This window comes from Podarcis raffonei, chromosome 12, assembly GCF_027172205.1.
Source record: "Podarcis raffonei isolate rPodRaf1 chromosome 12, rPodRaf1.pri, whole genome shotgun sequence".
In the NCBI taxonomy this organism is placed as follows: Eukaryota; Metazoa; Chordata; class Lepidosauria; order Squamata; family Lacertidae; genus Podarcis; species Podarcis raffonei.
Window position 1 is genome coordinate 51,348,094 of NC_070613.1, and position 141,712 is coordinate 51,489,805.

Below are 141,712 nucleotides of genomic sequence, written 5' to 3' on the forward strand. Positions count from 1 at the left end.
GCTAACAATCTCCTTTCCCTTCCTCCCCCACAACAAACACTCTGTGAGGTGAGTGAGGCTGAGAGACTTCAGAGAAGTGTGACTAGCCCAAGGTCACCCAGCAGCTGCATGTGGAGGAGCGGGGAAGTGAACCTGGTTCACCAGATTACGAGTCTACCGCTCTTAACCCACTACACCAATTCTGGGATAGTCCACAACCACCCAAAGGAGTCCAGTCCACTGCCAAACAGCTCTTACAGTCAGAAAGTTTTTTCCATATGTTTAGTTGGGATCTCCTTTCTTTTAACTTGAAGGCATTGGTTCAAATCCTACCCTCCAGAGCAGGAGAGAACAAACATGTTCCCTCTTCTGTGTGACAGCCCTTGAGATAGTTGAAGGTGGCTATTATATCTCCTCTCAATCTCTACTTTTTCAGGCTAAACATACCCAACATACAACATTGGAAGATTAAGGACAGACGGAAGAAAGTACTTCACACAGCAGCACATTGAGCAGTGGGATTTCCTTCCACAATAGATGGCCCCCCATGTGGATGGCTTTAAAAAAAGGTTAGACATATTCGCAAAAGGATAAATCAGTGCCACTAGTGACTGTGGTTATTCTACCTCCACTTTCAGAGCCTGTGTGTCTCCAAATGCCCTTTGCTGGAAATAGCAAATACAAGAGGGCTGTTGCAAATATGAGAGTGTCGTTTCTGCTTGCAGGTTTCGCACAGGTGTCAGGTTGGCCACTGGACAAGATGGACCTCTGACCTGATCCAGAAGGCTCTTCTGCTCCTATGTAAGGCTATGGCAGCTTGCTGTTTTGCAGTTCTGCCCTCCATTTATTGACTGTTAACAGATCTGTTGGGTGCCATATGTATTGTGAATTCTTTCTGCAGCTCTTTGCTTAACAGTGAAAAAGCTTTTTATTTAATTGCCAGATCTGACAATCCAAACAAGAGTTTCAATGTCATGCTGATCCTTTTCCTGCCTTCTGCCTCATATAAATCATCAGTATTATGCAGTTCGGTTTGTGGATGCTTTTTAAACAATGTACATGGCTAAACAAGCTGCATTAATAATGAAGCTGCTGTAGATTAAAAAAAATATGTCAGGATTGGGGAAAAGAATCTCCGTGGTTTGAAGTGAGTTTGCAAACCATGGCTTGGAGGTTTGCGCTAACTTCAGAAACCTGATTTTGAAGTCACAGGAAACTATGGTCACAGCAAACAGGAAACAGAGGGTGGAATTTGAGTAAGAGGAGGGAGGTAAAGGATGCATGCGATTCTCCAAACAATGGTCTGTAGAAGAGCCTCTGAAGTGAACCAGAGAGGGAGAGAGCAAGAACAAAATAAAGAATGTGTATTAATGCCAGAGGCCTTCATAACAGAGGTCATATGCTTCAGTAAGTCCCCTGAGTGCTAGCATTGTCACTGTAGCAACCTGTAGACACTGCCCTATGAAGCACAGGCATGCCTTATTTGACCTTTCCATGGCCCTTGTGCATCTTCATCCCCAACCAGGGACAGCAGTAACTGATGATACCTTTTTGCATGCAGTTACTGTTGCCTGCTTCACACTAAACGGCATCCCTCAGTGCTCATGCACCGTGACATGTGAGGAAATAAGAATCATCCTTTGTCACAGGCTTTGTCTCATCAGTGCTTATTTGTCCCTAGATCCTGCAGCTAGAATAGCATAGCTCACATAAATCATAAATCATTGTAGAGTTGGAAGAGACCCCGAGGGTCATCTAGTCCAACCCCCTGCAATGCAGGAATCTCAGCGAAAGCATCCATGACAGATGGCCATCCAATCTTTGCTTAAAAACCTCCAAGGAAGGAGAGTTTGCAACCGCCTGGAGCAGACCGTTCCATTGTCGAAAAGCTCTTACTGTCAGAAAGTTTTCCCTGATGTTTAGTCGGAATCTCCTTTCTTGTCAATTGAAGCCAACAAATTCACCTAAGGCCCGCTCACACAGCTTTTGTGGTTAGGAAAGTGATGTGAAAATGCACCAGAAAGTGTGTCGGTGAGCTAACGGTTAACAGGAAGACATATAACCACCTAGCAGAGCAAAAGCTCAACAGACATTGTCTAACCTCCGCAGAAGCATTGTGCAAGTAAGTCAGGCCGAATGCTTCAAAAGCAAGTCATCTGAGGGAGCCCAGAGTGAGGTTAATAAAGGCTATTGCCCTTCCTCATCCTCATCCTCATCCGCCCTGCCTTTTTGTCTAGAATGGGTAACTTCATGATAAGGTTTTGCCTACAAATGAGAAGACCGGAGTTCAAATCCTTTTTCAGCCATGAAGCTCACAGGGCTGGTGTTGTGTGAATAAAAGGAATGTGAGTCACATTTACATCAGTCTGAGCTCCTTGAAGGGGAAGGATGAGCTATCAGAGCAATAAACATATTATTTTAAATTATCCCTATTGTGCACTTGCTGTTGCCTGATTCTATACTAATGTGCTTTGAAGGAAGTTTAGCTGGCTTAATGGGATGTGCTCCTCGCAGCACATGGCAAGAAGCACAACTGACCTCAGTGGGATTTATTTTCTAGTAAACATGAAGAGAACCAGGCTGCACATCCCATAAGGGGTGGGTACACATGTACCAGCAGGTACCTGAGCCTGCCCTCCAGTGGGTTGGACTAGATGACCCTCACAGTCCCTTCCAGCTCTACAGTTCTGATTCTAAGCTGCATCAACAGAAGTCAAGGGAAATAACAGACCATTGGCCAGGCCACAACTGGAGTACTGTGTCCAGTTCTGTGCACCACAATTTAAAAAGGATATTGACAAGCTGGAACGTGTGCAGAGGAGGGTGACCAGGATAATCAAGGGTGTGGAAACCAAGCCTTATGAGGAATGGTTGAGGGAGCTGGACATGTTTAGCCTGGGAAAAGGGAGATCAAGAATTGATATGATAGCCATGTCAAATACAGTGGTACCTCGGGTTAAGAACTTAATTCGTTCTGGTTAATTCTTAACCTGGAACTGTTCTTAACCTGAAGCGCCACTGTAGCTAATGGGGCCTCCTGCTGCCGCAGCACGATTTCTGTTCTCATCCTGAAGCAAAGTTCTTAACCCGAGGTGCTATTTCTGGGTTAGCGGAGTCTGTAACCTGAAGCGTCTGTAACCTGAAGCGTCTGTAACCTGAGGTACCACTGTAGCTAAACAGGGAAGATGGGGAGCAAGTTTGCTTTCTCCTGCTCCGGAGGCCAGGACCCCAACCAATGGATTCAAGTTACAAGTGGGAAGAATTATATATAAATTCAATAAACAACAACAAGAGGGAAGATTCCTAGTCAATCTCGGGAAGAACTTTCTGACAGTAAAGCTCCGAAGGTGATGGTCCCTCCTCCCTTGGAGATGTCTAAGCAGAAATCGGATGGCCACCTGTCGTGTACAATCTGGCTGAGATGCCTGCCTCGCAGGGGGTTGGACTAGATGACCCTCGGGGACCCCTCTACAAGTCTGCGACAGCAAGAAAGGCGCGATCCAGAATGCAGAAAGACGAGCGTGATCCAGAATGTGATCCACAGCGGCGGAGGCTCGTCCTCCCGCCCTCCGCTTTGGCGGGGGCTCCTCCGGCAGCGCGGCGTGGGGCTGCACATGGCTCCCCTTCCACTACTACGGCGGCACATGCTTCTTCCGCGCCAGGCGCCCGGGCTCCTCCTCCCCGCTCCTTCGGCGGCTCCACGCGTTACGCGCCGGCTCACTCCCCGCTCGGCACGCCTCGCCCGGCGGACGCGGGGAGAAGGCGCGGAGCGGCAGTTTTCCCGCCCGTAGAGAGAGCGATCCCTAACTTGCAGCGGGGCGTGTGTGTGTGTGTGGAGGAGAAGGCGAGGAGGAGGGCAGAGGAGGAGGAGGAGGAGGAGGAAGGCGGGGGAGGCGGGCAGCCTTTTTTGGGGAGGCGGCGAGGAGCTCCCCCACTTGCGAATAAGACCCGCGCCGCGCCGCCGGAGGAGACTTCCTTCGCCGGGCAGGAATGGCCAAGCCGGAGCACGTGAAATAAACCAGCGGCTCCCGGAGCTCTCGCCGCCTCCCCAGACGGAGGCTTTTCCGTCCGAGAGGCCAACATGATTCCGCCCAGCGACGCGACACAAGTCAGCCCGGAGGACGTGGAGAAGGACCGCGACCCGGAGAGCCCCGAGCAGCCGCCTTCGCCTGCCTCCACCACCAGCCAGGAATCCAAGGTCGGTCCTGATCGCTCCCATCCGTGGATCCCTATTCGGAGAGGGGATCGATCTCTCTCCATGGCCAGGCGCGCTTACGTGCCCGTCCTCCTTTTGCGCCTGCAAAAATGTCTTGGAGGTGGGATCTCGCCATTCACCTGGCAGAGCTGGGAAAGAACGGGGCGGGCGGGGAGGGGGTACCTGGCTGGGTTTAGGAATTAGTTTGCTTATTGCATTTATTTTCTGGAGAGAGAGGTTTCAAAGCACTCTGTCAGACCATTCCTCTGTTTGGCACTCCGGTTGCTCTGGCATCACGTGTTGATCCTCATGAAATAGACTGTGACAGATTTATTATAGGAAAGTTGCCTGTGTGTGTGTGTATGTTAAAAAATGTCTTTCCAGGAACTTTGCCATTCAGCTGATAAATAGGTCAGGAGCTGAAGTCTAGCTGAAGAGCTGCTATTGTAGGGGAAGAACTGCCATCCATAATAATAATAATAATAATTTTATTATCTGGTACCCCGCCCATCTGAGTGGGCGCCACTCTGGGCGGCTTCCAACATATATAAAGAGCATGACAAACAGGACCACCCCCCTCTTGCCTCCCCCAAAAATCATATTTTATTGGCCTGGTTTGGCTTACCTGATTGAGGAAAACGATGCTTCTGTTCTGCATTCCGTCCCTCAAAATTAAGTGATATAATAGGTGAGAAGTTTCTGAGTGGATTACCTGAATTAGAAACAAAGATCTGTAAGTGAGCAGAAGGAAGAGCAGAAGGATGCTCTTCTGTTTAACAGGAGCATGACGTAAGGGGCAGGAGTTACCTAAAACAACTTGTTAGCTATTAGTGTTTCTGCTGATAAACACAACTTCTCATAGACCTTGTGCCCTGGTAATTTAACAGAAGACCAACCCGCACATTTGCCATAGCGGATTTTAGTGATGTGATGTGCCACAATTCTTTGGCACACCCTTTGAAAAGGATTGCAGCATCTTCCCAAATGAGCACCTTGCCATTTTACAGTCACCCCCTCCTGTTACAAGTGGAATAGATTTGGAACGCTCCTCCAGAATAGTATTACTATTAGTAGGGTAAAATGGATAATGGTCGCTGTAGCCACCTTGACAGGCCTTGAGCATCCTTGTGGAAGTTGATATGATCCTAACTGGCACTTCAAAGGTGGTATTCAGCAGGATGGAAGTTTGTGCTTTGAATGAGGAGGTCATGTGGACAAATGGACTTGCCACCATGCTGTCAAAGAGGGATTGTGCATTGCTTGTGGCTACAGCACCATAAAGTCTTGATTATAGCTATTGATGTGTTACTTCCTTCCAAATCTATGGGAGATATATATGAGTCAGTGGCAATTGATGACGGGATTGCAGCCTAAACTCAGGAAATATAAATAGGGTTTAATTTTCTCCTTACCTTTTATAGTAACTAACTATAACAGACATGTCCAAAGTCCGTTTCAGGGACCTAATTCAGCTCGCTGGTCAGTTTAATCTGGCCCCTGTGGCAGTTTTTCCCCTGGGGTAAAATCCTTAAAATACCTCAACAACTTCAATCCTAAAAGAAGCTCAACAACTTTGGGGTAAAATAATTAAAAAGCTCAAGAACTTCAATCCTAAAAAAAAGGTCATCAACTTGGTCTAATTTGGTTGGCCCTTTGGTCGGCCTCTATGGCCCTTCATCAAATCTGGCCCTCTTTGAAAAAAGTTTGGACATCACTGAACTATGATTTGATGTGGAGGGGTGTATGCACTTTGGGCACAAAGCAAAATATTTTAGATCGTAGATCTAAATAGGATTGTAGAGTTGGAAGGGTCCCTGAGGATCATCTAGTCCAACCCCCTGCAATGCAGAAATATGCAGCTGTCCCATACAGGGATCGAACCTGCAACCTTGGCATTATCAGAACCACACTCTAACCAACTGAGCTATCCAGGAAATATTGTGTATGAATATATTTCACACAATGCAGAGTTCATTGTGTGTATCCACCTCTCAAAATACACACATGGAATGCTAAAACATAAATGTAAGCACCAGTGTGTTGTTGGTCCTTCAGGCTTTGATGCAAGGTCTCAAATGCTAGTAATTTTGCTTTCAGCCAGACACAATAGTTCTTAAAAACTCAAAAGGGCTTTTAAACATCAGGTATTATTTAGTAACGTATTTGTGGAGTACTTTTGGTGTTTTCTTCTAATGAAGAATGTAAAATGTACTACTAGTTTTGTTGTGGTATAACAATGTGATGCCAGTTTTCCAACTAAGTTTGCTAATATTCATACAACAGTCGAAAACAAAATTAGGAGGAGTGAAATAATCTCTTTCAGATTTCAAATGTGCGTTTGGAAATACACGTTTTAAAGATCTGTATTCTTATTTTGTCAGTTTTTTCATTTAGGCAAAATTAAAATGTTGGCTCCACAAATAATCATCAGTTTGAAACCAATTGCCATTGAAACCAATTTTAGCCAGTGTTGCACCTTCCATTGTTAAATCTGGAAAGAAATGATAAACTACATGGGGCATTCTGGAGTTTGTTTCTTATCAGGTGGGAAACCATGGCTTTTCTGAAATATCCATACTAGTTTTCCTTTTGGTAATTGGCTCAAACAAACACATGTTGGGGTTGTACTATTAGTACACATCTGCAGGCATTGATGGCGAAGTTTTATATATGTTCATTTTATTAAAAATATTAAAGGGTGGCAGCCAGTCCCAGACTGGTGTCCTTTGATGTTATATCAATCAATCAATTTATTACGGTCATAGACCAGGCAGCCGGCACGCATGCCCCTTTTCGCAGGAGAAGGCAAGCATGTTGCAAACGCTTGCACTCCACTCTGGCCCCCTGCGCCTTCGGGCGGCCCCCTTGCTCCTCACCTGCAGAGCCTTTGATGTTATACAGCACAACAGGGGAAGGTTTCAAGATAAGGGGAAAGGGAAAATGTGTCCTTTTTCTTCATCCATCCTGAAACTTTATCCACTCCATTGTGAATCCCAGAATGCTCTCCAATGGCCCCTGTTCTATCTTGGCCAGGGGCATTCGTGTTAGAGGGTTGGAGAACAGAAACATGCCCCCCCCAAAAAAAAAAATGTTTCAGATCCTTGCTGGTTACTGCTTAATCTGAAATTGCTTTATACTCCCGCTTTGTAGATAAATAATTAGGGGAGGGAAGAACAGTACACTGCTCCCTCTTCCCTACCCACAAGTGTAACAGGCAGATATCATAACTGGATGTTTTGTTTCCATGGGTGCAACACTCATGTGGCAGCTTTCGTTTCTGGAGTACAGATCCCAGGTTTAAGGGCAAAGTCAGGCAGTTTTTATAGTGGTGCACTTTGTAAACACAGCACTAAGGCGGCGGCTTTTGCAATTCCATGGCTGCCTTTTGGCCTTAACTGTGAGACCTGCGCTCCAGGGCGGCTGCTCCTACAGGTCCTTTACATGTGTGTTCCTAGCACTGTTTCATTGAAACATGCAAAAGCAACTGCTCTTGCAGATCTTCTTACTTCCTTCTGGCCTTAGAAAGAAGGCCGGGAGAGAGCCAAGAACACAGTGGGCACTTCTTCACTTTCTGAGAAAAGTTCTTTGAAATAAATGAGGCTTATTGCCAAGTACCTGTCATTTGAGAAGGGATTGCAAGTGATCCTTGGTGCAATTATTTTCAAATTACTATTTAATGGATAGTTGCAATCGGACACTTTTTCATAACTCTTCCCTCACTCCTGCCCCATTCAGCCTACATCATTTATAATTAGATTTTCTGGATGTCTCTTGCGGGATCTAATCCTTCGTGAAGTCTGTGGACTTTCACTGTTGCAGAGATTTGATCCTGGCCTAGTCAGGTATTCTAACCACTATACCATGCATAAGTAATGTGTGGCCCTCCAGATACGGTAAGACTACAACTATCAAACCTGACCGTTGGTCACGCTGACTGGGGCTGATGGGAATTGAAGACCAACACATCTGCAAGGCCACAGGTTCCCCATTCCTGCACTAAAGGGTAAAGGACCCCTGGACAGTTAAGTCCAGCCAAAGGCAACTATGGGGTGCAGCGTTCATCTCGCCTTCGGGCCAAGGGAGCCAGCATTTGTCCATAGACAGCTTTCTGGGTCATGTGGCCAGCATGATTAAACCACTTCTGGCGCACCAGAACACCATGACGGAAACCAGAACACACGGAAATGCCGTTTACCTTCCCGCCACAGTGGTACCTATTTATCTACTTGCACTTGCGTGCTTTCAAACTGCTAGGTTGGCAGAAGCTGGGACAGAGCAACAGGAGCTCATCCCATCACGCAGATTAGAACCACCGCCCTTTCAATCGGCAAGCCCAAAAGGCTCAGTGGTTTAGACCTCTATCCCTGCACTAAACCATAACAGAATGCCAATCAGCAGAATCACTGTATCGTAGAATTGTAGAGTTGGAAGGGACCGCGCGAGTCATTTAGTCCAACCCTCTGCAATGCAGGAATCTTTTGCCCAACATGGGGTTTGAACCCATGAGCCTGAGTCTCAGTCTCTACCAACTTAGCTACCAAGTTTTTCACCAGATGAATCACGTCTAGCTGCAGGTAGAGGGTTTTAAGGTGGGTTAATACATCGATGCATTCAAACTCAAAGAGCATGCTGGCAAGAAACGTAAACTGGCCTCTCCTTTGCATTCCAGTTTTATTTTGTATAGTAAGATTTCCCCACCCCCTTCCAAACATGCACTCTCCAACTGTCAGGCTGCAGTCGAGATGAAGTGTTACCGTGTGATGCTGCTGGTTGTGAGAAATGGCTGTGAGCTACAGATCAGCTTGAACTGGGGTGGGAGGTGGGACTGAGTTGTGCTAATTGCACCAATCTGCTTAAAACTCATTTTGATACTGTATTTTTAAATTGCTGTAATTCACCCTAGTGAGTTTGGCCACTGCACTCCAGAAGTTAATAATAATAATAATAATAATAATAATAATAATAATAATAATAATAATTTATTATTTGTACCCCGCCCATCTGGCTGGGTTTCCCCAGCCACTCTGGGCGGCTTCCAACAAAGATGAAAGATACACTAAATTTCACATATTAAAAACTTCCCTGAACAGGGCTGCCTTCAGATGTCTTCTGAATGTCAAGTAGATGTTTATCGCTTTGACATCTGATGGGAGGGCGTTCCACAGGGCGGGCGCCACTACTGAGAAGGCCCTCTGCCTTGTTCCCTGTAACTTGGCCTCTCGCAGTGAGGGAACCGCCAGAAGGCCCTCGGAGCTGGACCTCAGTGTCCGGGCAGAACGATGGGGGTGGAGACGCTCCTTCAGATATACTGGACCGAGGCCGTTTAGGGCTTTAAAGGTCAGCACCAACACTTTGAATTGTGCTCGGAAACATACTGGGAGCCAATGTAGGTCTTTCAAGACCGGTGTTATATGGTCTCGGCGGTTTGCAAAGCTGAAGAGCCCAAGGCAAGGGCTGATGGGAAACAAAGAAAGCTGGGGAGAATCGATGTGGCTTGCTTGCTCATCTGCAAGTTGTCTAAAACAAACCATGGCTTAGGGTTACCTGCAAATGAAACCTATTGACGTTTGTTTTAAAACACTTGCAGCCTGCCTAGTTAAACTTGATCCTTTAAGGAAGCAAATCCTAACCACGCGTACTTGGTCATTCTCCATCACCCTAAGCAAATGTGTCTTGGATTTAGGTATGAGTCTCCCCAAAATTACAGGCCAGATTCTACTACCCTTATTCAAATTACTGGTACTGTGCCGACATCTGATTAGCATTTCACACAACACTCCACCTGCTTCATTCTGAGTGCATTTCTTAGTATTGACTCCAGCCCATAAAACTGCCAAGGGTCACACAACTTGATCTGCCTTAATTGGTTGAATGAAGTCTAACTTGCACTTCAGTAGAACTAGCAGTAACAGACACCCCCGAGGTTGCATGGTTGCACTCTGTTTACTATCACATCGTACCTTACTGCTGTATGTGATATATACCTGGCACACGAAACCTAAACCTAAAAAGCCATGGTTTGCAGAAGCTAGGGAGGTGTTTGCCGATAGACACTTACTATATTAGGACTTGGTCAGCAGCCATCACCACTGCACTTGTTGCATCGTAGCATAAAATCTGATCCTATGGAGACAGCATATTGGGCCATTAATATATCTGATCCCATTGCTAGCAACAATCCTGAATTATTTCTTTTAATTACTTTTATCTATTTGTTTGTCTGCCTGTCTGCTTCAGCTTATTATATAGGTGGTGGACTGGTCTTATCTATATTCTATTGTATATAGGCATTTCTGCTATTTGACACGAATTCTTAACCTTTATAATATACAGTACTTGGGATATTTTTGTTGAGTTACTATTTGAAGTGCAGTGTTGATCTTGGATAATATTTGCTTGCTGCTTGCTCGTTCCCTTTTTTAGTTTTCTCATGATAGTTTATTACATGATAGATTATAGATTTTACGGCTTGGTTTTGTGATTCTTCTAAATATTCTTCTATACATACAGTCCATGCTTTGGTAGAGTTTGATGGGTCCAGTTTGTATGTTTACCAATATTCTTAGGGATGGAGCCAATCCTGACTTCTGGAAGAGTTTTCAACTTTCCTCTTTCAGGAGAGATTGGCCAGTTAATGCTTTCTCCTATAACTTCTCATTCAAATCTTTCTACTTGTCTCTTCTGACTCCTGTCTCTTAAGCTTCAATTTAAAAATTATAACCCAAGGAATCATAGAAATGAATTTATCTTGGCATTGTAATTATTGGAATGTAATGATCTGTTTACAATTGCATCAGAGTTTTAGAGCGGTTTCTGTAGAATCCTACCACATTCATGTTAAATTTATCAGTGCTTTACTATGATTCAGTCATCCTTTACTATGAGAAGGGAAAGGGGTATTTTATTCTAAGTGAAGTCATACTAGGCTCCATGTCTGTTGCTGGTATCTGTCTGTCTTTAGAGACAATGGACCTCCAGGGTGAAGTCAAACCGCTGCTTTAGCAGCACGGAAGTGATCTCCCCAGGGCACAATCCTGGGCAGACGGCATGGAAGTCCTGGGCTCCACTCTCGGCCTCACTGATGTTGTCCAAAGGAAAGCAGAGCAATACGTTTAGCACCAGCTACAGGAGTTGCCAGAAGGAGGTGTACAAAGCACCATCCAACCGTCTTAGGGACTGCACTCCGGATTTACTCCCTAGCCTTTTCTTCTCTCAAAGATGACATACAAGGCAGGACCTGACTTCCTGCTCCTTGATGAGCTACCTTCTCAGGTTGATGATAATAATAATAATAATAATAATAATAATAATAATAATAATAATAATAATATATTATTATTTATACCCCGCCCATCTGGCTGGGCCTCCCCAGCCACTCTGGGCGGCTTCCATAAAAACCAAAACTACAGTAAAATATCACACGTTAAAAATTTCCCTGAACAGTGCTGCCTTAAGATGTCTTCTGAATGTCAGGTAGTTGTTTATCGCTTTGACATCTGCTGGAAGGGCGTTCCACAGGACGGGCGCCACTACCGAGAAGGCCCTCTGCCTGGTTCCCTGTAGCTTTGCTTCTCGCAATGAGGGAACCGCCAGAAGGCCCTCAGCGCTGGACCTCAGCGTCCGGGCAGAATGATGGGGGTGGAGACGCTCCTTCAGGTATACTGGACCGAGGCCGTTTAGGGCTTTAAAGGTCAGCACCAACACTTTGAATTGTGCTCGGAAACGTACTGGGAGCCAATGTAGGCCAATGAGCCCCATTTGCCCTCACTTCCCTCTTTAACACATTCAGAAACCACCTTCTTGACCATTGGACCCACTCTTGGTCTTGTCCACTCCATCGGCCAGAGCCTGTCTTCACATGCAGGGGAAGTCTCTAACTCACGGAGGGTTTGAGACCCATCAGCCACCTTCACATGGTTTAGCTGGCCAGTCAAAGCCATTCCTGAGGTGTGACAGCTGTCGCTTGCTGACAAGCAGGGGGCCTTCTCAGTTGTGGCGCCCACCCTGTGGAACACCCTCCCATCAGATGTCAAGGAAATAAACAACTATCTGACTTTTAGAAGAAGACATCTGAAGGCAGCCCTGTTTAGGGAAGTTTTTAAATGTCTGATGTTTTATTGTATTTTTAATATTTTGTTGGAAGCCATCCAGAGTGGCTGGGGAAAACCAGCCAGATGGGCCGGGTATAAATAATAAATTATTATTACAGTGGTACCTCAGGTTACAAACACTTCAGGTTGCATACGCTTCAGATTACAGACTCCGCTAACCCAGAAATAGTACCTCAGGTTAAGAACTTTGCTTCAGGATGAGAACAGAAATTGTGCTCCGGCGGCGTGGCGGCAGCGGGAGGCCCCATTAGCTAAAGTGATGCTTCAGGTTAAGAAGAGTTTCAGGTTAAGAACGGACCTCCGAAACAAATTAAGTACTTAATCCAAGGTACCACTGTATTATTGACAGCTTCTGGGAGCTACAGGTGAGAGTTGAGTGCAGAGTCTTTAGAAAAATTCTAATCAAACTCTAACCAAGTGTTCTGTTCTGAGCTTCTAATATGGTGATGGGGACCCTCCAGTGACCCTCAGGATATTGCTGGACTCCAGCTCCCATCAGCCCCAGTCATTGTGGCTAAAGACCAGAGATTATGGGAGTTGGAGTCCAGCAACATTTGGAAAGTTGCAGATTCCCTGCTTACATTTTAATGCTTCTCCTATTGCATAATATCAGGGTCTCCTTTCACAGCATTTGCCTCTTCCTACCCCCTTGTGCAAAATCCTAAAGCTGGCTGCTGTGAACATTTGTGCACTACAGCATGTTCTGGTTTTTGTTATTTGCAAAGCAATAAAAGTGTCTGAGTTCCTCACTTGACTAGGTCCAATTCAAAGAAAAAGCATTGGAATGCCCCTATGACTTCACTGCACCCTATATAACACCCAAATAATTCCCTCGGAGGACACTTTCAGAGAGCAACTCCTGGAACGAGGGTTCAAGAATCATGCACTGACAGCAGCTCACTGCATACAGCCCTTTGGGAAGGACCACAGTTCAGTGGTAGAGCATCACTTTCCACACAGAATGTCCCATGTTCAGTCCCTGGAATCTCCAGGTAGACCCTTGTGAGACCCCTGGGCAGGACTACCCCTGGGTCAATCACCTGATGTCATACTGATGCCAGGTGATTGGCACCTGTCAAAGATTTGCGCAAAGCTTCCTAAAGCCCTATGCTCAGCACTTCCCAAGTGCAGCACTTCTGAAGGGCCTGGGCGTCAGCTGCTTGTCGAGCTCTTGGAAAGCAGAACACAAGAGGCTCTGCAGGCACCACCAACCAGCAGGACCTGCAAACCTGCTTTCAGTTGAGCCCCAGCCTTTCCTACCCCACAAGTGGGTGTGTAGAGCAGGTGGGTGGAGCTTGGCTGAAACAACCTTGCAGGCCAAAATCTGGTCCACGGGCTGGAAGTTGCCCATCATTGTGTTGGAGCAATTGAATCCAGACAAGGTGCAGTATTCACATACAGTGGTACCTCGGGTTACAGATGCTTCGGGTTACAGACGCTTCAGATTACAGACTCGGCTAACCGAGGAATAGTACCTCAGGTTAAGAACTTTGCCCCAGGATGAGAACAGAAATCGTGCGGCAGAAGCAGGAGGCCCCGTTAGCTAAAGTGGTACGTAAAGGTAAAGGGACCCCTGACCATTAGGTCCAGTCGTGACCGACTCTGGGGTTGCGGCGCTCATCTCACTTTATTGGCCGAGGGAGCCGGCGTACAGCTTCCGGGTCATGTGGCCAGCATGACTAAGCCGCTTCTGGCAAACCAGAGCAACGCACGGAAATGCCATTTACCTTCCCGCCAGAGTGGTACCTATTTATCTACTTGCACTGGCGTGCTTTAGAACTGCTAGGTTGGCAGGAGCAGGGACCGAGCAATGGGAGCTCACTCTGTCGCGGGGATTCGAACCACCGACCTTCTGATCGGCAAGTCCTAGGCTCTGTGGTTTAAGCCACAGCGCCACCCGCGTCCCATCAGCTAAAGTGATACCTCAGGTTAAGAACAGTTCCAGGTTAAGTGCGGGCCTCCAGAACAAATTAACTTCTTAACCTGAGGTACCACTGTATAAGCAAAGTGGGTTGGGGAGACATGGGAGAGAGTCACAGCCATTACCCTTCGTAGCATTACCCTTCATAGCCCTTGCGCTGACCCATTACGAAGGGAGGGTCACTATTGTCTCTTCAGTTTCCTTAAACCTCAGAGGAAGTGTCAGGTCAACACAATCCTGTTCCTGGCAGCAAGCATGCGGATTTCTAAAGGATGAGCTGTTCCTGAGCCAAAGGGGATTCCATGAGAAAGCAGCTATAACTTAGCAGCTCAGCACAGTTCTAATGAAAGTATGAGAAAGGTTCATTTACAGCCTATTGCAAACATTGTCTTCAAAGGATTTCCCTAGACTGCTATGCATTTGTAGGCACACCCACCCACAAACTCATACCCCCATACGCTTAATGGATAGTAAATACATCCTAATAAAATTAAGTTTCCAATATAGATATGCGGAGAAGACCCAGCTCTTGAGCTAGATTATCCAGCTTGCAATCCTATTGAAGCTAATTGGTTTTAAGTCATGGTGTGTTTGACCGATAGAGTTGCATGGAGATTTCCCCTGCATAATAGAATTAATACCTTTTGAGTCTCTATTGGTGATGGATAGGTTACTAGCTACTGAATATTTTAAAAGGGCAAGGAAATGGCATGCAGACTATGTTCATCCATCCTTCAGTCTGCTGAGTAAACATTCAGCATGCAAACCTCAGTTTCAAGGAGGGGAACTCTTTTAAAAATATTCCCAAAGAGGATTTGAAAACAGCCAGCTCTTCCAAAGCTGTTTTCCATACGTCTGCCTAAAATGGTGAGTACACATTGTGCATAAATGAGACTTCTTATGCAGAGGAGGGGGTGAATTAGATACTGAACTGGACATACACACTGTGAACTTTTCAAGGTGTATCCATTCACCGAGCAAGAAAGAGCTGGTGTTTATCTATGAATAACTGATTTTAAACTTCTGTCTTGTTTGAGGTACCAGTGCCTCCCCCTCTTTACTTGTACATATTGCCTAGATTTGAATATTGTCTCACTAGCGAATGTTTCCATTTTATTTTATTTAAATATATTTTCATTGATTACCTATATATAACAACGGCAAAAAAAAGATACAAAAGCAAAATCCCAACTAACCCGCCTCCAGGACAGATACATCTTATTAAATTTGCCAGAGTTCAATCTGTGGTTATACATCTTCACATTAATCACTTGTTAGTGCTTTCCGCCATTCCTTTCATCACTTGACAAAGTCGGGGAGTTTTGTTGTTGTTTTTTTAAAAAAAGAGTAGAAGTGTTGCACCAAAATGCTTTAATCTACTTTAATGCACAAAGCCAAATTTTCAATATGCAATTGAATCCTTCCTACAAAACGCTGTAGAGAACCCATGTTTATAGGCTTCACACCTCTACCAAATCCTACTAGCAGCAGGGCAAAGCTGTTGCCTTCATGGCTTTTTTGTCAGCTTCCTAGAGGCTGAGGGCTGTTTGCAGCAAAATGTTGGATTAGATAAATGGGTACCCACAGGAGGGGGAGCAAGAGGAGGCAACCAGTGAACCCTCAGATGAACCATTATCACCAGATTCCCAGCTTTCTTACAAAATAAAAGTTTCTAGCATTTGTAGAACCTGAGCTATGATGGGGGTGGTGTACAGACACTATTCTTCTCAATTTTTGTGAGAAATCAGCCTGCTCCCCATACGTTCCCTATACTTGTATTAGAAACTCTAGTGCAGTAAAGCAAGTTCAGTGGTACCTCGGGTTAAGAACTTAATTCGTTCTGGAGGTCCGTTCTTAACCTGGAATTGTTCTTAACCTGAAGCACCACATTAGCTAATAGGGCCTCCCGCTGCTGCCGCACAATTTCTGTTCTCATCCTGAAGCAAAGTTCTTAACCCGAGGTGCTATTTCTGGGTTAGTGGAGTCTGTAACCTGAAGCGTCTGTGACCTGAAGCGTCTGTAACCTGAGGTACAACTGTACCTATTTTCACACAGGTGAACGTCCATTGGCAAGCCAAGCATTAATACAATGTGAGGGCACCAGATGTGCCATGATACAAAATTTGGATCAATCATTCTCAAAGGGTTACTGTGGCTCAGATATTAGGATGCCCTTAAGTGGTGCAGATACATAATTTTAAACTCTGGACTATATGGTCTTATGCTCCTCCACTCTTGCACGCCTAAACACTCAGACACACACAGTGTGCTTGGGGTTGCATTTGAACCCAGGCTCCTAGATAGCAATTTGAGGACATTTTTTCATGACTGAACACCCCTATATATTGTGTTATCCTCTGCAGCAGAAACCTATGCTGGCTCCTCCACCATGAGACAGTAGAACCCCAAAGCTCTTGGTGCCCGTTTTAATTTCTTTGGCATCACCACTGCTGCCAAATTCTCAGGGATCTTGAGGGCTATAGGAAATTCCTTGAGTTGAATCAGGCCCCCAGGCCAGGGTTTAGTCACCTCCCATACTGCTTTACAAAACTGTTTCTAAGTTCAAAGCCATTGGGTTCCATTGCAGTTGCCCCACTTGCCATCTTAAAGCAGAGCTATGCCAGAATTTCTCAGAATAAAATTTTGGGTAGGGGTAGGATTAAGTTATTCTGACTATTGAAGTCCATTTTTGCTCACCCTTAGGATAGGTTGTGAATTTTAGCTACGACAGGTTAAACCAGGGGTGTGGGGGCCATGCATGTGAGCTGTTGATGATGTTCTGCACACTCTTTCGAATGTGCTTAGAAACAGCCCTAACGTTAGGAAATCTTGATAAACAAAGATGCTCTCTCATGGGGAGGTTTCAAGATGTTTCCGCTTCCAAAGTGTCACTATTTTGTGGGTGAGGGTCAATCGCATATCTGCTAATTCTGGTTGTGCAAGTGGTTCTGATGCTCTTGTGCAGTAAAGCCACCCCCCCCCCAAAAAGGACATTTTGTGGTAAGGGAAATGATAGAGAAAGACACTGGATGGTGTGGGATTGCGGTTCCTTGATATTGCATAGCCTCCCCACAAACAAATCAGAATGAAAGCTGAATAAACTGCAGACACTGGATAATGCCCCTCAAACATTGTGCAAACGGATCTGAATGAATGCTCAATAAACAGTGGGTATTCTATAGCATCTCTGCAAACTCTGTGGATGAATGCCCAATACACAGGTTGTAAGCGCATTCAGTTGAATGCACATTAAAATCCGCTTCTGGTTACGCCTGTTACGTTAATTGCCCAAACATCTGAAGAGGAGCAGCTGGTGCAACCTAGGGATGTTGGGGGCAGGGCTTGAGTGCCCCCCCCCCCCGTTTAACCCTCTGTGTGTTCATGTGTGTTCTTAAAGAACCACATCCTAGGCTTGTTTTCTCTTCACAAGGCTGAAAGCGCTTTGCATCTTTCTACTTTGAGTTCCTCGCACGTGCAATAAACAAACTTGACATTGAAGGCTTTCATAGAAAGCTAGGGGTTTTCCACCTCTCCTCTCTTGCCATAAACCTGGTCTGTGTGCTTGAGAAGGTTGACTTCAATGAAATTCAAACGGGTAAGGAATAGTTACCCAAGGAATAGGTAGCGATTTGAAAAAGACTTGGGATAGGTGGAGCAGGAGGCGTCCTTCCTGCAGTCTTGAATTCCCATGGCATTTAAACAAACCTAATGTGAGGTTGTTGATGCAAATTAGCAATCTTTCATGCAACCTTGTTATCCCTCGTCATGTAAACAAGCTCTAAAGTAGCTGTTTTATTAACTACTGCCATCAGGTTATTCCACCATCCCCAGGAGCTTTTGAGACACAGTTTGAATTCCTGAGTCAATCCATATATATATATATATATGTGTGTGTGTGTGTGTGTGTGTGTGTGTGTGTGTGTGTCAGCGGCAGCTCAGGAGATATCCTTTGCTTGATGCAGATAAGCTTTTAAATGGCATTGGGAAATGGAGCATTATTCATACCTAACATGCACACTGCTTTATTAATGAGGCCCGTTTCAGTAAAGTCAACCATTCTGAATGGAAAGCAAAATACTGCTGACCTGGTGCACATGCCAATTAGGCACAGACTTCACGGGAGTAAAATACTCAACTCTGGCTGACGTACGCTTTAGGGCTATTTTTTAAAATAAAAATAGGAGAGCAATCCTTTTGTGCATTGAGGGGTGGGGTGGGTTTGTTATGATAAAGCAAGCCGTAACCTCGGTCATAGCAAAATGATGGGGATGCTGTTGAAAATGGTTATGAATCTTATATGTATGACTTTCACAGTTCTCCCCCTCCTCAATTAATCCACACAACAACCATGAGTGGGGATTTGAACCCTAGTCTCCCAGCTCCTAGTCCATGGGTAGGCAAACTAAGGCCTGGGGGCCATATCCGGCCCAATCGCCTTCTGAATCTGGCCCGTGGACAGTCCGGGAATCAGCATGTTTTTACATGAGTAGAATGTGTCCTTTTATTTAAAATGCATCTCTGGGTTATTTGTGGGGCCTGTCTGGTGTTTTTATATGAGTAGAATGTGTGCTTTTATTTAAAATGCATTTCTGGGTTATTTGTGGGGCATAGGAATTCATTCATTTTTTTTCAAAATATAGTCCGGCCCACGACAATGTCTGAGGGACAGTGGACCGGCCCCCTGCTGAAAAAGTTTGCTGACCCCTGTACTAGTCTCACACTCTAACACTGCACCATGCAGGTCCAACAATCTGACTCAGTATAAAGCAGCTTGCGATGTACTTAATTAAAAAAGATCAAAGCAATGAAGATTTGGACACTGTTCTAAACACCTTCCTATGAAGATGGAGACCTAATTCATACATTAGCAAAATGGCTTTCTTATGGGCTGGATCCTGTATCATTCAGGTAGTGTAAAGGGACCCCTGACCATTAGGTCCAGTCGCGGACGACTCTAGGGTTGTGGCGCTCATCTCACTTTACTGGCCGAGGGAACTTCTGGGTCATGTGACCAGCAGGACTAAGCCACTTCTGGCAGACCAGAGCAGCACACGGAAACACCATTTATCTTCCTGCCAGAATGGTGCCTATTTATCTACTTGCACTTTGACGTGCTTTCGAACTGCTAGGTGGGCAGGAGCTGGGACCGAGCAATGGGAGCTCACCCCGTCCCGGGGATTCGAACTGCCGACCTTCTGATTGGCAAGCCCTAGGCTCTGTGGTTTAACCCACAGCACCACCCACGTCCCATTTGTACTATTAGTTGCCACTTAAAGCTGATGCTTAAAGCTGTTACCATGTGACAGATACACCCAAACACAACGCAGCTTTCATTTTAAACTAGGTTAGCATTACATGGTCCTCATAGACAAAACAGTGACTCTAAAGTTCATTTGTTTATATTAATTAAATTTGTATACCATCCTTCCTCTGAAGTTCCCAGGGCGATTCACAACAGAAAAAATACAAAATGAGAATACAAAATATATAATAAAACAAAAACAAACAGATAACCACAAACACATTTTAAAAAGCCATAGAATGTTAATCAGGAGAATGCCTGACCAGATATAAATGTTTTCACCTAATGAAGGCACCAGGCAAGTCTCTCTGGGGAGAGCATTCCACAAATGGGAAGCCACCACAGAAAAAGCCTTGTTCTCGTGTTGCCACCCTCCAGATCTCTCGTGGAGGAAGCACACAAAGAAGTGTTTACATAGGGTAACATAGTACCTACTGTTATGCGATCCCATTTATCAGTTGCCATGTATCTCATTAAACCTCTGTTCGTTTGGGCAGGGGTGATCTCGGGTTTTTCTACAGAGCTTTATAGAAAACAGGGATGAGGTTTGCTTGTACGTTTCCCTTCAGCCTTGTTGAAAAGTTTGAAAAAGTGGGCAGGAGGGGAGCTTTGAAACTAGCCAGACTGCCGGGTACTCTTGTGGGCTTTATGCTAAATCACAAAATAGTTTCACAGGACTTGACTGCTGTGCATGTTTTCACCAGCAATTAAGCTCCATTTTCAGTGAGGTGTTTTGTTTTCCCCCCAAATGACAAGCATACCTAATTCCCTGGGACCCATGTAGCCAAGTTCTAATCCAGGCATTGGCAAACTCAGCCCTCCAGATGTTTTGGGATTACAATTCCCATCATCCCTGACCACTGGTCCTGTTAGCTAGGGATGATGGGAGTTGTAGTCCCAAAACATCTGGAGGGCTGAGTTTGCCTGTGCCTGTTCTAATCTGTCTCTCTTGCCTCCTCACTCTGTAGTCTTTATTCTTTTCTTTTTCTCACGCAGTGGGCATGGATGGATCCCTTGCAGAAAACAAAATTCCAAGTTCATGTCTTGTCAAGTGTCACGGAGCCTATAAAGAAGATGGATAGCCCTTTTTTAAATAGGAGAGGGATGTTTTTTATGTGATTCTAGGCCTGCAGAGAACTGCCAGGCGCAGTAGATGCCAAAGACTTGGCTGTTCTTTCTTACTTTTTTAAAAACTGAGTCACGTATTCAAGAAAAACAAATTGATGCTTCTGCCTTGCTATGAGCAAGGGGAAATCTATCTCTGCTGAATGTTTGCTGCCCAGTACTTAATGTTTGACAAAGAAGCAGCTTTTATTTCTTCAGTTGTAACCTTTCTTTATTTCCCAGACATTCATACTAACAATCCCTGAAACAATTATTCCTGTTGTTTTTGTTGGTTGTTGCTTAGTACCAAATACTGAATAGATTAAGCAAGGTACAGGCACTAAAGCAGTATATATCACTCCCATGAAAATTGGATACGGGCAGAGAGAGTTTTAAGCAACCAGCATATAGCAAGGCATGCGAGTCCTTTCCAGAGGAGGTTGGTGGCAGATCAAAGTCCAATTAATGAATGTTGAAGAAGGAAGCTTATATTTCTTTAATTTGGTGTAAAGTAATATATGCTACGGGGACGCGGGTGGCGCTGTGGGTAAAAGCCTCAGCGCCTAGGGCTTGCCGATCGAAAGGTCGGCGGTTCAAATCCCCGCGGCGGGGTGCGCTCCCGTTGTTCGGTCCCAGCGCCTGCCAACCTAGCAGTTCGAAAGCACCCCCGGGTGCAAATAGATAAATAGGGACCGCTTACCAGTGGGAAGGTAAACGGCGTTCCGTGTGCGGCGCTGGCTCGCCAGAGCAGCGATGTCACGCTGGCCACGTGACCCGGAAGTGTCTCCAGACAGCGCTGGCCCTCGGCCTCTTAAGTGAGATGAGCGCACAACCCCAGAGTCTGTCAAGACTGGCCTGTATGGGCAGGGGTACCTTTACCTTTACCTTAATATATGCTACTTCTATTTTTTCCTATACTTTGTCCCTACCAGCTTCTAAGAGACAATTCATTTAGCTGGGGGTTACTGTTGCTCCAAATCCTTCCAAATCCTACAAAAAGTAAGATTCGTAGATCAGCCAAATTGTTGTTTGAGATGATGGCCTACATTGTCTCTTTAAAGACTGAATGTTTCTTTCCTAACTAAGAACAGAACGCAGCCTTAAAATAAGGATAAGCATGTGGACAGGAGGTACAATAATAGCAGTGGAGGGATATTCAGAATCAAACCAAAATGTGAAATGCTCCCGCAACAGATACAGAAAGTGTGTCCCTTCTTAAAGGAGAAGGGTTAGACCAGATTATGAAAATTCATCTCCCTCCCACCATGATTTTAGTTTTGCCATGGTAAACATTTCAGATTCAAATCTATAACTTTTTGCCGTTAGGCTTGGATGTAGGATTTGGAGAAACCCGACTGTGCTGTGAGCATGTTATCTTTAGCAGTTTCCAGACATGGGCTTAATACTGGAAATGGGTCGTGCAAATATCACAAGCAGGTCATTTGCAACAGGGTTTTGCTTTTAACTTAGCAGCTTTCCCCCAGAAAGAGTAAATCTGGATGGGTAAATGGGTGAGCAGGAATACAGACTGGCATTTTTTATGCCAACAGCCATCATGTGGATGCTACAAAAATTTGTATGCATGAGGAGCACCCAGCACACAACACATGCCCATGTGGAAGCCACCTTCATTGTTAGAGATATTTGCCACCCCTCTTCTTCCTGTTTTAATACAGTTGTTACTTTGCTTCACTTGCCCCTATTCCCTGTGTTTGGTGGAACTCATCCAAATCCAAGAAGAAGAAGAAAACCAAGATGCTAGCAAAGACGGAATCAATATAAACAACTCTATGTTGGTGTGCCATAGTGCACATTAACTATACAAAGTGGCTCAGGAACCTGAATTAAGTATCTCAGTCAGTTTCAGTGACTCTTAGCACTAAACTCAGATTTCTGATAACACAAGAGCGAAATGTGCTACCAGGGGCATAAAATTACAGACATATATAAATTAAATCCTGTTCTCCATCCTGCTTTACTCCTCCCCTGAAAACCTTACTTTGAGAGAATTTCCATCAGTGTCCTTAAAAGTTCTGCCTCCCTTTTTAGCAACAGACCCCTTTATAGTAATGACTGCTCTGCTGCTCTGTGTTTTCAAATGATAGTCCCTTTGGCTTCAGCTCCTGACCTCCATGGGATTGTCAGCAGAGCCAAATAAGCAATCTTGCTCTGCGTAGCTTGACTGAGGATAGGCTCATCCTCACCGCCAGAAACGCCAGTTGCAGGATGTACCTGCTCAGACTCGGCTCCTTGTTCAGATCTGATTCAGAACTCAGTCTCTTAGCAACTTCACGACAAAAACGCTTGGACTCTAGTCCTCTGCCCAAGTTGCAAGAAAAGGTGAAGGAACTAGAAATGAGTAAACACAAATCAACACCTTCGGGACTATACAAAGAAAGGGCAAATGTGGAAAATAAATGGGTGGTAGGGAAGAAATTTAATTCAGGTTGCATTTAATGGTGAATCAATCTAATTTGCATTTTATGAATCAATACACGAACTGAAACAAAATCATCCTTTGACATTTGCACTTCTCCAAATTCTTCAGTGCTCTTCTCCAGACAAGTAATGTGTGTAAAAATGCATATGTTGGGAGTAATGCCCCAAATGCATATATTTGTGAGAATAAAAATAAGTTATACAGTGGTACCTTGGGTTAAGAGCTTAATTCGTTCCGAAGGTCTGTTCTTAACCTGAAACTGTTCTTAACCTGAAGCACCACTTTAGCTAATGTGGCCTCCTGCTGCCGCTGGCCGCCACTGCACAATTTCTGTTCTCATCCTTAAGCAAAGTTCTTAACCCGAGGTAATATTTCTGGGTTGGCGGAGTCTGTAACCTGAAGCGTATGTAACCCGAGGTACCACTGTATTAGAGAGAACTGATTTGGGGAAAAAATGAGTATGTTAGGCAAAAATGCATACAAAACTGTGTATATTAGGAAAGAGTCACTCTTAATTGCTGGTGAATTTTCATTAGATTAAAAAGAATAATGATTCAGAAACTGATCTGAAAAGTGGAGAAATGAACTTAAGACTGGGAGAATAAGAAACTGAGAGAAACCAAAATGGCCTTCAGATATAATGGTAGTATTCAGCGTGACTGCATTAGACTACATTCTTAATCTCACGCACTACAGTGGTGCCCCGCAAGACGAATGCCTCGCAAAACGGAAAACCCACTAGACGAAAGGGTTTTCCGTTTCTGAGTTGCTTCACAAGACGATTTTCCCTATGGGCTTGCTTCGCAAGACGAAACATCTTGCTAGTCTTGCGGGGTTTTTTTCGCTTTCCCCCCCTTTTTCTAAGCCGCTAAACCGCTAATAGCCTTTTAGCAGCTTAGCCGCTAATCCTTTAATAGCCGCTAAACCGCTAATAGCGCTAATCCGCTTAGCCGCTAATAGGGTTGCTTCGCAAGACGAAAAAACCGCTAGACGAAGAGAATCGCGGAACGGATTCTTTTCGTCTTGCGAGGCACCACTGTACTGTTGTATTAATATTAGGGCTTCCCCATCTTTTAGGATATACTGTGGACACATAGGTAGTTAAAACAACACACAGCCCATAGACCAATTCAAATTGTTTTCTTTAGTGTAGTTTTGTGAACTACACCAGTGTACTTGGAATGCTTGAGGGCTAAGCATGCAGGACCAATGGCTGGCTGTTCACATTAGTAATATATAAAAGACCTGTTAACTTTAGCTGGATTGCTTCAGTGAGTTAGATGAAGAAGTCTGTTTTGCTCTTAGAAAGCATAGGCCAGTCTTCCCCCAGCTGGTGCCTCCCTGGTGTTTTAGACTACAAATCTCTTCAGCACATGCTTGATATTACCAAATTTATCTTATGGATGGACATAAGAGCAAGACGTCTGTAGATAACAGGGGAGCTGACTTGGGCCCCATGTTAAGGGTGCCCAGTGTGCACAATGTCATGACCTCATGTTGCAACGTGACGTCACGACGTCACATGCCCCCAGCCTCGGAACCTGACTTCCAATGGCACTTGCAAGACCTCAGAAAGCATCTCCAAGGTCTTGCAATGCCTTAGAGATGCTTCCTGAGGTCTTGCAATACCTCAGAGGTGACTCCCAGTGCTTCACAACAAACATTTTGTGGGTGCTCAGACACCCAGACTTCCCTATAGTTGGCACCCCTGATAGTTAAGGAAGCCCTTTAGATAACTTGGTCCAGAATAATTTTGAGCTCCTTTTATCTTAGCTACCTTAGATGAAACGCAAAATGTTATAAAGCACAAACATGAGCCTCAGAAGCTGAGCCATAATAATAATAATAATAATAATAATAATAATAATAATAATAATAATTTTTATTATTTATACCCCAAACATCTGGCTGATTTTCCCCAGCCACTCTTGGCGGCTTCCAACTCTGGGCCTGCCCTTTCCTCCCATTTAGCGGTGCAGCACCTGGTGCCGGCAGTCCTGCTGCTTCCTGCCCAACTGGCAAGGCTCTTCACTTCCTCACTTTCTAGAGGACTTTGCTGGAACTGCCACCTCTAAAGCAGACACAAAAGCAAATTGTAAAGGGGGCATAATCTATACTACAAGTAAGCATTAATTTAGGGTTTGTTTTCTTTTGTTTAATGCAAGCAACAGCAAAAACAAGCACCTTATTGTTCTCTCTGGTCATGCATTTGCTCTCATTTCACATCCTTGAAAAAGCACACAGAGAGTGCGAGCTGACCTAAGACAAGGAGTAAAAATGACTCATAAAGGGGATTGTGTACAGAGTATCTTTTATGCAAACAGTTAGAAAGGAAGTGCTATGGAGTGGAGAATTAACACTCTCCCACTTTAATCTCGAAGTAGCAGCCCTTTTCCCTTCTTACATCTCTTTCTCATGCTTGAGCTCAATGGAAGTGATGGACTAGCAAGCAAGGAGGTAAGAGGTTTGTGTGCTTAGTGAGCTTAGAGTCTCATTGCCCTCATTTCTTGCTGCTCCACGTCCTCACATGCCTGGGCTTGGAGTGGTCAGCAAGATAAGCTAGCAGCAGTGCCAACCCATCTGCACTCTAGCCCAGGCCCAATAGCAGTACAACTGCAACTGAAGGGAATGGCAGAAGAAGCTGATGGGGGGAGGAAGAAATATAGGCTTCTGAGGGTGCACACTTCCTTCTGCTGTTGCTCGTGTTTTCCAGCACCAACCCGAGCACACATTGTTGAAGCTGGGCCTGTTCTGGGTCCTTGAGAGCCAGTGCGGTAGACTCGTAATCTGGTGAACCGAGTTCGCGTCTCCGCTCCTCCACATGCATCTGCTGGATGACCTTAGGCTAGTCACACTTCTCTGAAGTCTCTCAGCCCCACTCACCTCACAGAGTGTTTGTTGTGGGGGAGGAAGGAAAAGGAGAATGTTAACCGCTTTGAGACTCTTTCGGGTAGTGATAAAGCAGGATATCAAATCCAAACTTCTCCTCCTTTCTTCTTCTTCTTCTTCTTCTTCTTCTTCTTCTTCTTCTTCTTCTTCTTCTTCTTCTTCTTCTCTTTTATTTAAATTTATTTTTTCCCATTACTCCTGTCAGTGCCACTGCTGCACGCAGTAAGCCCACTGGGAAAGGTCCACTGAGGCAGGTTGACCCATTAGGATAGGCCAGTGGGGGCCCATCTTTCAAACCTGTCTTCCCCCCCCCATGCGCCAAACCCGCTAACTGCTGCAATGAGGTAAGACCTCCCAGTGATACTGAACTGCAACTCCCATCATCCTTGACACTTGTCCAGTGCCACCTAGAAGGGCAGTGGGTCCTTATCCCTGCTTTGCAGGTGGGTGGCATGTTCAGCTGTGCTGTAGAGAGTGGGGAGGGGAGAAAGGTTTCCATTAGGTCCTAAAAAGGTAAAAGACCCCTGGACGGTTAAGTCCAGTCAAAGGCGACTATGGAGTTGCGGCACTCATCTCACTTTTCAGGCCAAGGGAGCCGGCGTTGGTCCACAGACAGCTTTCCAGGTCATGTGGCCAGCATGACTAAACCGCTTCTGGCACAAGGGAACACCATGACAGAAGCAAGAGCGCACAGGAACACCATTTACCTTCCTGCCACAGCAGTACCTATTTATCTACTTGCACTGGTATGCTTTCGAACTGCTAGGTTGGCAGAAGCTGGGACAGAGCAACAGGAGCTCACCCCGCCGTGCAGATTAGAACCGCTGACCTTCCGATCGGCAAGCCCAAGGGGCTTAATGGTTTAGACCACAGCGCCACCCGCGTCCCTTAAGGTCCTCATGCCTGCCCACTGTCAAGTAGCATGGCTCAGTAGAAGTATTGGTTACAGCTGCAGTGGCCAGCCACATTCCTGACAGTGAAGTACCCATCGGAAAAGAACCTGCACCCCAAGAGTAACCCCGCTCTGCCCCTTAGCTGCCTAGCTGCCACAATTTTGGGAGCTCTGGCTGCTAGTACTACTGGATCACTTGAGTTCAATCAGCTGTGAGAATGGGATGGAGCTCATCTATCAACCTCTATTTTCAATCTCGGCAGGAAAAAGATCTAGGTTACAAATCACTGCTCTACCTTTCAGGCAAGACCAGAGGTAATAGAAGTTTATATGTCAGTTCTGGAATGCTCTTACATTTCTTTCCCCCGTATAAAGGAGATTTAGTCCTTGGTGGTGACGACCTGGCATTTTCAATCAGTCCTGTATGTATTTCCAGTTCCTGGTGCTTTTTCAGATCCGGAGTTGAGGTCTCCAAATTCTTAAGAAGTTCCAGGAAGTGAAATTTCTAATCTGGTTATGTCGTATAGTGTAAGCACAAAATTTTAAGGAGTACGTTGGATACATGCTCTCTTCTTCTGTCAAGAGCCCCTTTCAGTTGTTCAAAATCCACATGTAACAGACATTTATGGCAGGCTCCAGCCCTCACCATTGCACATTGAGTAGAACTCTGCACATGGATTAGGGTGGAGCTTCAGTTTCCTCCCCCAGCCTCTCTCTCTCACACATGCATCATTATTCACAGATATTGAAGTCAGTGCGATGAACTCAGCTGGATGACTGGGTCTTGGGAGGAATGTGAAATCCATAGTTTCCAATTTTATTTCTTTTATTTTAAAAAAAACCATAGCAGATTTTCAGAGCCAGTGCCAACACATCGTTGTTTGCTTGGGCAAAAATGTCAAAGGAGACGCTGCAGTGTTGCGTGTACAAACTAAGGGTACATTTCTGAACCTTAATGGTCACTTAGCCTGTGTCTCAGAACAAGCCACCTGGCTAACCATTATCACTTTATGGGCTGTATGCCATCATTTCCCCATAGAATTACTATGACATCAGAGCAAACATGTTTATATGACTTCCTGTTATAACAATTAAAATGTTTTATTCTACTTGTGTTCCATGGTCCTATATTTGGTCTTAAACATAAAAAATGCTCTGAGGTATTATTATTATTATTATTATTATTATTATTATTATTATTATTTACTTATACCATCTGGCCAGGCCTCCCCAGCCACTCTGAGCAGCTTCCAACAGAATATTAAAAACACGATAAAGCATCAAACATTAAAAACTTTCCCCAAAAAGACTGCCTTCAGATGTTTTCTAAAAGTCAGGTAGTTGTTTATTTCCTTGACATCTGATGGGAGGGTGTTCCACAGGACGGGTGCCATTACCAAGGTTAAACTTAGAGATAGCCCCCCTCCCTTTAAACTGACAATTCAGATCATCAGCTTTCCATATGCAAGCTGTAGATGGTTTCAGAATGCCTACCAGGTGCGGGTATCTAACCTTGTCACTCAAGTGATTGCAACAGCAGAAGGATGAATTACACAAAATGAGAAGGTGGCCTTCTGAGCTACACTAGCAAACTGCAGCTAATCAGAGCACAGTGGGACATCAGCTCTCTTGAGGTTTCCTGAGCTTCATCCTTCCTAAAAAAAATTATTCAACTTCAAGCCAAGGAATCCAGCTCTTTCTCAGATTTCTATTTGGGGTTTTTGCTGAATGGAAGCCATTGGCATTTAAATGCATTTTGGGGTGAGGAAAGTTCTGTTCTGGAATACCCCTACCCAGTACTAGCCAGGTCACATGTAACACTGGGTCAAAGCAGGACTTAGTGCAAATAAGCAAACATGAGAGAAGACCACAGTCACTCCATGGGTTCTGCTAATGCCATTCTTCTGTGAGGTCAGCCGTGATTTGGCTTAGCATTACATCCAGATCCAAGCTTCTGCACACAAACCATGAGCAGTGAGCCATAAGACAAACCTTGGTTCTTCTGGAGCAAAATCAATCGTAAGCCCAGATTCAGATATGAAACCACAGAGCACGTCCGCTGTAGGACAGGACAGAGAACAAATCACGCTGCAATCTTCTCTCTAGGAACTACCGTATTTTTTGCTCTATAAGACTCACTTTTTCCCTCCTAAAAAGTAAGGGGAAATGTGTGTGCGTCTTATGGAGTGAATGCAGGCTGTGCAGCTATCCCAGAAGCCAGAACAGCAAGAGGGATCGCTGCTTTCATTGCACAGCGATCCCTCTTGCTGTTCTGGCTTCTGAGATTCAGCATATTTTTTTTCTTGTTTTCCTGCTCCAAAAACTAGGTGCGTCTTGTGGTCTGGTGCATCTTATAGAGCGAAAAATACGGTACATCTTTTCTCATTCCCACTAAACCATGGTTTGACTTAGCACTGGGACACTACAGTTTTGCTGGCAGATTGGTGGAAGCTACCTCTTTGATCACAAGTGAACCATAGGTGAGAATGGGATGAGTTTACTGCTTTCCTATTAAAGTAGGGGTGAAGAAATGTTGTTGAACTTCCAACTTGAATCAGCCCAGCCTGCAAGGCCAATAGCTCCTGTTATAAAACAGCTGTGTGCTTTATTTGATCAACTTCTGCTCCTTGGTTGTTTTGGAAAGACACTGCTGTGATCTGCTTTTTGCTCTGGTGTGTGAGTCTGGGGGCAGGGAATGTTTGAAGCTTCCTTGTAGCATCTGGCTTCCTCCTGTGGCATGGCTTGCATCTTTGTACCTGTTTTCCTAAGTGTACTCATTGTCTGATAAGTTTGGTTCAGCTTTTGCCTGCTTGGTCTGCACAATATCAACTGTGTCAAATGAGCTAATATCAGTTAGCAGGTCTAAAGCAGAGGCCTCACAGTGAACTGATCTAGAATGCCATTCAGGCCCGTTCTGTGATTACCTTTAAATCTTACCCATTTTTTCTTCTTTTTAAAAAAATCTTACATTTACTTTTAGTTTTACATGAAGCTAATTCTGCTGTCTCCTGTGTGTTACTCTCAGGTAGGCAGCACTCAGGAAACCCACCCAGATGGGCAGGATATAAATAATAAATTATTTTTAATTTTTTAATTTTTTATTTTTTATTTTTTATTTATTTTATTTTATTTTATTTTATTTTTTATTGACTGGGGAAAGCAACCTTAAAGTAACTCACAGGCAGGCTGGCTGGAGCTGATGGGAGTTATACTTCAAAACTTCTGAAGGGCACCAGATTGGCTACATGTATAATACTTTCCATCCATATTTTAATCCAGTGCTGTGCTAGACACATTTTGCCCAACTGAGTGCAGTGTGACTTACTGCTTGTAAAGTGTGCTTAGGATTGCAGGCTAAGATTCTGTCTGAATAAGCCTTGACCTCAAATTGAAGTGCTTCACAGTCCCATGTGTGCATGGAATTCATGCAGAACTTGGGTACAAATAGGTTTTGCCATTCACTTTGCTGGAGTGAGCAGTTCTGTGTATGCATGACTTTGTGCAGGAGAGCTTTGAAGGTACCACAGAACCACTGGCTAATTTTGAATGAGCCAGAATGAGCAGCACTGAACCTTGGGTTTGCATGCTCTCCACTCCCCACACTTTCTCTAGCGTAGCCAAGAAGAGGCATCTGGAATCTCACACTTCCACCTTTGCTACTTTTGTCCAAACCAGCAAACTATTGTTAAGTACAGTTTGGTTGAAACAGACAACTTCAAACCATGGTTTATGCATCTGGTTTGGTTAACCAGACCATAGTTAGCATTAACCACAGTTTCTTGGTTCAAAGGTCACAACCAGCAATGATTAAGGAAAAGCAGAAACAAAATATTGCCAATTCCTCACAACTGCCCCAGAAGAGGAAAAGAGAAGCACATGACCCCATGGTTTGCCGCAGCTCTTTTCCTAGTCATTCGCATCACACTAAACTATAGTTTAAAACAGGCTTCCAGAACTTTGGACTACAACTCCCATCTGTCCTGGTCAGCATGGTCAAGAATGATGGAGTTGAGCCCAAAACATATGGAGGGTGCCAGGGTGAGGAATCCTGATTTAGAGTGGTGGCCAGACAGGGCCTTTGTGTGTCTAAAAGGGATAGGTGAGTTGGAGTAACATTGGTGTATCAACAATTACTTTAAATTGGAAATGCTTTAGTTTCCATAGTAATAAACTGTTCACCTGACACATTTCAAGCTTGCAGATAAATGTTGGTGTGGATTTTTATTATTATTATTATTATTATTGCAATGCAAGATTCAGATTATTTTGCATGCATCTCAGGAAAGCTTAAAGAAAATAATGTCCTATCACTCAGAGGAGGGTGGACATTTAGCTGGCAATGGCTATAGAAATTTTTCAGCGCTGCGTTTTCACTCTAAAAATCCAGTAAACAAAGCTGGCTTCTGTGTGGGGGGAAAGAAGGAAAAGAAATGAGTGGGTGATTGAGTCCAATTTTCTTAATACCTTTCATTATTTATAATGCGTGAAATGTTATATCAATTTCATCGGAACAAACAAAATGAATAAAATGAGGGGGTTTGACTTTAAATGTATTTGTTTTGAGGATGCTGTGGGTGAGAAATTTAGACTGAGTTTGTTTCCTAATGGTTTGATATTTGGACATTTTAAAATCATAACAAGCGGTAGTTCCTGTGAAGATTTATGGAAAAATCTGTTCTGGTTATTTGATTCCAGATGACGGCTTCCATCATTAGTGGTTGCTTAAACATGAACACTGTGGCCACAGAGCTTTCCCCAAATAAGTGCTTTCCTCTTATGATTATTATTACTGACACTCTACCCACTAGACCACACTGACTATATCATACACACACACACACACAGAGAGAGAGAGAGAGAGAGAGAGAGAGAGAGAGAGAGATCTATAATGACTTGGATATCTCCACTAGCGTTTCCTTTTAGAGTTCTTTTGCAGTGTGAAAATTCCTTCCTCTGTGGGATCTGTACTTTGTCACAAATGTGAGTCAAAACTAAGGTAGGGAGTGGGTGGCACTGTGGCCGAAACCACTGAGCCCCTTGGGCTTGCCAATCAGAAGGTCGGCAGATTGAATCCGCGTGACGGTGTGAGCTCCCGTTGCTCAGTCCAGCTCCCGCCAACCTGACATCTTGAAAGCATACCAACATGAGTAGATAAATAGATACCGCTACAGCGGGATCGCTGAAGAATTGATGTTTTTGAATTATGGTGCTGGAGGAGACTCTTGAGAGTCCCATGGACTGCAAGAAGATCAATCCTCTCCATTCTGAAGGAAATCAACCCTGAGTGCTCACTGGAAGGACAGATTGTGAAGCTGAGGCTCCAGTACTTTGGCCACCTCATGAGAAGAGAAGACTCCCTGGAGAAGACCCTGATGTTGGGAAAGATGGAGGGCACAAGGAGAAGGGGGCGACAGAGGACGAGATGGTTGGATAGAGTTTTCGAGGTTACCAGTATGAGTTTGACCAAACTGCGGGAGGCAGTGGAGGACAGAGGTGCCTGGCGTTCTCTGGTCCATGGGGTCACGAAGAGTCGGACACGACTAAACGACTAAACAACAACAACAACAGCGGGAAGGTAACTGGTTTTCCCGTGCGCCAGAAGCGGTTTAGCCATTCTGTCCCTCAGACCTGGAAAACTGTACTGCGGCAAATGTTGGCTCCCTCTGCCAGAAGTGAGATGATCGCCACACCCCATAGTCAGGTTTGACTGGACTTAACTGTCCAGGGGTCCTTTGCCTTTACCTTCTTTACCAAGGTAGGGGAAGTTGATGGCAGGCTAGTGTGATGGCTTGGTGTAAGCATGGTGTTCTGCTGTCTGAATTCAATCCTCTGCAAAGTTGGAAATAGAGTCCTCCCTTGTTTTCTGAAGCATAGGTTGCCTTGCTTACTTGCACATTGTTGAAGCCTCACAGCAGGAGGAACCAAAGCCACATCTTTATTCACTGCCTGCCAATAATTCCGCTTGATCGCAGCTTTATCATTCCAAGATTGGTAAGCGACTCACTAGAACCCCACATTTTATTTTGTTAATAATTTAAAAAGGGAAACTTCCGCCTGGGGCACGTAAGTTCAAAGTGTGACTGATGTGCGTCGCAGAGGAAAGCAAACCAGAAGAAAAATGACCAGGAAATATTATGAGCTTTCAAAACTTGATGATTTTTCTAGGATGGCAAATCACGGGATTTATTCATCTATTTTTATTAGCAACCTCGGTAATAACACTTATTTATTTATTTAAAGCCTTTCCAGCCCATCTCATTCCATGCTGCAGACAGCTTAACAACCAAAACTGAAATCAAAAAATTCCCTATTAAGGACAGCGAGTTAGAAAAGGAGAACGAGAACCCTTCCCCACTCCAGTAAGCTGCAGTAATGCAGGTGTCGAGAGGATGGCTCCACTGCTCATCACTTTGAATTTGTATAAAGGTAAAGGGACCCCGACCATTAGGTCCAGTCGTGGCCGACTCTGGGGTTGCGGCACTCATCTCGCTTTATTGGCCGAGGGAGCCGGCGTACAGCTTCCGGGTCATGTGGCCAGCATGACTAAGCCGCTTCTGGCGAACCAGAGCAGCGCACAGAAACGCTGTTTACCTTCCTGCCGGAGCGGTACCTATTTATCTACTTGCACTTTGACGTGCTTTCGAACTGTTAGGTTGGCGGGAGCAGGGACCAAGCAACGGGAGCTCACCCCGTCACGGGGATTTGAACCGCCGACCTTCTGATCGGCAAGTCCTAGACTCTGTGGTTTAACCCGCAGCGCCACCCGCATCCCTTTAATTTGCATACCGCCTTTCTATCTTACAATACTCAAGGCGGTTTACAAGCTGAAGAAACAAAGAATGTACACCTTATAACAATCTAATGCAATACAAAAATGTGATAATAAAACAGCTTTAAAATAAGCAATCTACATCAAATAAAGTAACATTCAACAATCATTAGGATAGTATAGAATAATAATATCAGCATATAAAAATTAAACAGAAATCCACTTAAAAATTACAATAAATAATTTCAAAACTACAATCCATAAAACAACGGCAAGCCACAGTGCATAAAATAATGCAATACAAATTGAGAAGCAGAGACTGGAGGGTGGGGCAAGGCAGGTGGAAGAAGGCCTTTCCTGATGGAGTCTCTCCCCTCACCTTAATGGCAACTACTGGAGATAGGTTGCTGATCAAAGCTGCCCCTGGTTTCTAAATCACTCCAACGCTGCTGAGAGGTTTGCAAGTACTAACAGGGAATGATTCCTGCTTGCCAACCTCTACATTCTGATCAGCCACCAAGGCTACTATACCAGGCCAGAAGCCCAACTGAAAAGGGCCACCAGAAAATACCTCATCCAGATATGCTTGAAGTTACTCTGACAGTGCAGTCTTTGAAACTTCACCATGTACTATGTCAGGATTAACGGTTCGCCATTTTTTAAAATTGGCGGATGCTCTAAGCATCCTGCCCGGGGATCGAGGGCCGGGGTAGATCACTGCAGCCAGTTTGCTAGGATAATCTAATGCTTTCAAGTAGGATTTCTCTGTGTTCAATCCCCCCCAAATATTCCTTTCAAATCAAACCCATGAACCTGAATGCCCCCAAATGTTTGTGCCGTGTATAACCCTGCTCTATCACTACAAACAAAATCATCGCTTTCACCTGATCCCAGAAACTTTGCTTGCCTCAAATCAAGCTTGACATTTCATCAGATTTCAAGGAAATAAACAACGATCTGACTTTTAGAAGACACCTAAAGGCAGCCCTGTTTAGGATAGTTTTTAATGTTCGATGTTTTATTGTATTTTTAATATTTTGTTGGGAGCCACCTAGAGTGGCGAGGTAGAAATAATAAAGTGTTGTTGTTGTTGTTGTTGTTGTTGTTGTTGTTGTTGTTGTTGTTGTTGTTATTACTGCAAGGAAATTTTTAAAAGCCACTTGAGGATCTGATGTACTCCAATAAACTAATATAGTGGCACTGCTTTGGATACTATTCATACGAAGTTTCATGCAAACGAAACAGTATCAAAAGTATCAAAACATCCAGCTGGTGTCCCAATACTTTGGAGAAACTACCTTTTCTCCCTGTAAGGAAAGGAGTTAATTCATTAAACCACTGCACCCTTCGGTTGAATTATTCTTCAGTAACCATTTACTTAAGTGTCAGAAACTACTCACTTGGGGAGAGACCCAAAGTAGTTCGTGGAAGCTGCCTTATACCCAGTCAAACCGATGGTTCATCTGGCTCAATTTCAACCGACAGCAACTTTCCAGAAAGAGAGCTTTGAGGCAGAGCCTGTGGTTTGCATGCTCAGCGTCCCAGGTTAACAGTCCCTGGCATATGCAGATTAAAGGGATCCTGGGCTGCTTGAGATGTGTGGAATACCCAGGGAAAGACTCTACCATTAGGCAGACTGTGGCAGCTCATTTAGGCTGCCAGGAAGAGGCAGCACAATATTTACTTTACTGTTGTAATTTCACTCCCATGGAGAGGCAGTTGTGGGGTTTTACTCTCTTAGCCTTTCTTCTTCTTTCATTCAAGACTTGCTTCTCTACCTTGATATGGGAACTAGTCGCGCCATCTGCCTCAAGCAGCAAAATGTTTTGGGCTGCCCCTGGAGGTCACTTTCTGCCAGACTCCCCAGAGAGCCCGTGCCAGCTAGAGTAGATAATATTGGACTAGGAGGACAATCAGCCTGACCCAGTGTAAGGGAGCTTCCTAGGTCCCTCCCAGACTAGGTATTCGCCTTGGATCCAGCTGCTCAGTTATCTCTGCACAGTGGAAATATTTGCACATTTCTCCCTTTCATACAAACCCAAGGCTGGCATGTGGAAATGCATGTACCCCAAGGTTTTCGGTTGCACCACGGGTAGATTGATGTACTCTTGATTCCAAAGACAACTTTTGCTGATCAGGCGATTGCCAGAGCAGGCGGAGGCAAAGGAGGACTTCTACGCTAGGCATGTGCTTCCTGCTGGAAGAGTGCTCTAAGCACATCACTTCTTGAAAAGAACTCATAAGAGAAAAACACTAATTAGCAATGGGTCAGTTTTTGAAGTGCAGTGGTTTGGTGTGTCCTGCAGACGGGCTTTGCTACATAAAAGGGCACTGAGTGGCAACAGGGTCCTTGTTCTCAGGAACAAACTTCTCTGAGGAAAACCTAGTGGTAAATGGGTTCCCCCACCAGTGAGGTCAACCTTGGGCATCGTAATGTTACAGAAGGAAGAAGTGGTGCAAGGGCCTCTGTCTACTGTTTCTCCACATTTCTATCTTGCTTTCACATCTCTCCACTCAGGAGATGTGCAAACTGTCCCTGTATTGGCGGCTTTTGCATCCTTCAGATTAGTTTCTGACGGAGGGGGGGAGGGGAGTAACAGGAAGACTGGGTTCTTATGCTTCCTGTCCAAGTCTACAACCTGGTTGCAACTGAAGCAATAACTGACATGGTTGCCTACAGCAGCCTCAGCTGACCTGATGTCCATTTGGACTATAAACCATGACAGATGGGGCTGATGAGAATTGTAGTCCAAAATAGCTGAAGGGCACCGGTTGGCAAAGGCTGGCCTAAAGTACTGGGAAGGATTACTCTGATAGAAGCTATTGTGAATATTAATCCATAGTCCATTTGCCCTGGTCCTCCTTTTGTGCCCAGACACAACCTAGCCTTTTTGTACATTCGGGCAAATGGCTTCTGTGGAATTAATTAGCAAATCATGTTATGTCTGAAACTGAGCTTATAGCATTAAATTAGTTTCTCGGGGCCTATTGCTGAGCCAGCAAGAGGGTTGTTATTTAGAAAAACAAGCACTTAGTTGTACTGCTTAGTTTCGCTCCCTGGTAGAAGAAGAATAATGTTTACCATTTAATTAACCTCATGTGGCATGGTGGGAATGGATGGCAAATCAATAATGAATGTCATTACAGTCACCTTGTGCAACTGCAATTCTGGTTTTCAAACGAGGGGGAATGATAATGAGTCTTGATTTCTGCAGGAGCACTTTCAGGGGTAGGCAGGTGATTAGTTATGAAGCTCAGCGCTCCCACTGGAGGAATGAAGAAAGCTGGCTGCAAAACTCTCTGAGAAGATGAGCCAAGGGACTGGAAACACAAGATGGAGGACACTGTTTATTGGCTTGTCCTCTTATTTATTTTCATCTCAAAAATCCTTAAATTAAGAACTCAGTGGTGCTTGTGTGTTTAGGAAGGGAGTTAATGGGTGTGGGATGCAGTAAACAGCAATTTTGCATGTGACCAAAAGTCTTCCCGTACTTGTGAACACATGTGACACAGGAAGTTGTCTTAACTCAGTAAGACCATTGGTCCTTCTCTTACTCAGGATTGCCCACACTGCCTGGCAGCCAAGGTTTCAGTCAAGAGTCTCTCCTAGGAATCAAACCTGGGACCTTCTGCATGCAAAGCAATGCTCTACCACTGAACTATGGCCTTTCCCCTGTGACTTCAGAGGTGGCCATCATTACCCGCTTGATGTCATTTTGTCATGGAGAAGCATGACAAAATGGTGCAGGTTCTATTTCTGGCTATGTGTGGCCTCTCCCACAATAGACAAAAACCCCAAATAATATAAAGAGCAAAGTCCAACAGGAAAATCATCCCATTGCAAAGAATGAGAATTGCACAAGAGGAGACGCCTCCCATGGATTTCACTATAACTTCCACAGGGAACTTCCCATTGGAGTGTGTCACTTAAATCATAGTAACCATTTCTAAATAGGCACATATGCAATGCATTGTTGGGGCAATGCAAAACTGCTCATCAGTCTGGATTGTATTCAAATTCCAGTAACTGGAATTACCGTATTTTTCGCACCATAGGACGCACTTTTTCCCCTCCAAAAATGAAGGGGAAATGTGTGTGCGTCCTATGGTGCGAATGCAGGCTTTCGCTGAAGCCTGGAGAGTGAGAGGGGTCGGTGCGCACCGACCCCTCACGCTCTCCAGGCTTCGCACACCTCTCTGCAAGCAGCGGGAGCCCAGCGCTGGGCTCCCGCTGCTTGCGGAGAGTTGCCTGCATGCTCAGGCCTGCGCGCGCTGAGCTCAGCGCGTCCAGGCTTCACGGACCTCTCCGCAAGCAGCGGGAGCGCTCCCGCTGCTTGCGGAGACTTGCCTGCATGCTGAAGCCTGCGCGCGCTGAGCTCAGCGCGTCCAGGCTTCGCGGACCTCTCCGCAAGCAGCGGGAGCGCCCCCACGGCTTGCAGAGAGCTGCCTGTTTGGGGGCTGGGGTCAGGGGAAGCTCGAGCTTCCCCCGCCCCAGCCCCGCGCCTGGGGGGAAAATAATTTTTCCCCCTTTATTTCCCCCCAAAAAAAACTGGGTGCGCCCTATGGTCCGGTGCGCCCTATGGTGCGAAAAATACGGTACGTTCATTGTATGCAACTAAGGTGGCAAGAATTGCATGTCATTAGGAATCTGATCATACTGTGAGCTTTGCTATTTGAACAATGTTTTGTCACATTGCAGCTCCAGAAACTGAAACGATCGCTGTCTTTCAAGACCAAAAGTTTACGGAGTAAAAGTGCAGACAACTTTTTCCAGCGGACAAACAGTGACATGAAGTTGCAGGTAGATTTGCTATCAGAAATCAGCCCCAGAACTGGCCAGCTCTCAGCCTCCGAAAGTCAGACATCTACTCCCACCATAGTCCAACACCATCAGGAAAGCAACAAGACTCACGTTTTCCAGGAGCACATATTCAAAAAACCTACGTTCTGTGACATCTGCAACCACATGATTGTAGGTAAGAATGGTTTTGCTTCTTCTCAAGCACCTAATGTACAATGGTATTTTCCAGCATGTGATAAAGAAAACTTGGGCTGGTTATTTGAATCTTTTAAAATGTGCATGCAAGACCTCTAGGCAAAATTTTGTCCAAAGGATCCATTTCCTTTTATGTATTTATCATGATAGAAGGGTTTGTTGACCCTTGAGAATTCCAGAGCTCTGAATCTTACAAGTGTGCAGAATAATATAAATAGGAACCAAATAACTATGTAAGCTTTTCATTATAATATCACATCCAAGGCTTAAGCAGCAAATGCTATCAGTCTGAAATGATTGCAAGCCTTTGGACCCAATCAAGCAGTTTGCACCAATTAAGATGCCACTTGAAAGCTTAGGCCTGTAGACAATATTTATGCAGTTAAATTTTCAGAAATATTCATGAAATTTAGAAATGAAATTCTAAAATCCTTCATAGTGCTCAGATGCCTTGCTAGCCCACCCTTCTGTGACATCAGAGCATTCTAGACTAATAAGAGGTGTATTATTTATTTATTATGCATTTTACTTGCTAGACATCTCATAAACAAGTTCTTGAGCCATAGGCATGGTGGTTATGATATCTTTGCTGTGCAGATCAGCTGTTCGCCACTGGACGATTCTAATAGTTTCATTCCCTACTGGTTAAGATTTTGCGACAAGATGCCATAAAATATATTGTACTAATCTCCCCCTCACTGACATGGGAGTCCACTGGACTAGTTAATGCATCTGATCACTCAAAACCATCTTCTGACTAGATCATTGGCCAATTGTGACAAAGTAGAAGCACTGTGGTCTTGCAAGGTGGGTGGGGAGCTGCATGTGACATTGGGTGGAGGTCATAATTGTATAGAGAAGGGGAATTATATAGGAATCATTATGTCATCTGTGCACTGTGATGTTTCTGCATGTTAGCCAGAGCTAACCAAACATTTCTCCTGATAAACCTAATGATCTACAAATTCTGAGAATGTATTTCTATGGTCCTAGAACCTAAAGATTGTTAGAAGCCATGCTTCTATAGGAAAAGAATAGTATATCATACGGGAAAGATTCATAGAGTTGTAATGATGTTGAAAGAGAGATGGAATCCAAGAAGTGGTATCTGGCAGGAAGCTGGAAGAGGAACGATAAATATACTCTTGAAGATAACTGATACAAGGTTTCATAAGCAGATACTTCCTTCAGCATATTTTGGAAGTTCTCACACTGATAGGAGTCATGTAAGCAAATAAGTCTGTTTTCTGTACCGGTTAGGCAAAGATGGTTTTGTGATATAGTCTAACATAATGGTCTTTTACACCAACTAGGGAGGCAAAACTTTGCCCAATATGATTTGTCTGCCAGTGGTAATGCGGAAATCCCAAATTGCCAACAATCCTATGCAGCACTTATTTCACCAAGCTGTTTGTCAGGTGCTTTTCATGTTGAGCAAATTAATATCAAGGGAATTCCGATCTTGGAGAGCATTGTAGACTTTCGAGAAACAAGAGCTACATGTCCCCCCACAACCCCCCATCCCCAAATATCTATTGGGAAATTTGTACTTTTAACATATTTTCTGTATATTTAAGTTAATTTCAGCAACAGTGGAAGCGCATTTGAGAGGAGAGTTTGAAATTTACAAAGATAAGAGGGCATACTTTTCCCCTATCCAAGTTTGAATAAAAAATGTATAAAACATATTCTGAATTGAAGTGTGCAATTTAAAAACTTGCAAGAGCTTTGCAAGACAAGGATATTTTTCTTAGTATTCTTTTCAGCCAAGATTCGGTGAATATCCAGAATATCCTTTTTACTCTTACCAATGTATAAATTTAGCTGGTGTCTTTCTGACTGCCGTTGGATCATTACAACAGTTGTTGGATAAACTGAATGGCAACCATGAGGCCTGGGGACAGAGAAGGATGCAACAAAATGCAGTGCTTTGATTAGTGCACTCTAAAAACCTTCACCCCCCCCCCCGGACCTTTACATACATGTGTCTGGAGGCATATTCAGCCCTTTCAAAATAAAACGCATGCACAAATATTATGGAAACTGGGGAAGATGTGGTGGAACAATAATGTTTTTGCAGAACCACCCCAAGCAAGCAGACAAACAGTAAAGTTGCACCAGTGGAGGCGAATGCTGGATATTTAACAATAAAGCACTTAAAAGGCTGCAAGTTAACTTCAATACGAAGATATAGGGCTGGATCTGGAAGCTACAAAAAGAGATGTATTACACACATGTACATGTACATGGGATGCGGGTGGCGTTGTGGGTTAAACCACAGAGCCTAGGACTTGCCGATCAGAAGGTCGGCAGTTCGAATCCCCGCGACAGGGTGAGCTCCTGTTCCTCTGTCCCAGCTCCTGCCAACCTAGCAGTTCAAAAGCACGTCAAAGTGCAAGTAGATAAATAGGTACCACTCCTGCGGGAAGGTAAACGGCGTTTCCATGCGCTGCTCTGGTTTGCCAGAAGTCGCTTAGTCATGCTGGCCACATGACCCGTTTCCTGCTTGGCAGGGGGTTGGACTCGATGGCCCTTGTGGTCTATTCCAACTCTATGATTATATGATTCTATGACCCGGAAGCTGTACGCCGGCTCCCTCAGCCAATAAAGCGAGATGAGCGCCGTAACCCCAGAGTCGGCCATGACTGGACCTAATGGTCAGGGGTCCCTTTACCTTTACAACCATGGTGTTTGTGTAATTGTGTTTGTGCATGACAACAAAACATTCTAGATCCCTGAATCAATTCCACAAATGCTTATCGTTCAAAAAGAGTGAAAGCTTTTTGTTCTGGATTCTGCACAAGCTGTGTTTATTTAGGAATAAATTCTGGGTCTTCGTGCTATTAAATTCTCCATGCAAAATAGGGTATCAACATATCACCTGGTTCAACCTCTTCTGACCCTGCAGATGTTGTTGGACTCCAACTTTTGCAATCCCCACCCAGCATGGCCAATGGCCAGAGATGATGAGAATTCCCCTTGAACTTCTGAAGGGCCCTCCATACGTCATGTACTGACAAATATAATCGTGTGAAAAATGCAGTAGTGTAAACCTACCCTTTGTTTCAGATGAAAATAAGGGTTTTCTTGGTTTTTCACCAGATGTGTCTTTGCTGTCTAACCTATCCTAATAAGAGGCAGATACAATGAGAATGCTGTATTTAATATTTCCTGTACAAGATGTTGAGACTCTTGTTATGTATGGATTCAGGATACCACTGAGGCCTACAGACTATGCAGGATGGTAACATTCCATGAAGCCGAGAAATATTCTAATTCCTCAGGCTGTTAGAACAACTCGGTTAACAATAAGTATTCAGATTCAGATAGGTAGCCGTGTTGGTCCGACGCAGTCGAAATATATATACCAACTAAGTTTGTTCTTGGTATAAACTTTCATGTGCATGCACACTTCTTCAGATACACATATATTTTGAATAAGTACAGTGGTACCTCGGGTTAAGTACTTAATTCGTTCCGGAGGACCGTTCTTAAACTGAGACTGTTCTTAACCTGAAGCACCACTTTAGCTAATGGGGCCTCCTGCTGCCGCTGCGCCTCTGGAGCATGATTTCTGTTCTCATCCTGAAGCCAAGTTCTTAACCTGAAGCACTATTTCTGGGTTAGCGGAGTCTGGAACCTGAAGCGTATATAACCCGAGGTACCACTGTACACCCTTAAGCAAAGTTCTTAACCCGAGGTAATATTTCTGGGTTAGCGGTGTCTGTAACCTGAAGCATCTGTAACCTGAAGCATATGTAACCTGAGGTACCACTGTATTCAGTTTTTGCAAAGGAAAAAAATGAGAATCAGAGTATTTATGGATGCAAGGCAGGTTCCAAAGCCCTGAATTTTTATGACCACTTGAGTATTTTTCTCTTTTTTTAGCTGAAACTAGTTCTGATTTATTATGTGATTTATTTGTCGGCTAATAATATAGAACTTGCAAGGAATAAAGAGCAATGCTAATGATCATTCCCAACCACCTAGCCTGCCCTGTCCAACATTATATCCAGTCTGGTTTGGTTTAGTTTAGTCATATTTTTCCATTCACCCTTGAGATAACATGTTAATGTATTTTCAGAGTGGTGAGGTAGGCAGGAGTCGAGATTCTGCAGGAAGATACAATTTAAGAGCAAGTCTGGGCTGAAACTGCAAAGCCAGCACATCAAAACATCAGGCTGTTACTTTGATGTTCTTCGGCCCCTTTTCTTTCCTTCTTTCTCTGTAGTGTTTTCATGTACAGACAGTTTTCCACTGAAGAAAACAAGTGCTGGAAAAAAATATCATTTTTTAAAAAAACACCAAAAAAAACCATGCTATTCCTGAAGTCCATTTCCTGTAGTGACTCGAATGGAAAAAATCTTCACTTTCCACACATTCTTTGCATACTGCGCCTCATCATTTGTGTCAAATCCCTAAAAACATTCCCTCCAATTTATTGTTAGGTTTTGGTGCACATCCGTCTCCCCACAACTGGTTAGAGCAGCAGAATCAGGAAGGAACTCAAAAGCAAGATTGCATAATATATCTTGTTGCTTCGGTGAATGTTCTCTTGACGCCCCTTAGCTGGAAGAGCAATCATTCACTTTACGTTTTGCAATGTAATCAATTGCAATTTCATTTCACTTTTATGCAATATAAATTAGATCTCCCTCCCCTCAAAATACAACCATCATTGAAAACTATCAGAGATGCATAAACCATTTTTCTCATGAAGACTGCAGGAGCCCTTAAGTATGAATATTTATCTGTGTTTTGAACTTGAACTCTATTCCTAATCCTTCTTCCCCTGCATTAACTGTTTCACAGGTGACCACATTAGCATCCTTGCACACAATCACAGGGCGCCACTGAAGTTTGAAAGCCCAGACTTACTGTGTGTGGCAGTGAATCTCCAGCCCACCCTTGTAATCAGTTAAAAGCACTTTAATCAGTTAACTTAACTTAGTTATTGACTCAGCATTGCATCCCCGAACTTTGAACAGAATAGGTGCTAACTCTACCTTGATGCAGGTGTTCTACTTTTGTCATAGAATTGTGGAGTTGGAAGGGTCATCTAGTGCAGGGGTCAGCAAACTTTTTCAGCAGGGGGCCGGTCTACTGTCCCTCAGACCTTGTGGGGGGCCGGACTATATTTCAACCAAGTATTAAAATACAGTGGTCTGTTAAACATGAAAAGCTTCCCTAAACAGGGCTGCCTTCAGATGTCTTCTAAAAATCTGGTAGTTGTTTTTCTCTTTGACATCTGGTGGGAGGGCGTTCCACAGGGCGGGTGCCACTACCGACAAGACCCTCTGTCTGGTTCCCTGTAACCTCACTTCTCGCAATGAGGGAACCGCCAGAAGGCCCTCGGCGCTGGATTGTTTAGGGCTTTAGGGCTTTAGAGGTAAGCACCAACACTTTGAATTGTGCTCGGAAACGTACTGGGAGCCAGTGTAGGTCTTTCAGTGTAGGTTATGTGGTCTCAGCAGCCGCTCCCAGTCACCAGTCTAGCTGCCGCCTTCTGGATTAGTTGTACTCATTCTATTCATTGCACATTCTACTCGTGTAAAAACACACTGATTCCCAGACCATCCACTGGCCGGATTTAGAAGGTGATTGGGCCGGATCTGGCCCCCGGGCCTTAAGTTGCCTACCCATGATCTAGTGTAACCCCCTGCAACGCTAGAAATGTGCAAATGCTACTCTAAGTTTCTCTCCCTGTTTGCTGTCCTAACCCTTTTAGATCCACATACATTGATACAGCTCATGCCACCTTTGGCACTTTTTCTGCACTCTCATATTGTGTTTGTGTGGGGGGGGGCAATCGCTCACAGGAGCCATCTTCTTGCCATCTTTAGTTACATGCAAGATAACAGTACACCTACAGTTTCAAATGTGGGGCAACTGTTGTGAGCCTGCTAGAAAGTCTTCTACAGCTGAGACAACTGAGCTAAGCTACGCTGAAGCATAGGTTAATTGTGAGAAACTATTAGCATTTGTTGTTGCTGTTGCTTTTTTTGCTTTTTTTTTTAAGTCTCCAGAGAAGATAGCTCACTCCTAATGCTTCCTTTTTTAATCCTGTTTCCAAAGAAAGATATGTCCCTGGGAAATAAGTTCTAATTTTAAGCTTGTTTTTAGCATGCCTACATGCAAGAACACATTGAGTTGATTCGACTGGGGATTTTATTTTTTTAATCCATCAGGACCTAGAAGACACATTCTGGATGATAACTAATGATCACAGAATGGGAGAGAAAAACACAGATATGTTAGTTTTGAGAAATTTAATTTATAGGGTCAACTCCTTAGCTCTCCCAAAATGCCATGTCCCAGAAATTCATCCTGGGTGGGTGGGGGGCTTAAAACCCATAGTGTTATTGACTGTAGGCCCTGGCAGGCATGACTATTTTCAGTAGACCCCAACTGACATCACCATTAGCCATGAACCCAAGAATCCACCTGGAAAAGCCAAGTTGGGACACCAGACCTATCATTACATTTTGCAATTCAGTGAAATATGTTGTGTCGCTGTAGACTTGCCTATAATTCTTTATACTTGTTGCAATTGTTTAAATTGTTGGGAGGACTCCAATTTCCAATTCTGTGTGTGAATACACACATTTGCCTACTCTCTCCCTACAATAAATTTCTCTTAGGCTTGCTGTAAAAGCTTATGCTGCAATGAATCTGTTAGTCTTTTTAGTTTGCTAAATTGCTCTTGCTGTTTTTGCTACAGCAGCCTAGCACACAACTTCTCCTGTGAGATGTCAGACTTCTGAGGCACTTGTATACTTTCTTATTGTTAAAAGAGTATGGCTGCACATTTAGAACTCACATGCACATTTAGAACTCACATGCACATTTAGCTCAAATGATATTATTGAAAGAGCACGAGCTTTATTGATTTTCTCCATACAATTTTCTCCATACCTTGGGCGATTTCGTTCTTCGCTGCCTTAGTGGCACAATAGACTTTCCGTTCCTTGTAAATTTTTACAGCTTGCTTTAAAATCTCCTGCTACAGCTGCCTTAGGAGTCTTCCTCTCTTCCTTCCCTGCTGGATTAACAAAACTGCAGCATGGAATTTGTGCTTCCTGCAACATCACCAGCAAACTTATCTGAAGCCTGCTGTCTGAATCATACTGCACTTCCCTACTCTCTAAAAATCCCAAAAGATTCACCTTCAACTGTTGCGTCCAATTTAATGGCTATGGAACTCCACTTGAAATTCTGGCACTGAAAATTTCTACTGCTAGTCTCACAGAGCAAGCAGATTTTCTGCCTTTTATATCTTTTAAGCGAAGTAGCCACAAATAGTAGGGACGCGGGTGGCACTGTGGGTTAAACCACAGAGCCTAGGACTTGCCGATCAGAAGGTTGGCGGTTCGAATCCCCATGACGGAGTGAGCTCCCGTTGCTCGGTCCCTGCTCCTGCCAACCTAGCAGTACGAAAGCACGTCAAAGTGCAAGTAGATAAATAGGTACCGCTCCGGCGGAAAGGTAAACGGCGTTTCCATGCGCTGCTCTGATTCACCAGAAGCGGCTTAGTCATGCTGGCCACATGACCCGGAAGCTGTATGCCAGCTCCCTCGGCCAATGAAGCGAGATGAGCGCCGCAACCCCAGAGTCGGTTGCGACTGGACCTAATGGTCAGGGGTCCCTTTACCTTTAGCCACAAATAGATGAAGCTCAAGATGGTAGAAACAGGCCATATGTAGTCTCACACAACAGCAATTAATTAACTGACCAATTATTAACTGATTATTATTATTACCCCCAGTGCTTTGAGGGGTAAAAAAATGAGGTGACAGTATTCCTCTGTTGGTAAAATAGGTTGCCAACACAGTGGCTGCCATAGACAGCAAAAAAGAAGAAGAAGTGAAGTGGTCTGAATGAGTGATTGCTGTCACACAAAAAATCCTGCTCCTATTCTTAGTTGGATTCAAGAAACCAGAAGCAAAGGAAAATAATCATTAGTGATGCTTCATAAGCTATACACACAGCAGATGTGTGTCCAGAATGCGGCAGCTAGACTGGTAACTGGGAGCAGCCACCGAAACCATATAACACCGGTCTTGAAAGACCTACACTGGCTCCCAGTACGTTTCCAAGCACAATTCAAAGTATTGGTGCTTACTTTGAAGCCCTAAACGGCCTTGGTCCAGTATACCTGAAGGAGCGTCTCCATCCCCATCATTCTGCCTGGACACTGAGGTCCAGCGCCGAGGGCCTTCTGGCAGTTCCCTTCTTGCGAGAAGCCAAGTTACAGGGAACCAGGCAGAGGGCCTTCTCGGTAGTGGCACCCACCCTGTGGAACGCCCTCCCACCAGATGTCAAAGAGAACGACAACTACCAGAGTTTTAGAAGACATCTGAAGGCAGCCCTGTTTAGAGAAGCTTTTAATGTTTAAATAGGTTATTGTATTTTAATATTCCATTGGAAGCCGCCCAGAGTGGCTGGGGAAACCCAGCCAGATGGGTGGGGTATAAATTATTATTATTATTATTATTATTATTATTATTATTATTATTATTATAGCACATACTCAGTTTGCGGAATTCATTGCTGTAAGAGGCAGTGATGGCCGCAAGCTTAGATGGCTGAGAGAGAGAGAGAGAGAGAGAGAGGTCTAAGGAAGTTTGTGACTGCTAGTCATAATGGCTGCTTACTTCATCCAGGCATTGAGGAACAGCTGTGGGAGAAGACTGCTGCCTTCATGTCCCGCGCAAAGTTGGCTCAGCTTTTTAGGCAGGGTGAGGCCACTGCCTCAGGCGGGAGGAGCCCCCCCAAATGGCCCTGCCTGCGGGCGCCCTGCCTGCCACGCTGTCTCCGCCAGCAACAATGAAGCAATGCCACCAGCAGCACCATTTTGGGGCAACTCAGACCCCCTGTCTGATACTCTGCTAGCAGCAACTTATGGAAATACATTGAGAAGGCACTCGCTGAATGCTGCAATCTGTCTTGAATCCGAAGGCTGGCAAGGAGTGAAACTATATATATAGCGGCTAGCGTTGGTGCTCTGCTTTCCCTCAGGGGAAATGGCACTAAATTGTGGGCGTGTTTTGAACAATGAAAGCCAGTTTGACCCTCTTATTAGCAAGGCCGTGCTCTACTTATGTGTGCGTTGTGTATAGTATTTAAAATACATTAGTACTAAATGATCATGGTGACACAGAGGTAATACTTGGGTATAGGTGGACCAAAAATAAAAGCAATAGTTTTTGATGCTGGAATGCCATACTGTATAGCTTTGCTTTTAGGTCTAAGGACATTGTCTTGTGTTTGCAGGTGGCTGAACTGATATGGCTTCTGCTTTGGGTTGTAAGGGCATTGCATGCTTGAGTCGCTGGACTGGCCCTTCCAGCTGTGCTTTATGTTTGCCTTAGAGGGAATTCCCCTGACAGGGATTGCAGGCTGCAAACCATCTGACTCTTTCTCTGGAGGCTAGAGAAGAAGGTAGCTGACAGAGGGCTACCAGCTGGTGGAAGCTGTAGTTCAAAACACCTGGAAGGTCTCAGTTTTGGGGGAAACTGCCCTAAGTCATTACAAATAAAAGGTGTGTCAGAACTATTTGCTAGGCACAACATCATTATAGCTGAATTTGTGTGCTGTGTCTTGGCCTTCTTGTTACACACATTTTGACTTTCTAAAATTTCATCCCTTGTGGAAATTCAGGGACAGTTATAAAGCAGGCACAAATATCAGCTTCTTAATAAGTCTCTTTTAAAGTTTTTACTCTCAGGATTGAGATATATAATTGCTCCTAAATGCCTGTTAACACAAGCACAGCTGCATGACTGCACAGACATACAGAAGCAAGTGCAGACCACTAATTTTTAACCTAAAAACATTTTAATTAAAAATTGGATGGCCCGTGTGATATGCAGGCTGGAAGAAGTTTATTTATTAAATCAAATAAATAAAAAGTACTCCATGATATAGCCAGCAAAACTTCATTATCCAAATTTCAATTAACCTAAATGTTATGCTAATTTTTTTGCAAAGAGCATTCCAGAAAGTCTCAGAATTGGATTGGAAAGGATCTGAGAGTTAAGGGCTTGGGGCACATTGAGATTCGTGCTTTGCCTGCTCTCCTTTGACATCATAGAGACGATCTTGCCAAGAGCTGGATGTCAGTGTGAAGAGAATCATCTCCAGGACCAAAACAAGTTGTCACATTTATTAATGAGTCACTGTTTGCTGTGGCCTCTCACACAATTTTAGGAACACCTCCAAAACATCCTGCCTCATGCTGAATTTTTAATCCTTCCATTACAGGGGGGGGGGCGTTTTTCACAGCAAACACACACACAAATACCCATCCCTGTCTAACTATGTGCACTGAACCATTATTTGGCTAGCGAACTACATTGCAAAATTCAGAAGTGTGGATTTTGAAGGATGGCTTTGATTTGGTTCAATGTATTATTTTGAAAGGTGCGAATTAGGTAAATTCGCCTTTAAATGTGAACTGAGTTGAATTTCTCCCTGACTCTACTTGTGATCCTTCTATTCACATTTATTCAGAAAGAAGCCTCACTGAGTTGTATCTGAGTAAGGTCTCAGAGTGGACCCATTATAATTGGTAGACATAAGCTAGTGATGTCCATTAATCCCAATCAATCTTCTGTGAGTATGATGAACAATGAATACAACCCACTGTGTTCAGTGGGGTTTACACTTGAGCAACTGTGCATTAGAAAGTTTTTAGATGTGGATCATTGTCTTTAGAAGTCTCATCGTCTTCAAAACATGCACCACTTACATTCTTGTAGTGCTTCAATCTGACAAAAGACATTCCATAAATTAAGTCAGGTCACATTTGTACTTATATAAAATACAAAATAATTGCTTAAGGGTAAAGGCAAAGGGACCCCTGACTGTTAGGTCAAGTTGTGGACGACTCTGGGTTGCGGCGCTCATCTTGCTTTACTGGCCGAGGGAGCCAGTGTACAGCTTCTGGGTCATGTGGTCATGTGGCCAGCATGACTAAGCCGCTTCTGGCAAACCAGAGCAGCACACGGAAACGCTGTTTACTTACATCTAACTAAAATAAAGGGGACGCGGGTGGCGCTGTGGGTAAAAGCCTCAGCGCCTAGGGCTTGCCGATCAAAAGGTCGGCGGTTCAAATCCCCGCGGCGGGGTGCGCTCCCGTTGTTCGGTCCCAGCGCCTGCCAACCTAGCAGTTCGAAAGCACTCCTGGGTGCAAGTAGATAAATAGGGACCGCTTACTAGCGGGAAGGTAAACGGCGTTTCCATGTGCGGCTATGGCTCGCCAGATGCAGCTTGTCACGCTGGCCACGTGACCCAGAAGTGTCTCCGGACAGCGCTGGCCCCCGGCCTCTAGAGTGAGATGGGCGCACAACCCTAGAGTCTGTCAAGACTGGCCCGTACGGGCAGGGGTACCTTTACCTTTACCTTTAACTAAAATAAAAGTGTCATTGCTAAGTACCTTGAAAAAATAGGTTGCTTCTCTGGATTCTGTAGATCAGAATGCCTGTCTTCAGGTCTATACTGGCCTCTGATTGTAGAACAAGCTGTAGGTGGAATGGTAAAGATCAGAAAACAGAACATCAACTGTAATCTGTACTACAATACATGAGACAGAATTTTTAGACGTGAAGAAATGACAGTGAAATGTAAACTATAGTATGGGGGAGCTAGACAGACACATGGCCAAGGCTGATCTCAGGCTACATGGCTCGTGCTTCAGCCTGCACAGTTGGATAGGACAAAACCTCAATGGTTAAAGGAAACTCCATTTTAATGTACAAAGCCTGCCTTTGCGCCCCACGGTGCATGTGTGATGACAAGCCTCTCTCTGAAGCTGTTACGAACATATCCTCAGGTAACAAACGGCAATAAGTAACAGAAATATGAAGAGGTCTGTGCATTTAGAATTCAGCCTGCCGAGGTCATTGCAGCTTACTTCTTAAACGGATCTCTAGTCCCAAAAGGAAAAGGATGGTTCTGGTTTTGGAAGAAAGATGAGTGTGCACAGGTCTGTGGTGCTGTAGACACAGAGAGCGCAGATGGGTGTTCCTCCGTGAAAGCAGTAAACACACAGCATTCTTTTGTTCCGTAATAAATTGCTGCTGCTTTTGTGGTTGTACACGTTTGAGTTAGAAGAATAAAAAAGGATTGGCTTCTACCTGTGATATCATGAACCTGTCATCTCACCCCAATCTCCAAAAGAGTTGGCTATTCCTCCCACCCCACCCCGGCATGAGTCATAAACACACTTACAAACATAGATGTGCCATTTAAAAACAATACTAAAATAAATGGCGGATAGGCTGCATGACTCACAAGGGGAAGACATGGGGCTGATTCAGCATTTGATTACCTACTGTGCTCATTACAAGTTGAAACTCCGGGGTTGGGGAGCACATACAGCAATCAATGAACCCTCAGAAAACTTTTTTCTGACCTTCATCCACTAAATGGTTGTGGGAGGACAAGGGTTGCAGCAGGCCCAGCTTCGACACGCATGCATTCCTTTGAATGTATAACTGCACACGTAGAGTGCTCTCTCCATTCAGAAAAAGCAGAGATTTGATCATGCAGGGAAAAGCCTGGTGCTCCTAGCAGGCCTGCAAATGAATCCGCAGAGGTCAGAAGTGAAGACAGCATTTGCCACCCTGTTTTCACCTCCTCTGTGCTTCAGTGAAGGTCTAAAAGGGGGTGGAGAAAGCTCTTGAAACTATGCCTCAGCCGTCATCCAGAGTTCCTTTTGTTACCTCTCCCTTCCTTTACGACAGAGGTTCTCAACCTGTGGGTCCCCAGATGTTGTTGGACTACAACTCCCATCATCCCTGAGCTCTGGCCTTGCTAGCTAGGGGTGATGGGAGTTATAGTTCAACAACATCTGGGGACCCGCAGGTTGAGAAAGGCTGCTTTACAACATGGGTAGCAAACTAAGGCCCGGGGCCCGGATCCAGCCCAATCGCCTTCTAAATCCAGCCTGTGGACGGTCCAGGAATCAGCATGTTTTTACATGAGTAGAATGTGTCCTTTTATTTAAAATGCATCTCTGGGTTATTTGTGGGGCCTGCCTGGTGTTTTTACATGAGTAGAATGTGTGCTTTTATTTAAAACGCATCTCTGGGTTATTTGTGGGGCATAGGAATTTGTTCATTTCCCCCCCTTCAAAATATAGTCTGGCCCCCCACAAGGTCTGAGGGCAGTGGACCAGCCCCCTGCTAAAAAGTTTGCTGACCCCTGCTTTACGCTCACATACTCACAGCTCTGGTGACCAGCACGCAGCAAACATACCAGAAGCACTTCTCATGTACACGCATCAGAGTTAGTGGCACTGAACTCCACAAAGCATGGAGGGGAGATGGGTTTCCAACTGTTAGGGGACAGGCAGAGGACACAAGGGAATCATGACTGCCCACAATTCCCTCATACCAGCTTGCTGTGCCTCCTATCAGTTTGGAGGATACGTCTCTCCTTCCTACTTGACAGCAAGCCTGTCCAGCTGGCGAGCCACCAGCCTGAATTCAATCTGTCAGGCATGGATTGCCATTCCTCCTTTTCCCCCGTCTCCAAGGAGGTAAGAGATTTGTCAGAGCCTTGGCTGGGCTTCATTAGTCAGCCCAAACTGTACAGGCCCCACTCTCTGGTGTTTGAGCACCACGCACATCAGTACATCAGAATCAGCACATGACCACAAAGCATGATTGTTGCATGAAGTATAAGGTAAAGGGACCCCTGACCATTAGGTCCAGTCGTGGCCGACTCTGGGCTTATGGTGCTCATCTCGCTTTATTGGCCAAGGGAGCTGGCGTACAGCTTCCGGGTCCTGTGGCCAGCATGACTAAGCCGCTTCTGGCGAACCAGAGCAGCGCACGGAAATGCCATTTACCTTCCCGCTGGAGCGATACCTATTTATCTACTTGCACTTCATGCTTTCAGACTGCTAGGTTGGCAGGAGCTGGGACCGAGCAATGGGAGCTCACCCCGTTGCAGGGATTCGAACCGCCGACCTTCTGATCAGCAAGTCCTAGGCTCTGTGGTTTAACCCACAGTGCCACCCGCGTCCCTCTGCATGAAGTATACCTTGGTTCTAAGACAAGCTTCGTATGGAAACATTTGATGAACAGGATTGGTTTAGGTTTCATTTATGACTTTGCTCTATTCATTCAAAGCAGTTACCAAGAGGTGGCTTTCAAGTAAAAAAAATACACTATTTTAAAAACACAGTTTAATAACAACTGCTCTAATTGTCTCTAGCACGAGCCCATTCCATCTACTTGAAAGGCAAGGTAACCTCATCCCTGAAAACCATCCTATTAGTGAGGCTACCATTTCTTTAGTTATTTTCTGCTTGATAACCTCCCTCCCCGAAACCCTTAATTAGGTCTCTTATCTAGCTCTGTGAAATCCAATACAGGTTAAGAGCTGGTTTTACAGCTGGTCAAATTAAAAAAGACAGACCAGCATGGTTGAATTTCAGAGGGAGTTTTAATAATCTTGTACAAATCCCTTCCTCCAATCTTGCTCTGTTCATTCAAGCGGGCTCCTTGCATTTCTGCAAGTAAGCGAGGCTGATAGATTGCCTGAAGTAGCTCTGAGTAAAACCACATCCAAACAACCTCAGTAAGAGGACACCCATCAAAAAGCAAAGGGGTTTGTATTCTTATGTCCAGTCTTTTGGTTTCATTACACATATAGAGTGGTTGGGGTGCTAAACCTGTTCCTGGAATATATTGTAAGGGGATAGTGCATTTCAAATCAAACCTTTATTGTTACAGTCAGTGACCAGCATAAAAAAGCAAAATAAAAACACATAACCCAGATGTGTAATTTAGGGGGAAGTAAAGTAAAGAAGCATAGAATAAAGTAACTAATCACCTATTCTTCCCTAAGTAACCTCTCCTTGTCACATGATCTCTGTCACATGATATCAACAGCTGGCCACTCTGAGCTATAATGAACTCTTCGACAGCTCAGACATGTGTGGGAAGGAGGAGGGTATCTTGTGTGGTGTTAAGAGCACAACACAGATCTGGAGGCAAGTGCCAGAAGAGCCAAAATACTGCTTGCTCCTTCTTGGAAAGGGGCTTCAGAAAATATATTTTCATTGCAGAATTCTGCTTTATTACAGGAAGATTTATATATACAAAAGGATGCCACACCGTGTGTTGCCAGGGCAGCTGTGTCTGAGGGCAGTTCAACAGAGGAAGCATCATTATAAAGTTGAGGGAGCACCACCCAATGGATTTCTGACTTGGCATGCAAACGCTTATTTAGGCAGATCAGTGGGAACAGGGTACACCAGAGCTTCCCAAACTTTTTTATATATATATATATATATATATATATATATATATATATATACACATTTTTATTAATTTTTAGCATATCATTTCCAACAGTCATTTAACATAACTTCTTATCTTATACTTCCGTCAACAACCTCTGAAGATTTTCAGTTCTTTATCACTTATTCTGCATTTCTTAATTTCTCTATTACTTTTAATTTTTATTAACTAATAATTCTCCTCATAGTCTTTCTTGCAATATTTCAAATAGTCCCCCTTACAGAACTTCATGCAGTCCTACTAGCGTAATCTGTTTATTACAATTGCTTTTCAAATAGTTCAAATATTTACTCCAGTCCTCCAAGAATCTCTGGTCCTGCAGGTTTCGGATCCTTCCTGTTAATTTATCTAATTCTGCATAGTCCATTAATTTCATTTGCCATTCTTCTTTCATCAGTAATTCTTCTTGCTTCCATTTTTGTGCCAATAGTATTCTGAGCTTCCCAAACTTTTCATGTTGGTGACACACTTTTTAGACTTGCATCATTTCGTGACACACTAACTCAGTTTTATTAGTAAACCAGAGATTAAACGAACCCCTTTGCAGCCCCTGGAGAAGTGTGGAGAGTGTTTGCGTGACACAACTACACACTGCAGCCAACACACAGTTTGGAAAGCTCTGGAGTACACCTTTGAATACATAAGAAGGGCTCTGCTGGAGCAGACCAATTGCCCACCTTGTCAAGCATCCTGTAGCCCACAGCAGCCAACCAGACTGTCAGGATCTCCGCTCGGCCAAGCTGATAAAGCTCATTTTCCTTCGGCCGAGTCTTCTGGAATCACCTCCGACGTGATTAAAGACCTGAGCCTTTGATGAGGCCTCAGGCACATTCTCATCCAGCAGAGAATCAAAGCAGCACGCGGAAGTGATGAAATTTATGGCTACATTGCAAAGAGTTTTATTTTCCTAACTACGCAGACAAAAAACACATCCTCTCTCTGTGAGAGCAGAGACCAACAAAGGAACAGGAAATCACTAAAGTCACATCCGTCTCCCGTCTCCCCTGAGACTTCCAACAGTATGGAATGTATGGAATGTAAACAGAGTCTTGTGACTCCAAAGCACTGTTCAGTGGCAAACAGAAACTAGCACAGACGCCCCTCAGAAGCCCACAAACAGGGTGTGAAAGGCAATAGTCCTGTCATGCTATTAATCCCCAGCACCGACAAAGGCATACTGTCTCAGAAATCTGGTGGATGCATATAGCCATAATGATTCGTAGCCATTGGTGGCTTTTTGCCCACGTGAAATTGTCTGATCCCCTTTTAAAAAGCATCTTTTGCCTGCGCTGGCTCTCTAATAACTGACTATAATGCTCTCTCCCCATTAGTGCAGATGAAAGGTCCCACTTCCATCCATCAGATGCATAGTCTCATATGGCAGCAGCTTCTTATGTGGATCCCAGTGTATTACTAATCAAGGGACATGGCTGTCTTTGGAAAAGGAAAAATGGGAGAGGGAAGCTGCTAGTTGCCAAAGCTTCTTTATTCCATAAATTAAATGTTGGGGAGAACAGCAGTTCAATGGTAGAGCATGTGATTTGCATGCACATGATCCTCAGTTTAATCCCTGGCATCTGCAGTTTAAAGGATCTAGCAGCAGCTGCTGGGAAGTACCTCTGCCTGGCAAACACAGCCGGCCCTACCATTAGGCAAAGTGAGATTATCATCTCAGGCAGCAAACGCCGGGGAGGGGGAGACAGAAGCAGCCCACAGCTGTTGCTTCTAAGCCCCCCAGGTATTTCCCTGTTGCCACATGGCCTGGCCTGCTGTCTCAGGTGCAGCAAAAGGATGCTATACCCTCAAAAGTGTACAGTGCAGTCATCTTTTGTATGTGGAATGAGGAGATGCCACCTTTATATCCTTTGCCTCAGGCAGCAAAATGTATTGGGCTGGCCCTGCTGGAGAACCACTGTCAATCAAAGCATACAGTTCTGGGTTAGATGGAGAAATAATCTGGAACCAGTGTGCCAGGTCTTGCCCCCTAAGCAAGACAGAGGGTTTTTAAGCTGTCCAGCATGTTTTCAGGGATCTAGGAGGCGCTTTCGGAGCCCAGTAAGCAAGGCAGAGAGCTTAAAAGCTCTTTCCACACTGGGAAAACCCTGCACAAAAAGAGCTTTTAATCTCTCCACCTTCTATGCATTTAATTTGTGCGATTTCAACTGGCCAGTCCTCAGCTGCATAAAAGTTGAAACTGCACGTGTTAAACGTGTGTGCATTGTAAGTTATCCGCACTCTTTGGTCGTGCTGCTAAGAGATACTTAACAGACCTGGCTTGAGGCGTTCCTGGCTGGAAGCATTAAGTTAATGGCATTAACTTTAGGAATCTCTTTTTCTACAGAACCCCAGCTTAGAGATGTGAAACCACAGGCTTGGGGGAGACCCCAAGATGGCATTCAGACTGATAGATGTACACCCCAAATCCTGTAACAAAGCAACCATTCTTCTTCAGGGGCAACAATTGCACAAAGCCACACAAAAGCAAAAGTTTGCTTGGCTGAATTAGTGTATTGACATTGCCCTTGAGGAAGATGATAGCTCAAATCTAAAAGTGCACTGGATTATAGGATCAATAACTTACAGCGCCCAGTGGCTCCCTCCCTGCCCCTCACACCCTACCCATCCTTCCTGATTCAGAGACAGTCACACAGAACAAAAAAATGTGCAAAGAACAATCCTTTGCCATGGCCCCAGAGATGGTATACAGATGTACCTTTGATGGATGTGAGTCTTTCTTCTGTACTGTGCAGGAGTGATGAGGATTAGCCATAACCCTGTTCCAACTGAAAGATGTGACTCAAGAAGCACAGTGCATGGGATTTACAGAATCAATACCTGATCATGACCAGATGCTTCTTGTCTCTTTTGTGTCAGTAGACTCTACTGCTAAGAAGCCTTCCCTCTTTTTTCTTCTATTTCTAGATCAGGACCATGATATATTAGACCTCAGTTCCACACACACTTATCTGGAAGTAAGTCCCATTGAACTCATAGAATAATAGAATCATAGAGTTGGAATAGACCACAAGGGCCATCGAGTCCAACCCCCTGCCAAGCAGGAAACACCATCAGAGCACTCCTGACATATGGTTGTCAAGCCTCTGCTTAAAGACCTCCAAAGAAGGAGACTCCACCACACTCCTTGGCAGCAAATTCCACTGTCGAACAGCTCTTACTGTCAGGAAGTTCTTCCTAATGTTTAGGTGGAATCTTCTTTCTTGTAGTTTGGATCCATTGCTCCGTGTCCGCTTCTCTGGAGCAGCAGAAAACAACCTTTCTCCCTCCTCTATATGACATCCTTTTATATATTTGAACATGGCTATCATATCACCCCTTAACCTCCTCTTCTCCAGGCTAAACATGCCCAGCTCCCTTAGCCGTTCCTCATAAGGCATCGTTTCCAGGCCTTTGACCATTTTGGTTGCCCTCCTCTGGACACGTTCCAGTTTGTCAGTGTCCTTCTTGAACTGTGGTGCCCAGAACTGGACACAGTACTCCAGGTGAGGTCTGACCAGAGCAGAATACAGTGGCACTATTACTTCCCTTGATCTAGATGCTATACTCCTAACTCAGGTGGGCTTACCTCTGAATATTTATATTTTATTTATTATCATCATTATTATTTCTTTCATTTTTATACTGCTTTATATCTTAAGAAAAAGCCTCAGAGTGGTTTGCAACACATTAAAACATCAAATAAATCAACCCAGAACAAACATTACTGAACAAAGTCAAATATAAAGTCTACATTCAAAACAACATAATTAACGGGAAACTAAAATATTACCATAAGGATTTCAAAATAAAACATTACAAAGGAGGGCAACCAAAGTATGCATGTTTAATGCAGCAAAACCAACAACAGAAAATTATCTTAAAGATTTCAAAAGAAATCATGACCAAAAGAAGTCAAATAGAAAATGCACATTTAAAACAGCATAATTAGCAAGAGAATAAAATAGGCAGCCAAGCTGCTCTCTGACCTGTTCAGCAGCCTGAGCTTTTGTAGCTGGAGTCAGTCTGGGCCCCGCCCACCCAGGCCAGGTAGAAAAAGGCCTGCATGGCAGGGAGCTTATTAACATTTATTTTTAAAAGTTGCTATCCATTCCTGCCCTTTAAGATACTCTGAATGCAGATATGATAAACTAAGGTATGCTGCCCAAGTACATCTGTTCTTAACATCACATCTGCAGCGACTAGATGTTCTAGGATTGCAGAAAGAGGGACAAAGTTAAAAACTGGATCACTTGGGCTATATTTTTTATTGTAAAATCTAATATTGTATTCATTGATTACAACTATGAAGCCAATTGCAAATCAAATCATGGTTACAACAATGCATAACTTTTCCCATAAGACACAAGGTTATGTTTTGAGAGGCAGTTATGATTTGCAAGCAAGGAGATCTTTTTCTCAGCTGAGCTGTAGTGTATTTTTTTAGAAAATAAAGAGAAAGTAAACCATCCCTTTGTGGGTCGGGGGACGAGGCGTAGCTCTGTGGATTCTGCACAGTTGTATTAAGACTGGAGGTTTGTGAAGTACTGTAAGGCTGAGACCTGTTTGAGCTTTGCGGGAGGTCACTTGGATACATGGAAACTATTGATATTCTGTAATTAAATTATTTCTGTTCCTCTGACAGGGACAAACGCTAAACATGGACTGCGCTGCAAGGCATGCAAGCTGAGCATTCACCACAGATGTGCAGAGAGCATTGGACAGCAACGCTGCATGGGCAAACTGGTAAGGCAGTAATTGGATAATTATATATATAGATATAGAAGGCAGTAATTGGATCAAACACAGCCACAAACCAGACTGGGCAAGAGAGATGGCCCAGCAGGTCCCACCTAATGTCTTGGCTGAATTGAAGAAACACACAGTGCTTAGAAAAAGATAATCTAGCAAGAAACTTATTCTAGGCACAGAATTCAAAAATCATACTCCAAACATGCCAACCCTGAGAAATATAGACTCTTACAGGCTCAGTTAAACAAGAGTTGTTGCTTTTCAGACAGGGCTACAGCAGGGATGGCTTCAGGACTGGGCATTGTTGGATATTTGCCAAGGTCCATATTTCTACAGCGGGCTCCCTGCTTATCCCATAGTCTCCAACTGCCTCCCAAATGCCAGGACCCATGCTGAAAACCCTTAAGCCATCATAGCTTCTCACTTTGTCATGCAGAGTCCCAAATTCCCAAATGCAAGCCTTTGCTACTGCCAATGGCCAAAGAAAACCCCTCACATCTTTCTCCACCTTTACCTTCATTGCTCCTTCCATCTCTTGGCCAGGGAAAGAGCAAAGCAGCAATCTACTTTGGGTTCTCGTTTCCACACTCTTGCAAAGCTGCTCAGCAACATCGGGGATGGTCTGCTCTGTGTCCAAACCTTTTAGATCCCTGCCCCTATTTCTTTGCATTGCTCCCTTGCCTTCCATTGCCAGTTTCATTTGGGAACCTGAAGTGTCACGGAGCCGCCACCCACCTCTGTGTGTAGCGAGCATCCTCTTTGGCTTCTGCTTTGAGAGAGATGCAGAGATCTGATCCTGTAGCTTGGCTCTCTCTGTGATTAAAATGAACCAGACTAGATTCCTAGAGAGGAAGGGGGGATGAGGAGATGGCGAGGGGTCCTTCAAAGCAAAAACACCTCCCTTCAAAACCCCTGCCTGCCTGGCTACTCCCATGGATGGGAAAAAAGGCATTTATCTCCCCCATGAGCTAAATTGATGGCGCTTCCTGGAATCTATTTTGTCTCCCCATTTTGTGCATTTGGGTGCAGCTTATCCATCCAGGATTCACCACACCACAAAGTGGTTTTCGCTGGCAGAAAAGAAACACCTACTGCTTATGCAGGGGATCTGCTTTGCATAATTAGTACCTAGTTAGTCAGATCTAATTTATTTGCTTTATAGCCTTAGACATCAAGTGAAGCATTTTTATACACTAGGCTTTTAAATCTTCTAATTCTGGCTGGTCTTTTTTTATTAGCTGCTTTGTATTTCTGGGTAATAAATGATGTTTCATTGGCATGATTGAGCATAGAAGCTTGACACCCCAACCCACCCCCACAAAAGAGGACATCTACCAGAAAGGGGAAGCCTTCAAAATATTTCCAATTAAAAATGAAACATGCTTCCCCTAAGTATGAATGCTAAAGTACAAAAATTAATTTATATGTTCTTATGATCTGGATCCCATGCAGATCCAGCAACAGGAAGGAATCTACAGTGGTGCCTCGCAAGACGAAAAGAATCCGTTCCACGATTCTCTTCGTCTAGCAGTTTTTTCATCTTGCGAAGCAACCCTATTAGCGGCTTAGCGGATTAGCGCTATTAGTGGTTTAGCGACATAGCGGCTATTAAAGGCTTAGCAGCTTAGCTGCTAAAAGGCTATTAGCGGCTTAGCGGCTTAGAAAAAGGGGGGGAAGCGGGGGAAAATCGCAAGACTAGCAAGACGTTTCGTCTTGCAAAGCAAGCCCATAGGGAAAATCGTCTTGCGAAGCAACTCAAAAATGGAAAACCCTTTCGTCTAGCGGGTTTTCCGTCTTGCGAGGCATTCGTCTTGCGGGGCACCACTGTACGCTGTTCAGTTTTAGCTTTGCAGTAAAAAGTAAAGTTGCCCCAGTAAAGCAGGAATAGGGAACATGTCATTGCTGTTGAACTCCAACTCCCATCATCACGATTGACTCTGTTGGTTGGGACTGATGGGAATTTGAGTCCAACAACCTTGGGAGGGCCATAGGCTCCTGACTTCTGCACTAAAGAATTAGCAGATACAGTGGTACCTCACGTTACAGATGCTTCAGATTACAGACTCCACTAACCCAGAAATAGTACCTCGGGTTAAGAACTTTGCTTCAGGATGAGAACAGAAATTGTGCTCTGGTGGTGTGGCGGTAGCAGGAGGCCCCATTAGCTAAAGTGGTACCTCAGGTTAAGAACAGTTTCAGGTTAAGAATGGACCTCCGGAACGAATTAAGTTCTTAACCCAATGTACCACTGTATACCATATTACTGTAGCTTCATTGTACGTCCGCTGAACCTAGCAACCCCATTGAACGGAATGGGTCATGATTGCCTTATATTCATTCTCTCTCTCGCTCTCTCGTTTGCTCACTCTCTAGCCCAAAGGCTTTCGCCGCTACTACAGCTCTCCGCTACTCATTCACGAGCAATTTGGCTGCATCAAAGAAGTAATGCCTATTGGTAAGTTCAGATAGAGTCTTGTTTTGTTAATGGTCCCTGCCCCCCAATTCTGCAAGTTGTAGCGTTCATTGATATCACAAAGGCTTCTGTGCCCGTTTGCGAGTGATGCTTAATCACAGCAAGACTTTGACTGAGTCCCTGCCCAGGTAATTCCCTCTTGGAAAACAAAAACTCCACAAGGGTAGCACTAGCAAGCATCATTTCATTCCACAGAGCAAGAGTGGGGAATAATCATTTTCAGTCTCTCCAAGACAACCTTCACTGGAGGCCACATGCCAATGGTGTCTGGGGCCAAGGGCCAAAGTAGGCAGAGCAACAAATGTAAATGTCACCTTTGTGCAGTAGGCTAGTTTCTACAGACACTCCTCTCTAACCTCCACCCAGAGGCATTATCAGAGTTCACAGGTACATTCCAGCCAGGCAAAAAGACAGAGTCCAAAGCAGAGCCAGTGAGAGGCATGAAGGGAGAGTTCTGATACAGAGTCCTGGAGAGTTATATTTGGCTCCAGGTTCCGACCTTCCCCATCCCTGATGCAGAAGTTTCAAGGCTCAGAATGCCATAAAGAAAGTGACTGGCAAATAAACTTAATCCAACTACTGAGTAAGAAGCTCTAAGGCGTGGATTTCAAATGAATACAGAGGTCACAAACCAAGGTGAGGTCTCAGGTGACAAATCTGGGGTGCCATCCCAAGTAAGAAACAGAACTGACCCTGGAGCACACGAAAAATTAGTAGCGTTTCTGTTTTCTGCAAGTCACATTGAAATGAATAAGAGTTTACCAAGTGCACTAGCGCTGTGAGCTTCCCAGTGGATTTGGGCCCATATTGCTCAGCGGGAGCAGTTGGCATTTAGATTTTTCCATCGCAGGCACCAGAATGTCTTGAGCCTTCCTTGAATGAACTGAAAGTCAAAGATGAGGAGCAAGATACGGGTTGCCCATGTCTTGGCAAAATTAAAAGTAGTCACTGCACAAGCCTGGGATGCCCAAGTCATCCAGTGAGTGCCCATTTGGACATTAGCATCCCTGGTCCTAAAATGACATTCTAAACCCTTACAACACATTATGGGTTTGTTGTTATGTTTCTTACTGTTTATTTGATCCATTGTGAGCTACTTTGAGCAGAGTTTTGCAGAAAACTGGCATACAAATAAACAGGTAGCGCTGATACTGATCACATTGGCTCTCTTTCCAGATGTTTGGCAGAGACCTGGTTCCTGGACTTGGACCCTCCGCTGAACATCTGTTTTGGTCCATGGCCCAGGTGGATGTTCCATCTTGAAAGGATAAGCAATATTTTTCAAGGAGGAAGAAGAACACTTTTAACGTCCTATCTTTTCTCCCTTCTTATCTGTGTTTCTTTTGCAGCTTGTGGCAATAAGGTTGACCCCGTCTATGAAACACTTCGCTTTGGAACTTCCTTAGCCCAAAAAATGAAGAAAGGCAGTTCTGGGAGCAGCTCAGATTCACCAAAAAGGAACTCAGTAAGTGTGCTGTTTTGGGTTGTTGCCATTTTTTTTCCATAGTATATTCACCTACTTTCCCCAGAAAGGACTTGGGTGCCTGGTTACGTGCCACTTCTTACTATTAGTTACTAAACCTCTTCTGCAGGCACCTGATTTCTTTGGGAATGATATATACTGCTTCACTGCCTGTACCTTGGTTGGTAATTCAACATTCTCTAATAAAAAAATAAAGATCTGAGCATCCCCATTCATAATCACTCTGCCTGACACAGTGCTGATGGTGGTTTTTCAAACAGTGCCACCAATTTATAAGGGGTTCATAGTAGGCAAAAAGAAGAAGACAAACCCTTGCACCAATTTTAAAATACTGGAAAAGATGGACCACAGAAGAAAGGTACGGGCAATGATAGCAAATAACAGGAAGCCAGCAAGAATGGAATGGCAAGGAGGCGTTGATGTGAACAAATGCAGCTATTTGCACTGAGGGTTTTGGACTAAAAGGTTTGTGGAAATGAGGAGCCATATGATAAAGACAAAGAGAGGCATTGCTCCGGGAGAGAATTCCAGGGGCAGCAATTGAGAATGGACAGAATAATTTAAGATGTGAGATCTTCAGGTGGGTGAGGATGGTAGAGTTGATGGAATAGCACTGTCATCAGAAACCCCACACTAGTGGGCTTTGACACAAATTCCATAGAATAAAAATCCACCCTCAATAGAATCTGGCTGGCATAGCCAGCAGAATGAAACAAAAGAACAGTCTTTAAATGACTCTGTAAGAGAGAGAGAAACAGAAACAGAACAGATGGGAAATCCCATTTTATGGGTTTGATTTAGAACACTGATAGGAAAACAAGGCCAGAACTATTTTTGATAATTATGGGGAAGCCAACAGTCTCAAAACACTTGAAATGCTTACTTCTGCAAAATGGATTCACTGTGCGCTGCACAGGTAGGATTGTGAATGATCACCAGCATTTCTATTAAAAAAAAAACCAGAAACTTGGACCTACCATAGCATCACGATGCTGTACGCAGTGCTGGGGTCATGCAAAGCAGATGACTGCTTTAAAAATATTATTTCAGCAAACCTACCTTTACATGTAATTTTGTTATGTACACTTATTTTTTAATTCTGTTGATTTTCTAGTGAAAAAAAGTAGTATTTGGAGGAGCGAATAGCTGGCCTGTGCATTCTTTAGCATTTCAACATGGCAGCAGTGGCAAGGCTGGATTCACCTTCCAACTAAATACCCTCTAGAGCAGGGTCTCTGTTAAACTGGAAGCCCTAAATCCTCTGAAATTGCCTCTGTGTCAAAAAAGAAAAGTGTGTTGTGCTCCATGAACTTGGCTACTTTGAAATTCCCTACAGCTTTCCTTAAGATGGGTAGATTTCAAGTATACGCTGCACAGGGCAAATATTTTTAACTCTATACAGTGGTACCTCAGGTTACATACGCTTCAGGTTACATACGCTTCAGGTTACACACTGCTAACCCAGAAATAGTGCTTCAGGTTAAGAACTTTGCTTCAGGATAAGAACAGAAACCGCAGACAGCAGGCGGCCCCATTAGCTAAAGTGGTCTTCAGGTTAAGAACAGTTTCAGGTTAAGAACGGACCTCCGGAACGAATTAAGTACTTAACCCGAGGTACCACTGTATTCCTAAGAACGAATCCGTATCTATCTACTTTCACCACAAGCTTTAATACTTCGAAATATGAGAGATAAGCAGAAGAATAACATGTATACAACTGTGGAAAACAGACGGGGGATTCCAAACTTTCAAGTTCCTCCAAATGCAAACCAATAGTACACTTAGGTTCATTCTTTGGCACAGCCTCTGCCGGCGTTTACTGCTGTTAAGGCATTGAGAATGAACCTCTCTAGTGACCAGTGAATGTTGAAATAGAGGCCCAAATGGTGTCTCTGGGCAGACTCCATTCTCACCAGCCACCCAGTTTACGGTTCCTCAGGAGTAAGCATGTACTTGTGTCTTCCATTGGGCAGAGCTGCTGTTCTGCAGGAATTCCACAGCTGCTAACGTTGCTGCTATTCCACTAAACACATCTACATGGAGACCTTTGCGTATTCCTAGAGAAATGGCCCTATTATAAACCCTCACAACTTATGAATGTTGTATTTCCCCAAAGCAAATGCTAGCTTTGTTCAAACGTTGTGATCTTTCCTCTTCGTTTCTTTAGCTCGTCCACAGACCAGAATTTCCACAAATGTAATTGTTTCTTGTCAAATCGGTAAAGCTTTCTGTTAAGTAATAAATGATTACTCAAGCATGCAAAACAGGAACATATTGCCAGCTTGCCTTGAAATTTTGATCAGATGGGGAGTGGGTGTAAGTACAAAATGCAATACGTCGTGGGATTTACTCCTTGGCAAGTCAGGCTGTCAAGTAGTGGATTACGCATAAGTGTGTAGTACTTAAAACCACATACTTATTTAGAAGAAAACACATGAACTTCAGATCACTTGAGCGTGGGATTTCAGGATTCATGAACATATAGAGCAGGCATGGCCAAACTTGGCCCTCCAGATGTTTTGGGACTACAACTCCCATCATCCCTAGCTAACAGGACCAGTGGTCAGGGATGGTGGGAATTGTAGTCCCAAAACATCTGGAGGGCCAAGTTTGGCCATGCCTGGTATAGAGGGACCTTTTAAGCCACCACTTGTTATTTTAAAATGTGTGATAAGGCACACATTGATGCTGACGATTTTAATTTATATGCTACCTTTCCGCTTTGATGTGTCCAAAGCTGCCTACAACACAGCAGTGATGCAAAATCAAGACAATGTATCATCATTGCAATAAACAGCTCTGGCAACCAATCCATTTCAAATATAGCAATCCAAGCAATTATTTCATTTCAGTAATATTAACAGTGATATCCAACAGCTTCCTAACAGCACTAGCCTTTGGGTCCCTGGGACTGTTCCTAAGACCTGTCAGTTCAATCAGTCACAATGGAGAAGCAGCTTACAAGTAAACAGACATGGGATAGAACTGTTCAACATCTCCTGTATATGCATCTATCAACCTCTACCTCTGTCCAAAAGCCAGTACCCGATAATTTGTCAAGTTCTAATGTGACCACAAAAAAGAACCTAGAATGAGACTATGCAGGCAAGGGGATGGAGCTATGCAAATGGAGTGATGTGCAAGTGAGCAGGTGGACTTGATTCTCAACAGATGCAATCAGTGCAATCTAGACTCCAGAGAACACCTTTTAGATCCCAGAGCATACCCTTTTAGGGAAAGGATAGAAATAAGGCACATGGTTGCAGTAGTGCAAAACCTGTCCGCTTCCCCAGGCACCAGATGGCTATACCAGACACTATACTCTCCAGAGGTCTTGCAGGATCTCCCTTCATGTGTGCTTCCTGTCATAAATACATTCTGTTGCATGATAATTTATGTTGTGCTCCTTGCTGGTTGTTGCTGAGATGATGGAATTATAATCTACTGTATATGTAAACTCCAAAAACCACATGTCCTTTTCCCTTAACTCCATTTTCCTCTCCTGTGTAAACAAAGAGCCCTGTTTGAATTAGATTCAGCAGCTAGGTCTACAGCGCATCTAAATGTCCTGCTATTCTCCCATCAAATATTTGAACTCCACCTCTCAATAACATTTTGTCGTCAGTGTTGACACTTCCTGATTCCTTCCACACCCACCTCCAAGCTGTTGCCATGTGCTTCAATCTCTTGCACGTCTATTTCTCATTTTTGCTCACTTTCACGCTTTCAAACCCCTTCTCCTCCTTTCTTACAGACATCGGATTTGGCAGAAGTTCCTGAGGAAGGTGATAGTCCTGGAAGCGTATTGGACGTAAACAGGAAACGCAGCAATAGTGGTACGTGGAAAGCTCAGGTGTTCAGTGGCCCCCAAACAATCTTCAAACCAAGGGAAAATAATTATAATCCCCATTAAATGTTTTCAGATCCCTGTTTATCATTCACCTGTTCTACCTTTAAAAGAAACTGTTGCCTGTGGGATCTACCAGACTTGGCCTTGTATGAGTAACTTGTAGACAGATCTGACTGTGCGTGCCCCAACAAACACCAGCAGCACATTAACCATTCCTTTGAACAGCACTGGATTTCTTTACAGTCAGAAGCTCAGCACATAAATTATACACCAGGTACTCCAAAATGTTCCTCTTAGAATATTTACTGAATTGCCCATGCTGTCTGCACAGACCTTTTGTCATGTTCCTGAAGTTCCCATGTCTCCAGGGCTTCTGGCATGCGGGCATATGAAAAGGAATATACTTCGGGGCCAATGTTCTGGTTCAGTGGGCTTATTAACCATACTTACTTTTCCTCCGTACTTTCCAGGCGGTTTAAAGCTCTGTGTCAAAGTGCTCTCTCTGTGTGCAGCTTTCCCTGAGAAAACCCGCTCTTTAAAGTTGAATTGGAGCAAACAACAATCTGCGGAAAACCCGAATTGCCGTTCGTTGCCATTCAGCTTTAAAAAGCAGGTCTTTGCAGGGAAACCTCTGGAGCAAAAAAAAAAGTGCTCAGACATGGAGCTTTAAAGTGCAGAGCTGTGGCTTGAAAGCAGGGCAAAAGTGCAGATAAGCCCAGTACAAGGGCATATCCTATATCATATATCTTAGGTGATCTTGGGATTTGGTTTGTGTGAAGCAGTCACCCCTGCTATCTGGTGCACCCCTGTCTTCACCCATTGCATTTAATATTTCTATAGACTGCACAGTTTGTGCATGAGTGTAGACACATGTAGACTCCTATGCAAACATGAAATCCAGTCCACAAGTGATAAATAGGGCTAGGGACAGAATGGGCATTCCATGGCAGATCTCTTAGGAAAATTGGTCCATCTAGTTGAGCGTATTCTACACGGACTTTTCTCAACTGTTCCTGGAGACAACAGGAATGGAACTAGGGACCATCAAGGCAGATGCTCCAACACTTGAGCCACGGTCCTTCTCTTGTTTCTTATGTCTAACACTTTCGCAAGACACATCATGTGGCCCGATGGAGTTCAATATTCAGTGCAGGGGAAGGTAGCCTACAAATGCTGATTTCTGGCGTTTTGGCTACATGAGAAAATACCATCTTCCTTAGCTCAAAGCCATACTGTAGTGGATCAGATACTAAAATAAATTTAGTTTGTGTAATTTTCAAGATCCTCTTGCACGTGAGCATCATTTCCATTGTGTTTGTTTTTTAAAATCTCCCAGCAAGAGTTGCTACATGAGCCAGCTACTGGGGGGTATTCAGTAATGAGGCTGGTCAGGCAGGTGTTTGTGGCCGCAGAAAAGCTGTATTTGCCGCCACATGTGGCAAGAAGTCATCCAGCATTACAAAGAGCTAATGGAAACATTTAACACCAGAGACACAGTATGCAACTGCCTTTGATTATGGAACTGTTCTTTGAGATGACAGGTTGATGCTATTAATAGTGTGGGTGCTATTCATAGACGCTATTAATAGCTGCTGCAGTTTGGGATCACATAGTAGCAATGTGATTTGCATATAAAACCCCAAGCAGGGTTTAGCACTACCAAGGACTCACCAGTGGTGGAGATGTAGAGTAGAGATGGCTAAAGAGCAACGTGATGACAACTGACGATCACATGTGGATGTGGACAATCCCACATACCCATTAAAGGCTTACAGAAATGTCAGTAGGAGCACATCGAAGTCAACTGCTTTGCCATTTCATTTGCAGAAGGTGCTGCGCATTATGAGCAAAGTTTCGAAATGAAAGCAGAAAGATAATAGCATTGGAATAAAAGAAACACGTGAAACAAATGGCTGGCTTGTTTGGCTGCTAGGATTTTGGTCCTAATATTTGTTGTCCCCTTAATTACAGTGTTCACATACTCAGTAAATGGTACCACGGATTTTGGAGATGAACCGAAGAAAATAAACTCCATGCTACAGGTGATTTTTTTAATGTGACAATAAAGCTGCAATTTTGTACCTACTTTCCTGGGAGTAAGCCCCATGGGATTCAATGGGACCTACATTGAAGTAGGCATGTATATAGACTGTGCTGTAACAAAGCCGAAATTAAATTTCACATTCCTATGAAGAAGGTGGTTTTTACATATAGGGCAGTTTGGGATCACATAGTAGCAAAGTGACTCCTATGAGCGTCTATGAATGAGGCCTTATTTATTCTAAAGGATGGAGCCCACTGCCAAAATCCAGAAATCTGGCAGCTCGTTAATTCTGTTTCAAAATTAGTCTAGAGACCACAAAGTAATAGATTTTCCCCATTTGGGTTCTCCATCCGGAAGCCGAGTTAAGATAAACACGGCAGTATATTTGGCTCGAACTTGACTTACTCCCAATTGCTGTATAAACAAAACCACCCTACATCAAATCAGTACCTCATTTTCAGAGTGCATGTAGTTGAATTTGTCTACGCTACTGTTAAAGAACAGATTCCAATATCTCCTCTTCTTTCTTTTTTTTTCACGCCAAAGGGATCTCTCAGTAAAGATGCAGTACAGACAAACGCCTATGTTGCCTTGTACAAATTTGTACCACAAGAGAACGAAGACTTGGAAATGAGGTAGACTTGTGTATTTTATTAATGGGAATTGGGAAGAACGCAGATCTGACCTGCTGTGTAGATGTGTTCATGTAACAGCAGGGCCAAGCCAGCCCAAAGGCCACAATTGCTTGAGGGGAACTTTCCAGGGTACACACGCCAATATTGAGCAGAACGCCAAAGGAAAAAGTAGGTAGGGACAGAAGCAAAAATGGACAGAGCAACAGTAAATTCATGCAGTAGGCTGTATTCCAGCCACGCTTTCTACAGACACGTCTCTCTCCATCTTCCAGACAAGGAAAGCAAGAGGACCTATTCCTGCCAGGAAAAGCACTTAAGGAGCGTTGGTGTAAGTTGTGGCCTTCAAGGAGGTTAGTGAAGGCTGAATTGAGAGGCTAGATGGCATCCCTCTCTACCTCTGCAGCTATTCAGGCTCCATCCACCACAACATCCCCGGACAATTTATTCACAGCATGTAAAAATAGAACTTGCAGGACAATACATGACTGTGTGGCAAAAATGGATTGGTTAGATAAAAATAAAAGTTTCTTTAAAAAAGAATTCTATTCTGTGAAGTGATAGGCTGTCACTCAGGGCATCATCTTGCTCCTTCTTCACCGAAAATGACAAGACCAATGAATCAAAGAGAGCCACGTTTTGTGACGATGGTTTCATATACAAATGACCTAACGAAATGCAGAAGTAGATAAACAGCCCCCTTTAAATTTGCAGAAGACTTTCAGGAGGAGACACTTAGGAACAGAGAAGCGGATTGCTTCCCTCTTTCTCTAGCTTCCCCCAGCAACTTTTCATTTGGGGGTTTTGTGTTTGGCCTCCGGCTCACGCATCCTGCCACTCTCACAATCCCCATTTCCTGCGCCCAAAGAGCCATTTATCTGCCATCAGAGATGCTTGGATGTAATGTAAATCCCAGCCCCAAGTTAGATACAATCTTTGTCTTCAGAGCTAGAGTCATCAGGTGAATCACTCTGGCAACTACTCAGCATTGGGCTCCAGTCACAGTTGCCACCACCCACCTTGTCCTGCCGCTTCATCACCCCAGCCATGGCAGCTGCCACCTCCTGACCAGCTGGAGAAGGAAAATTGGGGCTGAGGAACAAGTCTTGTGGTTGCCTAGTCACCCCCTACATGCTTCCACCTCCCTTCTTAAATGCTCTCCCATCAAACAGGCCCCAAGTAAGACCTCAGACTTTTAGCTAGATATGAGCGGCAGGTAGCAGGAAATATGCCAGAGTGTTTTCCTGAATCAAGAAGAGGGAGAAGATGATGTTTAGCGTTTCAAAAATATTGATATTGAGGCAGTTCCCCTTGATGAAGGATTACCCCCCGCCAGCAACCAGTAGTATCCATTTTGGCAACCATTTAGGAGAAGGGATTCACCTTTCTTTCCAGTGAGGAGCACTGGCCCAGATAGTAGTAGTAGTTGTTGTGATCCTAGCATGAACGGTCCCCACAATCACATTTCAACATGTATATTTTTTAATGTCCAAGTGCCCAGCTGTGCTCCTCCCCGACTATATACGTTGTGGAGATTCGAACCGCCGACCTTCTGATCAGCAAGTCCTAGGCTCTGTGATTTAACCCACAGCGCCACCCGCTTCATCCCTGCTATAGGGCCTAAGTTAATCATGACCAGCTTATTCCTTTAGCTTCACAGTGGGAACTTCAGCTGGTTCATTTAGAATCCCAAAATGTGGATAAAATGGACAAATCATCATTAAAGTCACTTTTGGGGACTGAAAAAATTGTGGAATTCATGGGTGACATTATACATGAACAAGCATAACTTTCTGTTTTTATTCAAATTATCCTTGGGCTGCTTGCATAAGCTTTACAAAGCAGCTGACAATTTATCGCCATTTAAAACTCAATAAAGCCAGCTAATAGTAATGTAAATTAACACAGAAAATATTGACATACTGTGCCTTTTAAAATGAAAAGAAAGCTTTTAATGTTTGATGCAGGATTTTCCCCCTTTGTATTTTCTTGGAAGCTGCCCAGAGTGGCTGGAGTAACCCAGTCAGAAGGGCGGGGTTTAATAAATTTATTTTGTTGTTGTTGTCGTTTGGGTTATTGGTCTGTTTTTGTTTTATTATGTATTTTATGTTCTTATTTTGTATTTTTCCTGTTGTGAAGCACCCTGGGATGTTTGGATGAAAAGCTGTATACAAATTAAATGAATGAATGAATAAAATTTTGCTGAACTGAACTCAAACAAAATGCCCAATGTAATACATATTCATTTATCTAAACAACGTGTTCCCAATGCTTCTGTCTTCTGACTGTAGGCCAGGAGATAGGATCACACTTCTGGAGGACTCAAATGAAGACTGGTGGAAGGTACGATCGCAATTACCCAAGTAATGCGGAAAGAAAGAAAATGAACATTGCACGTGTGTGTTGGTCATTAGTGCTGATGCACCGACAGCACATTCCTTTGCTTCAGTGCGTTGGAGCAACATTTTGTGTGCTTAACTCTGGTCTAAGGGAACACTTTTGTTCCTTGGTAGCCGTTTAGTAGCTGATGTAAAGTAGTACTTTACTGGCAGTGTGGACAGTTCCCCCACACAGAGCACCGAGTCGAGAGGGCACTAAATAAATAAATAAATAAATAAATAAATAAATAAAGCCACCTATATTTATATGAGTATCTACTGAGAAGATCCACAAAAAGCAACTGTACCCAAAGGAATTATCGTGAAAATAAGAAATATTTGGGGGAGAGGATTTGGTCCTTGCTCAGGGTGCCATATTACCAAAATCTGGCCCTGTTATTGGCATTCTAAGGAAGCCCTTGCAAGGCAGAGCAGCACCAAGGAAGGGACATTGGTTGATGGGAGGGTGGAAGGAAAGCAAGCATGCCAGCGGTAACCCCAGAGGCTACTTGAACTGCAACCTCACGCCCCCACCTCCCAAACATCAGCACCGCCTTGTTGGCAAATCACTGCAACAATTTAAGGGCTCTTCCCTTCTTTCTCAATCTGGAGTGCTGATTCAGAGCAGTAGCTGAAACAGAAGGATGCAATCAACCCACCCACCTATTTGGTGGGAGCGTTATCATAACGTGAGAGACAGTGTGGTGCACCAGTTAGAGTCTCTGGAGAAATTCAGGCTCAACTCCCCACTAAGCCACATGGCTGACTGGGCGGCCTTGGACTGGTCACTGTCTCTCAGCTGTAGCTGCCTCACAGGGTGGTTTTGAGGATAAAATGGGAGGAAGGAGAACTACGTACACCACTTTGAATGCCTGTAAAGGTAAAGGACCCCTGACAGTTAAGTCCAGTAGCAGATGACTCTGGGGTTGCATTGCTCATCTCGCTTTACTGGCCGATGGAGGCAGCGTTTGTCCGCAGACAGTTTTTTTCCGGTCATGTGGCCAGCATGACTAAGCCGCTTCCGGCGCAACAGAGCACGGAAACCATAGCAGTGCATGGAAATGCCATTTACCTTCCCGCCAGAGCAGTACCTATTTATCTACTTGCACTTTTTGGCGTGCTTTTGAACTGCTAGGTTGGCAAGAGCTGGGACCAAGCAACGGGAGCTCACCTTGTCGTGGGGATTTGAACCGCCGACCTTCTGATCGGCAAGCCCAAGAGGCTCAGTGGTTTAGATTTTGGAGGCTAATAATGTAATATATACAAAACAAAATGCAATGCTGCAGCCATGCAGTCCCAGGGCAGTTATGTACCACTCAATACAATGTACTTTGTAAATACTAAATGGAAGGGACATTCTGATCTCATCCTTCACCCCCAAAGGCCCATGCAAAATGGACCAGATGTCGTAAGGTATACAGTGTGGCCAGACCTCAGAACAGAGGTCATTTCACAGTCTGGGGGCCACCACAGAAAGACCCTCTCATACCCTATCACCCCATGAACTTCATAGGATGGCAGAACTGCCAAGAGGCCTCTCTCCATATCTATATAGGAGTAGTAACTTCTTCAGATACCTGGGCTGCATGTCATTTAGTGCTTTTTGCAACAGCATAAATAACTTGAATTTGGCTCAGAAGCACACCAGCAATTGGTGTAAGTCTTTAAGATCAGGCCACTGCCTTCTGTACCAGTAGCAGCAGCTTCCAAACCATCTTCAAGAGCATTACAGCGGCTCATAACTCTTCTTCTGTCATTTCACCTTCTTCACAGGGGAAAATAGAAGACCGAGTTGGCTTTTTCCCAGCAAATTTCGTTCAAAGAGTACAACAAGATGAACATGTCTTCAGGTGTATCAGAACATTTATTGGATGCAAGGAGCAGGGGCAGATAACCCTGAAAGAGAACCAAGTGAGTAAACCTCGAATTCCTTCCTGTGCATTAAAACGTTGCGATCACATCTCTACTTTTCTCATGCTCCATCAAATCCCATGGTACATACTTCCAAGAGAATGTATTATGACTGGAGATTTGAGATCGTGATGCCTAGCATACATACCTTCAAGTACATATTAATCGAGTCATAATTGAACTGAAAGTGACTACCATGGCAAATTATATGGACCTGGGTTTTTTAAATTACTGTTGCTTCCTACTAGCCCATGGCAGTCCAGCTTATGCCAGGCAGTTAAGCAAATTAATAGAAAACTAGTCTATAATAAGACAAGAGTCGTTCACAGTCTCCATTAATTAAAAGCAATGATTAAAAAGCCAGTCCATCTTGCTAGCACCTCCACTGCCTCTCAGTCACAGCAAGTGAAAGTAATTTTCCTTTTTTAATATTCATACAAAAAAAGCCAGTTAAGTCAAAATAATGCTATTGGTTGATGCTATTAATGGATTTTGGGGAGGCACTGAGTGAAATGACAAGTACTCTGCCACTACCGTGGGAAGAAGGTCAGACCACTGGTCAATCTTCTAGCCCTTTTGCGCAATCAGTTTTGGGAGGATACCAAAGTTCAGGGATGGCCGATGAACAAAAACAATGCAGAATACTGCTGTGCACCAAATCAAGCCTTTGGTCCATTTAGCTCAGCATCTGCACTGATTGGTCGTAACCCTCCAGGCTTTCAGACAGAAGACTTTTCCAGCCACACTGTACACTGGACCTGGGATGTTCTGTGTACAAAGCAGGCACTCTGCCCCTGAAGATGAACTTGTGTGATGTGCTCAGAATTTAGGGTTGCCATGTTTCAAAAAGTAAAAATCCGGACACAAAAATTGTTGAGCTTCTTCTGACAAAGTTGTTGTTTTTCTCTCTTTTTTTGGCCAAAATTTTTTTTGAAGTTTTTGAGCTGTTTTAAAGGAAATTCACCAAAATCTACACCTCTGGCATGGGTTGCCATACGTCTGGATTATCCTAGACATTTTGGTAATTTCCTCCCAGGAACTGTTTCCAACTGCCAAATCCCAGCTATGCCTGGGAGATTCTGGACGTATGGCAACATAGCTGTCAACCGTCCCTTATCCCAGCGCCGTGTCCCTTATTGATGATGTCCCTTAAATTTCCCGGGTTTCAAAGGAAGCAGCTCCTCTCCCTCCCTGCCTGCCAGCCAGGGACGAGGGAGGCTCCAACTGTGTTTCTTGGCTGCGTTGCTCACCCAATAAGGAGTCTAAGAACGACTGGGGGGGTGGAGCTTGCATGCCTTATGCCAATCAAATCAGCTGCGTTGTCTGGGGACTCGCCTTTGCTCAGCGCTTCCCAGCGGAGAGGTGACAGTGGTTTTCCTTGAGGCTTCGTTTGGCTGCTGGCTGGGCTTTCTGCCTTTGGCTCAGAGGGGCTCAGACGTTGAACATACCTGTGCTTGGAAAATCCCTTATTTTGGCTGCTGATCCCTTATTTTCGAGGCTGCTGGTCCCTTATTTTCAAATCTGTAAGTTGACAGCTATGATGGCAACCCTATCAGAATTTGGCGCATTCATTTCATGCGCCAAATGTACTGCATAGTGCTGACCAGCTTGCACAGTAAGACCCTGTGCACGGGCGGATCACTGCCTGTGCCAGCTGCAGTTTCCAAGAGCCTCCACGTGGTGGATCTCAGCCGGCTCACATATTTATGTGACAAACCCATCTGACCACGTTGCGCACATATGAATTTACAGTACGGAGCTGCTTTCTCTTTCTTTGATAAAGACGTTAGACAACGAAATCACTGAACCAAACAGACTGCTAGGAACACTCATTTGCTAAGCCTGAGGTGGAGTTCCTTGGTGTTTTAAAATGGTCCTGAACGTCACAAAAAGGAATGTATCCTTGCTCATTCTTACACAAACTCGCCAGCACATTAATGAGGGTTATATATGTATGGCAAGACGTGCACATACAAACCATAAAATGCCCATTGCAGGAAATGAGGAAGTTTTTATGCACAATGTTATATCAACAGCAGCAATACAAAACATCATTCAGACAGGCAGAGATATTTTTAGTGCCCTCCTAATGCATGCCGGGTCGCTTTGCCCAGACAGCAAAGCACTTTGTGTTTATATAGCTTTGTACCCTTCTGCTTTCAAGTAGATAATATAAACCCTTGTAACAAAGCTGGAGCCTGAGGGCATGGCTTGCCCGCCGACTTTAGGAGGGCCTAGGGGAGAAATGGCACGAGGAAGGAGAAAATATTGCATTATGTTCATGAGGCTGAATTGGAAAGCACACATTACAAATTTTGCCTCATGGTCAGCTGATAACTAAAGTGGTATTATGCAGGCCCCATTGTTTCTTGTGTGGTTGCCATCCCATTGTCATGGGCTTTGAAATTTGGTGGTCTGTTTCAGCTCAGACCTTACAAAGCATCACCTATACCTATTTAGGTTCCTGAATAGAAGTGGTTATTGAGTGTGGGGCGTTTAAACTTTTCTCTCCATTCTTTGTCTACAGATCTGTATTACTTCAGAAAAGGAACACGACGGCTTTATCAAAGTATGCAGTGGAAAGAAAAAGGGCTTTGTCCCCGTAGATGCCCTAGAAAACATCTGAGTTTTCCCTGTTCAACCACTGCAGTTGTGATGCTTTGCTGGCAAGACCTGCCTGCCTCATCTTGCACTGTGTAACCCCCAACGAAGCTGTCTTGCAGATGACCAAGGAAATCATATGACAACCACAATGATCAGTTGATACCAGACATTTAAGCAACAAGAGATGGTTGGTCAACAACAATCAGAAATGGAGCCAGACAAGAGTGGTGCGAGGCTTAGGAAAGGAATAGCTTGTTTACTTTTTGAAATAAGTGAAAAGTTAAACTGGATAATTTTTTTGAGCAAGGCTGCTAACTATTACACTGATGGGAACAGAGAACTAAACTTAGATTTGCACCCTGTTTACGTGTCTTAAGAAAACTGTTTGGGACTTCTTTCTCATTTGAAGTGTGATTGAATGAGTAAGGGTTCAGACTTTTTCATTGTATTACTACAGCTTGAAGTATATAGTGTGAGTCTGGTCCTAAAATGTTGTCCATGATTTTAGCGAATCGGCATAATGTTTGGTTCTGACTTTTTTCAGTTTCAGTAACAAGACAGTTTGGATGAATTGTGGAGCTGTTGATTTAGGAAACAGTCTGTGGTCTGGACTTCTCTGTGATTTTGGATGTATGTTGCTGTGGCGATCTTGTACGTCCTTTGGGTTTCTTGTATACAAGCAAAGATTTTAGCACATGTTGGATGTAAATGTTTAAACAGCTGATGAACAAGCACTGTTTCCCCAAAGCAGGCCTAGTCCAAAATAGTCTTTCCTTTTCCTTCTGTAGGAAAGAGGCAGGTCTCAGAAACAAAAAACTGGGTTGCAGAATTTTTCTATTTTTCTGATATTGTTTGAGCATATTTTTTAATATATGTGTGTATATAGCATGTTCCTGTTTATATGGTTAACCAATTTCATTTCACAACAGGGGGAAAACAGATTCTAGATGACAAAAAACGAGTGGAATAAAAACATACTGAGCTAATACATTTGTGAACAAAAGCAACCAAATTCAAAAGACCAAAGGTGTTAGCAATTCACCTTGAAGCACATGCCAGAAACAATCCAACGTAAAGTTAGGCACATTTCAGCTTATTGACTTACAAGACATAAGCACACCTAGTTTGGGAATATGGCCACAAATGGAAACCGCAGCTATAAAACCAGAATTTTACCCACTGTTTCAAATTGTGGTTCAACGAGCAATCTAGTCAGACGTTCTGTCTGCATCAAGGAATCATCCTTGAGGCTGTGCAGAATTTATGGGCCTGTGCAGAAATTACAAGGTACACAAGAATTCAGAGACTTAAGTAACAAGGAATCTATTGTTGCCCAACATTTACTGTTTTAAGAGTTCCAAGCCCCTCTCGTTCTTCTTTTTATAAATCAACTATCTAGAAATTCCCCTTTGAACAAGTTTTACCAGCATGTTTAAAACGTGCACACAATCTCAAAGGCAATATAAACATAAGGGAAGGAAAAGAAGGTGCTGAGAGTTACACTTGTAAAGGATGAAAGGGTTGCAGACAATGGCGATTTCCCCTTAGCCAATTGGTATCATGTGTGACAGCTCCACAGAAAATCATGTGCCACCCTTAAAACACTTCAGCACTTTGGCTGAAGAACAGGGTTGGCTAACCTGAGGCCTAGGAGATATTGCTGGACTGCAACTCCCATGATCTCTGACCACCAACTCTGCTGGCTGGGGCTGATGGGAGTTGGAGTCCAAGAACTTCTGGCAGTTAGCCACAGGTTACCCACCCCTGCTGAAGAAAAACAACAACTCCACAGTTGTACACTTTTGAAAACTGCTTAGCTGGCAGCTCTTAAGCAAGAAGCACGTAGCTGTATTCCAGTACCTCTAAGTACATCTGTTCAACCTTCACCTCTTGCCTTGCACTCCAATCTGTGGCTGAAACCCAGTGCGTATTTGCTACCAGAGATGGTGCAGCTGGGACGTTCATGGCCACTTTTTTGTACTTAGCAAAGGGCTCCTGTGTCTAGCATATACTCAACTCTGCATCCCGATCCTGCAGTTACATTTGCCGACATGGAAATGCTGAATGTGTGCATGGCTCATCCGTACAACAGGAGCCATATGTGGGCTTATAGGTCCATGTATATATTTGAGTAGCTTGAAGAAGTTTGCCTGTTACTGTATGGAGTAGGATTGGACACTGATGACAACCATTCCATCCATTTTCTAGCTCTTGAACATGTAAATAGTAAAGCCATCCCTCAAAAGAGAAGGGGGATTCAGCTTCATATCTTTTAATATATATACTATATATATATATATTTGCGATTCCTTTTTTTTTTTCATAGGAAAACCAGGCAACTTAAAATGTAATCCTATGCATGTCTGCTCAGAAGTTAAGTCTCACTGAGTTCAATGAGGTTTACTCCCAGGTAAGTGGCTATGGGATTGCAGCCTTAGTGTTAGGAAACAAAAGTCCCTTATAACAAAGGGGAAGAACAGCAGGCGCATTATCGACACAGCCTCTTTTATGTCATGGCTTTATTTGACATTTACTGATCTGAGCAAAGTGGGGTCCTGAAATGCCTGCCGAAAAATCAAACTCAGTGCTATAGTTAGTGTCTTCTGATCCGCAAAGACTAGGTCAAATTATACATCCATCCATACATGCTACTGTTTACTTGAATGCAACATACTGTGATTCTGTCCTGTTTCAGTGGCTTCTGTTAATTTCAAGTTCCTCCTTCAATCCTGCTTCATAGGATAAAGATGAATATTACTTTCAGTTCACAATGGCCTTTAATCAACGTCTCATTTCTTTTGATACTAAGCAATAAAATAAAGATTTTTTTGTAAGAAAAAAATTCCTGAATTAACCATACTGTTATAAACTGATGCATATCACTGTTCTCGTGTTCCTTTGGTTCATCAAAGAGGCTTGTGTTAGTGCTCAGCTATTTAATGTTAAGCAGGTGCCTGAGGCAGCCACCTCGCCTTGCCTTATGGGTGGGCTGGGCCTACAATTGCAGATAACGCAGTAAGGAGAGAAAAAATCCAACATGCATGTTACGTGCTAATACATCCCCACCAAGCACCACCCACTGATGTGAAAGAGAAAAACAGAGTTCACCTGAATGCTTGTGTGTGGATGAAGGTGCACATCAACGTACACAGGAAAAATGGATCTGTGTGACGCACATGCACATTAACACACTGGTGTGTGCCCAGCCCTCGTGTGTCCCCAAGGCAAATGCATATAGAGCACCAGGATGTACAAATTGGTCCTTGGTAACATTGCAAATTAGTGCCTCACAGAGGGTTTTATTCTCTTCCTTTTGCCCTGCATGTGTGCAGTTACAACAGATATAGCACTAACAAACTGATTAGTTTTGGATAGACGAGCTTTCGTGTGACACTGGATCACAGGAAAAATTAATTTCAGAGGCTAGATGTTGGCATCTAATTTAATATGCTGTTTAATAAAGAACCCACAGTCACTGGAAAGAGAACATGCACTTTGTCCTCTTCATTAGATAGGAGAGTTCTCTTACAGTGCACACTGCCGCCTCCTTCCCAGAAGAACACGGAATACATCTTCCAGCTCTAAATGCTGTTGAACCTGTTTTTTCTCTCACTGGGTTTTGTCATAGTGTGGGCCTTTGGTACATGCAACCGAACATGTTTCGACTGAGCTGCTCATTTTGCTTAAGCAGCCACAAAGAACCTCCTTTTACAATGAACTTTGCAACACACCATTAAGATGGGGACATGTGTTGCTGCTGTCCCCCCAAAAGGCTGCTCCTCTGCCAAAATACTTTGTCCTTATCTAGTGACATCAGCTAAGGTCTACTTTGTAACATACTGTCTACATCATCAATTAGCAGAGCAATGATAATGGATGCTCATCTGATCAAACATGTATACATCTCTCTTTTAGGTTCTGCTCGTTTTCAATTTACAAGGTGCGATGATAAACAAAATACATTAGCTTTTTCTTAAGCATAGTGTTTGGCATACCCTATCACTTGATAATCTCCACAATCTAATCAGGGCCAGTGTCAGAGAATGAGCCACCTGAATCACTGCTGTCTTCTCTTCATGATGATTGTGGCTGATCTCCCCGTCTCCCCCTCACAGCTTACTTTCCCTAGACACACTCCATGACTTTTCTTCTCGCTTATATCATACCCTCACCCTCCAACATTTCTCCAATGAAAATAAAGGTAAAGGTAAAGGACCCCTGACAGTTAAGTCCAGTCGCAAACGACTCTGGGGTTGCGGCGCTCATCTCGCTTTACTGGCCAAGGAAGCCAGTTTTTTCCAGGTCATGTGGCCAGCATGACTAAGCCGCTTCTGGCAAAACCAGAGCAGTGCACAGAAACGCTGTTTATCTTCCCGCCAGAGTGGTACCTATTTATCTACTTGCACTTCAACGTGCTTTCAAATTGCTATGTTGGCAGTAGCTGGGACTGAGCAACAGGAGCTCACCCCATCGCGGGGATTTGAACCGACGGCCTTCTGATTAGCAAGCCCTAGACTCAGTGGTTTAGACCACAGCACCACCCGCGTCCAATGAAAATAGGGGTGTCCTATTCATTATTATTATTATTATTATTATTATTATTATTATTATTATTATTATTATTACCCCACTCATCTGACTGGGTTGCCCCAGCTTCCAACATATATAAAAACATAATACAACATTCTGGGATCAAATCAGAAACCGGGATGGCTTCTGTAAATCCAGGACTATCCCTGGAAAATAGGAAAATTTGGAGGGTCTGTTATATGATAGCAGCAGCGGTGTGGCCCTCCATCATCTCACTCTAGGAAGGGCCAAAAGGCCCCCTTTTTTGGAGCCACCAGCCTCCGCTTCTGCCTCTGATTCTGGACTGCTCTCTGCCACAGCCTCTTCCTGCTCACTAAACCCTGTTGCCTCTTCAGCTTCTGACCCTTCCTCCTCCTTGTCTGCTTCCTCTTCTCCCTCTGACCACTCCCCTGGTTCTGAGCCTTCTTCCCCTGCAGCTCAGGCCTCCCACCACCCCAGTGCATCCAGCCAGACCACAACATATACAGCGGCAAAGTTGTGAACAGGTGGAGTGATTTTTAAGGGGGAAATCAGTGAGAGGAGAGGTGGTAGTTTTCTTCAAATGCTCTCCCCCTAACTGTGATTCCATAAAATGTGGTTGCTTTTCCAAGGAGCCCCAACCTGCCTCCACTGATGTTTGGAAATCTCACGTGCTAAATTAAAATATTTTGTACATCTAACAAAAAGACTAAGAAACCTTCCCAAAACCAAACATTTCTGTTTCAACCGTGGTATGTTAATTTAAATGAAGATCCCCTTTACATCTTCATGGTGTTTCAGTACTAAAACATTAGGTTGTTGGCACAAACCCGTTAGCACATTTTAACACCTACTCCATTTGCCGTATTTCAGCAAAGTATAAAATGCTGGACAAATAATCATTTTCCTAAGTGGAATGTACTGTCAGCACATCCTCCATGGTTAACTACAAAAATAAATCATCCAGCAAGACACCAGCCCATTGTTCTTTTAAATCCATTTATAAACATTGTTAAATAGCAGCAAGTAAAGTCTACAATTGAGCCAATGTTGTTCAACAGTCCTCTAAAAGTGGGATGTGATTGGGTCAATTAGGGCTAAAAGGCAGAAAGAAAGCCAGAATAGCAGAGCTGGAAAAGGATAGACTTAAGAAAAAAGGATACACACAACTAAAACAAGAACGTCTAATTCTGTGTATTCAATTGCAGGCCCAAATCAAAGAATCCCCATTTCCCACCCACCAGCTGCAAAAGACTATCCTTATGGTGAATGCCTATCTGGGTCACCATACAAGGAACACCTCAGTGAATCCGCCCGATGATTAGGGATTTGTGTGTGATTGGAATGTCCCTGCTAAACAGGGACACCCCCAGAATGTTCCTTCGGATACCAGCCTTGATAGCTCAGTTTGTGTACAGCATGAGACGTTTAATCTCAGGGTTGTGGATTGGAGCCTCACGTTGGGCAAAAGGTTTCCGGCATTGCAGGGGCTGGACTAGATGACCCTCGTAGTCCCTTCCAACTCTTAACAGTTCTCTGATTCTAGGTATTCTTTCAAAGCAGCTTGAGTAGACATAAATCATCTGCAGGAAAAACAAAAGGCAGACGAAAATGGGCTTCCTGCAGTATAAAGTAAAACCTAGATAGCTTGTAGGGATGCAGGTGGCGCTGTGGGTTAAACCACAGAGCCTAGGACTTACCAATCAGAAGGTCGGCGGTTCGAATCCCCGCGACGGGGTGAGCTCCCGTTGCTCGGTCCCTGCTCCTGCCAACCTAGCAGTTCGAAAGCACAGTGCAAGTAGATAAATAGGTACCGCTCTGGTGGGAAGGTAAACGGCGTTTCCGTGCGCTGCTCTGGTTCGCCAGAAGCGGCTTAGTCATGCTGGCCACATGACCTGGAAGCTGTACACCGGCTCCCTTGGCCAGTAAAGCAAGATGAGCGCCGCAACCCCAGAGTCGTCCGCGACTGGACCTAATGGTCAGGGGTCCCTTTACCTTTACCTTAGATAGATTGTAGTAAGGACAAAATGGGATCTGCAACAAAGTCTATCCATTAGGGATGCTTCCTTCCAGGATTCTGGCCAGCCAGTCGTTGCTTTTTTCAGGACAGTCCATTTCCCTCCCCGGCTTTCGGGAGTTTCTCCTCCTCTCCAACAGCATCTCAGAGATGCTTGGGACAGTGAAGTCAGTGGGTTCCATTCACACAGCAGATTTCCATTTGTACATAGACTTTCCCCTCCCTGCCTCTGCAGCCCTGGAGCAGATCTTGAGGGTACGTGGGGAAAGGAGAGGAGGAGGCGGCCCAGTCGTATGAGCAGCATTTTCATGCAGCATTGGGTATAGCTCTATACAGGGGTGCCAACTTGAATAAAATATTGTGGAGGGGCTAGGTAAGCCCCACCCTGCATAATGGATCACATGATGCTGTGCACACACATCATTTGAATGGCAATGCCCATCATCTTTGGAGGAGCTTGACCCCCTCAAATATTTTATTGGGGGTGAAGCCCCCACAAGCCCTAGGAGTTGGCTCCTATGGCTCTATATTTGTAACGGGGGGGGTGCCCCCTGTCCTTTGCTTCTGACCTTATGGCTCTATGTTTTCCTATATCTTTGTGTTGCTCTAGGTCCATGGCCTTTGCAGGGAGTGAGACTGCTCAAAATATTTATTATGTGACAGCAAAGCTCTGGGCTGCTTTCTCTTTTTAGAAAAGCCCCCCTTTGCTGTGCTATAGGTTAAAAACTTCGCTTAAGGTTTGTTTGTTTCAATCCTACATTGTTCTGCTTTAATATAAAAAAAGCTGAGCTCTTGAGAACCCTGCAGGCATTGAGGCTGAGAAAGGCTCGTAGGGCTTGAAGGTAGCAGAGACTGCCCTAGACCTCTGGAGAGAAATGCTGGGCTCTTCAGAAAAAAACAACACATCCAAAATTGATTGGCAGGCAGAAAGGCAATTCATGGCTCTATATGCCTAGGGGGGCTTAAGGTAGCGGTCAGCAAACTTTTTCAGCAGGGGGCTGGTCCACTGTCCCTCAGACCTTGTGGGGGGCTGGACTATATTTTTTTGGGGGGGGGGAATGAACAAATTCCTATGCCCCACAAATAACCCAGAGATGCATTTTTAATACAGTGGTACCTCGGGTTACATACGCTTCAGGTTACATACACTTCAGGTTACAGACTCCGCTAACCCAGAAATAGTGCTTCAGGTTAAGAACTTTGCTTCAGGATAAGAACAGAAATCGTGCTCCGGCGGTGCGGCAGTAGCAGGTGGCCCCATTAGCTAAAGTGGTGCTTCAGGTTAAGAACTGTTTCAGGTTAAGAACGGGCCTCTGGAACGAATTAAGTACTTAACCCAAGGTACCACTGTAAAAGCACACATTCTACTCATGTAAAAACACCAGGCAGGCCCCACAAATAACCCAGAGATGCATTTTAAATAAAAGCACACATTCTACTCATGTAAAAACATCCTGATTCCTGGACAGTCCGTGGGCCGGATTTAGAAGGCAATTGGGATGGATCCAGCCCCCGGGCCTTAGTTTGCCTACCCATGGGCCTTAAGCAAACCAATAAGAGGGTTGTTTTGTGTTGTGCGAGTTGCATGGTGGACAGGGAGAGGGCGGGGGATAGAGAGCTGAGCTCATGTACTGACTGAAACTTCAAGAACTTATCTCCGGGGTTTAAAAGTCTGTAAACTGCTGGCATCTATTCTCCAACTACCTGGGGGATATTTGAACTTCACACAGAGCGGTGGAGCCAGCTGCCTCCCTGCACCATCGGCAGGGTGCAAATTTAATTAATAGACCTCTAAGCTTGGAGGATGTAACAAGGAAGGAAGCTTGGCATTTCCCTGATCAAACAGATATGAGCATCTGTGATGAATGGCTGGGGCTCCAATTGTGGTGGAAAATGTACAAGGCAACCTGGGACACATAAAAAGCAAAGTGATGTGTCAATTTGTAGTCAAGTGTGAGCAATAAAGTCTGACAGACCATTACTCAGCTTAGATGGTACCGGAGAGTGGAGAATCCTGATTTTTGCCTCAAGGGGGGGACAGGGAAGAGGAGATAGAGAAAGGGCATGTAAATCAGTCACATTCCATTTGTAAAGAGGAAGATCATAATTACTATGGTCCTTTTGCCTGCTCTTTGCAGCTGGCAGAGAGCGCTCCCGACAAACGGCCAGGGGCAATAAAACTCATCAGTACTAAATCGATTAGAACCACTAATGCAGCGGACTGAGACCGAGCATGAGGCACCAGTGAAACAGGGTCTAATATCCGCATCAGAGCTCATGTACCACCATGACGGGCAGCCAATAATATACGACAGGGCTCAGGCGATGCTCAGGGAATGCTGTAACTCTGTTCAGGGCTACCGGGACTTCATGAGCACGGTGGCTTTGAGAACAGATATGCAGATTTGTAAAATTAGATTTACACTCTAGCTTTTCCTGCAAAGGGACACAGGTGGCGCTTTGTGTTAAACCACAGAGCCTAGGACTTGCCGATCAGAAGGTCGGCAATTCGAATCCCCGTGACAGGGTGAGCTCCCGTTGCTCTGTCCCAGCTTCTGCCAACCTAGCAGTTCAAAAGCACGTCAAAGTGCAAGTAGATAAATAGGTACCACTCTGGCGGGAAGATAAACAGCGTTTCTGTGCGCTGCTCTGGTTTTGCCAGAAGCGGCTTAGTCATGCTGGCTACATGACCTGGAAAAAACTGTCTGCGGACAAACGTCGGCTTCCTTGGCCAGTAAAGCGAGATGAGCGCCGCAACCCCAGAGTCGTTTGCGACTGGACTTAACTCTACACTCTAGCTTTTCCTGCAAAGTGACACAGGTGGCGCTTTGTGTTAAACCACAGAGCCTAGGACTTGCCGATCAGAAGTTCGGCAATTCGAATCCCCGTGACAGGGTGAGCTCCCGTTGCTCTGTCCCAGCTTCTGCCAACCTAGCAGTTCAAAAGCACGTCAAAGTGCAAGTAGATAAATAGGTACCGCTTCGGTGGGAAGGTAAACCACGCTTCCGTGAGCTGCTCTGGTTCGCCAGAAGCGGCTTAGTCATGCTGGCCACATAACCTGGAAGCTGTACACCTGCTCCCTCATCCTATAGAGCGAGATGAGCGCCACAACCCCAGAGTCGGTCATGACTGGACCTAATGGTCAGGGGTCCCTTTACCTTTCCTGCAAAGAGCTGAAGGAATGGTACATTGGTTTCTTCCCTCACTATCCGCAAAACCCTAGGAGATAGACTAAGGCTGAGAAGGATCAACTGGTCCAAGGTCACCCAATTCGCTCCTTCTTTGCTGTTCTATGGCTTTTTGCCATCACATCTTTAAACTTATTCTGCCAAGCACAAGCACTAGAAACTTTGCTGGTACTGAGCCTCTCAGGATTTGAGCAAGAATGTGGTGTGGCTTAGTGGTTGGAATAGGACCATGGTTTGAATTCCCACTTGGCCAGGAAACTCCCTGGGTGATCTTGAGCCAGTCACTGTGTTCAACCCACCTCACAAAGCTGTTGTGCAGTTAAACAGAGGAGAATCACATAAGCTAGCTTGAGCGCTCCTTTTGAGAAAAGGTACTACATAGGTAAGGATTCTGTTGTTATATTTATAGAGAAGCAGTAAACCTGAACTATGCTGGAATTTCTAGCAAAGAAAAGTAGGCTCGTTTTTAACCACCCATTAATGAAATCTAGTTTTGCCCCGTAGCCCCATTCTGAACGAAGAATAAAGTCTTTTCAGTTATTCATTTAATTTGAAGCAACCCATTTAATTAACATTTGCTACCAACACATCTGAGTTTTCTTGAAGAACTCAGAAACATTCATTACTCTTCCCTTTCTTCCTGGAATGATTGAGGTATATGGAAGGCTAGATGAAAGATCTTTGTTGGGGCAACTTATTACTTTCCTGTCTGTCACGGTGGTCAAGGGAATGAAAAGTCATTAATCACCTATCAAGGAAGCGGATTAGAGTTGCCAAGGATTTTAAAAGGGATCATCAAACCATGGCAATTAACTAAAACGAATAAGACAACGTCAGGCTGGTTTTTGAAAACCAAACAGCCAGTGATAAGTAACAGATCTTGGCTGATAAGAAGAAAATTGATGCAAGACATTTCCTTGCAGAATAAAATGGGGAAAGGTGAAATACGATGGGGTGAAAGAAAAATGAATAGTACTTCTGCTTGTCAACCTGGGCTTTTTGGTGTCTTAAAACAATCAGCAACGGAGTGCTTATTCCCCAAAGTGGCTGGGGAAACCCAGCCAGATGGGCAGGGGATAAATAATATTATTATTAAATTATTAAAGTTACCCCATAAATGTTATCTATTTATTAAATGTATACCCTACCTCCAAAGAGCCGAAGGCAACAAACACTCTGCCCTTTGTTTATACTCAACAACAATCTTGTGAGGTAGGTTAGGCTGAGATGTCATGACTGACCAAGCTCCCTCAGCACCCTTCATGGCCTACTGGGGAATTGAATCTGGGTCTTCCTAGCCCTGAACTATCACGCTAACCACAATCATCTGTGAGCAGCCACGAAGAACCATGTCAGCCATCACCAGGGAGTACAGCATTTGCCCCAGCCCTTGAACAAGCAAGACAGAAATTCACATGCCCTTGTTGATTTGAGAAATCAATTGCCCTATTTGTATATGATGGCACATTTACATTATGATGCATATTCAAATGCAAAAGAAAAGATGGAAGTGATGTGTGGTATCTCGTCTGACTTGCAAATGCACTGTAGATGGGTGCAGATTCCCAGTCTCTAAATCTTAGTTGTATTCAGAGGCCATTTCTGCATCAAGCTTATAGGACTTTCTGTCCAGGGCTAGTTCAAGACATTTCAGTACTCTGGACAGAGGCCTATCATTACTAGCTTGACTTTAACCCTTTCTCCATCACCATCCTCACCCTCAAAAGAGCAGCAAGATTTAATTAGCTTTGAGGTACTCTCCATTACTCAGCAATTCCACCCAGATACTCCAGTGTTCATAGCAAATCCATGTTCCTTAGGTGAAATCATTCCATTCAAGAAGTATTGACTTAACCCTTGATATTCAAATGCAGTTCTTCCCACACACAAACTAATGCCAGAAACACTTTATTGCACAAATTAAATTCACAAATTAAACTACTTATGAGACCAATTTTGTAACTATTGGGGGGTGGTAGATGCACGCATCAAGAGCTATAACAAGCACATTAATTCCCATCCATTACCATAAAAAGCATCCACACAAGTGAGTTTTGTTCAGTGATAAGATCTGCCTTTTAGTACATATTTGGCTGAGATTGTTAAGTCTTAGGCAACTGGGTTCCAGCTTCAAATCCAGCCAATATCTGCATCATAGATTGGAAAATGATTGAGCAGCCTGAGAACCAACTCCTGGACCATGAGCATGGAATATTCAGTTACACTTTTCCTTACCACCTGATGGCTGTGAAATAACAGGGTCATTTGGAATAAATCTCACCCTCTAATCAAAGTTCAATATTTGGCACAAGGAAGTTAGTGAAAAATTATCCTGCTTCTGTTATCTGGAGCACACAGACCCAGGATGTGCATAGCATCAATCTTAAAGAACTGGAGGAGTTATAAGCAAGGACTGTGTCACATTTCCACTAGGAAATTAAGTAATGACATTTCTGCATGACTTGGCTTAGTCCAAACTCTGAAAGGCCAATAACAAGCAGGGCTACTGTGATTAGGGATCAGACATTGTAATTCCAGGGACATTAAGCTAATTACAATCCTGCTAGCTCCTGATTGTTCTGTTAGTGTTTGAGGCAGACAGCCTGTTGCTGCAACAGATTTTAAAAGTAACCCTTTGAAGTTTCTTTCAAATGTAACTGGGATTTTTTTAAAAAAAATCTGTATTCATTTATGCACCACATAGTAGTGTTTCGAGAAGGTAATGTTGTCATCTGCTGCAGCTGAAGCAGTGAGTCTTGTGGGTTTTTAAGACTTATCAAGGCTAAACCTTATCATATGAAGTGTAAAAAGTAAAGGTAAATGTATAAATACACACATGGATGCAAAAAAGGCCTGTGCGTGTAAAGGTTGAGGTTAAATGGCAATGGCATGCAGAAAGTACAGTCTGTGGCAAGTGCTCACCTGTATGCAAAATGACCTTCACAGCAACAGTAACTGGTGATGATGCAAACATCTTATCATGCTGAGTAAATTTAACACCTTCAGTGGGAAAGGAGACCATTGTCTCTATTCAGACTCCAGTGGATAAAACTGAGTGTTTTGATAAAGCATCTTGTGACACCTCTTGCATTACTTGACTTTGCATTATTTGACTTTCTTAAAAAAAACACAACAACTCATCTCTGTATTCTATATTTAACTACTTCCTTGACCGCCATGCAACAAAGTGGGCATTCTGATCCCCCTGAAAGCTTATACAAGAACTTTTAAGATGTCACAAGACTCTGGAGTTAGCAGTATTTGTTGTCCAAACATCACTGGAGAGGGAACAGACCATCTCTATACTGTGATGTAACATAGATTTAAAATTGCAACTGCATGTTGTTATCAACCATGAAGCTTAGCTTTATGAGGTCAAAAAGAAGTTATTGAGCCAAACATGAATAATATGTGAAGACTTTCAAGTCCAGGGCAAAGTCAATTCATCATACTGGTACATATTTTCCAAGCATCTATTACTCACATCTTTCATATCATGTCCCTGCTTCAAAAGATTCAATAACAGTCAGAACACAGATTTCCCCTCCCCCTCTCTAGATAGCAACATCACATCCCACCTGAAAGACATTATTTCTAAAAAAGAAAAAAGGATGAATGAGCGCTGCTGATTCTCAAGGAATCTCCCATTAAAAGAAATACCCCTCTATTGAGTTTCTCAATATATCTCAATGAAAAGCCAAGAACAAGCCATTTTATTATCTGGGAATGAAAAATTGAAAGGCTTTCTATTGACGCTTTTAACAAGACAAATGCTGGCAGAAGGTTTGAACCACAAGATATTTCACTTGTCTAAACAAAGTCAATTTTATTCTTAAAAGCTATTGTTCACCTGGAAGAATAAATCCAGGAAAAGAGAAGAGGCGTATATACATACAAATATATTAGTTTACATTTAGGCTGGGGTTTTTTATTTTTAAAACCCCATGATACATAAAGCACTACATTACTGAATCCATAGTATATGTCTATACCTTCAAACTTTTCTGACACAGAACCCACTTTTAACCCAAACATGCATTTGAGAACCCACCAGTTGAAGACTTATGCTCTAGGTGAAATTCTCTTGCAAAATAAAATTTTGTTGTTGTTTAGTCGTTTACTTGTGTCCGACTCTTCGTGACCCCCTGGACCAGAGCACGCCAAGCACTCCTGTCTTCCACTGCCTCCCGAAGTTTGGTCAAACTCAAGTTGGTAGCTTCGAGAACACTGGCCAACCATCTCGTCCTCTGTCGTCCCCTTCTCCTTGTGCCCTCCATCTTTCCCAACATCAGGGTCTTTTCCAGGGAGTCTTCTCTTCTCATGAGGTGGCCAAAGTATTGGAGCCTCAGCTTCAGGATCATTTGTTTTTTTTAATTAAGTAGTTAGTTAGATGATTCAGCAGCTCAGTGATGGAATAGGTCATATGTTTTGGACATAAATCCTTGGTAACTTATTAAAGGATTACATGATAGCTCAGCTGGTTAGAGCGTGGTGCTGATAATACCAAGGTTGCAAGTTTGATCCCCGTATGGGACAGTGGCATATTCCTGCATTGCAGGAAGTTGGACTAGATGATCCTCAGGGTCTTCCAACTCTACAATTCTATTATTCTATGCAGCAACCCTGAAGACGACCTCAGAGAGCAGCTTACAGGCAGGGTAAACACCTTTAGGCTAGAACAGAGGTGAGGAATCTGCAGTCAGGAATGCTGGAAGCAACATCTAAACTATTTGTGAGGGTCCTAACTCCTAGCATAGAGGAGGAACAACTGGTCAAACTCAGCATAAAGTAGCTCATTATGTGCTCTCCCTGTTGCAATTGTCATACATATGCCACATGGAATGTCCAAAAGTGGGTCTAAATTCTCTAGACTCCATAAGGCAAGAACTGCCTTACTCCTTTCAAAGATTCCACTGTCAAGATTATCATTACATTTACTATACACAGCAAGAGATCAGAGATACAAGAAGATCACCACATTCAGAAGTAGATTAAAGGTAAAGGTACCCCTGCCTGTACGGGCCAGTCGTGTCCGACTCTAGGGTTGTGCGCCCATCTCACTTAAGAGGCTGGGGGCCAGCCCTGTCCGGAGACACTTCCAGGTCACGTGGCCAGCGTGACGAAGCTGCTCTGGCGAGCCAGCACCAGCGCAGCACACGGAAACGCCGTTTACCTTCCCACTATAAAGCAGTACCTATTTATCTACTTGCACTGAAGGGTGCTTTCAAACTGCTAGGTGGGCAGGAGCTGGGACCGAAAGACGGGAGCTCACCCCGCCGCGGGGATTCAAACCGCCGACCATGTGATCGGCAAGTCCTAGGCACTGCGGTTTTACCCACAGCGCCACCCGCGTCCCATAAGTAGATTAGGTTCGACCAAAGGCCAGCCAATGTGTTTTATGCTTGAATTTGAAACCCATGTCATCCTGTCCACTACATAAAACTTGCAATTATCTCCTAGAACAAGAACTCTTCCTGCTGTCTGACTAATGGCACATGTAGATGGCTCAAATTTCAGGCAACAGATATACTATCCCAACACTGCACATGTGCACACACACACCTGATGGCCACCTCACAACATAATCCTCCAGTTTCTGGGTATGCACCTCATGGGGGGAAATTTAACTTAGATACTTTTTCCCCTCCTAAAAGTGCTCAGCAAACAAATGTGCCCTACTTTTCAAGTGTCAATTGGTGCCAATGGTTTGCAGCTTAAGTCTATAAAGCAAATAGTAGCTGCATAGAATAGTCATTTGGAAGTAGCAAACAACCACAACACTGAACATGACAGAGAAAGGGCAGCCTCTGCTTGCTTTCCAAAGACTTCCTGCCCTGGAAATGGGCAAGGTCACATAAAGTGCAAGCTGCTTCTCCATGTAAAGAATGGATTTTCATCTGTCAGCGGTGCACAATGTACAATAAGGGATAGGTTTGCTTGCAACATGAACCCTCCAATATTACCGTTCACACAAGACATGACAACCACAAAGGTAGAACAAGAGCCTCTCATAGCAACTCAGGTGTGTCAGGCTACAAAGGAAGAGGCCTCTTGTTCTCTTTTCTAATTTTCGCCGTGTCCCCAGAGAAACCATCAATTAGTAAAAATGCCTTTATTATTTTGTTAGCACTCTAGTCCTTCAGGGAAAAATATGAGACAGGCTTCCTCAATTACGTTTTATTTCAAGGCTCTAGAAAAGCAGGCTGGAGAGAAAATGAAATTGGGCGACGCAAAAAGAGTTCTGTATGACGAGCAATGCACAAGGTTCAAAGCTAATCACTCAACCTGAAAGCCATGTCTGGTTCACTGGACTGCTATGAAATGCCAGACAATTATTGCTTGGCTGTTCGCTCTGCTCCTGAGTCCCCTTCCCTTGGTCTCCTGCCAGCCAAGGTGCCAAGGGTGGAGGGAAGAAAAGGGAATAATTTTCTGACTGTGGCACCTCAAGTATGAAACAGTCTCCAGCAAGGGAGGTTCATCTGGCTGTTCTTTGCTCTTAAGACTCTTTTGGTGTGCATTTTTTCAATTTGAGACCCTAGTTCAGGTGTTTTTATCTGGTGTTCTTAGTGTGCTTCCTTGCACTGTTTCACTCCTGTCATGGATTTCTTGCTGTTGTAATTTTATACTTTTAAGTGTGTCTTTGGCCTAGAAAGGTGGGGTATAAATACTGAAATAAATAAACAAACCTGTCATTCCACTCATATCAAAATTAGCCGAGTTTACTTCCAGGTGTGCATAGCATTTGGGGTGCAAGATTTATACTGTATATAATTAATAAATGCCAACAAAGGTCCGTATAGTTGAAGCTATGGTTTTCCCAGTAGTGATGTATGGAAGTGAGAGCTGGACCATAAAGAAGGCTGATCGCCGAAGAATTGGTGCTTTTGAATTATGGTGCTGGAGAAGACTCTTGAGAGTCCCATGGACTGCAAGAAGACCAAACCTCTCCATTCTGAAGGAAATCAGCCCTGAGTGCTCACTGGAAGGACAAGTCCTGAAGCTGAGGCTCCAAGACTTTGGCCACCTCATGAGAAGAGAAGACTCCCTGGAAAAGACCCTGATGTTGGGAAAGATGGAGGGCACAAGGAGAAGGGGACGACAGAGGGCGAGATGGTTGGACAGCGTTCTCGAAGCTACCAGCATGAGTTTGACCAAAGTGCGGGAGGCAGTGGAAGACAGGAGTGCCTGGCGTGCTCTGGTCCATGGGGTCACGAAGAGTTGGACACGACTAAACAACAACAACAATAAATACCAGTGCTAGACCAAATTGTTATGTATGACAGTGGTAGCCAACGTGGTGACATTCCATCAGCCCTAGCCAGAAGGGCCAGTGATCAGGGATGAGGAGGAGATATAGCCCACAACATATGTTGGCTACCCCAATGTACAAGCTTTTGGGGGTGTATCTATTAGGCGTGTGCACTGACTGCAAGATTTGGTTCACACTCTAATTCAACACAGAAAGTAGCCCAATCCAATTGTTTGATTCAGTTCAAGGTCTGAAGCAAAGGCTTCTTTAGAAAAAGAAGGAAGGCTTCATTTCCACCCTATTCACTCTAGGAAAATAAAAAACCAGACCATAAATTCATGAAAACCTTGTTGGGTAGTTTCATTATACACAATGAGATCTCTGAGCTAGCTCCCTGGACAAGAGGGCAGCTTTTTGAATAGCTTTGTGGCCAGTAGTTGGCATTTGATGAATTCCATTAACCTGCACTCACCTCGATACAGCCCTCTAATTAATGTTTTCAGCTCTTCTGAAAACTTGCAGTTGGAATTATGTGCCTTTTAACTTTCACAATTTTGCAAACTTTTAAATATTAATAAACTCTTCTTTTGCAGCTGAACCCTACTACACGCGTCTACTGAAATGCAAGTCCCCCTGGATTTAACTGGGCTTACTCTTAGGAACAAGCACCATTGGATTCAGTGGGTCTTACTTCTAAATGGACATGAATAGGACTGCAGCAAGAGTCTCAAAAAAAGACCTCTCTCTCGCAACTTGATTGGAAAAACTGTGACCCAAAGCAATAGCATGGACATGTGTAGATCACAGCAAGGAAAGTTCAGATCCAAGCATGTGGCTTAGTCTTGAATATTTGAGACATATCCCACCATCAGATCTATCATTAAAATTCCTTCTCGTGACAAATTTATTGCTTTCTAAAAATACAGGGAATGTCTTAGTTTATTTAAGAAAGGTGCAGGAGCTCAATCCTCTTTTGTGTTTGGCCACCCGAACCAACACTTTAAGGTGTTGGTATTTGGGATGTGGGTGGCACTGTGGGTTAAACCACTGTGCCTCTTGGGCTTGCCTATCGAAAGGTTGGCAGTTCAAATCCCTGCAATGGGGTGAGCTCCTGTTGTTCGGTCCCTGCTCCTGCCAACCTAGCAGTTTGAAAGCACGTCAAAGTACAAGTAGATAAATAGGTACCACTCCGTCGGGAGGGTAAACAGCGTTTCCGTGTGCTGCTCTGGTTTCCCCAGAAGTGGCTTAGTCATGCTGGCCACATGACCCGGTAAAAGTGTCTGCGGAAGCAGACAAACACCGGCTCCCTTGGCCTTTAAAACGAGATGAGCGCCGCAACCCCAGAGTCGTTTGAGACTGGACTTAATTGTTTGGGGGTACCTTTACCTTTTTACAAAGTATTTAGAGTAGCTTTAATTATAGAACCTCTACAGAACTATACCTTTAACTACAGAGTCATCAAATACATTAAAACTAACAGCCAATGACTGAACAGCTACAGTCCCTTTGGACCACGCCAGTGAGGCCGGGTGGGGGGATATTTTCGTCTGTGCAGCCTAGGACCTCTGTACATACCGCCCAGGCTTGCACCCAAGACAGGCCACTTTGCTGCTGCTATATATAGTGCTGCTATATATACATACATAGAGATCAAGATAGATAGTAGACGCATGACCAGGAGCCAACACAGACTGGATCTACATTGATCTGTAAAAACGTTATGCAGTATAACATTATATAACTCTCAAAGCAGTTTTCCATTGTCAAAGGCATGCTGCTCTACAGCACCCTCTGGAGCCACATTTTTATAACGCATTTCTAACATTATAACCCATGAGTGTAGATGAGCCCATAGCCTTAAATGATATACCTGAAGTGATCCTTAGAGCACTTCCTGAGGCACAGTCCGGGTTTTTATGGCAGGATTTGCTAAGTTGCCTGTCATCCAGTACTCCCTGGCAAAGGATCTAAGAAAAAATATTTCAGAAGATGTGATTCCGTTCCCTGAACCCCACCAAATTATGGGCCCCATAGATTTCCAAAACACTGGAAAGGTAAGGGAGGGAGGGTTAGGCCTTCTGCCCCTCTACTTCATGCATAGCCAACTATTCTTGACATATATTTCTTCTCATAACCTCTGAAACAATCAAGTGTTAGTAACTCTGTAATCTCTTTAGTACTTCATGCTTCCAGCATCAATCTTTTTGTTCAGCTCAAAGGATTTCCCCAACATTTAATCTAAATCTAACTTTTTGCTATCTAAATCCTTTCTATCTTGAGCCCCTCCGCACAGAATGATTTCTGCTAATCTTAAAATAATGCTGACAAAACAAGTAGGACCAGTTTAATGACATCCCTTCCCCCCTCCCTTTCTCATCCGTATGCAAATCCAAGGTAAAACATACTAGGTTTTAGTTTCCCCATCAAATGCTTCAGTGATTTTTCTCTCAAAGAATAATATCTGATCACAACTCAGGGCCACCCAAGCAACCCCGCAATAAGAAATCCTCATGCAGGCAATCAGGGGAAAGTAATTGTCAAGAGAACAAGAAAAGCCGTCTTTAGGGTTCAGCAGAGTGATTGCAGCCATGTGATGGTGCTCCAACAAATATCTCTAAACTTCTCAAAAACACTTAAACTCTGTAGTGCAAGTGCAGGTGGACTGAGCAGAACCCAAAGAACTTGTGCATTCATTTAGAAAACTAAAGATGTCACTAAAACTTCATTACAAGTATGAGACCTTTTATCCAATGTTAGTCATCCTCAGAGTAGACCCATTTAAACTTATGGGTATGACTAACTTTCAGATTATTATAATGTACCTCTGTGGGGACTCATATCTAATGAGTCAGCATTTCCACTTAACAAAGAGCATTAACTCCTTGATACCCACAACATGCCAACATCATCATTTCGCCTCAGCACTAAAACATACTGGGCTGGCCCTGGTTGGAATTCCATAATGCAGGCAAGATTAATGAAAACACATCTTAAGGGGAACTCTTCTGCTCATCAGAAAGCAAGCCAAAGTCAGAAGCTCATCCATACCACTGCAGGTGGGCTGGAAAAACCACCCCAGAACCACAAATGTCACTTTCTTTTTGTTAAATTGTGGGTGAACATATCAGACGACACAGCGATTCTTCAAACAGCTCTTGTTTATTCACAGGCCAGAACAGAACTGAACTGGTTCAGCCAGCCTGCTTATATAGAGCTCCACTAGAACGTAACAGTAACCATTTTCTATAACTATCCAATCACTGAACGTCACTTTCTATCCCTTATTTGCATATGTGCACCTGAACTATCTACTGCTGGCCCAGGGTGAGAACTTCAGTACATAACACTTGCTATCTTGCTTTGCTCAATTAACCGAAGAAAACAAGAATATAGTGACCCAGAGAGCAGATTTTGACGGGAAGCAATTTCAAGATGACCTGTTCAAAGATGCTACCTGTAACCCAGGTGAAAACCTTTACAATATTCCCTGATGAATCCCGAACCAATTTATTTAACAGAAGCAGACTCTGATCACACAAGCTTCTTGTCTTTTCTGGAATGCAAATGCCTTTCAACTCACATCTCCTTATTTTACCAATCCGTTTTCCAATTACAGAGGGGGGTAAAAGAAATGTAATACTTATTATAATTGAGTTAAGATTATCTCCTTTCCCTGGTGAGAAATGAAATCATAAGAGGTATGGAAATTTTAGGCAAATAATGTGAGATTGGAAAATATATTGTATGCAGGGAAATGACTTGGCACCCACTGCCCCACCCCTCAATGTAAGTAATAAGTCAAAATCTTACTACTGGAAGATCCAGCATACTAAGAGAACCTAGCTTCTTAAAAACATTTAAGGCTCATTTTTAAAAACACCTAGGAAAAAACAGTCATTTCTAGAAAGGTGTGCACCTGCACACAGTGCGTTTTTGGAGGAATAATTTGGGTTTTTTAAACTGGAGTAGCTTTGCCTGTTAACTAATGTTTTCCTAAAAGTACATAACAAAAACCCTTTGACAGAGTCTTCCTTCTAGTCACTGCTTAGAAGATCTGCAGCTGCTTCAAGGCGTAAACACAGAACGTATTTCTTGACACAGCGAGCAACCAAAGGGGTAAACCCATCTGCACACAAGCCTTGAGTGATCTGCTGGAGGAGCCATTGACAGAACCAGCCCCTCTCTCTCCCTGGAAGCCACAGCTCACAACCTGGAAGGCTCCATATCTGCCAGGCTCATGACCCGGTGGCAATTTCATCAGATGCACTGCACAGCTGTGAGCCTGCTCAGCAGGGAAAGGGGACCAAAATGATGAATGAGACAGGGGGACAACAGGACAGCTCAACAGGTGGCTCCCTTGGAAAGGCGAGTCAAAGAAAATGCAGATTTTTGTTATGTGTTTTCCATAAACACACACACAGTGACACATCATAGGGGTGTCAGCAGTTTTTAAAACTTTTCCAGGAATGCTAGCAAAGTTCCCTGAAGCCACCAAGAGCTGTACACTCCCAATGTCTTTGTAAATCAAGCCATCCCTTATTGAAGTACATAGTCCTGGGGACACCAGCCTTCATTAAAATGGGCGTCAAACAGAGATGGCCAACTATGGCCACCAAAGCAACTTTATCTGGCACTCACCCAATTTTAATCAAGGTATAGGAGCAGGGAGAAAGGCCACTCGTTTCCACTCAAAGCACGGGTAGGCAAACTAAGGCCCGGGGACCGGATCCGGACCAATCGCCTTCTAAATCCAGCCCCCTGCTGAAAAAGTTTGCTGACCCCTGACTTAAAGGCAGGATCATAGTTTAGATTCAGTGAAAGGCTTCCTATGTTCTCTCTCGGTTAAAGAACAAAGAAACAAATCTGTAGCTGCATTCAGGTATCTGCCTGAGCAGAGTGTCTGTGTAATAGCTATGAAGGTCTGAAGAAGACTTCTTCAGACTTTCATATTTACTATGCAAAGAGGAATCTGGGAATTTGGGGGTGTAAGGCTTGCATGTGTACCCCCGCCCCTGGTTTTAACTTATTATCTGCTTTGTATGCATAGGATGTACATGTTTTCACTTTACTGTTTCATGTGCATTCTGGAAAGACAACAACCCTTAACCCATCTGACTCCTGAGGGGATACTTCTGGCACAGGCAGGCTGTGTACATGCCAGACATTTAAATCATATCTTCCCATAAAGAATCACAGAAATGCTAGTTTATCCCTCACATATCCACAATTTCCATCATATTCATCTCATAGGATTATTGCCAAGGTCAACATGGAGAAGAGTCCCATACTGTGATATGGAAAAATGTTGGCAATTGGGTGATTAATAATTAATAATACATATTAGGCAATTAATAATAGAAATACATTCATTTCTCAGCTTCCTGTCCCGTCCCGTCCCTCACAAAGCAGACATTCAACAACTTTTTCTCTATTCATATGATGGCCTTATTTTACAACCTGAACAAGGACATACTGTTCTGGCTTCCAAATTAGCATCTGGGGAACAGTTGCAACTGAAAATAAAAACACCATCTATCCTTGCCATAATTAACTTTTAAAATCCCAACAGTCTTTATAAACAAAGATTGGTTCTCCCTTATTCATAATTCTACATTTCTTGTTCACTAATAAAAAATATTATCTCTTCAATCAAAGCAAAAAGTCCTTTGATAATAGCAGGACACAAATAAAGGGAACACTCAAGAAATTAGAGCTCTTCAGTATCACCTTAGCCACTCAGAATCTCTATCAAGCCACCGTCTGATAGCCCTGTGCTAGAGCTGAAAACAACATTCAAATTTTGAATGTAAAATCTCAGATTTGAAGTTCTAATTTTGAATGTGAAAGTTTACCTCAAAATTTGACCCATCCTTATTGTTTTCAGTTTGCTGGTATAAAATCTGAAATAACATTGTATATCAGTTATCAATTAATTTAAAAAACTAAATGCCATTAAATATTACTAGATGTCATATACTGGTTTGCTGATTGGAAGGTCAGCGGTTCGAATCCGTGCAATGGGGTGAGCTCCTGTTGTTCTGTCCCAGCTTCTGCTAACCTAGCAGTTCAAAAGCACACCAGAGCAAATAGATAAATGGGTACCGCTGTGGCGGGAAGGAAAATGGTGTTTCCATGCGCTCTGGTTTCCGTCACTATGTTCTTTTGCGCCAGAAGCAGTTTAGTCATGCTGGCCACATGACCCAGAAAGCTGCCTATGGACAAACGCTGGCTCGCTTGGCCTGAAAAGCGAGATGAGAACCCCATAGTCACCTTTGACGGGACTTAACTGTCCAGGGGTCCTTTAACTTTAGGTTTTATCTTTATTCTGTGAATACTGAGCAATATTTTAATATCCACAAACTATCCAATCAACAACAAAGCTAATCACTCAGAAAATTTTGAAATGAATTCTGAAGAGTCAATTAATGTTATTGCTATGTAATTTTACCTTTACTCCTCTGATAGGTTTACAGAAGTATCAAACACGGTTCAGAGTTATTTCAACACTGGTACTCTTTGACCAACTGTACCCCGTTATATTAATTTTGCGCCCAGTTTAAAGAACAGAAAATTAATGCCCATGACATTAATTTTAGAGAAGTCTTAAGAGACAGAAAGGGGAAATGTTTTATGTGAGACAACAAATTAAATTGAGTGCTAAAATACACACACACACACACACACACACACACACACACTTCAAAAGAACACTGCAGCTTCTAAATTTAGTAACTGTCAGTCCATTGTCCGAAGCAACATTGTGGTGATGGATTACATGCTCATGACTGAACAAACTTTGTCGCTTGTCTTCTTTGTAAATTAGCAAATGCCATCCACATCAATGCTGCCTTTGCCTTCTGTGGCAGTTGCTATGCAGGAATGATACTCTGCTTTCCATGTTACAGGGCCAAGTCTTTGGCCGGTTTTAACAACAGTGCCAATGTGCAGTGGCGTAGCGTTGGGGGTGCAGGGGGGCCGGCCGCACCGGGCGCAACATCTGGGGGTTAGGGTTATGGGGCGCAAATCCATGGGTTAGGGGGCGCAAATTACTTGCCTTGCCCCGGGTGCTTCAACCCACGCTACGCCACTGCCAATGTGCGGCTTCCACAGAGGGGAATTTTTTTCAACTTTACCTAAGGAGGGCTGTCCTGTCTTGGTATTCCTGCAATTCTCACATTCTGACTGAGAACTGTTGATCAATAATGGCTTTAGTTGCCTGGTTCACATAACACAATAAGCCAAATTATGACTCACTGGGACCACACAAATATATAGACCTCCAGAGAGCAGTTCATGCTGCTTTGCTCCTTCCCAGTGCTTTTTATTTGGATTTCTGTGATTGTAAGATGCGGGTGGCACTGTGGTCTAAATCACTGAGCCTAGGGCTTGCCAATCGGAAGATCGGCAGTTCAAATCCCCTTGACGGGGTGAGCTCCCATTGCTTGGTCCCAGCTCCTGCCAACCTAGCACTTCGAAAGCACGTCAAAGTTAAAGTAGATAAATAGGTGCCGCTCTGGCGGGAAGGTAAATGACGTTTCCATGCACTGCTCCAGTTTCGGTGTTCCATTGCGCCAGAAGCGGCTCAGTCATGCTGGCCACATGACCTGGAAAAACTGCAGACAAACGCCGGCTCCCTCGGCCAGTAAAGCAAGATGAGAGCCACAACCCCAGAGTCATTCGCGACTGGACTTAACTGTCAGGGGTCCTTTACCTTTACCTTTTAAAGTTATTTTTAATGTTGTGTTAATAAATTAATAAATTAATTATTATTATTATTATTATTATTGGCATCTTATTGGTCAATGTGAGAAAGTGAATGCTAGGCTAGATGAATCATTGGTCTTGTGCAGAAGGACTTTTCTGGTATCACATCACACACTTACCACGCTTCCTGTCTGGCTAAGCATGGGAAAAGCCCTACATGTCAGCCTCCTTAACCATATTATCATTTTGCACAACAGACCTAGCCAAGGCCCTGTCGGAAGTAAGCATACCCTAAACTGTTACTCCCGAGTAAGTTGCTCAGGCACCATTAGGGCAAAGTCAGTCATAACATCTTAAGTACAGTGGAAGTGGTTTTAATACACATTCACCAACTGTTTTTCAGGACAGCGAGTCCACATTCAACCCACGTCTGCCACACTTAAAACTTTACATCTGATTTCATTCTTAGCTACTTCAAGCACGAACTTAGTTTTGTTCAACAAATATCGTCATCTAGTTAGCACCTTTCTGTTCCTCCTTTTTCAGCACAATAGTGTCTCTCTGCGATTAGCTATTTATTTATTTCCCATCACATAAGGCAGCTCACAATTTAATTCAAAACTAAATATATAAAATGGAAAATATGTCTTTCTTTCTTTTTTAGCCCACTGCTTCTTTTGAAAAAGAAGAAGCAAGATTTACATTTCAGAGTAAAAACAACATTCTGTAAAAGCCTGTCTAGAGCCAGGCAGTTATGGAGGTGGGAGTGGCCCCAAAGTCCTGCATCCAGCACTAGCTCTATACACTAGGTTAAGACCCCAGACCTCTGTGCAATAAAGGGGGTTCTATGGCCAACAAGCAGGGGTTCTTTAGTAGATGTCATGGAAAGCTCAGAAGGCACACAAGTTGGAAAGCTAGACAAGAACTTTATTGTCTTTCTCAAACAAGAACAGAGCAAACAAAAAACTCTTGACTCCACCCTGCTACAACCAAGCCCAATGCCATTTAGGAACTCATCTATGCAACTACATAACCCACATCAATGAGAAAAAGATTTCTAATTTCTCAGCTAGGATCCTCATAGCCCAAAAATGGAAGTCACCGGAGATCCCAACGGTTATGGAATGGCAGGCTAATTTTTTTTAATATACAGAATTAGCGAAAATGACGTATAAAATCTGACACCAAAAAGGGACAAAGTTTGTAGAAGAATGGGGTAAATTTGTAACATATATAGGAATTAACTGTAGAAGTTTAAAAACTACAGCAGGGTTAATATAATTCTTGTGATGTGTATAGAAATGTAGAAGAAACTGTAAGAGAAGATGTACATTAAGAAAACCGCAACTGGGAAGGAAGGAAGTCGAGGCGTGATTTTACGCAATGTAAATAAGACGACACTAAGAATGACTGTAAAGATTATTTTATTTTGTTTTTGAAAAATTCCATAAAAAGTATTTTAAAAAAAGAAAGAGAAAAAGATTTCTAATTTCTCAAGGTAGGAAGTTCAAACTGCTTAATCTGCTTTTTGATGATTAAGTGGTATATAAATCATGTTGAATAAATAAAATATTGTTGCAAACAAATTAATTGATTGTGTTCTAGTCTGATAAATTGCTTGAGAGGCAAGCAGGTGAGTATCTATATTTGGGGGTTGTGATGCATCATGAAATCAATCACTTCAGGATTAGAGCTGGACTGCAAAAGCAAAAAATAAAAAATAAAAATCCTAGTAACTGGTGACCTAAATAAGATCAGTTCATAATCTAAATATTTGCTGGCGCATCATACAATGAATACTAACAATTTGGCATAACACAGTATTCAAGGAATGGGGTTTGCAAGACCTGTGAAATGAGCAAGGCCCATTTCTTAGCATTGGTTCTGTCACGCAGAGTCCGGAGTCATCCACATCCGTCCCTTCAAGCAAGACTGGGAGTAATACTTTTCAGAAAACATTAGTCACGCTATCACTCCAAAAGGTTAAGAGAAGGATTTGCTTATCTGTAATGATTTATGGAACTGACAAGCTGGTGTACAAATGTGGCAGGGAAATGCATATCAGCAGGCAGAACAGCTTAGAAGCAAATCATTTTGTCGGGTGCACACAGCAGATAGATTTCTTTCTATAATGAAACAAGTGTTCTCATTTATAAATCAAGTTTTCTGGAATAAATAAAAGGGAGAAAGAGAATCAAACTTTGAGCCGTCGGTCTTTATTATGCTCTAGGCAAGATTTTGGCCCTCTCCCTGTGTATCCAAGGAAGAGACCGTTTGCCATTACTCCTTCATTTTCAGTCAGTAGCTAAGTAATGCTTCTCTGCCCATAATACATAATATCTGTCATGAATCATTGCTATTTCCTGATAATGTCTGGATTGCCATTGTTGGCTAAGTGCTCTTCTGCTACAGAGGCTTTAAGCAAGGATTGGGCAGTGTGCGTTGAGGAGATGGACATTGCCGTAAAAGCTGTCGCTCACTTTAACTGCCCAGACATTTCAGAGGCTGTTTTGGGCAAAGCTGATGAAAGCTGTCCATTGATGTGAGAAATGTGATGGGCTTCTCCGAGTGGTATTGCTATGTTTATCCAGCCAGAAAAGCTACCTGCATAAATTTGCCGAAGCAATTTCCCAAAGGGTAATAAACAAACATTGAACTTTTGCTGACATTCATAGCCAGTCTTTATACATTCTGTTTCATCTGCAAAAGTTGGCGGTGGAGTTCATGTGCTCGGATCTCTCCAAAAGAGCAAATACTATTGTCCCTTGTCTAGGGCCTTGTAAGCTCTTTACCCCCCAAACAGAAATTGGTGCAGTAACCATAATATCCACGTACCGTGCATAGCAGATGATATTCGTAAATCACTGCTGTCAACAAGGACTATCCTCTCCCTTTAGGACATAAATTGCCCTTCACAGGGAGAGTCTGCTCAGTAAAGGAGGCTGTGGAATTTTAAAAAGTTTTAGTAGAATAGTACATGCAGAGCACATAGCCAGCTTGTAGCACGGGTACAACAGGTGTTGCAGCACAGACAGGTGCCACTGAACTCACACATGGAAGCGAGTAGCTTAGGTCTGACGACCTCCATCACCAGAGCTGCTGGTCAAAAGAGATATCAAGTATGCAGAGCAATGTTCTTACCCCTTTCCTAGAGTTCGAACCTACCTAATTTGCATTTTGATCACTGCAGATGGTGAGAGCAGTCACAAAATTAAAAGACGCCTGCTTCTTGGGAGAAAAGCAATGACAAACCTAGACAGCATCTTAAAAAACAGAGACATTACCTTGCCGACAAAGGTCCGTATAGTTAAAGCTATGGTTTTCCCAGTAGTGATGTATGGAAGTGAGAGCTGGACCATAAAGAAGGCTGATCGCCGAAGAATTGATGCTTTTGAATTATGGTGCTGGAGGAGACTCTTGAGAGTCCCATGGACTGCAAGAAGATCAAACCTATCCATTCTGAAGGAAATCAGCCCTGAGTGCTCACTGGAAGGACAGATCGTGAAGCTGAGGCTCCAATACTTTGGCCACCTCGTGAGAAGAGAAGACTCCCTGGAAAAGACCCTGATGTTGGGAAAGATGGGGGGCACAAGGAGAAGGGGACGACAGAGGATGAGATGGTTGGACAGTGTTCTCGAAGCTACCAGCATGAATTTGACCAAATTCCGGGAGGCAGCGGAAGACAGGAGTGCCTGGCGTGCTCTGGTCCATGGGGTCATGAAGAGTCGGACACGACTAAACGACTAAATAACAACAACAAATTTGCATTTTCTGAAACCATACAAGAACTGAAGCATGACTATCCTTCCTAATTTGCACATTTCAGGATTTTGCAATGTAGTTCTCCAGCAAGTAAAATGTTCAAAAATGCAAACACTGAGGTCGAGTGTAAGCAGTTTGGCAGATTTGCATACCGACATGCATATATTGGGAGAAATTCACACTAAAAGGCTAATGAATTTTTATGAGACTTAAAAAAATAAAAATCGCACTGATGTGACAGTGTGGAAAACTGGACTTAAGACTGGGAAAATGAGATATCAGAATTGATGGATTAGCCCATCCCTATCAACCAATGAGCCACATCTGTTCCCCTAAGGCAGCCTCTCTCAATCTGTGGGTCCCCAGATGTTGTTGGACTACAACTCCCATCACCCCTAGCTAGCAAGGCCAGAGCTCAGGGATGATGGGAGTTGTAGTCCAACAACACCTGGGGACCCACAGGTTGAGAACCGCTGCCCTAAGGGTATCAGGACATATAGTGACAAAGCCACACCAAGGCACAAGGTGCTGCATAGGTCACACTCTAGGTCACTGAAATGCCTCACATTCCTTGCTTCCAATTGCTTAGCAACTGTAATTAAGTGATAAGCAACCTTAGCAATAGCAGTGCCTCGTTATTTGCATAAAAAGCTTTGGAACGTTGCCTCCACATTTTGCTTTCTAACTTACTTTTTAAAAATAAACCTAAGAGTCTGAGCCTCCTGCTGGTGAGGGGGGGAGAACATTAAGATGAACTAGAAACCAAAAAATCTACCCCAAAATAAATTTAATTCATCCAGCAATTACAGTAACTACTTTCAGATGTAATTCAGAATTTTTTTAACTCTTTCAGGGAGCTTGGTTCAAATTAACCAATTCATTCCAAGCACTGTTCATGACATCTTGTAAATGAAATGCAACATTTGAGGTGCAAATAAGATATCTATATATCTATATATCCTTTTCTGCACCTCCTCATGGCTGAAATATGCCTTTGCCAGATTTAAATATTCAGCAATTCATTATTATTATTATTATTATTATTATTATTATTATTACTATTAGTTGTTGTTGTTATTGTTGTTGTTCAGAGTGTGGTACATAATGGAGGGTTGCACTACTGGAAATAGTGATGGCAAATGTACTGCATTTAGAATTTTCCACAAGGGATTCAATGTTCCCCAAAATATATTGCAGAAAAAGGACTAAATATAAAACGCTATAGCACTGTCTAATATGACAGCTTGAGCTCATCAAATGTTTGAATATAGATTTTTTTCTATATTTTTAGGCATGGCCATCCGCCACTATATCACTACTTATTTTTCAACACTACATTCGCACATTTCAAAAGCCCTTCGGTTTCAAACAGTTACTTCTTTCCCTCCTCCACCTCACCTGTTAGCTGTTTCAACACCCACAAAATTTGTAAATGGCCCTGAATAAACACTTAATAAAATTAGCACTGAGCCTGGTGGGAAGTTACATACATATATATCTCACAACAAACAGAGAGACATTAAAGGAGGGGGAAAGTAATGAAAAAGAAGAAAGGTATTCACATGAAGCGTGGCCCAAGACATTTTGCTGCCTGAGGCAGAGGAACAAATCCCGTCCCACCCCCACTAGGTGCCCAGTACCCAAAGCCACTAAAGTTATTCTGGCACTGGAGACAGAAAATCCCATTTCCCGTCAGTAAAAATTCAGTAACAAAAAATAACAAACCATTTGCTGCCCTTTTGTGACATCCAGGAGCAGCTGCCCCACAGCACCAAAAGTTGCCTAATTGTCGTGCAAAACCCATGGAGATGCTCCTTTTTACCTCATACAGTGGTATCTCAGGTTACATACGCTTCAGGTTACATACGCTTCAGGTTACAGGCTCCGCTAACCCAGAAATAGTGCTTCAGGTTAAGAACTTTGCTTCAGGATGAGAACAGAAATTGGGCTCCGGCAGCGCAGTGGCAGCAGGAGGCCCCATTAGCTAAAGTGGTGCTTCAGGTTAAGAACAGTTTCAGGTTAAGTATGGACCTCCGGAACGAATTAAGTACTTAACCCAAAGTACCACTGTATTGAGGAGGAACTGCTACAGAATGAGCCCCTTTGCCATTCCCACCAGCATCTATTTTGGAGCCATTTCTCAAATGGATATTATTCTTCCTCGTGTAAATGATATTGTATAGTCAAATCCAAGTGGATACACATGTAATGATGAGAAGAGTAGAAGAGTTTGGATTTGATATCCCGCTTTATCCCTACCCTAAGCGGCTAACATTCTGCTTTCCCTTCCTCCCCCACAACAAACACTCTGTGAGGTGAGTGAGGCTGGGAGACTTCAGAGAAGTGTGACTGGCCCAAGGTCACCCAGCAGCTGCATGTGGAGGAGCGGGGAAGCGAACCAGGTTCACCAGATTACGAGTCCACCGCTCTTAACCACTACACCACACTGGATATCATTGTGTGAAGAAGACCCTTTTTGCGTGTTCCTGTTTTAAAGGTTGCTGCAGCAGGAGATGACAGCCCCTGTCAGATACTGCAGGAGGGGGCCCTCTAGGAAATATCTCACCCCAGCAAGCCCCTTTTCACAGAGGGAGGTTTTCACCTTTGAAAATTCATCGCAGCTCTAGCCATCTGTTCTCACAGTACTCAGAGGTACCTCAGGTCAGGCCCGGGCCCAGTCCAAAATTCAGTGGGCCTGCAACAACAGCAGCAAGGACAATTCACAGGTGAGCAAGTTGGTGTTTTTGAAATGCGTGTTGTGGCCATCAAGCAAGCAAAACTCCGACCTGGCATTGCATGTTGGGTAATTTGATGGTGGCTAACCCCACATATAGGAGCAGCAAAGCTCCCATCGCAATGTGCAGTTACTATTCTAGGTGCCTTATAGGGAAGAATGCAGCTGGGTGAGTGAATGGTGATGGTGGTGGGGAATTAGAGTCAGGCATGGCTTTCATTTTTACACTGCCTTTGAATCACTGAGCTCCTAGGACCTGCTTGGACGGATGCACTCACTGTTAGAATTCCTGCTCCATGATTGCAGTCATAGGATTGTTGTCTTTCACATGACAGTATATGTTTTCATTCCACAGAGTGGGAAGTGATGAAGACAGGATGTTTGTGTTACTGTGTTCCGTAAAGTGGGACTATTGTCCTTTGTTCTTTTCCTCTTTGCTGTCTGATGCTAGAGAGAGAGGGAGCCATGTTGCAGTGCTCCATGTGTGTTTATATGTAAATAAAGTAGATTAGCCAAAATGCTGAGTTGCTGAGGTCTGTCACGCATGATGCGCAAACTCTGTGGATCCCTAAGTGTGCCAGTGTCGGTTGGCATCAGTCGCTGTGATGTTTGGGCTGAAGAAAGCTTTTGAAGCTCCTGAACAAATGACCAGAAGGGAGAGAACATGCCATTCGGGCATGTGTCTCTACCAGGGTCCTACTCGAGTGTAGGTTGAACTCCTGACACTCACCACATAGAATCATAGGATTGTAGTGTTGAGGGCCCATGAGAGCCATTTAGTCCAGTCCCCTGAAATATAGGACTTAATATAGGCTCAAACCCACAAGCCTTAGATTAAGAGCCTTATATTCTACTTACTGAACTATCCAACATGGGTGGCAAGTTGCTGGCATGCCAGTAGTGCCCCCCTGCCCAATACATCCTGCTGTGGTCCCAGTAGTCTCTTGGTCTCTGCCCCATCTTAGCACCAGGCCTGGTGCCACTGAAATGATTAGATTCAACAGGGAGATGCAAGAACATCACACAGAAAATGGGGTGGGAGGGAGAGAAGCCATTATTTCTTCCAGCTCTTTTCCTTTTGAAAACCCTTCAGAAATCATCTACTTTGCAAAGTTGTGCAAAAACTGACAACAGCTAATGCTCAAAGAGCTAAAGCAAGTTAGAACGGCAGTGCACTGGGACTCCGAGCCGAGCCTGTCATAAACATATCACTTCCTCAGCTCTCCTTGTTGAGAGCTAATGAGCTCATAAACCTTTCTACCGTTCTAACAAACTTTTCATTTGTCAGAGCCTGCCTGGATCTGCCTTTGACTGTGTCGACCACAGCAAACTATGGCAAGTTCTTAAAGAAATGGGAGTGCCTGATCACCTCATCTGTCTCCTGAGAAATCTCTATGTGGGACAAGAAGCTACAGTTAGAACTGGATATGGAACAACCGATTGGTTCAAAATTGGGAAAGGAGTACGACAAGGCTGTATATTGTCCCCCTGCTTATTTAACTTATATGCAGAATTCATCATGTGAAAGGCTGGGCTGGATGAATCCCAAGCCGGAATTAAGATCGCTGGAAGAAATATCAACAACCTCAGATATGCAGATGACACAACCTTGATGGCAGAAAGTGAGGAGGAATTAAAGAACCTTTTATTGAGGGTGACAGAGGAGAGCGCAAAATATGGTCTGAAACGAAGATCATGGCCACTGGGCCCATCACCTCCCGGCAAATAGAAGGGGAAGAAATGGAGGCAGTGAGAGATTTTCCTTTCTTGGGCTCCATGATCACTGCAGATGGTGACAGCAGCCAAAAAATTAAAAGACGCCTGCTTCTTGGGAGAAAAGCAATGACAAACCTAGACAGCATCTTAAAAAGCAGAAACATCACCTTGCCGACAAAGGTCCGTATAGTATAAGCTATGGTTTTCCCAGTAGTAATGTATGGAAGTGAGCGCTGGACCATAAAGAAGGCTGACCGCCGAAGAATTGATGCTTTTGAATTATGGTGCTGGAGGAGACTCTTGAGAGTCCCATGGACTGCAAGAAGATCAAACCTCTCCATTCTGAAGGAAATCAGCCCTGAGTGCTCACTGGAAGGACAGATCCTAAAGCTGAGGCTCCAATACTCTGGCCACCTCATGAGAAGAGAAGATGCCCTGGAAAAGACCCTGATGTTGGGAAAGATGGAGGGCACAAGGAGAAGGGGATGACAGAGGACGAGATGGTTGGACAGTGTTCTTGAAGCTATAACATGAGTTTTACCAAGCTGCGGGATGCAGTGGAAGACAGGAGTGCCTGGCGTGCTCTGGTCCATGGGGTCACGAAGAGTCGGACACGACTAAACAACAAGCCTAGATCTGCTCGATGCAGAGTTTGTCAGTTTTTCACTAGTCTTTGTCCTATTACTGAGGCTGAACAGCCCAGTGAGTGTTTGGCTCCAGAGTATACCTATTGTTAATGATGTTTGAATGCTCAAATCCCTTTATTTTACAGTGAGTTTACCCTAGAGTGGCAGGGCAGAAATTATCACAGAGATAAGCAACTGGAGGTCCCACAACCACCTGAAGATTTGCCCTCCCAATTTCCAAACCCAGAGGCAAGAGACATGTGTTTATTAGCAATGGTGGCTTTGCAATCAGACTTGCTGGGAGTCTGTGGTAGAGAGACCCTGCTCTATTGTTTTCCATCTCCTTCTGCCAAAACTGAGAATCAAGGGTAGGTAACATCCTACCATACCCTCCGACATTTATCCGATGAAATTAGGGACATCCTAAGGAAAAGCGGGGCATTCCAGGATCAAATCAGAAACCAGGATGGCTTCTGTAAATCTGGGACTGTCCCTGGAAAATAGGGACACTTGGAGGGTTATTATTCAGGGAAGAATTCATATAAATTTTCCCTCGGCTCTTTTTACTGGCCCATTTGGACCAGCATGGATAGTTGGCCCCAGTGAATATTTGACATTTTCTCCCCTTATGGCTTTGATCTATAGGCTACCACTAAAAGGAGGCTGCACTGTAAGCTGCATTTTAAACTGTATTCTAACTTATATTTTAATCAACTGGTGTGTGTTTTGGGGGGTTTTTTTGGTTTGGTTTGGTTTTTAATGTTTTTACTGTATTTATATCCAGCATTAGCCGCCCTGAGCCTGGTCTTGGCCGGGGAGGGCAGGGCATAAATAAAAATTTATTTTTATTTTTATTATTAAATGGCACCCCCAACTTCACTTGTAGTTTGTGTGAACAGTTAATTCCCTTTTAATTGGTCAGAGGCCAAATACTGGGGAAAGGTGAGGCAAGAATCAGAATAGTGCCAGAGCCAAACTGAGTGGCGCCGAAGTCAGTGGTTGGTGGAGATCTCTCTTCTCTCTGTGCCTCTCTCTCTTTCTGCTGCCATATTCTGTCTAGCTCTCTTTCTTCTCCCGGTCCATCTGCCACCCTGAAGAACATCCCTTCCCTGCCAAGCAATTAGCTACTCCCACCTAGTTCCCACACAGGGAATAATGATGCCAGCGAAGAGAGACCATAGTCTGGATCCATTTTGATACAATTTCCAAATCCCGCCTGCTTCCTCTGTGCCACAAGTACAATCTTTATTCATCAAGATTCTTGTGTCCAGTCCAGTTTGTCATGGAAGAGATGGCTCAGAAGAAAACAAAAGCTGTTTCCCCTCAAAGGGATTCTGCCTCTGTGAGCAGGAAAGGAGTTCCTTGCGTAAGCACTTCAGAGCCACTGAAGCTGAAGTGCTTTCCAGGCCAGGGGGCTAAATCTGTCCATTTTTGACAAGACATCTGTTTGACTAAGCAGCCATATCACCTTCTTCTACTTAAGAAGGCAGGCTGAACGATAAAGCAGCTATTGAGTGTAGGGTTTTCCTCATCCTCCAACCCTAGCCAAACTAAAAATAAAACAAGTTCACTGAGTGGTTAGCAAACAAACTATTGATTCCCCAGAGAACTCAGTGCAAGTGCAAAAACCACTAACAGCTATCTTTTGCTCAGACATGTGAGGGTGTGTGGATGGATAGTGTCATTATATCGTTTGGTCACTAGGTGGCACTGGACTGAGTAGTGTCTAGGTGGAGTCAGGAGTTTCCTGTGCTTGTTCTGCTCTTTTTGGAGAGAGACAATAAAGTTCTCATCTAGCTTCTTGGTTAGTGTGTCCTCTAAGTGTTCCATGACATAGGGATTGAACCTAGAAGATACAAAATAATCTGCTCTTCCAGCGAGCAATGTCCCTTCCTATATGAACTGTGTGCAAGAGAAGCAATGGAGACTAATTCCCAGGATTTATTCATATAGATTGTAGAATAATAGAGTATATTTATACATAACTCAGATGGTTGCGGTGAATTAGCAGGAGGGTCTTGTGGAGCATAAGAAACCCACAAGGTAGACTCTAGTCCAGCGAAGTTTATGTCATAATAAATGTAAGCAGCTTCAAGGTTTCTAGTTGCTTTCATTGGCTAGAATTATAGGATTGGTGGTGCTGGGGAAAACTGACCATCCTCTGCCAAAACTGTAATTCAAGATGAGGAGAACTGCTTTTTTGGATTATGAACAATCTCAGTTTCTAATATACGGTACCTCTTAACCTTTGCTGTGTAGATACTTCCTTGCAAAGGTATGTGAAATTCATTACATCTTTTTTTGTTGAGACATCACAGCAAGCTTCTTTGACTTGACTTGATCCCACCTGTTCGAGAAAGGAAGCCTTTCCAGACCTTATCTTTAAAGTAGTTTATTGTGCACAATACTATTTGTCTTTACAAATCCCCAGCTAATGCCTTAAAATACAACAAGAGTGGTGAACAATGTGTGTCTTAGCCAATGCAGAGAAAAGCCTTATGAGAAAACACAGTTAAGAGCAGTATATACTTCTTGTGGGTGTAGGGGGAAAACCTCTTCGGAATCTGTCAGTAGAAAGAAAAGGTTCTGGTCTTAAAGGAAAGCAATCAAAAACACCATTTACAGGTGACACTCATGTGAACTTCTGTATAATTCCTACCCTGAACTTCTTATAAAGATGCCCATGAGATGACCAGTACTCCACATTGATATGGTGAACATTGGCTTGGATCTTAAGGTAAGCTAACTCACGGAGATTCATGAAAGGAAAGTTAACATCAGGCAGGCACCTTCACTACGCATGCCAAAACTTTTATATTTCAACAAGTTCATCCAGAAACATATATGCTTATTTTTTTCACATTTGCCAATTTTATCTGTGTTTCTATTGAAGATGGTTTTGTTATTTATTTATTTGTTATTTACTTCTTCTTCTTCTTCTTCTTCTTCTTATTATTATTATTATTATTTATACCCCGCCCATCTGGCTGGGCTTTCCCAGCCACTCTGGGCGGCTTCCAAAAAAATATTAAAATACTGTAATACATCAAACATTAAAAGCTTCTAAAAGTCTGGTAGTTGTTGTTCTCTTTGACATCTGGTGGGAGGGCGTTCCACAGGGCAGGTGCCACTACCGAGAAGGCCCTCTGCCTGGTTCCCTGTAACTCAGCTTCTCACAGGGAGGGAACCACCAGAAGGCCCTCGGTGCTGGACCTCAGTGTCCGGGCAGAACAATGGGGGTGGAGACGCTCCTTCAGATATACTGGACCGAGGCCATTTAGGGCTTTAAAGGTCAGCACCAACACTTTAAATTGTGCTCGGAAACGTACTGGGAGCCAATGTAGGTCTTTCAAGACCGGTGTTATATGGTCTTGGCGGCCGCTCCCAGTCACCAGTCTAGTTGCCGCATTCTGGATTAGTTGTAGTTTCCGGGTCACCTTCAAAGGTAGCCCCACATAGAGCGCATTGCAGTAGTCCAAGCGGGAGATAACCAGAGCATGCACCACTCTGGCGAGGCAGTCCGCGGGCAGGTAGGGTCTCAGCCTGCGTACCAATGCATAGGGTCAGTCTGAGGAGTTTGAGGCGATGGAAGTTTTAGCACGAAGCACCTAGAACAGAGATATCTCGTAATCAAAAAGATTATTTCGCCGTTGCTTCATGTGTGAAGGGCGGTATAGAAAATTAATAAATAAATAAATGCTGGCTCCACTGGAGTGTGTTATTGTCATGCGGAGGAAAAACTTAAACACGTTGCAAGATTCCCAAACAGTGCACCAGACGCAGTTGTATTTCATCCAGCAGAGCTTTAGTGCTACTGAAGGCAAATGAGCATAATGGTCACAAATCCAATACATTCAGGATTGGCACTGTCCATAAGAAATCCAGTTGCAGTAGACTTAACTTAAACTTAAAGATAAAGGGACCCCTGACCATTAGGTCCAGTCGTGGCCGACTCTGGGGTTGCGGTGCTCATCTCGCTTTATTGGCTGAGGGAGCCAGCGTACAGCTTCCGGGTCATGTGGCCAGCAGGACTAAGCCGCTTCTGGCAAACCAGAGCAGCGCACGGAAACACCGCTTACCTTCCTGCCAGAGCGGTACCTATTTATCTACTTGCGCTATGACGTGCTTTCAAACTGCTAGGTTGGCAGGAGCAGGGACCGAGCAACGGGAGCTCACGCCGTTGCGGGGATTCGAACTGCCAACCTTCTGATCAGCAAGTCCTAGGCTCTGTGGTTTAACCCACAGCGCCACCCGTGTCCCTAACTTAAACTTACAGTAACTTATAATAAGACTAAAACCTTAACACTAAGCAATACAGAACATCACACCAGAGCAAAGAGATAGAAAGAGCAAGTGTGAAGACCCAGGCTCCTTCTGGCCTTACTATTATAGCCAGCATTAACTTGATAGAAAGAGATAACAGAACCAGTTTAGACCAGCTGTAGTCAGCTTCCCAGAAGGAATAACCCAAACATCAGAAACCTTCTGCTCGTTTCTTTCACACAGAAAGAAACCTTCCAGAACCCTCTTGATCTAAGCAGAACAGAAAAGATCACTGAACATCAAATCAATACTTTCTGTACTAAGAAATGCAAACTGCAAGTTATATGAGTAACAGGAGCCAACAGTGAACTGTGACATACAGTAAACTCCACTGAATAAATGCTCTATGTTTGTTTTAACAGACTGACATAAATGGATAGACTCTCCGGGTTGCCTTCTTATTTCTCTCTCCAAGTGCCAAGCTATAGTGGGCTGCCTACCAGTCAAAGGGAATTCAACAGCCATAAGATGAAGAGTGCCGATTCTGTGTAAACTCTCGTGCTTCCTATTCCTCAGGCAGTAGTAAGAAAGCTCTGAGCAACCTTCGCAGAGTGTTTTGCCTTCGGAGGAAGAGTGCCCAGGGGACTTTTGCTGCTTTTGATTGAACTGTTTATCTGCAAACCTTCGAGCTGATCAGTGCAAAGAAGCAGGCATGTTCAAAGTTTCCCAGCAGAAAGCATGCGTCCATCACCATCCGTACGTTATTGAGTACCATAAACACTTTTTTTGATGTATAAGGGGTTATGCATGAGGATAAAAGGGGTGTGCTGGTTAATTTGGGGTGTGTTTGTCCTGCACCTGCTACTAGTCAAGCATGTGAGAGTGAGTCGGCAAACATGTGAGAGTGATTCATCACAATCTTAAGTTTGAAGCAAGTTTGCTCTTGACCCCGGCCCTTGGCTAGAGTCTAGTCTGTGTTGGAACCCTGCAAGTATGCTGCTGGAAGGACTGTATATTACAACTGCCTGTAACCTATAAGCTGTGGAACTGCTTTATGCTATCAGTAAAGGCACTGGCCCTACCTAGAACTGTCTTGTCTTTTTCTGTTCCATTGCCAAACTCCACTGGCATGTTGAATGGGAAAGCCTGTCCTCCTCAAGGACAGAAGGAGTTGTGAACGGGAGCCATTTCCCGCGTTGGCAGAGGGCGTTCCGCCCCCTGCCCAGCTGCTCCGGCTGCTGTGCCACACCCCCAGGTGGCCAGCCAATCGGCTGGAGGCTTGGGGGCGGGGTTTAGCTGCTCAATTGTGGCAGTGGCAGCGTTTCCCAGCCATTGTGCTGCTGCTTCTCGTCAAATCACCCACCCTCCCTCCCATAGTTCATTGCTTGGTTCTTGACATTGCTATGGACCTGCGGTTGGTCGCCTTGGTTTTCCAAGGGGCCTGGTAGGAATTTTTATCCAACTGGCAAACTGGCACCAGCCACTTGGTTTTTCGCCTACCTCGTAGCAAATCGTCACAACTTGTGGGTATTGGCGGTTAGGCATTGGAATATGGTTGTGGATTGGAGGGCAGGGTGTGGCCATCTCCTACCCCTCCACTTTATGTCATGGATCCTGTCCGATGCCCTTGCTGGTGGCTAGGGCCATGGCACAACCCCCGGTGACATCAGGGGAAGCTTCCAGTTGTATTTGCGTCAACAAGCTTGAAATATACTCAGAGTCGCAAAGTGATTTCATGCTCTTTATTCAGCTCATAGTGGTGAGGAGGAATGAATGGATGTCCCCTCAAAGTACCTGCTTTATATACATTATTTACACAATGGGCTGCACATGATTGGCTAATTCCGGAATTCTACTGTAAGCCAATACTGCTGCATTGTTCTAGGACCAATCAGACTGCTGTATTCTGAATCCTATTGTTCTAGGACCAATCAGACTGCTGCCTTTTGGATCCTATTGTTCTAGGACCAATCAGACTGCTGCCTTTTGGATCCTATTCAACTCAGTACATAACAAAGCTCCTCCCACTGGTGGTTAACCCTTGATAGACTCACCCCTCCCTGAAGGGGTGGAGTCACGTTCTGTTGTTTTATCCAATGCCTAAGCCAATACCTCTCACATGCTGTAATCAATAAAGTTGTGGCCTTTTTTAGCCCATTAACCTAATATACCGTGTCCATGTGTCTTTCTTATCCTCAAATGGGGCTTGTTTTTCCATATGCTCAGAACATCCAACTGTTATTTAGTGTGTCAATGGTCTACTCGTGAGACGCTGCCAATCTAGGGATTAGATTTTGGTTACAATAACACAGCTGCACTCACTGCAATATAACCTGCCTTGCAAAATATATTATGGTAGATAGAAACACTTGTTAGCATGGTAATGAACTGTCTTGCAGCAGCAAAAATTACTACTGCAGGAAGGAGATTGCTCCACCTTCAGAATAATTATTTTATGTGACGTAAAATATTGGCATATCAGCGAAATCAACTTCTTATTCCAGGCTTCATGAGGGTTACATGTCTGGTGACCCTTTTATTCAACATAAGCCTTAGTTCACAATGTTTTGGAATAATAAATTATGATAAACTAACACATAGTGGGTGGCATGTAATAAAGTTTTACTCAGAGTAGATCTATTGAAATTAATGGGCCTAACTTAGTCATGTCCATTAATTTCAATGGGTCTACTCTGAGTAAAACTTCATTGAATGTCACCCCATGCTGTGTTCTCTCTCTTGTAGCAGAATTAAGGAATTTGCAGTAAATATTTATAACAAAAAGGGGGGGAAGCAGTAGCTGCACTCAACATTCCAAAGAACTGCTGAGTATTTCCCAGGACAGACAAAATTATGCTTTTCATTGTTGTTTTTAGACACCTCCCTGCATCTCCCTGAAGTGGAGAAGCTCAAATCAGTAATTTGGGCCACAGAGAGACTTGTGAGGAAAGTGCCATAAGCAGTCTCCATTGGGCTCTCTCTGTAGATAAAGAGATAGATCAGAATCTGTTGCTACGACCACAGCTTAATGTGGACACCTGCTTAGCTTGGTTAACACACAAAATCTATTGGTCATGGTAATTTGAATTCAATTAAACTGCCTCCATTCCTAGTCCTTCAGGGAATCTGCCTGTTTTGAAAGCTTTTAGCTCACTAGATCGCTTAATCACAGACCATCTGCATACTCTGCCTGAAGCAGAATGCTTTCCATATCATCACAGAAATAATCACAACAAACTAGATTTCTAATTGTAACAAGGGCCACTGTGCCTTTAAACAGGCTCTCACTCTCTCAGGTGTGTGTGTTTAAAGCACACATCATCACTACTCAAAATAGACCAGGGGTCAGCAACCTTTTCCAGCCATGGGCTGTCCCTCAGACCATGTGGTGGGCTGCACTATATTTTGGAAAAAAACAATATGAACGAATTCCTATGCCCCACAAATAACCCAGAGATGCATTTTAAATAAAAGCACACATTCTACTCATGTAAAAACACCATGCAGGCCCCACAAATAGCCCAGAGATGCATTTTAAATAAAAGCACACATTCTACTCATGTAAAAACACCATGCAGGCCCCACAAATAGCCCAGAGATGCATTTTAAATAAAAGGACATATTCTACTCCTGTAAAAACACACTGATTTCCGGGCCTGATTGAGAAGGCAATTGGGCCGCATCCAGCCCCCAGGCCTTAGGTTGCCTTCCCCCCGAAATCGACCACGTCCCCTGGAAATCACCTCAACTTTCAGGAAAGAGGGAAATGAGACATTACAAGGAAAACACCTTGGCTCCAATTTCATCTTTCTCTCTTAAAGCAAATACCAGAAAGCATTTTGAAGGAACAATTTACAGGTGAAAGGAGGTGCCTAATCCTTCCCTCACCTGCCCTGGCAAATGCCTCTGGTTGTAAAATCCAGTGATGTGACCTCATTTAATGCTACAGGTACCTGAGAGAAGCAGGATATGACTTCCTTTTACACCTGGATGATGTGCCAAGCAGAACACAGCCTACGTGCTCGGTCCGTGCCTTCCAATTCAAAATTATATGTGCATAAAATTAAAACCACTATATAGAATGATAAGGGACCATAATGACCATTAGGTATTGGGGGTTAATTCTCAGCTCCTTATTTAATTATTGTTGTACTTCATATTGATCAGGGTAGTGAAGGGGGGAACAAATATATAATCCAAGCAAGGGGTTAAAAGGGTAGAAAACTCACTGTATACGGCGACAAAGTTCAAATTCTTGTCTCTTATTCCAGTGATTAGACACTTAGAAATCATAGGTAGTCATGAACTAGGCTAAGGTCAAGGCGCCAAGTTCAAAGTCTGCTGGTCGATCCACACAAGAGAAGCAAAAAGCCTGAAGGTCAGGGAGGGAGGTTCAGGGTCAATCCAAGTAGCCAAGTCCAAAGTCCCGCAGTCAGGCTACAGTCCAGAGTCAAACCCAAAGCAATCCTGTGGAGGTCTAGAAGTATCCAAGCCAAGGTCCATCAACATGGGCAGTTGAGCCAACACAGCACCTCAGCTCTGCTTCCAGTTTGTCCTTTGCCTGCTGGTTGCAGCTTCTGGGCTTGATGAGGCAGGTGACCCTCACCTGTGGTAAGCCTACTCCACCTGAGGAATCACCACCCAGAGCTAGCGAGCCACACCTGGCAGGCTAGGGAGATGGGCTGTGGGCCCTTGCCTGTCTCAGCCTCCAGGAATACCCTGCCCACTGCTCCCTACGCCCCAGAGCCCACCACGTTTGTGGAGGCAGGGGTCCCTCTGGCTCTGGTGATGGGTCCTGCTGCTCTTGTTCCTGTGCACTGACCCCCACCACCACCTCATCATCCTCCATCACCCCATGAGTACTTCATACACCAACCTCTCCTTCCCCATCCCCAGCTTGCCCCAGTGTGTCCCAGTCCCGGCTACACCCACCCCTCACCGGGATCCTCTTCCTCCTCCCCGTTGCCCTGTCGGTTCACGACAAGTGCCAGCATATCTGAAATGATATGTCACCTTTTATATAGCCAACCGATCACTGTGTTCTGTAAGGGGAGGGCCTCCTGCAGATACCATCCTATCTTCTGAGGAAAGGCAGGATATACATGAAAAGCGGCCTTTAGTGTGACGGCACCTACCCTTTGGAACTCCCTCCCACTAGATTATCAGACAGGCATCCTCTGTGTTGTCTTTGTGGCGCCTACTGAAGACCTTTCTAAGTGAAGGTTTCCATCACAGTTAGTATCTGTGTTGAATTTGACATCGTTTTGGTCTATGAAATTGCTTCAAGGGGTTTTGCATGCTTCGCTGTGGATGTTTTTATTGTCTTTACTCTTTGTCGTGAAATTGTTTTGAGATGCTTGATAGGAGGCGGTTCATAAATGAAATAAATAAAATAAATAACACGTTTCTGGAATAAGTGTCTTCAGGAGTGCCAATAAACTGTTCATATTTACCAGGTACCCAGTAAAGAGCACTCCACAGCAGGTGATTTATATAAGATTTGGGAAACAATCCAGATGCTTGAACTAAGCAATACAGAAGCCTGTTTCTTGGCAAATGCCCTCATGACCATCTGGCAGAAGCTGCGGCCACAAAGGAGATGCTGGCCTTGACAGAGCAATGCTATAACTCGTTGTGATTGTTTCTGTGCTCTTGATAAAACAGGAGCTGTATCTGACAAGGTTTCCCTCTCCCCACTTGATTAGATGACCACTGATGAAGTGAATCCCATCAGAAACCTGAAGCTTTTCTTTCAGGGATTATAGGGACAGAAGTTCCAAAAAAGATGATTAAGGACTCAGCTGCATTAGTCAAAAAACAGTGTTTGGAATGAGTTATAAACATGTAACACCAGATGGCGCTGGAGAGCACACAAAAAAGTAAGCAATTTTCCATAGCGCTTTTTCCTTTAGTTATAACAATTTAATTTATGACTTATTTATAGTGAGTTTTTTCCTGTGTTTAGATCCACCTAAGTTGTTTATGTATATTACAACTGCAGCTAGGACTCTCTACGCACAAAAATGGAAAGAAGCAGAAATTCCCCACTAAAGAAGAATGGATAAGTAAGGTGATGGATTATGCAGAATTGGCAGAGTTAATTGCTAAAATAAGAGAGAACTAATAATGAAAGTTTTGTGGAAGAATGGAAACCCTTTTCGGATTATTTAAAGAAATATTATATGACTAACACCTGATCAGGATTTGAGCTATGAGCAACAGAATGGATTAAATATTCTAATAGTTTTGTTTTGTTTTAAAAAAAAAGAAAGATATTTATTAAAATTTTCCATTATAATACATTAAAAAATCAAAAAAGAAGAAACAAAAAAGTTTAAAAACACATAGAATTCAGAATCCTTATTTTCAATAACATATTTCCCTGACTTCCCCACACCTCCCCCTCTTGTGTTCCAATTCAAATTGTTGGTTCAACAAGTTCTTGTCCCTAATTTTTAACCTTTTTATATTTTATATTTAGTTCATTTTGAAAAACCCATTTTGCCTTGTAGACATCAATGATTATACATCAGTGCTTATTCTTAAAGCCTTTTTCTAAAGTCGGCCTAAATTCCCTTCCACGATTTCCTCAATTCTCATACAAATAGCAAAACAAAATAAAAGCAAAACAGATTATAATTATACACCCTTTGGATTCCTAAACTCCACCCCCCCCCTTTCCCGGTTCCAATCCCCAATAAGCGTCCATCAGTCAATCTACTATCAGCCTGGAGACCTCACGTCCGAGGCTCTTAATTCTCTCTCAATTCCTCTCTGCCGGTTTTTTTGATAGTCCTTGGTATTAAACACCAAATCTCGGAGAAGCTCTAGTCCAATAGAGTCCATGTTTCTTCCAGCCAGACCTCCATACTTAAAAGTGGAGCCTGAATCTTGTTTCGATTCTAATAGTTTTGTTAAGGTTTAAGAGATAGAAGATGGGGTGCAGCACTGGGAAAGAAACAAAAACACCATGGAAACGGGGGTGGGAAGTCGGGAAAAGGTTTTTGTTATGTATCGAAATGCCTGGGTGAAATTTTGGAAAACTTAATTTAAAAAACTTCACAGGCAGAAAAGTGAAGTGAATCCCGTCAGGTCCTTTGCTCTTGTGGCAAAGTCTATCTCCATGGTTAACTAAAACCTGTGTAATTGCAGCATTGTGAGAAAACCGTACAACTTCAATTAGGACAGAATCAGTGTCAAACAACACTGCCCACTAATTGGCCACCAAAGTCTATCCCGGTTGAGACTTGAACCTGGGTCCATGAATCCCAATGAAATGAAAGGTCTCGAGCACTTGAAACAAAAGAAGAATTCTCACTAGCTTTGTTGTTTGTTTTTATAGCATTTCTCTCTTCCCGAGCCTCCAGATTTAGGGTGACCTAATGTACAGGCACCAGTATCTGTATGCCTCCCACCCCGCAGGAGGAATCAAACTCATGACCTCTGGCACCAGAAAGACCAGTCCCTGTTCTGCAAGAGCAACAGCTTTAGCAACACACTCCATAGAGAGAAGCAATTAATTAGCAGAACAGATGGGAGATTCAGACTAAGTAGCTAGGGCCGCACAAGGTCATCTCCCAGTGGAACTGACTCAGCCTTTTACCCTTCTGAGATAAAATGAACTCTTTACAGGCTTCTGTGCGTAGATCATTGAGAGAAGGCTCTTGAGAGCTAAAAAGGCACACACCAAATTCTGCACACACTTCGGCACCTCAACAGCCACTCAGCTGATGTTGCAAAGGCCAGTTTGGTGGACTCCCTTGTGTATGCTCTCTTCTTCTTCTTCTTCTTCTTCTTCTTCTTCTTCTTCTTCTTCTTCTTCTTCCACCCAGCAATTTCAAAGAAATTAACTAATCCATTCCGTAGTTAGAAGTATCTTTTGAAATGTAAGTTATTGTGAAAGGATGTTTCAGATCTAGACCATTTCTACAAGTTTGTTGCCCCGTCTCATAAAGCAAACACACTGCTTCATCTTGCCAAGCAATAATGTAGGGTGGTTGGGTCAGACCATCCATCGAGTCCGTGCAACTGAGCATCGTCTACTAAGGCAGATACATCAGAGTCCAAGTGCTACTCGACAAAAGAGGTGTTATATAACATCTGCAGCATTTTTAAGCCTTTTTAGTAAGCCATATGGTCTGAGCGCAAAATATGGTCTGAAGCTCAACATCAAAAAAACGAAGATCATGGCCACTGGGCCCATCACCTCCTGGCAAATAGAAGGGGAAGAAATGGAGGCAGTGAGAGATTTTACTTTCTTGGGCTCCATGATCACTGCAGATGGTGACAGCAGCCACGAAATTAAAAGACGCCTGCTTCTTGGGAGAAGGGCAATGACAGGCCTAGACAGCATCTTGAGAAGTAGAGACGTCACCTTGCCAACAAAGGCCCGTATAGTTAAAGCCATGGTTTTCCCAGTAGTGATGTATGGAAGTGAGAGCTGGACCATAAAGAAGGCTGATCGCCGAAGAATTGATGCTTTTGAATTATGGTGCTGGAGGAGACTCTTGAGAGTCCCATGGACTGCAAGAAGATCAAACGCATCCATTCTTAAGGAAATCAACCCTGAGTGCTCACTGGAAGGACAGATCGTGAAGCTGAGGCTCCAATACTTTGGCCACCTCATGAGAAGAGAAGACTCCCTGGAAAAGACCCTGATGTTGGGAAAGATTGAGGGCACAAGGAGAAGGGGACGACAGAGGACGAGATAGTTGGACAGTGTTCTCGAAGCTACCAGCATGAGTTTTACCAAGCTGCGGGAGGCAGTGGAAGACAGGAGTGCCTGGCGTGCTCTGGTCCATGGGGTCATGAAGAGTCGGACACGACTAAACGAGTAAACAACAACAACAAAGAAGTCTCAAAGCGGCTAACAATCCCCCACAACAAACACTCTGTGAGGTGAGTGAGGCTGAGAGACTTCAGAGAAGTGTGACTAGCCCAAGGTCACCCAGTAGCTGCATATGGAAGAGCGGGGAAGCGAACCCGGTTCCCCAGATTACTAGTCCACCGCTCTTAACCACTACACCATGCTGGAAGCCCACACTAAGTTAACGGGACTTCTTTGTCTTAGAAAGGGGTGGGGCATCTATGTACCTACAGATCTTCCTGGATTATAAATCCCATAAACCCTGGCCACTTGCCAAAGGTATCCCACTCTGGTAAAAAGTTAGCCCTGTTTGCCTAGAGAGGATTTCATTTTACTTTTATTTTATTTTTTTTAAGCATTCTGAAGATTTGATGGATATTATGTTCGGAGAGCTGTTTACCACAGCCTCACATTTTGAACTCCAAAATGCAAAACTAGTAATAGTTACAGCCACTTCCCTGTTTGTGAATCCCATAAGGCTCAGCCTCATCAACGACCATATGGCGGCAGCAAGATCTGCTATCCAAAAGCTGCCATGGGATGCCTTGCAGGTTACTTATGGTCCTTTTTAAAAATTAAATAATTGTTATAACAGTATTCCTGTCAGGTGGCAGTGACCTGCCTCTGACAGTCTCCATCTGGATTTCAACATGTTCCGGACTTTAAATTCCCGAGGCTTGTAAAGTAAATTAAATTTTACATGTAGTTTTCATCCTTATTGTATCCATGTATTCACAAAGGCCTCTCTTCTAAGACCAGGAAACATTCTCACGGATGCAGCCTCATCGACCAAGACATTTCTTTGTTTTAAAAACTATTTTGTGATCTTCCAACTCATCCACATTCCATTCAGGCTTCTCAGGCACCAGACCCCCCGCCCCCCAAAATAAAAAGGCGGTTTTAATTAAAAAGAACCGCATGGATACACATTATGCAGCCCAAAGAATCCCCCTTCATGGTTATATTTGTTTTCCTGTTACAACCCGATAAAATTAATAGGAATTGGCAATTTTTGATATTAATTTATTGGTTATATTTTTATCTCCTCACCTTTCCCGCATCCCCCTAAGGTTCAGTCATCCTCCACTAGGGACCGAGACTTTACTGTCGCAGTCCCTGCCCTGTGGAACTCCCTGCCACTAGAAGTTCAGCAGAAACCACCCCTCCCTCCCTTAGAATCATAGAATCATAGAGTTGGAATAGACCACAAGGGCCATCGAGTCCAACCCCCTGCCAAGCAGGAAACACCATCAGAGCACTCCTGACATATGGTTGTCAAGCCTCTGCTTAAAGACCTCCAAAGAAGGAGACTCCACCACACTCCTTGGCAGCAAATTCCACTGTCAAACAGCTCTTACTGTCAGGAAGTTCTTCCTAATGTTTAGGTGGAATCTTCTTTCTTGTAGTTTGGATCCATTGCTCCGTGTCCGCTTCTCTGGAGCAGCAGAAAACAACCTTTCTCCCTCCTCTATATGACATCCTTTTATATATTTGAACATGGCTATCATATCACCCCTTAACTCTTCTCCAGGCTAAACATGCCCAGCTCCCTTAGCCGTTCCTCATAAGGCATCGTTTCCAGGCCTTTGACCATTTTGGTTGCCCTCCTCTGGACACGTTCCAGTTTGTCAGTGTCCTTCTTGAACTGTGGTGCCCAGAACTGGACACAGTACTCCAGGTGAGGTCTGACCAGAGCAGAATACAGTGGCACTATTACTTCCCTTGATCTAGATGTATGCCACATCTAAATCCTTTATTTCATTCAGATGTCTTTTGAAAACTTTATGTGTTCAGACAGGCCTTCCTTTACAACATGGTTTCTTCTCTTTAAATGTATCACTGTTTATTGATATTGGTGTTTTATTGACATTTTTAGAGGTGTTTTCTGGATCTTTTCTCGATTTTATCCTTATATGCTGTACTCCACCTTGCTATATTTTTTTTAATGAAAGTGTATTATAAGTTCATGGAAGGGACGCAGGTGGCGCTGTGGGTAAAAGCCTCAGCGCCTAGGGCTTGCCGATCGAAAGGTCGGCGGTTCGAATCCCCGCAGCGGGGTGCGCTCCCGTTGCTCGGTCCCAGCGCCTGCCAACCTAGCAGTTCGAAAGCACCTCCGGGTGCAAGTAGATAAATAGGGACCGCTTACTAGCGGGAAGGTAAACGGCGTTTCCGTGTGCGGCTCTGGCTCGCCAGATGCAGCTTGTCACGCTGGCCACGTGACCCAGAAGTGTCTGCGGACAGCGCTGGCCCCCGGCCTCTTGAGTGAGATGGGCGCACAACCCTAGAGTCTGTCAAGACTGGCCCGTACGGGCAGGGGTACCTTTACCTTTACCTTTATTATAAGTTCATAAATGAAATAAAGGATTTAGATGTGGCATACATTCATTACTCCATTTTGTCGTGACAACTTCCCTGTGAGGTTGAGAGATAATGACTGGCCGAAAGACACCCCGAAGAAGCTAGCACAAATGTACAAAAATGTATCAAACAAGTGTTGGGAATGTGAGGACTGTAAGAGGTCGTTTTATTATATGTGGTGGACCTGCAGGAAGGCAAAGGGCTTTGGGGACATGATCTATAATGAAATTAAGGGGGGGAGAGAATTAAAAGTGACTTTTCCCAAGAGCCCAAAATCTTTCCTGCTGGGGATACTGGACAGCAAAATCCCAAAAGAATCCTCAACGGTATTTCTGTATGTGACTAGAAAAGGATGCCCAGAAATGGAAGGAGGCGAGAACACCCTCAAAGGAAGAAGAATGGTCGATGGAAATCTTGGCATAAGGAGAGATGGCAAAACTGCCGGCAATGATGAAAGATACAAATGCAGAACCTTTTAAAGAAGACTGGAAACCCTTTCTTGTCTATATAAAGAGTTATGTCCCTTATGCGAAGACCACAGTGGAGTTGGAAGTGTAAGAAAACACTGTAGCAGAATATATTAAGAAATGTGTTCAAGAGGATGAAATTGGATAAGACAATTAGAATGATGATATGGTTTTATTTGTAGATGTGTGTTTTTGTTTTGTGTTTGTTTTTTTGTGTTCTTTTTTCTTTTGTGTTCTTTTTTTTCTTGTTTGTACTGTTTTATTTTGGGCTCAATGTTTGTAATTTTTGTGGTAATTTTGCATTGAAAATAAAAAATTTAAAAAAGAAAAGAAATTAGATAAGACGGAACCTTAAAGCTCAATTGTATGTAATTTGGGTTATAAACATTGATGTCGGGTGAGCGGGAAGTCACGAGTTTTGTTGAACTGGAATATAACCGTTGAGTAACACATGTAGCTTTCTATATGGAAAAAAGAATAAAATATTATTGTTTTGAAAGAACCCTAACATTAGGAGGCAAGTAACATAGATAAATGAATAATCTAGGCAATATGTGACAGAAAGCAGGAAAGACATTTTAGAGTCTCCCTCTCTCTCTCTCTCTCTCTCTCTCTCTCTCTCTCTCTCTCTCTCTCTCACACACACACACACACACACACACACACACACACCACACATCCCTATATGAATCCATGCCTGAGGGCTGTCTAAAACCCATGCAGGACAACAATACGATGCTACTGCCACGAAAAGATAAGTGCTTGCAACACATGTACATTGTTAGAAGGTGAAGGCCTCGAATCCATTACAGCACAGTGCTATTGTCCAGGCCTGTCAGGCGCTGGCAGCTGAGTATTTATTTGGAGGACAACAGAGCCTGCTTCAGACAAAAGCCATATAGGCAGCGCGGTGTTCTCGCAGTGCTGGCTGTCTCCTTATTCTAGCCTCATTCATTTCACAGGCATTGGCATGAATGTCCATTCAAGGTATGGCTGCTGGCCTAACGCATTCTCGGCAACAAACCGACAGCAGGGGACGTCAAGGGGTTAGAACCGAAGGCGGAGCGAATGTTGGGGAAAGCGTGCTAAAAACAGGCTTTCGGTCAGCATTGCTAAGCTTTTGCACCGGTTCGCCAGCTGACGTCTCAGAGCATTTGCCGCTTCCACGCAGGCGCTGTCTGCACTTTGCACCATGATCCTAAAATAACATTCTCGCCTGGCCAAAAGGAAGGTGAAACCATTCGCTTGCCTGCGTCTACCAGGTCCACTTTGCTTTCTCCTGAATCGTATTCGGTGGAGGCTTATGGGCTGCAGCCACCGTTTTGCAGAGACAACCAGCTGATTACAGTGGTACCTCGGGTTAAGAACTTAATTCGTTCCGGAGCTCCGTACTTAACCTGAAACCGTTCTTAACCTGAAGCACCACTTTAGCTAATGAGGCCTCCTGCTGCTGCCATGCCACCAGAGCACAATTTCTGTTCTCATCCTGAAGCAAAGTTCTTAACCTGAAGCACTGTTTCTGGGTTAGCGGAGTCTGTAACCTGAAGTGTATGTAACCTGAAGCGTATGTAACCCGAGGTACCACTGTACATGGCTACAAAACCGACATAGAAACATTGTACCTATTTGAAAACCCATGGAATGCGTTCTCTAACAGCAGCCAAAAGGTTCAGTAAAGGACAGCATTTTTTGGAGAAAATGCAACTTACATTGTACAGTGGTACCTCGGGTTAAGAACTTAATTCGTTCTGGAGCGCCGTTCCTAACCTGAAACTGTTCTAAACCCATAGCTGTCCACTTTCCCTTTTTTTGCAGGAAATTCCCTTATTCCAGCGCCATTTCACGCTGCTTCCCACTGCTATCCCAGATTGTTAGATATCCCGTAGACTGTCCCTGGGACAGGTGAGGCTGCTGATCTCTTATTTTCGAGGCTGCTGATCCCTTATTTTCAAATCTGAAAGTTGACAGCTATGTCTTAACCTGAGGTACCACTTTAGCTAATGGGGCCTCCCGCTGCTGCCGCAGCACGATTTCTGTTCTCATCCTGAAGCAAAGTTCTTAACCCGAGGTCCTATTTCTGGGTTAGCGGAGTCTGTAACCTGAAGCGTCTGTAACCTGAAGCATCTGTAACCCGAGGTACCACTGTATTCTTAAAGTATCTAGACCTCATGACCTGTCTCAAGAGGAAAGGGAACACTTTTTGGAAGACTGTCGGTTGCTTTACCCTCAAGCCAGAGGCACTTTTAGGGTAGTGCAACTGGTTTAGGCCACCCCACAGGGGGAGCCACAGCAATGCTGCAGGATGGAGCGCGAGAGGTGCACTGAATTTTAGTGTCGCACAGGGCACCACCGCTGAAATTCGAGAGCTTGGAGTTCGCCACTGCTCCAGCTTAGCCTGCCAGTGTAAAATATGGAAATGGTTCCTGGCATCTCCAAGCAGGGCTGAGAATGCCCCTTGTTTGGAACCATGGAGAGCCTGCTGCCAGTCAATAATAATAATAATAATAATAATAATAATAATAATATTTATACACCGCCCATCTGGCTGGGTTTCCCCAGCCACTCTATAGTTACAGCACATATAAACACACAGGAAAACTTCAAACATTAAAAACTTCCCGATACAGTCAGTGTGGACAATACTGGGCTACGTGGAACCAAGCATGAAGAATCTCGCAAAACACACAGGCCTTGTCTTAGGCCCTTTCCTGCCGGCCTCATGCTGCAGCAGGGAGGAAAATGTCTGTCTTTCCCCCTTCGGGGGTGGGTCAACCAGTTTTTCTCCATATTGCTTGCTGGACTAGGAGGAGCATCAGGCTGTTCACTACATATGAGGCAGCCAAGAGTCATGGACGATGTGATTTGTAGTCCACAATGTCCCTAGATATGGATCATGCAGTGCAGGGGTAGCCAGGCAGTTCAGGATGAATCTTGGGCATATCCCCCCAATGTGGATTCAGTAAATATAAGGGCGAGGAGTTGGTAAGTAATCGTGCCAAAGCAGTAGCAGACTGGGAGGAAAACAGCAGTGAATAGGCTTTGGGAGAAAGTGAACATCATAACCATTCAGAGAGTTTCCATGAAATACTGAATGCTAGAGAGAAAGTGCAGTTTTCTCCCTGGAATTCAAAATGGGAGCCGCATTCATAAACACGAAGCCTACAATAGAAAAGCAATTTCGTTCTCAGAAATACCCAGCTAGGAAAGCAAGTTTTCTTTTCCTTTGCCAAGGGCTCCATCTGCCGGACATAACTGAGAACTGAGAGTGAGCTGCACCAGCAAGAAACCATCAGATAAATCGAGAGAGAGTGAAAGCCTTCACCAATAGCAAGGGCAATCGCTGTGCTACAACTCCTACTCTGACCGCTTATCCTTGTGCCACCACCAATCCCTGGACTCTGAGCCTTCTTCCCTTGGGGGTTCCCCGGCTAGTGTCTGACACCATTCCTGCATCCAGCCAGTCCTTGACAACTGATACAGAATAAATGGGAGAAAATGGCAAGTGTGCATGAAGTGGGCAGAGGGGACGTTGTGATAGGAATTTTGAGGTCTTAGATATATGGTAATGTTCATAAGCGTACCAACCAAGCATGGACATAGATCAGCACAGGAAGACCAACCTGGAACCATTTTGATTCCTAAACTGAGCCAATGTTTTCTCTGCAAGGTCAAAGTGGGAAACCTCCCCATTGTCTCTTTCCTCACAAATCCTGTCTTAAGGGCACATTTAAGATATGAATAGGGTGTGAGCCTGTGACCTGGCCCAGGAACTAAGTATTTATAATTACAGAAGACTAGCCAGGCTACCCAGGCAATCCAATCAAGTAACCTGCCAGACAGGAGATAAACGACAGGAGAAAAACAACATTCAAATTTCTGTTTTAAGACTGCCTTTTCTGTGACGTAGGTATGATGTATCTGAGGGGTGGTCTTAGGTTACACCCCTTCTGTGATGTATGTATGATGTTTCTGGGGGTGGTCTTGATCTACAGGGTGGTAATTTCAAAAGTCTTTATAAGGCCTTGCACGCCATTTTTCTGGGTTCCTCCTCCTCTCCTGCAGGTGAGGGGAGCACCCTGTTGCAACAGATCAATAAAGATCAAGCTTACTAGCTGCTTTGCATCTCAATATTCTCTAGTTGGCCTCTGTTATTCTCTCCTACCAATAGGGAACTTATGTAAGGACTCTATATGGGCTCTTGGATACCCCATAAGGGAAAAGGGAAGATTTTTGTTTACAACAAGGTTCAGGATCTGGCTTCCTGGATCTGGCCCCCTTTTCGGAAGCATTTATCTAGAATTCGGAAGCATTTATCTAGAATCATAGAATAGTAGTTGGAAGGGACAACTAGGATCATCTAGTTCAACCCCCTGGAAGGCAGGAATCTTTTGCCCACGACCCTGTGATTAAGAGACACATCCTCTACCTTCAGAGCTATCCTTCATTAACAGGACAGTAATCAAAGCAACGGGGATGCGGGTGGCGCTGTGGGTTAAACCACAGAGCCTAGGACTTGCTGATCAGAAGGTCAGTGCTTCGAATCCCCGCGACGGGGTGAGCTCCCGTTGCTCGGTCCCTGCTCCTGCCAACCTAGCAGTTCGAAAGCACGTCAAAGTGCAAGTAGATAAATAGGTACCACTCCAGTGGGAAGGTAAACGGCGTTTCCGTGCACTGCTCTGGTTGGCCAGAAGCATCTTAGTCATGCTGGCCACATGACCCAGAAGCTGTACGCCGGCTCCCTCAGCCAATTAAGCAAGATGAGCGCCGCAACCCCAGAGTCGGTCATGACTGGACCTAATGGTCAGGGGTCCCTTTACCTTTTTAATCAAAGCAACACTGAAGCCTCTCTCATTTTCTAGGAGTTTTCTTTCTAGCTTTGGTCCATTCTCCCAAGTGTTCCTTTTCTATCCATCACCAAACATCCAAATACAGCATCCAGCAAATTATACGTTCCCCGCCCCCAGTTTCAGAGCCAGAGGAACTTCTATATCACATGCTGCTCCTTTTGTCTGGCATACCAGCCCTTTGAGAATTAAAAGTGACAATCTTGCAGGCACTTAGAAATAAATGTCAATGGAATTATTGCTCGGCTGAATCTTTATTCATTTATTTATGTGGTAGGGCAGTGGCAGTTTTATTTTTGATAAAGCGGGGTTGTCTTCCCCTCTCCCTACCTCACATTTAGGAAGCAATAATCTCCGAGGAGTAATGCAGGGTTATTAAGAGTGTTTACGCAGAACCACCCTTTTCCCCAAAGCCCACACAGCAAGAACTGGCAAATGGCAACTGGAATCTTAACCGTGCAAAAGAAAACATTCTTTTATCTCACCCGCTAAAGACTCGCTTCAGTTGTTTACAGCATCGATTAACGCAAGAAATTAATGGCGTCATGGGGAAAAGAAAAGGCCACTTGCCTAATTACTTAGACTTTGATCTCTTCTGCTTGGTGTTGTCAATTGTCTTCAGATGCCTCTTCAAATTTATATTTTAAAGCGCAGCAATCATACATCATACCAAAGTGCTTACTTGTGAATGTCTGCCACGGTTCATATATTTGCTAGAGCAGGGGGGCATCTTTGCATACTGGTAAAGGAATGAATCTACCACTCTCCCCTCCACCATTCAGATCCAAATGTGGTAGAAAAATGGCCCCTGTTATTTCAGTCTGTAAGTACCATTTTTGAGCGGCACATTAAAACATGAGAAAGTGGGGGGTTTAACTAGGGATATGCGCGCATCAGATTTGGCCGAATGCTGAATCCAGAACCAGGCCAATTTGGGGGAATCTGGGCTTCAGCCAGGTTGGTGGAAACATCCCTGGATCAATCCTGTTGTATCACATGTTATAGAGTAACTCTAGGAATGTCAGGGAGCAGCATGTTGGGTGGGAAGAAGATTTGGCTGCCCAACATTCACACATGCAGACAAACTGAGAAAGATTGGGGGGAAATGCAGGATTAACTGGGATGACCATCAATGTGTCTGTGGCTTCCTCTTCTGCCTTTTACAGAAACCTAGTGCACAGTCTAAACCACTGAGCCGATCAGAAGGTCAGCGGTTTGAATCCCCGCAATGGGGTGAGCTCCCGATATTCGGTCCCAGCTCCTGCCATCCTAGCAGTTTGAAAGCACGTCAAAGTGCAAGTATATAAATAGGTACCACTCCGGTGGGAAGGTAAACAGCATTCCCATAGGCTGCTCTGGTTTTGCCAGAAGTGGCTTAGTCATTCTGGCCACATGACCCGGAAAAACTGTCTGCGGACAAACGCCAGCTCCCTCGGCCTGTAAAGCGAGATGAGCGCCGCAACCCCAGAGTCGTCTGCGACAGGACTTAACTGTCAGGGGTCCTTTACCTTTTTAGCGCACAGAAATTAAGCAAGAAAAGCTTGACCTGGTTATCTTATGTGTAGCAAGGTGTTGTGAAAGGCACAGGAGCAGAGCCAGTAGATGCTAACCCAAGCCACCTACCGGTAATTTACAGACTAGTGCATGGTTCATCCTTAAGATTTTGCACCTCTCCAAAGATTGAGGTGCGGTTGTCAGCTGAAAATAGAATACCAAAATGCACGTCAAAATGCTTATTTTTAGAAATGCATTATGAGACTATATACTTTTAGAATTCGTGTTTTGTCGTTAGAAAACAAGTTTAGCACAAAAGATGCAGAAACAGGACAGAATAGATTTATAAAGGAGCATATGCAAAATTGACACAGTCTGAAAACAGACTGATGTGTCCACCCCAGTGTGGCTGCTGAGTTTCATTAACCAAGGGCTTGTTTGCTTCCCTCCTGTTTCTTTTAATCAAAAGTGGAGCTTCTATAACCGTCAGCATTAATGATTATACTACTTTCTCTTTGCAGGGAGCAAAGAGACCGGTGGGACAGCTTTATATCAAGGTTCAAAACCCCACTCTTGAGTGCATAGTCAAGATTGTTAGTGCAGTCCTATAAATCAGGGCAAAGAACTGCAGGATTGCTGTCCTGTTTGTTTGTTTGTTTGTTTGTTTGTTTGTTTGTTTGTTTGTTAAATCTGTATGCCACACTTCATCTGTAGATCTTGGGGAGGTTCACAAAAACAAAAAAGCACAAAATTAGACCCGCAAGACCTCTCCATTTGGCCCACCAAGCCATTTCATCCAGATCACACCCACGTGTTTTACACCTGATGTCATATGAACAGCCTGCTGGATCAGGCCAATGGCCCATCGAGGCCAGCATCCTGTTCTCACAGTGGCCAACCAGGTGCCAGTGGGAACCCCACAAGAGAAGAAAAGTTTGGATTTGATATCCCGCTTTATCACTACCCTAAGGAGTCTCAGTCCTTGCTGCTCTGATTCGCCAGAAGTGGCTTAGTCATGCTGGCCACATGACCCGGAAGCTGTACGCCGGCTCCTTCGGCCAGTAAAGCGAGATGAGCGCCACAACCCCAGAGTCGGCCACGATTGGACCCAACAGCCAGGGGTCACTTTACCTCATTTTAAGGAGTCTCAAAGCAGCTAACATTCTCCTTTCCCTTCCTCCCCCACAATAAACACTCTGTGAAGTGAGTGGGGCTGAGAGACTTCAGAGAAGTGTGACTAGCCCAAGGTCACCCAGCAGCTGCATGTGGAGGAGCGGAGACACGAACCCGGTTCACCAGATTACGAGTTTACCACTCTTAACCACTACACCACACTGGCTCTCAACACAGGAGCACTCCCCACTCCTGTTATTTTCAGTAACTCTAGGGCTGCCATACGTCTGGATCTTCCCGGACATTAACAGGATTTCAAAAGTGGAACTGACATCTCGGGGGGGTGTCCAAAAGGTGGTGCTTTGTCCAGGATTTTAGGCAAGTCAAATGAAAAATCACAGGTTTTGTAGGGGAGGGGGGTTGGCATTTTTTAAAAAAGAAAAGACCTCTACAATTTTGTGGTTTCCTTAGAAAAAGCTCAACAATTTTGGGGTGTTCCTAAAAAAGAAAAAGAGGCTGAGCAACCCTAAGCAACTGCTATTATGTGGCACCAGGTGTGGGGCTCGGCCAAAAGCAGGTTTGCAGAGATCACCAAACAGTGGTGCCATAAGATACCACTTTGGAAAGGGCTCACAAAGGCCGTAACCCCTTTGCAAAGGACAAGCTAGTGAACCTTTTTCAACCTGGCTAGTGGAAGGGTGGTGGACATAGCAGCCTGGCCGACTTACCAGATCCAAGACTACAGCCCTGCTATATGTCTTTATGCAAAATATTGTGTTCACTGGAGTTTAAAGGTAAAGGGACCCCTGACCATTAGGTCCAGTCGTGACCGACTCTGGGGTTGCAGTGCTCATCTCGCTTTATTGGCCGAGGGAGTCGGCATACAGCTTCCAGGTCATGTGGCCAGCATGACTAAGCCACTTCTGGCGAACCAGAGCAGTGCACGTACCCAGAGCAGTACCTATTTAGCTACTTGCACTTTGACGTGCTTTCGAACTGGTAGGTTGGCAGGAGCAGGGACCGAGCAACGGGAGCTCACCCCGTCGCGGGGATTCGAACCACTGACCTTCTGATCAGCAAGTCCTAGGCTCTGTGGTTTAACCCACAGCGCCACCCACTTACACTCAAGTAAATGTGCAGAGAATTGCACCCTAAAAAAAGAGTGTATTTTAAGAACCGTTATTGACTGGCAGTCTCTGTTGATAAGAGTGGCTATACTTACTATGACGACGACAGTGTTACTGAGAAATCATCCCATCTGATCTGAAACCCTTCTTTGGGAGGTGTCGAAACTGACCCTGTAGAAATTATTTTTCACAGCAAAAGACTAAGTTTCATAAAGCCACTCCCGACCTAAGGAGGGGGGGTTGCGGGATCACGCCCCCGCCCACATTCTCGCGGGGCTGGCGTCAGCCCCGCGGTACTCAGGGATCCCCCAGCCTCTTTATTATTCATCGCCCCCAGCGCCAGGCAATCGGCTGGCGGCAGGGGCGGGATTTCTAGGTGAACTTAAGGTCAGGGCAGCCCTGGCCCGCCCCTTTCTTTCTCTCCAGCAGCAGCGGTTTCCCACCCACCCGCCCTTTAGGTTCGCATGCGGACTTTGCTCTGGGCTTCGGCTGGTCGCCGCAAGGGGCCTGGTAGGAATTTTTCCATTTGGCTACTTGGCTGTATTTTAGAAGGCACTTGGTTTTTTCGCCTACCTCGTAGCAAAACGTCACAACTCCCCGGTTTTGGCGGTTAGGCATTGGCAGGGTATTGTTATGCAAATGAAGTCGGGGGGAGGAACGCCATCACCTCCCCCAAATCTTTTTTTTTAAAAGATATTTATTGAATTTTTCCACCTTTATACATTAAAAAATCCAAAAAGTTAAAAACACATAAAGTTTACAATCCTTATTTTCAATAACGTATTTCCCTGACTTCCCCACACCTCCCCTTCTTATATTCCAATTCAAATTATTAATTCAACAAGTTCTTGTCCCCAATTACTTATACTGCCAAATCGTGAAATTAATGTCTTTTACCCAATAAAGAAGAAATTCTCTCGACCTTAGTTAGCTAGTCCTTGCTTTAGATTATTTATAAGAAGGGGAGACGGACTTCCTGTTTGCGCCTTCCCCGATCGTGCCTAATTCAAAAAAAAAAATTTCTTTACAAATCCAATTTCCGTATTACTCACGGGTTGTTGCTTTTAGAGTCCAATTGTTCACAAGAAGAAGTCAGCGCTCTCCGACCATGGCATGCGGCTTCACTCCGCAGGAGAAGCAGTCGACTCTCAGCACCGCACCGCTCACCCCGTCCCCCGTTCCGAAGCCTTTAAAAAGGCTCCTTCGCGGGTCGGGCACCTCCCCCAAATCTTGAAGGGTAGTTCGTGAAAGGACTCCGGGGGGCGTTGCCTCATCCGAAACCTACGGAGGCTAGGGCCTAAAGCGCGCTCCCGAGCGGTAACCCTTGGGGAGCGCCTAGGGATGTGCATCTCGGGGGCTCCCCCTGTTGGTGCTTAACCCTTCCCGGTTAGACCGGATAGTCTGTTAGGGGCCAATGCCTAAAGCCAATACCACTCTTACCTGTAATCAATAAAGTTGTGGCCATTTTTCGCCCATTAACCTAAAATTCCGTGTCCGTTGTCTTTATTTACTCCATCTGTGGGAGGGGGCGGGTATTGCCACGCAAATTGCTTCAATGGTTCAGAAGCGTCTAAAGCTTCTGTCTTCACCAAAGCAAGCTTGCTACCCTCCTGTTTAGCTGGATCCTCGTTTCATTTATGGTGGTCGCCACCAGCTCATACATATTTAGACCCAGTCTTAACATCCAAATTGTTGCACTGTTCTGTGCATTTGAGAAGTGGGAGCAAAAACAACACATTGCATTGTGAAATCACCCTGCTCAGGGTTCTAGACAGCCACACTATTTTCCAAGATAGTCCGTTCCGCCAGTGTTATGTTGGGGGTGAACATATCAGATGACACAGCAATTCTTCAAACAGCTCTTGTTTATTCACAGGCCAGAACTGAACTGAACTGAAGGGTTCAGCCAGCCTGCTTATATAGAGCTCCACTACAATGCGACAGTAACCACTTTCTGTAACTATCCAATCACTGAACGTCACTTTCAATTCCTTATTTGCATATGTGGACCTGAGTGAAAACTATCTACAGTATCCCCCTGCTGGCCCAGGGTGAGAACTTCAGTACATAACAGCCAGCACCTTCCCCACCTGGCAGTCCACATTTCGTGGCCTCATTGCGAAACCCCTCCCCACAAATTAGGGATCCCCCCCCCAGGTTTTTGTACTTCTACAAATTTCAGGGTTCTCCCAAGACTTCCACTACTCTGTTGTCCATAAATGACCTTTTTGCTACACTCAAACAATGAGCTCACTAGCTAGGCAGAGTTAACAGGGGCTGCAGGAATCAAGAGAAGAATTGGCTGGCTGGCTTCACGGTTTCCTCCCAGTGATTTTTGCTTAGCGTTCACACACACATCACAATGTGGGGGAAACCAGCTCAGCTCTCCCTGGCTACAGGGACCAGCGAATCACAAGAGCAGGTGCCAGCAAAAATGAGAGGCGCAGACAACTTGGAACTGCACGCAGTGGCGTAGTCGTAATTTTTGAGGAGCAGAAGCCTGCTGTAACAGAACCCACTAATATGCTCTGAAGTCCTAAATGGTTGGATATATGATCCCACGGAAAGAGAAAACAGTGTGCGGCATAATATATATTTATCAGGATCAAGTCACATGACTTTTTTCTATGCTAAGTAAAACATGAAAGCCCTGTTATCACCTCACTCACTTCCCAGAGCTAAGGGTTCATCTGTTTTAACAGATTTTACGTATGTATAGTTAATTCATTTTAACACAAGATTTACCCACCGTGGAAGTGTGGCAGATGCAAGTGATCGACTATATGGAGATGGCAGAAATGACCGGCAGAATCCGTGACCAGGGAGAAGAATTGATGGAAGAGGATTGGAAAAAGTTTAAGGACTATCTACAAAAATATTGTAAAATGTTTGAGTGTTAATATGATGTGGGAAGTGAAGGTAACATGGCATTTGGGATATGGTTAAAAGAGATATGAAAAGAAGAATCTTAAAAAGGAGAAGGGGGGTATGACCAGAATAATATTATGTCAAAGTATACAAGGTGGAGTAAAGGACCAAGACAAGGGAAATTGGAGACATAATAAGTGGAAATATATAATTATAAATGAGGTTTAAAAGAGGGTTGGAATTTGCTGAATTTGACGGAATAAAGAGGAACACAATAAAGAGAGATGTGAGGAGGTCAGGACAGAGGGATATGGAATTTTGAAACTTAAAAGTGGGTTTTTCTTTTTTCTTCTTTTTTTTCCTTTTTTTGTTAAGTGTGTATTTTTTTGTTTTTCTGTTCTTTGTCTTGTCATATTTGATTGTTTGATTTTTGTGATTTGATGATTTCTATGTTCTGTAAAACCTTAATAAACATTTATTATAAAAAAGTATAGTTAATTCATTTTAAAAAAATAAAAATTATACGTTTTAAGTGGGCCTTATTTTTATCTGTAAGCCACCTTGAGTCCTGCCAAGGTAAAACACAGGATATAAATAAATATATTACAATAATATTCAGTTGCCCTGGCCCTTCAGCAGATGGTATCATTCCAGCTTAGCAGTGTTCAATTTGGATCAAAAAGTCTTATTGTTTTTCAAAGTACGTGAATAGCAGATCTATTCACATGTATGGCATTCCCACTGCCAGCTATACCATGCCCACTTGTTAAAGCTGATAATGAAGGTGGCTCCCTGTTGCCTGCCTTAAATTGAGAGTCTCAGACCTGTTAAAGAGGGCAGGATCATATCCAAATCAGACGCAGAATGAGCACGTAGGCAAGGAGAACGAAGAGCTGTGCAAGTGTCTGGTTTAGCTCTGGTTCCTTAAGTCTTTTGTCTGCCTAGTTCCGCCAGGAGTTAAGCAGCCCAAGAGAATGGCCGGGTCCTTTCTGGGCTGCCGGTGATACAAAGCACATTAGTCAATAATTGATTATACGAAAAGTCTTTTCCTCCTCTGCGCTATGAAAAGTCTCAATAGGGTGCTTCTTAAAGGACAACAGAATGCAGCCTGAGCTCCAAACTGGCAGCAGCCCTGAACTTGAGAACGTCCCTTCGTCTTGCCCAACTATGACCTTTCAAAATTACCATGGCACAAAGCCGCCCATATCCTTGGATCATTCACAGGTCTGAGAACTTTCATAAGCAGCTGAACTCTGCCGCAGACATCTAATCCACACTTAATTAAGGCAAGGCAGCTAGGAATCCTCTCTTAATACTGGAGGCAGAATTTCCATTTCAGGTCCATCCTAGCTTTCAAAGCTTTATTCCCCCACAGAGCAGGCATGGGAAATACACCATCACAAAAATCTCGTTCTTTATATTCTTGCTGTACGAAGATGGGGCCGTTATCAGCAGTAAATTATCTTGTTTAGTTGTTCCACTTTCATAACCTAGGGTGAATAATTCTCTCTCCTCCCAGTCCTTTCTCTTTGCGTGACCAGGAAGCGACAGCCCCAGGCCCCAGGGATCATAAGAAAGGAATAAAGACTCTGGCAACGTGTTATGGAATTAAAATTAGGCCACCACTTTATTAAACTTCCGAATATAGGAAGACCTTGGCTTAAGCCTTGGGCGTGTACCCCTCCCAGCCCCACAGCTGGGGGAACTGGGGAACATCAGGGTAAATGGGATATGGGGGTGCACTGTGAGACACGTGAACCTCCAGATAATAACACTGAGAGGCAGGCCAGTTCCCTGGGAACTGTAGCACTCCGTGTGATCCCGCAAAGGGCACCCACAATGTAAAGTGTGAGTGTTCATTATAGTTGTGCAAAATGCTGATACTTTGTGCAGAACTTCAGGGGCCACACTTAAAAGTTTTTTGCATGAAGGACAAAACTTACACTTCTCGATGGAAAAAAGTCACTTTTCAAACAGTCCAAACAGTCAAATAGGTGAAGCCCCATTAATAGCTTTCTGAAACAAAAGCTTAGAAGCAGGATTAGTCTAGATAAACTGACACTTGCGGGCCGAATAGACCATTGTCTCTATGTTTTCAAGATAAGCAAATATGGCTGTTTCATCATGGAAAACAGGTGTTTTTCATTCTTAACTAAGATGAGGGGTAGAGTTTAATTTTGACACCAAAAGGAACACTTGGTGTATGGAGCTACCTCTCCTCTGCTTTAAGTTATCACTTCATATTTCTTCCAGGTTGAGCTGGTACAAGTATTGAGCTGGGCTGGCACGTTCCTGGAAAGATGGAGCAGCTAACTAAAATTGGGGAGGGGTAAATATTCACCCACACACGCTTTTCAATGCACTAAAGCAAACTCCTGTTTTGGACATGACTACGTCAGGCACATGAAGAACGGGCCTAGCTTTCCAGGTCAGGGCTTCCCAAACTGTGGTCTGCAGGTCACCAGAAGTCCATAAACTCAATTCAGGTGGTCCAAGGTGTGTCTCTAAAAATACAATTAAAAATCATACAGCATCTACAACAGAGAGGAAAGAAATATTAAGTGGTCTGCCAAGACTCTAAGCATTTTTCAAGTGGTCCGTGGAGATAAATGCCTGGGAACCACTGATCTAGCTTGTTTGTGAGAAATGTGAACTGTTCCATTCTCAAAGTTCAAACATCAAAATCTAGTGGAATGTATTTAGACTGTTAATTATCATTCGTGTTTTTAATCTCGTTGCTATAAGTAATCAGGAATGTAAATCCATGTTGGCTTGATTAAGCCCCATAGCATTTACAAGTCTACTATACACAGCTTCCTTCCTCAAAGTTCCCAAAACAAGCTTTCCCCACCGGAGGCTATTCCATAAAGAGAGAGAGAGTACCGTTTAACAAACAAGACAACACCAAGAAAGATATTCCTGAGTTTTTGTTTAATTTTTCAGTGTTACAATCTAGAACAGTAAAAACAAGGGATGAAAAGTTAAAGAGACAAAAAGAGTGCTGGCAAATTTGCAGCGGAGACCTGGCAACAGGCTTTGATTCCTCCCACCCTGTGAAACTGAAGATGGAGAAGGAACAAAGGTGAAGCTCTGGAGGAGTTGTGTCGCAATCAGCCACTTCCATGCTCCACATGAATTTCCATCCATTTCCATGCTCTAGCTAAATCTACACATGTGGACCTGTTTCCTTTGTAAGTAGTAAACAGAGTTGCTGGGGAAATTGGAACTTTGTTCTGGAAACATGAAAAATTGGTTTCTCTAGAGTGAACATCAATTTGATTGATTGATTGATTGATTTGATTGATTGATCAGTCTTCTTATTTCTCCCTGCATATCACTAGCTTCTCACAACATTATCAGGGATACAGACAGTCAAAACCAGGGACGGCTCAAGACATTTTGGCACCTGAGGCGAAAAACAAAATGGCGTCAACCTGCCCACCTGGGAGGAAAAGGTGAGCAAAGATCTACACCGGGAACAAGTGGGGAATAAATATCTACATCAGGAACAAAAGGGGGAGGGAAGATCTGTATTGGGGAAAAGTGAGGGAATCAAGTCAACCTTACTGAAAGTGGGAATCAAAGGCCATAATTGGGGAGAAAGGGGCCTGTTCTGAATCACACCAGGCAGGAGGCTGGATCTGCTGCCCTGCAGATACTGCCATCTAAGGCAGTCGCTTCCCCTTGCCTCATAGGTGGGCTGGCCCTGGTCATAATTCAGTTAAAGGTAGAAGCTGGAGCCTGACGTGAAGGAGACAGAAGTGAGTGAGCAGGGAAGGGCAGATGGCAAAGCGTTTTTACCGAATCCAGCAACCCCAGTGGCGTTAGATGCTGATGTTGCAAACCCCCAGGGCTGGAACAGAAGCAACCTCAGAATTTAAAGTTTCCTGGTTGAAGTGCCAGACTCACTGCTAAAGTTTATGTTGAAGCAGGAAATACTCATATTGTTTTTTCTCTCATGGGCTGTACAGAGCAACAACTTAAATATGATGTTCCAAAGAAAGTATGAGAAATTAAAGATTTGACTTGCATAATATTGGAAATATAAATATCTGTTGCAGCATAGATTTGTGGACTGACTGTGTTTGATACCATATCTAAAAGAAAAGGAATCTGGTTCTTATATGTTCCAACTCTTCACTATTTATAAGGGGATAAAATTTCTTAGGCTATGAAGATAATTCACATCCTATTAGCACAATATCCTATTAACTTTTCTCATATTTTCTATCACGTGTCCAGAATATTATATTTTTATGTGTGTGTATTTGTGTATATCTATATATATCTAAATACACCTGAAACAAGGTTCCCCCATACACAACACGTACAGGGAGAACCGTCCCATTTCATCAACAATAAAGGATACAAATGCTTTAAATCTACAAAGAAAATTATAACACCAAGGCTGAATTCAATAGCCAGGATCCAAAGAACACGCAGCTTATTCTAGATTCCAAGGAAGGCTTTTGCTTATAATTCTCAGCCAATTGTGCCCCGTGGCAGGCCTGGGAAACTGTATCCAGCTGGGGGCAGGGTCCTTAATAACCAAGTCACTGACAGGTGGGCAGGAAATTTCAAAGATAGGAACCAAGAGTGCTCTCTACGTGAGCTCCCAATGCTTCATTTATAGCCTGGTTTGAATTCAAGCCAAAGATACAAAGGAACAATGTCCCTGCAAAGGAAGAACTGCGAGCACACTCCCCTTATTTGTCTTCCTTTTCGCCATAGCTTC

The 141,712-nt window shown here is 43.9% G+C and overlaps 1 protein-coding gene across 1 annotated transcript; it reads left to right on the forward strand.

Moving 5' to 3' along the window:
* The first annotated feature begins 3,576 nt into the window (after positions 1–3,576).
* On the forward strand, positions 3,577–78,917 carry STAC (SH3 and cysteine rich domain). Its single transcript, XM_053359510.1, has 11 exons — positions 3,577–4,177; positions 38,302–38,578; positions 58,552–58,652; positions 61,032–61,113; positions 62,481–62,596; positions 66,369–66,450; positions 68,436–68,506; positions 69,055–69,143; positions 71,432–71,483; positions 73,292–73,429; positions 75,957–78,917. The coding sequence occupies exons 1-11, from the start codon at positions 4,061–4,063 to the stop codon at positions 76,053–76,055; spliced, it is 1,224 nt and encodes a 407-aa protein (XP_053215485.1). The 5' UTR covers positions 3,577–4,060; the 3' UTR covers positions 76,056–78,917.
* Positions 78,918–141,712: the final 62,795 nt, after the last annotated feature.

Coding starts and splice junctions, on each gene's coding strand:
- STAC (XM_053359510.1), top strand. CDS start 4,061: ATGATTCCGCCCAGCGACGCGACACAAGTCAGCCCGGAGGACGTGGAG. Junction 38,579..58,551: donor CTGCAACCACATGATTGTAG/GTAAGAATGGTT, acceptor TTCCTCTGACAG/GGACAAACGCTAAACATGGA. Junction 66,451..68,435: donor CAGGAAACGCAGCAATAGTG/GTACGTGGAAAG, acceptor CCTTAATTACAG/TGTTCACATACTCAGTAAAT.